The sequence below is a fragment of the Gallinula chloropus genome, assembly GCF_964237585.1.
Source record: "Gallinula chloropus genome assembly, chromosome: 10".
Lineage (NCBI taxonomy): Eukaryota > Metazoa > Chordata > Aves > Gruiformes > Rallidae > Gallinula > Gallinula chloropus.
Window position 1 is genome coordinate 16,977,391 of NC_140095.1, and position 101,151 is coordinate 17,078,541.

The 101,151-nt window shown below is 58.7% G+C and overlaps 7 protein-coding genes across 10 annotated transcripts; 4 read left to right on the top strand and 3 right to left on the bottom strand.

Moving 5' to 3' along the window:
- Positions 1-2,853: 2,853 nt before the first annotated feature.
- SNCB (synuclein beta) lies at positions 2,854-6,235 on the bottom strand (the record flags this gene model as incomplete). Of its 3 annotated transcripts, XM_084268779.1 has the most annotated exons (5): positions 2,854-2,974; positions 3,212-3,301; positions 4,103-4,221; positions 4,563-4,601; positions 6,109-6,235. In XM_084268779.1, the coding sequence occupies 5 exons, from the start codon at positions 6,227-6,229 to the stop codon at positions 2,942-2,944; spliced, it is 402 nt and encodes a 133-aa protein (XP_084124905.1). The 3 variants fall into 3 exon arrangements, with proteins under 3 accessions (XP_084124905.1, XP_084124903.1, XP_084124904.1); XM_084268777.1 differs by lacking the exon at positions 4,563-4,601 and having other exon boundaries at positions 6,109-6,229; XM_084268778.1 differs by lacking the exon at positions 3,212-3,301 and having other exon boundaries at positions 2,942-2,974; positions 6,109-6,229.
- A 243-nt stretch (positions 6,236-6,478) lies between these two features.
- EIF4E1B (eukaryotic translation initiation factor 4E family member 1B) lies at positions 6,479-8,964 on the top strand (the record flags this gene model as incomplete). The annotated part of the gene is made up of 7 exons (XM_084268723.1): positions 6,479-6,637; positions 7,713-7,810; positions 7,923-8,018; positions 8,142-8,205; positions 8,384-8,497; positions 8,591-8,730; positions 8,850-8,964. 7 exons carry the CDS (start codon positions 6,479-6,481, stop codon positions 8,962-8,964), a joined length of 786 nt encoding a protein of 261 aa, XP_084124849.1.
- Positions 8,965-18,067: 9,103 nt separating this feature from the next.
- On the top strand, positions 18,068-30,774 carry UNC5A (unc-5 netrin receptor A; the record flags this gene model as incomplete). The annotated part of the gene is made up of 16 exons (XM_084268819.1): positions 18,068-18,179; positions 26,198-26,419; positions 26,553-26,696; positions 26,773-26,876; positions 26,988-27,168; positions 27,283-27,450; positions 27,651-27,815; positions 27,900-28,088; positions 28,594-28,893; positions 28,988-29,075; positions 29,157-29,325; positions 29,432-29,665; positions 29,778-29,927; positions 30,013-30,177; positions 30,257-30,435; positions 30,609-30,774. 16 exons carry the CDS (start codon positions 18,068-18,070, stop codon positions 30,772-30,774), a joined length of 2,736 nt encoding a protein of 911 aa, XP_084124945.1.
- Positions 30,775-31,345: 571 nt separating this feature from the next.
- On the bottom strand, positions 31,346-35,942 carry HK3 (hexokinase 3; the record flags this gene model as incomplete). The annotated part of the gene is made up of 17 exons (XM_084268800.1): positions 35,828-35,942; positions 35,393-35,541; positions 35,113-35,232; positions 34,894-34,989; positions 34,716-34,815; positions 34,447-34,630; positions 34,130-34,285; positions 33,781-34,014; positions 33,390-33,694; positions 33,172-33,311; positions 32,930-33,049; positions 32,746-32,841; positions 32,524-32,623; positions 32,223-32,406; positions 31,991-32,146; positions 31,610-31,843; positions 31,346-31,481 (listed from the first exon to the last, which is right to left on the bottom strand). Exons 1-17 carry the CDS (start codon positions 35,925-35,927, stop codon positions 31,346-31,348), a joined length of 2,610 nt encoding a protein of 869 aa, XP_084124926.1. The 5' UTR covers positions 35,928-35,942.
- A 1,608-nt stretch (positions 35,943-37,550) lies between these two features.
- Positions 37,551-71,888, bottom strand: UIMC1 (ubiquitin interaction motif containing 1; the record flags this gene model as incomplete). The annotated part of the gene is made up of 12 exons (XM_084268521.1): positions 37,551-38,039; positions 38,416-38,482; positions 40,100-40,220; positions 41,735-41,813; positions 47,361-47,529; positions 50,757-50,836; positions 51,744-51,832; positions 54,352-54,416; positions 57,642-58,793; positions 59,118-59,242; positions 64,728-64,818; positions 71,739-71,888. The coding sequence occupies 12 exons, from the start codon at positions 71,886-71,888 to the stop codon at positions 37,783-37,785; spliced, it is 2,445 nt and encodes an 814-aa protein (XP_084124647.1). The 3' UTR covers positions 37,551-37,782.
- A 4,943-nt stretch (positions 71,889-76,831) lies between these two features.
- Positions 76,832-84,929, top strand: ZNF346 (zinc finger protein 346; the record flags this gene model as incomplete). The annotated part of the gene is given in 7 exon segments (XM_084268653.1): positions 76,832-76,940; positions 76,943-77,094; positions 77,180-77,269; positions 78,286-78,436; positions 79,975-80,214; positions 82,714-82,807; positions 84,682-84,929. Coding segments are annotated over 7 exon segments (942 nt in total). The 3' UTR covers positions 84,788-84,929.
- Positions 84,930-93,872: 8,943 nt separating this feature from the next.
- FGFR4 (fibroblast growth factor receptor 4) lies at positions 93,873-98,820 on the top strand. Of its 2 annotated transcripts, none has more exons than XM_084268849.1 (16): positions 93,873-93,892; positions 93,994-94,083; positions 94,228-94,394; positions 94,489-94,612; positions 94,914-95,104; positions 95,220-95,358; positions 95,443-95,636; positions 95,863-96,008; positions 96,262-96,383; positions 96,485-96,595; positions 96,736-96,926; positions 97,302-97,424; positions 97,511-97,581; positions 97,852-97,989; positions 98,066-98,171; positions 98,262-98,820. In XM_084268849.1, exons 2-16 carry the CDS (start codon positions 94,074-94,076, stop codon positions 98,406-98,408), a joined length of 1,980 nt encoding a protein of 659 aa, XP_084124975.1. In that variant the 5' UTR covers positions 93,873-93,892; positions 93,994-94,073; the 3' UTR covers positions 98,409-98,820. The 2 variants fall into 2 exon arrangements, with proteins under 2 accessions (XP_084124975.1, XP_084124976.1); XM_084268850.1 differs by having other exon boundaries at positions 98,292-98,820.
- The last annotated feature ends 2,331 nt before the right edge of the window (positions 98,821-101,151 follow it).

The following is a 101,151-nucleotide window of genomic DNA, read 5'->3' on the forward strand; positions in this document are numbered from 1 at the left end:
CTGTGTTTGACAAATGGAGTTCGGGGCACCAAACTCTAGCCTCACCCACGGAAAATTAACTTCTTCCCTCCCTCAGGGTGCCTCAGAGAAGGACTTTGTGTATTTGGGACTGGCCTACACCATGGAGCAACCAGCCAAAGTACCTCCACGGGCTCCTGGCCTCACACACCCCTGCTTGCCTCACCGCAGGGGCTCTGCACTGCATTTGAGGGGTGCCCACCCACAGCACCCCATCACCACTCCCGGTGATGCAGGGCCCTGGGCTCATCTTCCTAGCAGTGGCTGTGCCCACACTTCGGGTAAAGCCTCGTGCTTGGCAGCATCCTTGTTGCTGCTGGGTCCCTGTCCCTCTCCACATCTCCCTGAACCCGTGTTCCCCATTTCAAGGGTTGCTTAGAGAGTCAATGGGTGCAGGCTGGTGCTGGCACTATTGGGTGTGGGGGGATCTCATGCCACCCACAGGGTAAGTGGCTGTGTGCCATGCTCAGCAGCATGGGTGGTGTGTATGGAGCTTACCTGGGGGGTCTGTCCCCGGGGGAATACTGCGGGGCAGCAGTGGAAGAGCGTCTCCAGACTCACTTGTAGGTGGCTCCAGGTCTCCCAGAGTAGCCCCATGGTTGTTTGGCTGGAGGTCACCTCTTCCCCTTCGGGTGGTCCCAGGGCCTGGCCTGGTACTTGCACTTGTGATGCTGCCTGCACCCTCCTCTCTGGGTCCTCTGCCCATCAGACCCCCCCAGCACACACCAGCCTCTCAGCTTTCCTCTCTCTCTAGGAAACTATGACCATGGCTGCAAGGCACAGCCTGGGCCTGGGTCAGAGAACCACTGCCCAGCTGTGCTCTCTGGAGAAGGTGCTCCCCAGGTCCTCCCAACACAGCACTGAGCGGGGCTGCCCCGGTGTCGCTGCCAGCCGCACACTGAGGGTGCCAATCCTGCTGTGCCCAGGACACCACGTGCTGCACACAGGGGACACCCTGGTCTCTATCAGGTGTTGGTTCAAACACATTCCCTCCCTGCTGCCAGGCTCTGAGCTCTCCTGGGCAGGAGGCTGCATCCCCCCACACCCTCCCAGCCCCTTCACAGCCCCCCAGGCACTGTGCTGATGCTGCTTTGGGTCTCTGCTTTGGGTCTGCTTGCCCACAGCTGGCAGAACTGGACAAGGGAAGGCAAAAAACACTTTATTTGGAGGGGAGGGGACAGCCCTCAGCACGGCCACCCCAGGAACAGCCGTCTCAGCCCATTTAGGGTGCTGCAAGTGCTGCTGCGACTGGCGCAGACGCGGGGAGCGGAGCCAGGGCGGGTATTTGCAGGCATCAGCAAACCTGTTGTGTGTCTGTGCTGACTGCTGCAGCTTCACTCCTCGCAGGCAAAGCTGGCAAAGCTGGGGTGGGGGATTTAATCTGGTATTTGTGCCGGTGAGACTCAGCCCTGTGTCTTGCTCCCACCCGTGCTGCGGGGCTGGAAGGTGGCTGGGGCCTCAGGCTGGGTTGGTGGCCCTGATCTGGGGGAGCTGAAGGCACAAGGACTGCACTCTGGGGTGGGCGTAGTTGCCCCTGCCGTGGGGGACATCATGTGTGGTGGTCACCTGCCCTTGAGGTGGTGACACTGCAGCTGAGCGAGCTGCAGGTGCCAGCCAGGTCTGCAGCCCCCTGAGGGGAGCAGGGTCATGTAGGAAGGTGAGGACAACAGAGAGGGTCCCCCCTGCTCTGCGCTTCTAGCACAAGGTCAGGGTGCATCTCCAGGAGGTACCTTACAGACAGCAGCACATCCTGCTGCAAGGGAGCCTGCACCCAGCACCTGAACCCCCCTCTGCCAGCACAGTCAGTGTCTCCCTGGAGGGAACCAGTGCTTGAGCCCAGGGCTGTCTAGCCTTGTCCTGCCTGGGGCTCTTCAGCCCCAAAAGGCGCCTGAGTTCACCCACAGATGCAAAGCACTGCAGCCAGCATGCAGGGCGGTGTCACGGGGACACTGCCTGCGCCCCAGGAGCAGGGCTGGAGGCCTGGGGCGTGACGACCTGCTGGTGACACAGCAGTGAGCAGGCAGGAAGGCATCTTGTCCTCACAAGGACCCAGTCCTGCTGCCTCCCCTAGATAGAAAGGGTCAGCTAGTCTACCCCAGCCCCTAGTTCCTCTTCCCAGAACTACCCCTGCCACCAAAGCACAGGGCCACCCCTCTCCCCAGGGAACCCACAACCAGGACCAGGGGGCTACAGACAAGAGTTGGCTTTATTCACGGACACGGGGGCAGCTGTGTCACTGGCAGCTGCCCTCGTATTGCACATCCAGCGATGGGGGGGGGGGAATATCCATGCCACGTCACAACACAGCGCCGGCACTACGGGACCTCGGGGCAGGGAGGGAGGTGGGGGGGGGGCACAGGCACCATCACCACCCAGCAGGCTGGGGAGCGGGCTTGGGTGCCAGAGGTTCACAAAGGCAACAGACCCATCCACCCATAAATAGAGAGAGATATATATAAAAAAAATAGTTCCACGATGACCAGAGCAGAACCACGGGGACACGCGTGCAAGCGAAATGTACAGCAGCCCGCGAGCAGGTCAACATGCTTTGTACAGACACAGACACACCGGGACACAGCCAGGGTTTATGGCACTGGGAGGGATACAGAGCAATAAACCCGGGCTTGAAGGACACACACACACACACGCACACCAGCCCCTGCAGGCAGCGCCCACGGTTTGGGCACGCACCAGGGTTCAAGGGCTTGGACACAGCGGGTTTTTTCTCACTGCTAGACATGGTACGGAGACACGGACACAGTCCCTTGGAACGGAACTGGAGGAAGAACTCGTGAGCGAACAGGGCAGGGGCACCCCTGCTCCTCCCCGGCATGTGGGCACCAGCCGGGGCCGGCTGGGGGGGAGCAGGGGGCTACCGGCGGTTCGTTGTGCTGCTGGTGGAAGAGGCGAGGACGGGGGTCCATTATGCCTCTGGCTCGTATTCCTGGTATTCCTCCTGTGGGGTGGGGGGGAAAGAAAGAGCAAGCAAAATTGGTCAGGTGGGGCAGGGAGCCCCTTTCCCCCCTGGCCTGTGCCAGCCTGCCCATGAGGTTCAGGGCTGTGTGCACAGGGTGCGTGGGAGCAGGCAGGCACTGGGCCCTGCTGCAGACAGTGATGGCCACTGGCACGCTGAGCGCTGGCACCACGTGCCCTCCATGGTGCCCTGCACCCCCACATCACCCTGTCCCCTCACCTGCGGGGTCTCCTCGTAGTTCTCCCCCTCTGGCTCCAGCAGCGGCTCGACCAGTGGTTCCTCAACAGCCTCCTGGGCCACCTCCTCCGGCTGGGGGGTGAACCAGGGGTTAGTCCCACACATGCAGCCCCCAACATGGCACCCACCCTCTCTGCCCCTGGCAGACCGGGAGAGACCAGTAACTCACCCAGGATGCTGGGGGCTCCACGTGAGGGGCCCAGTAGGGGTGGCTGGCACATGCACCCCGGGCACACACCAGCCCGCCTAGCTGGGGGGTGACAGGCAGGAACCCATGGGCACAGGGCCTGGGTGCATGTGTCCCAGCACCACTCCTGGCCACAGGCAGGTGATGGGTGCTGGCACCATTCAGGCCCTGTCAGGCTCCATGCACTGGCAGGGCTGGGGGGCATCCTGCATCCCTGGCAAGGGAGGGCGGTGCTGGGTAACCCCTCCCCGGGGCTGGCAGAGCAGCTGGCGAGAGGGAAAGGGGGGCTGCCGATTCCCCCGTGCGGCAGCGGTGGCGGCCTCATTTCTTCGGCTGATGCTATTTTGGGCTAAGCTGGGAGCCAACCGCTCGTGGGGGCGGTGAGATGCGAACCCGCTGCCCCTCCCCACCCCTCCGCTCCCGCAGCTGTCAGGTCACCTCGCAGCCGCTGGCGCCATGCGCTGCCGGCCGCCATGCAGGAGCCCACGCACGCACACGTCCACAGTGGCCGTGCACGCAGCCGGCATGCTCGGGGCAGCGGTGCCTGCCTGCCCTGGGCACAGGCAGAGCAGCTGGGGACCCTCGGGGTCCCTCCCGCCAGGCTGGGGAGCAGCCAAGGGGCTCCCTGCCAAGGCTGGGGGTGTGCAAGCTTGCCCGCGGGCGTGACAGTGGCCAGGGGGTCTCACCTTCAGGTCTGCAGGGAATTCCTCCTTCTTCACCAGCCCAGTGGCAGCTGCGATGTTGCCAGCGCCTGAGAACGCCGCTTCACCCAGCTGGGACGCCTGTTCCTTTGCTTTCTCAGCCACTACAAGAGTCAGGGGTGCCCATTAGTGCCCCCCGCCCCATGAAAGGGAGGAGTGGCTCTGTGCCCTGCACCACCCCACCCAGGGACCAGTGGGAAGTCACTGGGCAGGATCAGGCCCTCCAGGCCCCACTGCCTGGGTGCTGGGGAGGGGGCCAGGACGCTGCTCTGCAGCTGGGCAGGGAGTGTGAGCAGCCGCCACAAATCCTTCCTTGCGGGGCCCTGTTATATAAGAGGCTTTAGCTGGGTGACATCAGCCCTTCAATTAGCCTCTGATCTCGTTAGCACAGCCACGTTCTCTTGGACAGAGGGGTACCATGGCAAGGAGCTGGAGAGGACCATACCTGAGGTGACGCCTTGCACCACACCTTGGGTTTTACTCCCTGGGGGTAGAAAGAGACAAAAAGGAGGTTAGAGGGGCCAGGGACCAGGCACTGCCACGTGCTGTGCCCAGGACCTTAGTGAGGGTCTGTGAGCCAGGGCAGTATCCTGCCTGCACCCCACCCAGTCATGCTAGGGCAGCCAGGGAGCTGAGCACCCTCAGGGCTCCCCTCAGGGCTCCTCTGGTCCCTGCAGGAGCCCAGGCTGGGGGCAGCACGGGGCCACCGCCATATGCCAGGCAGGGCAGAGAGCCCAGGGCCCAGCACCATGCTGGGCACAGCTGGGCAGAGTGAATGCCAGCCACACCACTGAGCAAAGCATCCCGCAGGAGACGGGATCTGTACCCACATCTGGTGCCCACACAGTTCGGGAAGCCCCACAGCCAGAGCAGCCTGGGGCTGGGTGCTGCCACTGGCCATGCTGACCCTGCCAAACCCCTTCAGGCAGAGCAACGCTACCCACAGATGCCAGGACATTCCACGGGATGGGAGAGAGATGTCTACAATGGGGGGAAAAGCAGGGACTGGGCACCTCCCGCAGGATGGGACCTCAGGGCACTCACTGAGCAGCTGGACCCCTGCACACAGCCCTGGGCAGTGTGGGCTTCCAGGGCAGGCACCCACCTCTGCCCGGGAGAACAGCTCCAGGGCCTCAGCCCCCCACGGAGCAGATGCCCTCTGGAGCAGGACGGAGCCGCAGCCCTGCGCCCTCCCAGCCCTCCCCGCTGCAGGCAGGGCTGGCCTCAGCTCCCTCAGGAGCCTCCCAGCACCAGGGCCGGGCACACAGCCTGCCCGGGAGCTGCCTCCTCCCTGCCAGCAATGTCTCCTAGGACTTGGCCCCGAATGGATCCCGGCCCCGAGGGGCAGCACGGAGGGAACCCCCGCCTGGCTGGGGTTCAGGGATGATGCCGGCAGAGACATGGTGTGGGGTACGCTCCAGGGTACGGCCTCTCCGAGAGGGATAAACGTATCCCCAGCCTCCCCTGCTGCGAGCCGGGCACATCCCTGCACGGTGACCACCAGCTCCAACGCGGTCCCTCTGCGTTCCTGCCCTAGAGCATCCTCAGCGAGGAGCCGCGGGGCCCCGGGGCTCAGACCGCCGGGAGCCGCAGGGGGTCCGGTCTGCGGGGTCCTACCCTCTCAGCCTGAGGACCAGCCCCCCACCCCGGCCCTGCCCGCGGGCCCCCATCCTCCTGCCCGCACATGCCCGCGGGCAGGGCACTGCGGGCACCGGCGCTCTGCCCCGGGGCACCCCGCCGGCACGGCGGTCGTGGCGGGGACGGGGTAAGGGCTGGTGGGGGCTGGGGGTGGGGGAGAAGGAGGGGGCCCGGGGACAGGTGGGGACGGCAGGAGGATGGGCAGGAGGACGCAAGGGCAAACGCAGGAGCAGGCAAGGGCATGCAGAGGGGGCCGGCTGGGGCGCGCCGGGGACGAGCAGGGATTAGCCGGGGGGCAGGCAGGAGGCAGGCAGGGGGTAGGCAGGGGGCAGGCAGGTCGAGCCGGCCCTTACCGACATAGAGGACCCCCTCCTTGGTCTTCTCGGCGGCCTCGGCCACCCCCTGCTTGGTCTTCTCGGCGGCGGCGACCACCCCCTCCTTGGCCTTGGACAAGCCCTTCATGAACACCTCCATGGCGGCTCTGCGGGGAGAGGCCGCAAGGCTTCATCCCGCCCCGGCCCCCCCACCCCCGCCGGCTCTGGCCCCGCTCCCGCCCGCCCCGCGCATCCCCGCGCCCCCGGCCCCACCGCCCGCCCGCTCCCGGCCCCAGCCCCGTCGCCCGCCCGACCTGGCTCGCTGGCGGCGGGGACGAGCGGGCCGGGCCGGGCCGGGCCGGGCTGCGGCGGGGCGGGCTCAGTGCGGCTGTGCCGGGGCCGCGCCGCGATGCGCTGCGCCGCGCTGCGCCGTGATGCGCGGGGGGGACCGCGCCGCGCCGGGCTGAGCCGGACTGAGCCGTGCCCGGCCGTGCGGAGCCGTGCCCGGCCGCCCCCGCCCGCACCGCACCGCCCCGCACAGGAGCGGCACGTCCCCCCGCCCGGCTCGGCACGGCTCAGCACCCTTGGTCCTTTGCCGCCCGGAGCCCGCGGGCTCCTTCCCAGCACAGCCCCGCACCCCCGGGACGGCCCCATCACGTCGCACCTTCTCCCCACCCCACGCTGTCCCCACGCTATCCCATCCCACTCCCTAGCCCATCTCCTCCCCATGCTGATCCCATCGTCTGCACTCTGCAGGCTGTCCCCATCCCATCCTGTCCCTGTCCCATGCCCTTCACCATCTACCCTGTCCCTATGCCATCCCATCCCCCATCCCATCCTGATCCCAACTTCATCACTTTCTCTACCTACATCATCCACCCTATTCTCGGGCAACCTGGGCTAGCAGAGGGTGTCCCTGCCCATGACAGGGGGTTGGCACTAGATGGGTTTGAGGCTCCTTCCAACCCAAACCAGTCCATGATTCTATGCTTCCCATCCTACCCTGTTCCCACCCCATCCAAGTCTGATCCCATCCTGTCCCCATCACATCCCACACTCTCCCCATCTCATCCCATTCCTATCCCATATTCTTTCCAACCCATCCTCTCCATCCCATTCCTATCCCATATTCTTTGCATCCCATCCCCACCCCATATCCTGATACTATCCCACCCTATATGTAGGGATACATATCCACCCCTTCCCCATACAGCACCATCTTGATTCCACACTACACTTTCCCCATCCTGATCCCATCCTAACCTGACCACCTGCCCTCATCCCCCAGCTCCCTGGGGGAGGATCCCTCCACCTCCCTGCTCCACAGGATAGGCAGGCCCAACACCACCGCCCTAACACCCCACCCTCCTACCCCACCAGCTGCAGCTGGGACAGCTGCTTCACCCCGCCCGGCTGTGGGTACTTAAGAGCCGGGGGTAGGCTAGCGAGGAGCCTGTGCTGGGCAGGATGGCTACAGGGGAGCAGGTCAGTGCTTGCCCTGCCGGCAGAGCCTGAGCTGTTCTGCTGTACCCTGCGCTCCCTGCTGTGGGGTCCGTGTCATGGTGTGGAGGTGGCTGGAGGGCTGCAGGCTCCCTGCTGGGGTGGCCGCGGGGCCTCCTCGGAACTCTCTCTCCTTTCCCCAGAGGAGGCAAGAGGAGCGGCGCCGGCAGCGGCAGCAGAGGGCTCAGCAGCAAGAGCTGCTCCTGGCAGAGAGCCTGGGCAAGCATCCTCTGCAGAACAGGTATGGGGGGCTCAGCCACAGGCAGCTTTCCCCAGTGCTGGGAAGGAGTGATGGGGCTGAGAGGAAGGTCTGGCATGGCTGATGCTTCTTCCCTGTCTGTCTTCCTTCCCAGGTGGGCATTGTGGTTCTTCAAGAACGACAAGAGCAAGATGTGGCAGGCAAACCTGCGCCTTGTCACCAAGTTCAGCACTGTGGAGGACTTCTGGGCGTGAGTGTCCCATGGCAAGGGGGTGGCATGCCTCCTCTTGGAGGCCTGAGCCAGAGGAGGGTGCTGGGGTCCCTGAGGCACCTCTTCTAACCTGCTTTTGTACCTCATCACTGTCTGGTGCAGGTTGTACAGCCACATCCAGCTTGCCAGCAAGCTCACGTCTGGCTGCGACTACTCCCTCTTCAAGGTACGATGCCCCCTGTGCTGCAGCCCTACCTCCTTTCAGAGCCCCCTGCAGCACCCAGCTGTAAGGGGGCACACTGGGTGCTGGTGGGGCTGGCAGGCTGCTCTGGCTGCAGAGCAGGAGGGGAAGGAAGCCTGGCCAGATAATCAGTGCCCCTGATTGTCACTTTGCCTGTCCCCAGGATGGCATCGAGCCCATGTGGGAGGACAACCAGAACAAGCGTGGTGGCCGCTGGCTTATCACCCTGGCCAAGCAGCAGCGGCACACCGAGCTGGACCGCTTCTGGCTGGAGACGGTGGGTGCAGCCCTGTTCAGGCTGGCTTGCAGGGGTCCTGGCATGGTGCTGAGCCTTGGTGGACACTGTCCTGGGTTCTTCTTCTCTGGGCAGCTGCTGTGCCTCATTGGAGAGATGTTTGATGACTACAGTGATGAGGTGTGTGGAGCTGTTATCAACATCCGTGCCAAGGGGGACAAGATCGCCATCTGGACCCGGGAAGCAGAGAACCAAGAAGGGGTCACCCACATTGGGTAATGCAGCTTCATGGGGGGCTGTGCAGGGCCAGGTTTGGGGGCAATGGGCTCCCTGGGCAGGGAGCTGGAGGGAGAAGTGATGCTGCCCTGTTCACATAGCTCCTTTCCTCCTGCAGACGCGTCTACAAGGAGCACCTGGGTCTGTCTCAGAAGGTGGCCATTGGGTACCAGGCCCATGCAGACACAGCCACCAAGAGTGGTTCCCTCACCAAGTCCAAGTTTGTAGTGTGACTGTGGGGGGAGGAGGGCACTGCCCACGGGATCCCCCTGTCCTTTAATGAATGGCTGCAGCTGAGCATTGTCAGTGTGTTTGGGGCTGGGCCAGGGCTCTGGCACCCTGGGGTGGCTTTTGCTTTGGTGGGTGGTCTCAAGGAAGAGTGTTACCATGTCCTGTACCCCTGGATGAGTGGGGTTGGGAGTGTAGAGCTGGCATTGCCCAGGCATTGCTGTGGGCTTGGAGTCTGCTGATTGAGGACCTCCTGCCAGCATAGCCACCTGCCTATGAGGTGTCCCTGTGTTCTGGTGGATCCTCATTAGTCCCCAGGAGGATGCTGGATTCTGTCCTCCCTTGGCCAAGACACTGCTCTATGAGGCTGGGTGTTGGAGTGGGCACTGGAGCCTGGATCAGCTCAGCCTGGGGTGCTGGTCTCCACCTCTCCCAAACACCTGTGCTGTGGTGGGACACTGATCTCTCTTCTTGGGAAGATCACCTCCCAGCCCCTCCTGCAGGCAACAGTGGTATGAGGCATGTATTTGCCACCCAAGGGTTTGCTGGTTCATGGGCCCTAGCCCAGTGAGCCCTTCCCTTCTTTCCTATGGCCTCTGCTATTCTTCCTGGCTTGGGGGTGCAGAAGGGCCCCCTTACTCTTTGCCCCCTGCTCCAGCCCTGCCTGTGCTCATGCCTTTGCTCTTCTAGTTGTGTTTCTGGCTGTTGGGTCTGTCCCTTGGCCCTGCCTGTTTGGGCTTTCAAGATGGAGGTGTAGGCTTGCCTCTGGGCAGTGCTGCCTGTGCTTCTGGCCTCAGGGCAGCTCTCCTCCAGGAGAGCCTCCCCCACGCCCCAGTGATCACTGGGGTGGCTCCAGATCAGCTTGGGGTTGCACCCAAGCCTACAACCAGCATGCCCACTGCTGCATGGTGCCTGTGCTGGCTCAGCAGTGCCCTGCCTGCACCTGGGGTCTGCAGAGAGCCAGTCTGGCAGAAGGATGCAGTCTTGACTGTCTCCATTGCTGTGGTCAGTCAAGGCAGGCCCGGCCCCAGCTCTGCAGGTGGTGCAGATGTGGCACCCTCATCCCTTGGCTACCTCGGTGCAGCCTTAGCAGGGTTCGATGGGAAACCCCAAGCCCTGCTCTGCTTCAGGGCTCTGCAAAGCTCTGTCCCTGGGACTCAGCTGCCGTTCTCTGTGGCCAGGAGCTCTGCAGCTGTGCCAGGGCTCTCCCTGCCCTCCGCCAGCCTGCAGTGCCCCGAGCCAGGTACCCGGGGAATGGGGCAAAAGGGGAGGTGAGCGCTCAGCCCTGGCAGGCGCCGGGCCGCTTCTCCGCGCAGGGACAGGAGGGGCAGCTCCCCCGCTGCCCTCCCCTGCGGTGGGGGTGCTGCCGGCAGCGCTCGCCCCGGGGCTGGCGGCGGGGGAGGGGGGAACACACAGCGTTAGGGGGGTGGCCGGTACCGCCGAGCCTGGGGTGCCTGCAGGCGGGGGAGCCGGGCTGGGGGCTGCGGCGTGCGCGGCCGGCTCGCCCCGGGCTGGCTGCCTGCACCGCCGGCCCCTCGCCGCGCGGTGGTGCCGCTCGCCCGGCCTTGGCCGGCTCCAGCGCGGCGGGGCGGTCAGCGAGCCCTGCCTGCGGTGGGGCGGGGGGCAGAGCTGCCCCAGCCCCACACCGCGATGGGACAGGCAGCGGCCACGCCTGGGGCATGGGTTGGGGGGGGAGAAGGATGAAGAGGAGGTGGAAGAACAAGGGGGGTGGGGGTGCTGAGCCCCCCCCATCCAGCACGTTATGTCCATCGCCTGTGCCCCATGCCCCCAGCAGTGGCAGCATGAGCTGGATGGAGGCCAGGAGCTGCCTCTCCCTCTGTCCTTACCTGCCCTCCCACGCTCGTCTGACATGATCTTCCCTAGGCCGTGGGGCTGAGCATCCCTCCAGACCCCATGGGCATGCTGTCCCTGTCCCCTCACCCCCGTGCTGAGAGCAGCAAAGGGGCTCTGTGTGTGCCCTGTGCCCCGCTGCTCCAGGAGGCCAAGGTTACCTAGGGGAGTGGCGCAGGCTGCCGTGCTGCTGCGGTCTGTGTCCATTCGCATGCAGCCGCGCTCGGATTCCATTTGATTGGAAAAGTAATAGGGGCCATTTATCTCCATGGCTTTATGGGCTCCTGCCGCCCAGCCAGACCAGGAGCAGGGGGCTGGTACTGCCCCCCACCCCCCATCCCCAGAGCCTACCCTTTGGGGACATACATGATAGCCTTCATCCTCTGGTTCTGCACCTGGGGCTCCCTGCCTGGGGGAGGTACTCAGGGCCCCCCGGGGTGGGCACAGCAGTGGCCAGCAGGCACCCGGAAAGTGTAGCAGTGCCAGGGCTGCCCCCGGCCTGTCTCATGCTGGGCAGCTGTCCCAGCTGGCAGCCGAGCTGGCAGCCCTGTCAATAATCATAATTAAAAATTAATACTAATCAAAAGGGAGAGGCAGATGGCAGCAGGCTTGCAGCAGGGATGCAGGTGGGGGCTGGGGGCACTGAAGCCAGGGGGCTGGCAATGAAGGGGGGGAGTGGAGAGGAGCCATGGGGTGCAATAAGGTAGGAGGGTCAGGGTGCTGTGGGGTCTAGCAGGGGTGGGGGCGTGCAGGGTAACAGACCTATGGGGCAGAGCAGGGATGGGGATGTGGGGCCAGGAGAGATGTGGGGCACAGTGGGGATGGGGACAGCAGCGCAGTGCTGGGCTGGCAAAAGGATGGGGACACATGTCCCCCTCTCTGGGCAGGTGATGCAGGTTGGAGGTGCCAGGCGCCTGCCCAGGGTCACCTTGCTGGCAGCTGGCACACAGCCAGGACTGGGCGCTGCCTGCCCATGCCTCAGCTCGGCAGGCTGCCAGCCCAGCCTCTCCCTGCGCCACCGGCTCCGATGTCTCCAACAGCGAGGACAGATCCTGACTCCTGACCCCCGGCACGTACTGGGTGCAGGCAAACCAGGCACCCATCCTGCTATGACTGGTTCGTGCTGCAGGGTTAAAATCCCCCAAAGTAACTGTGGAAGGAGCTGTTGGCTCTGTGGTGGGACGCGTGGGCCGAAGAAGAACAGGCAGCGCTGGCTCACTGTGGGAGTGGGCAGGCAGTGCGGCTGCCGGCACTGAGGCTGTGCCATGCTGTTCTGTGCTGTTCCCGTGCTGCCTGCACCCACCTCCCTGCCCCACTGTATACCGGGTGCCGTGGGGATGTTTTGGGATCTGGTAGGAAGGGATCTGAGGGACACACAGGGGACCCCTAGCCCTGGGTACCACCAGTATCCCCTGAGCATCCCCGGGGCGACAGGCCCCACTAGGTGATCTGTACCCTCCCTGCCCACTTTTCTGGTTCCTGGCAAAGGCACAGGCTGAGCTTATCCTCCATCCTGAAGCACCAGAGCATGCGAGGAGGGGTACCCCGGGTGAGGGGTACCTACAGCGCACCGTTCCCATGACAACCTCCCGAGAGACAGCAGCCAGTGCGGGAGAAGTGGGAGGCAGGGGGCCCCTGGACCCCTCCACACACGAGTTCCCGCGACTGGCAGGACACAATGGGGTGCAGCAGAGGGGCTGCACCCATGGGTCTTGCTCCCGGCCTTGGGCTGGGCTCTGCCTGCCCCATCCTGCTGCCCATCCTCTGTCCCTGCAGTGTGGGCAGGCAGGCATGGCTGCACTGGGCTGCTGCCCTCCAATAGTTGGGTTTGCAGGGGTGATGCAGAGCAGGGTTGGCAGGGTGGGGTTGGCACGGTGGGGACTGCACAGTGGGGAAGGGTTAAGTGCCTGCGGGGCTGTCCCCAGTACCAGCAGCAGAGATGGGGAGAGGGGGAGCGTATCTCCTGCCCTGCGCCGCCGCAGGGAGCCTGTACCTGAGAAGGGTCCCTTGCTGTCACTTCTCATCTGCATGACGGTTGCAACCAGGCTCCTGCAACACGGCTGAGCACTCTCCTTCCCCGCAGGGACGGGCTGGCACTTCCCGCTTGGCAGAGGCAGGCGGGGCGAGCGGGCGGGTGGGATGGGGACAGGGATGGGGACAGGGACAGGAACTGTGTGGTCAGAGAACTGCAGGCATCAGATCTGCAGGCATGGCTGCAGCACGGTGCTGTGGCGGGCTGCAGGCAGTACCCTGCGACAAGCAGAGCTGTCCCCACCTCTCTGCCTGTCCACTCCATGGACACATGCCATGGAGTCAGCATGGGACCCCCTTGTCCCCAGGACTCCAGTGGTGCATCCTCATCCCTCTGGTCCCCTGGCCAAAGCCACCAGCTCCAGGGGACTGCCCTGCGCCTCCACACACACAGACACATCCCAACAGCTGGGAAAGGGGGAGTTCCATTAGCACCCCACATCCTCCCAGCATGGCACAGAGACTGACCACTCTCCTTGCTCAGGGGGAGTAGCCACGGGCCCCAGTGTCACCAGTGTCTGTCCCCTCCTGTCCCTGCGCACCCCGGTGTTCTCTGGCAAGGGGCTGGTGATGCTGCAGCCCACAGCCAACCCCCTACCAGCACCGGGCCAAGGCACTGCTGGGCTCCCTACCCAGCTCCCTGCCCAGCTCCCTGCCCAGCTCCCTGCCCACTTACCCCAGCACCTCTGGCTGGGAGCGCTGGTGTTTCCCAGGCGGTCGATGCGCCCATCGATCCTGCACAGCTCTGCCGGCTGCTCTCCCACCGCCCTGTTAATTAATTGTCTGGTGCTGCTGCTGCCGCGGGAGCGCCGGGCACCCAGGGTGCCTGGGCTGCCTGCACCCTGCCCTGCCTGCAAGCCCACAGCCCCTGCCCCATACATGGTCTGGAGGCTCCATGGGAGCTGCCACCCACCTCAGACCCACATATGACTTGTCTGTGCTGGGCTGGGGAAGGAGCTGGCAGGTCCTGGGGCTGGGGCGAGGGGCACATGGAGCTGAGAGGGATTGAGGGGCAGCACACAGCTGCTTTCAGCCCCAACGGCTGCCCATGTCCAGGACAGCCTGCTGCTGCTCACAGCTGTGCCTGCCCCAGCCTGCCCCAGCCCCCAAGCAGGCACAGAGACAGGGATGCTGCCTTTGTGCCGGGCTGTAATGAGATTTCTGCTTGGCTGCCTGGATAGAAAATCCCAGCCAGAGGATGCAAAAAGCCTCCCTGAGCCCCGGCAGCCTCCTGCCCCTGCCCAGCCCAGGGCATTTGGAGGTGCCCCCACCCCAGCACCCAGGGTGCTGTTAGGCAGGCATCAGCACCATCTCCAGCTGGTGGAAGGCACCCATGGGGAGGCACAAGCAGCCAGCAGCTTCACTGCCTGCTCACCCCACTCCCCTGTCTCAACCCCGTGCTGCCACCCATGCTGTCACCGTACGCCTGAGCTGGGGGTGCCAGGCCCACCCTTGGGGACCTCTGCTGCAAACACCACCATGCACACCCTCCTGTCTGCCCAGGCACCAGCACCCCAGTGCCTTCAGCTGCTGCCATTCTCTGGTGAGGTTCCAGTGCCATGGCACCACATCCACAGGACCCATCTGTACAGGGCGGCACTGCCCTGGGCTCTGACTCCTCCAGCCACCTCCTTTTTCCCCCACAGCAGCAGCAAATGTGCCTCCTTAACAATCAGGGAGCAGCTCTGCAGGTGCTGGGAGCTGCAAGGAGCGGGCTCTGGTGGGACGGGCTTTGCCACGTGCCTTAATGGAGCCCTTCCCGCCCCCGGCACCGTGCGCTGTTAATCTACTCTTGCAAATGGCTAATTTTGAAAATCCTCTTATCAGAATTAGGTCCTCAACATCCATATTTATTTACTTTTCATTTTCATAATCTTTCTGCTACTCGTGTGGCTGGGGTTGTTCTTGGGCTCCTGGCTCCATCCCTGTGCAGGATGAGGCTCGGGATATCCCACACTGTGCCACGCCATCCCATCCCATCCCATTTGTCAGCACATGCCCCTTGCATGGCACACGTGTTCCTCACACCCTCAGCTCTGGCATCGGCACCAACAGCTCCAAAACCCACTCCTTGCCAGGGCACCTTCCCAGTCCCCAGCACCCTGCGCATCCTGAACCCCGCCCAGCGCCAGGGTCCCGGCCGCATCCTGCTCCCAGGGCCATGCATTATGCATTGTTTATTCTTCAGCACCTTCCCCATTTGTAACTCAATTAAGCAGACGGCGGTTTTGCTAATACAATGGTGTTTAATATTCGACTTCCTTAAATACCACAAATGGATGGGGAGGCAGCGCTCGGGCGATCCATTATACATGAGCTCAAATACCTATTTAAATATTTGATGGGAGTTTAGAAAATCTCCAGGCTGGCCTTGCCCACGGCTGCTGGGGCCGGGCAGGAGGTCGGGCAGGGCACAAGCAGGGGCTTTGCAGGCTGGGTGAATGGTTGGGAGCTGCCTTGGCTGGCACAGTCAGACATGGTGCCCACAGCACTCACGTGGTGTGTGAGAGTTGTGGAGCTAGGGTGGTGACATCCCCAGGGAAGCAGAAGCCCTGGGAGCCCAGGTCCCACCACCTCCCATCACTGGGTAATGCCCTCCCTCCACCTCCTCCCCAGCACAATTTCTTGCAGGAGAAAGCTCTGGCACAGTGGCTGGAGCACGCGGCTGAGCCATGACCGTGGCGTGCTGGAGAAGAGAATTAATTTTTAATTCCATCTTAATTACTCTGAGTAATAATCCATTTACAACACCCGGTGGGGCCAGCGCTTCCAGCATCCCCTCGGGGCTGCGGTGGTGGCAGGACACCCAGGTGCTGAACACACTGCCCTGGGGGCACTGGGCTGGGCACCACACTCCCCTCTTCCAAGCCCTGGAGTCCTGTGGCTCCCCACAAGCTGCGGCCCCTCACACCACCCCAGCAGGTGGTCCAGGGTCTTGAGTGTTGCCATGGGCAAGGGCTGAGCTGGCACGGCCCCTCAGAGCCAGGGCTCACGGCTCTGGTAGCTGCAGAGCAGGATCTGGCTCATCCGCCCCCTCGGCTCTTCCTCAGTAAGAAGGAGAGCGAGCGGAATTGAAAGTGATCTCCCCAATCTGTATTAATTAGAGTCTATTAACTTGTCAGTGCGCCCCGCCGCTTCCCCACTGACGGCTGGGCCATGCCGACCCATGGCACAGGAGGGACGTGCAGGGTGACGTTGCGTGGCCTCAGCGTGGCCTCGGTGTGGCACCGCGTGGCAGAAGCCCAGAAAACCAGAGCTGAGGCAGGACCAGGGCACCCCTGGCACCCCTAGGTGGGTGGCAGGATAGGAAGAGTGAGGTGGGTGCCGGGCAGTGGGAATGTTGTTGCTGGCACCACCGGCACAGCGCCAGGAACGGGAGCTGGAAGCCGTCCCAGGAGAGCAGCGCAAGGAGCAGATGGGGCTGGCACCATGCCGGGGGCCACAAGCCCCCTCCCTGCTGCGCTGCCCCAGGGTGGCTCCGTGCTGGGTGCCGTGCGCAGGTGCCATCCGCGCTGGGTACCCCCACCTAGTCTTGCCCTGCTGCCTGCCTCGGGGGGTCCAGCCACCACAGGAGCTCAGGCTGGGGGTCCTGGCGCTGCGGAAGAGTTCACCCTGGTTCCCATGGCAGCCCCCCGGGAGCTCACGTGTGGTGCGGTGACTTCAGCGGGAGCAGATGGAGCCGTGAGGAGTAAAAACATCCTGTTTCCATGCAAATGCCATCAGTAATAACGAGCCAGCCTGAAGGAGGGTGGTTATTGCCGTGCTGGGGCTCTGCCTATGGTGGGCTGGGGGTCTCCACTGCGGGCTGGCCCCCACCAGTGTTCACACGGGATGTGCTGGGGCTCAGGGCACTGCCTGGGGCAGCACAGCAGGACCAAACTGGGCACCCATGGGTGCCACCCCACGAGTGCTCCCCTGCCTGCACGCGTGGCTGGCACGTGACCGTATTGGCACGGGAGGTCCCCGGCAAGGAGCGTGATGTGATGGTGGGAGATGGCTCCAGCCTCACCCAGGGACTGTGCTGGTGGTGGCCTCAGCGCTGCTTGGCACTGCCAGAGCTGCACCGGGGAGGATGGAGGCCGCCCAGGAGAGCTGCGCTGGCTTCGCACCCACTTCAAGCTCTTGAAGGCGTCAGAGCAGTTGTTAATTGTTCCTGGAGCTGCTAATGAAATTATTGCTACGCGATGCTGGGAGCCACTGCCTGGCTACGGCTGGTGGGAACAGGGGTCTGCTCAGCACCACTGGCACGGTGCCTGGCTCCCAGGGAGTTCAGGGACCACTTTGGACACCCCAGTGCAGCCTCACCCCCTTTGCCCCTCACACTTGCCCACAACGCAATCTGCCTGTCAGTGAGGCCAGCGCTGTTTGCTGGGCACACTGGGTGGCACTGGTACCTGCATGCAGGGACAGTGCAGGGACGGAAGGGGACAGATCCCACAGCCGGGGTAGAGACAAATCCCCTGGGAAAGCCCAGCCTGGCTGAGTGCGGGGGACCTCGGAGCCAGCCCCCCATGGCTGACGGTGAGGTGGACCCCCGCGGATGGCACATGTTCCCCCTGAAATGGTGGCTCCGATTCCGTGACATTTCCCGCTTGCCTGGCAGAGCTGCGGTGGCTGGAGGGGGCAGGGCAGGGTGCCGGCAGGACCCCAGAGAGGTGTCCCCCCCCCACCCCTCGTGCAATGCCAGGCTGGACCCGGGGGGATCTCGGGGCATCACCTGCCCCAGGGGCAGCAGGGGCTCAGGGTACCGGGGGGGGATGTCCCGGGGTGGAGAGGATTTCGTGCTAGGGAGAAGGGGGAGCGCTCACCGTGCCCGGGAGGGTGCAAACCGGGGGGTGCCGCACCGGGAGGCTGCTGCGGTCGGGGAGGGGCGCGGACCCCCAGCGCCGGCCCTGGGGTGGGGGAGAGAGGGGGGGAGGGATGCGGAGGGAGGATGCGGTGGGGGGAGCGGTGCCGGGGGTGCGGAGCGGGGCGCGGGGCGGGGGGCGGCGGCGGGGGCGCGCCCAGCTGTTGCGCCGTCCCTTCCGCGGGCGGGTCCGCGCTCGCCGCCCCGCATTGGCGGCGCCCGGGCGGAGCGGAGCGGCGCGGCGGCGGGCGGCAGCAGCGGCGGGGCCGGGCCGGTGGCGGTGGCGGGGCCGGTGGCGCCATGGCCCGCTGAGGGCGCCGCGGAGCGCGGCCCGCCCTGCTCCCTCGCCCCGCGCCGCGCAGCGCTCCGCGGGGCGCGCCATGGGTGCGCGGCCGCGCCGCCGCCGGGCCACCGCCGCCGCCACCGCCGCCGCCGCCGCGCCGGGGCCGCTCGGTGCTCTGCTCGCCGCTGCCCTCCTCGCCGCCGCCGCCGGTGAGTCGCCGTGCGCCCCCCGCGGGCACCGGGCTCCGGGTTTGTGTGGGGTTGAGGAGTGGGGGGGAAGTGGCAGGGACTCGGCACCGGTACCGGGCGCCGGGCAAGGTCACCCGGGAAGCGGCGGCGGGCGGGCGGACGTCCTGCGGGGAGCCAGGTCCCCTCGTGGGGACGGGGCGCGGGGGACACCGGGGGCCGTTCCGGGTGCGGGGCACTCCCCTCCTCCCCTCCCGCTCGGCTGGGGGATACCGGGGGTTCCGCGGGGTGCTGGGTGCGCTCCCGGGCGGGGGGCGTGCGCCCTGCCCCAGCACAGGCGCTGCTGCCCCCCCCCCGCCCCATGCCCACGCATGGCCGCACACGCGTGCCCAGCCGGCACTCCCCCGTTGCCTGCCCGCACTGGGGGGGCTGCCGCTCGCCGGCACGGCTCCGCTCCCCCGGGGCCCCAGCCAGCCCGGTGCCGGGCTCCTGCCCCGGGCGCGGCATCCCTGCCCCCTGCACGGGGTCCCCGCCGTCCCCGTCACCTGGCTGAGACATTGGGGTCCGTGGAGAGGGGGATAGTTGGGAGGGGGGCTGCTGTCACCCCGCGGGAGCGCGCGTGGGTGGCCGTGGCGTGGGGGGTATGCGGGGCTGCGTCGGTGTCGCTGCAGACGCAGACGGTCCGGAGCTCGGCTGCCCCCGGCTCTGCTCCCCCCGCCCCGGGCAGGACCCGGCCGGTGGGGCGCGGGCTGGGCTGGACCCCCGGGGCTGAGCGGCACCGCCTGCCGGGCCGGGGGTCGGGGGGCCGGGGGTGGCGGCGGGTGCCCGGGACTGTCGGTTGCTGGCGAGTGTCACGGCAGCCTGGAAAGTGGCGGCTGCAGACAAAGGACCGGGCTGGAGGCGGGGAGCTGCTCGGGGCTGGACGTGCGCTCTGCGGGGTGCCCGGAGGGGGGGCACCCCTATGAGCCCTCGGGGCCCGGCCCACCGACCCTCCTGCCGCCACCGGAGACATCCCCTAGCCTGGCCTCGGCCCGCACCCAGCGGGGCTGCAGCCCCCGTGTTGCCCGTACCCGCACCCATCCTTCCCGGCCATGCTCCCCAGGGACCCTGCGCCCAGCACTCCCAGCACGGCCCTATCCGCAGGGGGACGACTGCAGAGCCGGTGCAGTGGGTGGCACGGTGGGTGGGCACCCCTTGGGCGCAGGGGACCCCGTATGGAGGATGCTGTGGGTACAGGCCCCCAGCTGGGCGTGGAGTACTGCTGTCCCCATAGCACCCATGGGGCCGTGGTGACCCACGGATGGAGCTGGGCAACAACGGGACAGGGCTCTGCAGTGAGAGGTGTGTGTGTGGGGGGGGTGACAGTGCCAGCACTGGCTCGGGGCAGTGCGGCGCAGGAGCTCATCGCTGCCGCTCGCTTGGCAGGCAGCTCACAGCCAGCCACGGCGCGACTGAGCCCAGCCACCTGCGTGGCCGCCGCTCAGCACAGACATGGCAGAACTGGGCCCCTGCACGCCAGGTGCTGCTCAGGCACAGCATGGCACAGCATGGCATGGCACAGCATGGCATGGCATGGCATTGCATAGCACCCCTTCCCCAGGGGTGCTGAGGCACAGGCTGGGGACAGAGGAACCCAAGTGTCCAGGCAGTGAATCCCTGCCTGTAGCCGTGGCAGAGCATCTCCTGTGTGGGCTGTGTGCTGTGCTGCCAGTGCCTGCAGACGAAGGCTGAGCGCATCAGCAAGGGCTGGGGCTCACTCATAGGCAGCGGTGTGGGGTGAGCACCTGAGGTGTGGGGGCTGTCCAGCTCGACTGCTGTGCTGGCAGGAGAGCAAGGGTACAGAGTCAGGATCCATCCTCAAAGCTACCCCTGGTCCAGCACTGCCATGGGCCTTTTCCCTTCCCACTGGCATCTGCAGTAATCACTGCCAGGCCCCAGAGCATCTCCTGCCCCCACAGCTGGTGCTTACCCCAGTGAGTGTGACCCACACCAGCTCCTGCCCCAGCTCCTCTGGCCTGGGCCACAGGTCTCATGGTACATGAGGCACAGTGCTGCTGGTTTCCCCAGGCTGCCGGGGACCCTCGGACTCTAGCATGTAGACCCTGACCACTGCACCCCACCACTTGCTGACCCACAGCCTGGCATCCCATCGGCATCCCACAGCCTGTGCCTGGCTGGGCACTGGTGCCCCTGTGGGGCAGGCAGGAGGGCAGGGCAGCGGGCAGGGCTGGTGTGTACTGGGTAGCCAGGAAGCTGCCGTGCGGTGCCGGCTGTCAGTGCGAGCACGCGGCAGACGCAGCCCGCCCAGGGCTGTTTGTTCTGGCTCGGTGCCACGCAGGGCTGGCACTACATCAAACCGTGCGGAGCCTGGCAGGTGCTCGCCGTGGGGGGAGGACCAGGGTGCTGGTGGTGCTGCCAGGGGCTGGGCACCCCCGGAGCCACCATGGGCACATTGCAGCCGTGGGTGCAGCTGAGCACCCATCCTACCTGGGTGGGCGGCAGCACCTGGAACTACCCTAGGACTGGTGCTGGTGCCCGAGGGATGGTGGCACGTGCAGCGTGTGTGCCCTGCCCTGCACCCAGGGGTGCACCCTCGGTGCCAGCACCGCTCCAGCTGTTGGCACCGTCACTGCTGTGTGTTGTGTGGCTGCTGGCAGGCATGCTGGGGTGGGCAGGCTCCAGCCAGTGCGAACTGGGACTCCATCCTCATCACAGTCAGGTCCACTTACCTGGTACCCCTTGTCCCTGCCTCCTGCCCGCTCTCTGAGTGCTGCTATGGGTGGGTGTCAGCAGATCGCAGCTCACCCTGCCCAGCCTGGGGCTCCTGTCTGCAGCATGGGGACAGCTCCCTCCTGCCAGCTCTTGCTGCCACAGGGTTATGAGGTGCCAGGGCTACTGTCACAGGCATGTATCACCCATGAGTGGGAGAGGAGAGGCTGTGAGACCATGAGACCTGGCAGCTGGGATCCCTGTGTGGCTGGAGGTGCCTTTCCCAGCCCCCCACCCTGCTCCCTCCCAACTCTGGTGGGGATGTGGGGCCGAGTGTGACCTTGACACTCCCCTGGCAGGGCCAGGGCTCAGCGGGAACATTTACTCTTCACTGTCAGTTAAAAAAGAGCCAGGAAAGTCTCACTGCTCCCTGGGCTTGGCACCCCAGCGACAGCCCCAGTATGTGGGGTTGGGCCAGCGCCATCCCCTCCACACCCCATCCCAGTGCCAGGCTGAGCAGGGCGAGTCCCCCACCAAGCCAGGGCCGGGATGGGACCCTCTCCCTATGCAGCACTGCTGGCAAGGGCTGGCACGGCTTGGCACAGGTCCCGCGGGCACGCTGGGTCTGACGGAGGCTGTGGGGCTCCACGAGCACCCAGGGCTGGCAGGAAACGGGGCTCCGTACGTGCCGTGAGGGACCAGCTCCAAGGGTGCCCGGGGGAGGGTGCCCAGCAGCGGGTGCCAGCGCCAGTAGCCCTCCCGGGCAGGGTGTCCCCCGGGAGGGAGGGAGGGGCTGCTGCCCCCGGCCGCCTTTCCCAGCATCGTTGCCGCCGGTTTGGATGGAGCAGCCGTGGGCCGGGAGGGGGGCGGGGGGGGGGGGGCTGTGCATCCCCCTCGGCGGGCGCTGGGCTGGGGCGAGGTTGCAGCCGCCGGGAGCCCTGCCCGCCCTGGCACATGCTAATTGCATGTAATGGGGAGAGCGTTATCAGCTCAAATCCGTAATTAGGCAGCTCCATTGTCATGCAAACCTGCCTGACTAATTCATTCATAACGAGCGCTCGCTTAATCAGCGCCCAGACGCTGCCACGCGCTCGCCGGGAGACAGGCACCCTCCGGCCCCCGCCACCCCCCACCCCCCCCAACCTCTGCCGTGGGGCTGGCACACGGGGGGCACACGCTTGTGGGGGGCAGGACAAGCGGCTGACTTGTGGGGATGCGCCAGGACATTGGGGATGCGTCAGGGCCACCCCCGGGGGTGTGTTGGGGCTCCGTGCCCATCGTCGCCCCGTCCCTCCCGGTGCTCACCGTGCACCAGGCTGGCCGGGAGCCGGGCTGTGCTGAGCCCGGCGTTGGCATCTGCCCCGGCTGGCACCCTGCCCGGCTGGGGCTGGCACTGGCACCCGGCTGGCATCACCGTGGGGGCTGCACCGGGTGGGACGGTGGGTGCCGGGGGAGCGCTTGGCCGATGCCCAGGTGCTGCCGGTGAACACTGGAGCTGCGGCAGGCAGGTGGGCAGTGCCAGACGATGCCGCGGCCCCTGGCTGGGGGTCTCCCAGTGGCAGCGCCGGCTCATCGTGGCTCAGAGCCCAGCCCCTCCCCACAGGATGGTGCCCGGCTCAAAGCCTCAGACGAGCTTTTTGATAGCAGCGAATCGCGCCAGCTCCCCCTCCTCTGTGTCCTGTGGAGAGCAAAGTGCTGGCAGTGGGCAGGGCTGGCACCCCCAGGTTCCTCTGGGCACAGCTGGACACCCTCTGCTCTCCCCCTGACGCCCACCTTTCCCTCCTTCAGGCCGGTGCAATCAGCAGCAATTATTGCTTTAATCTCCTGCTGCTGGGGCACAGGCCGGGCGCCGGCAAAGTGTGAGGAAATCTTTCATGTTAATGGCGTGCCAGGTCTGGCGCGGGTGCGATGGATGGGGAGCCGGCTGCAAAGCCTGGGGGAATTTGGGGAGGTCCCCGGAGGGAGGCACAGCCGGCGGGGGCAGCTGCTGGTGTCAAGGTTCCCACCTCACCCCAGAGACCCCTGGGGTGACAGGCATCAGGCAGGGGGGGTGCAGGCAGGCGGTGAGGGGCTGAGGGAGGCTGGGGCAGGGCCGTGGGGGATGGCCGATGCATGGGATGCTGGGCAGCACTGGTCGGGGCGGACACATGCTGTTGGAGCGTTCTGCTGCAGGCAGCTGCCTGCTCCCTCCCGAGGGTGGCTGTGCCAACCGGGCATACCCCGTAGCATCGGTGCCGGTGCTGCTGCAGCCGCCGGCGGGCAGCCTCTCCTCGCCAAGAACACACTGACCTTCCCGGCGTCTCCCCGCAGCGGGCACCGAGGTGCCCGGAATGCTGCTCTCTGCTCCGCAGGGAGCATGGCACTGCCACCGGGGGCAGGATTAGCCCCTTAAGGGCAAGAGGGACCAGGGTGGGGGCACCTGCTGAGTCCTGGCAATGCCCCCACCCCGCTGGGCAATGCAGCGTCCTGCAGCCTCTCCCTGCCCAGTAACACCAGTACACCTTGTGTTTCTGAGGCTGGGGAGCCCAGGTGCTGTGTAGCAAGGGGCTGTGTGGACACCCAGAGTGGCAGCAGCTGGGGAGCACAGGGGGGTTCTGGCATTGGGAGGGTGCCAGGAGCAGCCGGGGGTCCCGAAGCACTGGGGCAAAGACTCAGAGCCTGTAGCAGGGTACCCCCATCCCCTCTGCACCCCCAAGGTGAGTGCCCCAGCCTTGCTCCTCAGCCTGACCCCCAGCACCCTGCCCCTTCATCAGGCCTGCCGGCATGCTCGTTAGCCCACGTGGGCGGGGGATAATTGATAATAAAGCCTTGCTTAATGCACTGGCTTTACCGGCCGTGATTTATCGGTGCTGGTAGCAAACCGCGCCCCCAATTTCCTCTTTGGCTGCTGAGACAGCAGCTGGCCGGGGCTGTGCCCCCTGCCATGGCGGGGGCGGTCCTGGGGGCGAGTGGGACCCTCCACCATCCCGCCCCCCACCCTCCATCCCAGTCCCCCATCCCCACCGAAGTTCCCCGATTCCCCTTGCCAAGGTGACATAAGCATCTCGCCTGTTTCCATGGCAACACAGCGGCAGGTGAGCGGCGAGGCCGACGCGGTGCGGGAGCCAGCGCGGCGCCGCGTGGGGGGCCGCTGCCCACGGGGCGCCCACGCTGCACCCCTGCCTACGGGCTGGGGGTGCCCACGCCGTGTGGGGTATCTGTGGCATGGGGTGTGGGGGGGTCCACGGTGCATGGGGTACGTCTGTAGTGGAGGGGTGCCTGTAGGGCATGGGGTGCCTGCAGGGTATGGGGTACCCGTGGGGTACCTATGGTGTTTGGGATAGCCGTGCTGCGTGGGGTGCTTACGGTACTTTGGATGGCCACAGGGTGCGTGGGGTGCCCACAGTGCGTCGGGTGCCCATTGTGCATGCGGTGCCGTTGGTGCATGGGGCACCCACACCCGCAGCCCCATCACCAGCTCCAGGCCAACGCCAGCCTCCGGGCTCTGTCCCTGACCGCACCACCGAGCCGCAGCGGCGCCCAGCATGGCTCTGGGCAGCAGGATGGCATCCCGCCTTGGGGGGCTGTGCTGCACGTCCCCAGCTTCATTTGCTGCCCGTGGTCCCACCCTGCCCACGAAGCGCCCGGCACCACAGTTGGGTGGGCAGCTGGGGGGGGGATGGAGGGCTCTGTGCCCACCCTGCCTCCCCCACCCATAGCTGGGCCGGGATGAACAGGCGCACAGCTCAGCACCCGGGGCTCAGACCAGTACCTCCCTCCCCCGGCATGTCCGCAACAGCCGCCCGGGCAGCAGGCAGCGCTGGTGCTGAGCGCTGGTGCTGTGCGGTGATGCTGTGCGGTGCCAAGCCGGGCTGCCTTTCTGCCCATCCCAGCGCCTCCCCTCCAGCCGGCACGGGGGGTGCAGCGTGGGCACCCCGAGGTGCCCGGGGAGGGGGGAGGCGCGGTGGCGAGAGCCGTGGGCGCTGCTCGAGCCGTGCCGCAGTCGGCACCGGGACCGGCCCCGGGACCGCAGCGCCTGTCCGCGCCGTGACCCCCCGGGCCGGCCCCGGGCTGCGGCTGGGGCGGGGGGTGGGGGGGGGTCGTTAAACCGGTGAAATATGAAATGCCTGTATATCCCCGACAGGGGTTTTAATTAAATTAATTGCCAGCGACATTGTAAAAGTGCTGATGGGGTAATAACCGGCCCGTTATGGTGGCCGTTTATCTTCCCCGCGTAAATTAGCTGCCGCACCTTGCCCGTCCCGGCGGGCCCGCTCCCCGCCCCGGGTGGGGGGGGAACTGATCCAGCTGGGGGGAGCAGCGGGGCCCGGAGTCCCCCTGGGAGACTCAGCCAGGACCCGGCGCCCCGCCATTCACCCATCCCCGGAGCCGTGCCGAGGTGGGGGGGGGCGGCCGCCCGGGTGGGCTGTAACAGGGGGGTCCCGCGGGCGCGTGGGGGGCGGCGGGCGGTTGCCAAACAAAGGCACTTAATTACTGCGCATTCCATCCCATTTAATTGCTTATTAAATCCTAACCAGCCAATTAGCAGCAGCAATTACAGCTTCATTCAGTGACACAATCGCTATTTTATCGTTTGTTAATCAAATGCTTATTTAGGGCCCTGGTTTATTAACTCTTTCCGCAGCCGATGCCGGGGGGGGGGGGGGGGGGGGGGGGGAAGGGGGGGCACCCGGGGCACCCGGCCATGTCTGGGGTGGGGGGCATGGGTACCGTGCCACATGTCGGGTCCCCGGTGCTGCTGTCCCCACGGGGAACCTGAGCCAAAGCTGAGGGATGCCCAAGCCCACAAGGGATGTGTGCACAGCCCTAAGCCAGCCTCACCACCCTGGGGAGACTGGGGACAACTAGCAGCCCTGTGCCATGCCTGTGCCTGCTCGCAGGTGGGTGCCAGCAGCACAGGACAGGACATACCACTGTGTCACCTTGCAGTGTCCCCCAGGGCACGGAGAATGCACCCCACCGCTCACCCTGCATCCCTGTGTCACCCCACAGTGTGGCAGGGCAGGAGGTGGCCCCTGGCCCGCGCCTTGCAGCGGGCTGGGGAAGGGGGGGCAGCGGGCACCCCGGGAGGCGTGAGCGATGGCCCTTGTTGGTCACACTACATTTCCTTTTCATTAGCACTAAGTGCGGACATGAGGGATCGGTGAGGGTTCAGCGGGAGCAGCCACCATGCGGCTGTGCTCTGTGATGGATGGCAGGGCTGGGAGGGGGCTGCTACATCCCGGGGGGGGGAAGGATATGACACACGGGGCCACTGGCACGAGACCACGCCGGGACAGGTGATCGCGCTGCTTGGATGTGCTGGAGGTGGCCAAGCCCCCATCTCCCCACAGGTGCTCAGCAAAGTGTGACCGTGGCCAACCCAGTGTCTGGCGCGTCCCTGGACCTGCTGCCACACTTCCAGCTGGAGCCAGAGGACGTTTACATTGTGAAGAACAAGGCTGTGAGCCTGGCCTGCCGGGCCACCCCCGCTACCCAGATCTACTTCAAGTGCAACGGCGAGTGGGTGCACCAGGGCGACCACGTTACGCAGCACAGCACCGACCGCAGCACTGGTGAGCAAGTGCAGGCAGCAAGAATGGCACTGGCCCCGATCACAGAGAGCTACAGGCACTGGTCTCCAGGAAGGGCAGGGGTTTGGGGCTGCTCCCAGCATGCTGACACTGATGTGCCGCCCACCGGTTGCAGGGCTGCCGGTGATGGAGGTGCGTATCGAGGTCACCCGCCAGCAAGTGGAGAAGATCTTTGGGCTGGAGGAGTACTGGTGCCAGTGTGTGGCCTGGAGCTCCTCCGGCACCACCAAGAGCCAGAAAGCTTTTGTGCGGATTGCCTGTGAGTGTCTGCAGGGGCCGTGGTGGGACAGGGTGCTGGCCCTGGCCGCCCTCCCCTCACCTCTGCACTCCCCTAGATCTGCGCAAGAACTTTGAGCAGGAGCCAACGGCCAAGGAGGTCTCCATTGAGCAGGGCATCGTGCTGCCATGCCGCCCTCCCGAGGGCATCCCCCCTGCCGAGGTGAGACCCCGCTGTTGGGCAGGGCAGGATATGGCTGAGGATGCCCCTTGCTTCCAGGGATGCCATGGGTGCTCCCCACAGGGAGCTAGGTGACATCCCCATGCCCCACAGGTAGAGTGGCTCCGCAACGAAGAGCTGGTGGACCCGGCGCTGGATGCCAACGTCTATGTGACACCGGAGCACAGCCTGGTGCTGCGGCAGGCCCGGCTGGCCGACACCGCCAACTACACCTGTGTGGCCAAAAACATCGTGGCCCGTCGCCGCAGCGCCTCCGCTGCCATCACCGTCTACGGTACGGCCCCACCACGCCTGTCCCCGCCATGCTTACCCCAGTGTTGCCCTCCCTGTCCTGTCCCTCCCCACATCCCCATCCCGGCGGAGTGCTGACGGGTCCCTCTCCACCCAGTGAATGGCGGCTGGTCGACGTGGACGCAGTGGTCGGGCTGCAGCACCAGCTGTGGACGGGGCTGGCAGAAGCGGAGCCGGACCTGCACCAACCCCACGCCCCTCAACGGAGGGGCTTTCTGTGAGGGCCAAAACGTGCAGAAAACCGCCTGCACCACCCTCTGCCCAGGTACCCGCCCTGCCCAGGGCACCACTGCCGTGCCCGCCACCGATGCTACATTGCCCACTGCGCCCATCACCGTCCATTCCTCCCCCTCCCACCCGGTGTCTCGTCCTCCCACCCCTCTGTGTCTGTCTCTGCCAGCTCTGGGGCAGTGGGATGGGGGGGCGGGATGGCAGCAGGGTGCTGAGTCCTGGCTGTACCCGCAGTGGATGGTGCCTGGTCAGAGTGGAGCAAGTGGTCGGTGTGCGGGGCCGAGTGCACCCACTGGCGGAGCCGGGAGTGCTCGGAGCCGGCGCCGCGCAACGGGGGCCGCGAGTGCCACGGCCCCGAGCTGGACACCCGCAACTGCACCTCTGAGCTCTGCAGCCACGGTGAGCGCGGCGGGGACAGCTGGGGTGTCCCTCAGGATGGGGGGCTGGGGGTGCCCGTGGGTGCTGACGCCCTGCCCCGCGCAGCCGCCCCCGGCGCAGAGGATGTGGCGCTGTACGTGGGGCTGGTGGCTGTGGCCGTGTGCCTGGTGCTGCTGCTGCTGGTAGGGGTGCTGGTGTACTGCCGCAAGAAGGGGGGCCTGGACGCTGATGTGGCCGATTCCTCCATCCTCACTGCCGGCTTCCAACCCGTCAGCATCAAGCCCAGCAAGGCCGGTGAGTGAGGGCTGTGGGAACAGGGATGTGTCCTGGACATGGTGTCTCTCAGGAAGGCTGTGTTCCCAGTGAGGGGGTCTGGGCTGGGGCTGTTTGCTCCAGGGTGTCCCTGGTCCAGGGTGGGGGCTCTGTGCCTTACTGGGATCCCTGACCGAGCTTGAAGGGTCCCTGGCTGTGGGGTCAGTGCTCTGTGCCCCTGAGGGGCCCTGGCTGTGGGCTGGTACCCTGGGTTGGTGCTGTGTGCTCCAGGGACCCCGGGGGTGGCTGTGAGCCAAGGGTATGGGACAGGGGTTCGATGCCCTTTCGGATGCCCAGGGGTGGCTATGAGCCAAGGGTATGGGGCAGGGGCCCAGGGGTGGCTGTGCTCCATGGGGTCCTTACTACAGGGCAAGGGCTATGTGCCCCACATCCCCCAGGACTGGCTGTGCCACCACATTATGGGCAGGGACCCCCCACCCCATGTCTCTTGTGTCCCGGCACCACGGTCCCCTGCTCTGTGCTGCAGACAACCCCAGCCTGCTCACCATCCAGCCTGACCTCAGCACCGCCACCATGACCTACCAGGGCTCGCTCTGCCCGCGCCAGGACGGCCCTGCCAAGCTCCAGCTGCCCAACGGGCACTTGCTGAGCCCGCTGGGCGCCGGGCGGCACACCCTGCACCACAGCTCACCCGCTGCCGAGGGTGCTGACTTCGTGGCCCGGCTCTCCACCCAGAGCTACTTTCGTTCCCTGCCCCGTGGCAACACCAACATGGCCTACGGGACCTTCAACTTCTTGGGGGGGCGGCTCATGATCCCCAACACAGGTACAGCGGGGCGGGCACGGGATGCTGGAGCATCACCCAGCACGGGTGGGTCCCTGTGGGCTCACCCCTCCTGCCTGCACCCCCCCTTACCCAGGAATCAGCCTGCTCATCCCACCCGATGCCATCCCGCGGGGGAAGATCTATGAAGTCTACCTGACCCTGCACAAGCAGGAGGAGGTGAGGTAGGTGCCAGGGCTGCTGGGGCATGGGGCTGCTGAGGAAGGGGAGCTGGCCCCACTCAGCCACCCCTGTCTCTGCCCCAGGTTGCCCCTGGCCGGCTGCCAGACGCTGCTGAGCCCCATCGTCAGCTGCGGCCCCCCCGGGGTCCTCCTCACCCGCCCCGCCATCCTGGCCATGGGTCACTGTGTGGAGGCCAGCGCTGAGAACTGGAGCATCCGGCTGAAGAAGCAGTCGTGTGAGGGCACATGGGAGGTGAGCGCCTGGTGGAGCAGGGGGAGTGTGAGTGTGTCGAGGTATTTTGGCGGCGGGGTGGGGGGGATGCCCGTGCCTGGGCTGCATCTTTTCCTGGGTGCCGCAGGACGTGCTGCAGCTGGGTGCTGAGCCGTGCACGGAGCTGTACTACTGCCAGCTGGAAGCCCAGGCTTGCTACATCTTCACGGAGCAGCTGGGGCGCTTCGCCCTGGTCGGGGAGTCCCTCAGCATGGCGGCCTCCAAGCGCCTCAAGCTGGTCCTGTTCGCGCCGGCCGCCTGCCCTTCGCTGGAGTACAACATCCGCGTCTACTGCCTCAGTGACACCCAGGATGTCCTCAAGGTACTGGGGGAGGAAGGGGCTCTATGCAACCCCCCAGCCTGGCTCAGGGTGCAGGCAGGGCTGGGTTGCCAGGCCGCAGCATCTCCTGCCTGACTGTTGCCTGTGCTGGCAGGAGGTGATCCAGCTGGAGAAGCAGCTGGGGGGGCAGCTGATCGGGGCCCCCCGGGTGCTGCACTTCAAGGACAGCTACCACAACCTGCGCCTCTCCATCCATGACATGCCCAGCTCCCTCTGGAAAAGCAAACTCCTTGCCAGCTACCAGGTGAGGAGCCCAGACAGTGGGTAGGGATGGGGATGGTGTCCCTGTCACCCTGACATCTCCCTCCCAACCCATCACCCCACTGCAGGAGATTCCCTTCTACCACATCTGGAGCGGGCTGCAGCCCTTCCTGCACTGCACCTTCACCCTGGAGCGCCTGAGCCCCAGCACCTGCGAGCTGGCCTGCAAGATCTGGGTCTGGCAGGTGGAGGGTGATGGGCAGAGCTTCACCGTCAACTTCAACATTGCCAAGGTGAGGGTAGCACTGCGGGGGGGCTCCTGGGGTGACCCCAGGATGGGCTCACATCTCCCTTCCCGGTGCTCTCCCCTAGGACACAAGGTTTTCGGACTGGCTGGTCCCTGACAGCGAGGTGGGTGCCCCAGCCCTGGTGGGCCCCAGTGCCTTCAAGATCCCCTTCCTCATCCGCCAGAAGATCATCAGCAGCCTGGACCCACCAGGCACCCGGGGAGCAGACTGGAGGACACTAGCCCAGAAGCTCAACCTCGACAGGTGACCTGGGATGGGTGGTACAATGGATGGGGACAGGGGGCTTCTGGCTTCATCCTGCACCTGTGGATGGATGTTGGAATGCTGTAGGACCCAGGGAGCAGGATGGTGCCCAGGATGGGGCCAACTGTCCCCACCCCTCTGCCCTGACATGGTCTTTCTGTGTGTGTCCCCAGCCATCTCAGCTTCTTCGCCTCCAAGCCCAGCCCCACAGCCATGATCCTCAACCTGTGGGAAGCGCGGCACTTCCCCAACGGCAACCTCTCGCAGCTGGCTGCCGCCGTGGCCGAGGTGGGCAAGCAGGACGGTGCCTTCTTCACCGTCTCTGAGGCCGAGTGCTGAGCACACAGGGCGGGTGGGTGTGGGGTGAGTGGGTGTGCCCAATCCCACTCCCAGGGGACCATTGCCATGGGGTGGGCTGGGGGCCCCGGCCGGCCCCCGGGCCCCCACTTCCCCACAGCGCCCGGGGAGGGCTGCCCAGCCCCTTGGCAAGAGAGGGATGCCCATACCCCACGGTGGCTGGACCCCCCTGGCACCGCAGGGCTCAGCCCAGCCCTGGGGGTCCCGCGTGGCGGGGGGGCCGGGGAGGCGCTGGGTGTGCGTCGTGCGTGCGGTGCCGTCGTGCTGTCTGCGTGTGGGGCCCCGTGCCGTGTTGTGTAAAGACCGTTTTTTTAATTCTGTATTAAGTGCATTCAAGTATTTACACTTGGCCTTATGTACATAGCGGTGCCGCGGGCGGGGGGTCTGCCGGACGTGAATGTAAATAAATTCGATATATATTGCTACCTGGGGCTGTGCCCGGCCGTGCGCTGCCCACCCTGCCCCACATGTTCCCCGTCCCCCCATGGCCCAAGAGTCAGAGGTGCAGAGGGAAGGGCTTTATTGGGGTAATGGTGGCAGTTGGTGGTTGTCCTCAGGGCTCGGAGCCACGGCAGGCCACAGCTGCCACGAGCGCGGCGCCTTTCCCTGAGCCGTCCTCTGACTCCAAGAAGGTGACGGTGCAGTTGGGTGCCAGGTCCTGCAGCATCTGTTGGAGGCGCTGGGAGAAGCTGGGAGGGGGATAATAAGGGTGAGGGCTGGTGCTCCCCTACTCCATACACCTCATGCTCCCCCCCCACAGACCCTGGCCCTAGGCCAAGGGGCCCCAGAAGGCACCCACCACCCCAGCCCCACTCACTGTGGGTGCATCTTGTACAAGGTGCCGTCTACCCCCACGGTGACAGCCAGCTGGGCCAGGCCCCGGTTCTCCCGCATCTTCTCCACCACTGCGGCCAGTCCAGCGGCACAGAGATGGGCTGCCCGTGTGGACACGGTCTGGCACACCTCCTGCACCAGCACGCTGTCCTCAAAGCTGGCTTGGAGCTCCAGGTCTTGCAAGATGCCCTGTACCTGCTGCAGGGCCAGCCCATCCCTGCCCCAGACCAGGGGCACCGTTAGCACCTCCGTCCCCATTGCTGTCCTCAGCCCACAAGCTGGAGGCAGCAGCACCCTGCAGCCCGTCAATGGGTTCACACCCCCCACCCCGGGCTCAGGGAACCCGTCAGAGACCAGCACTCACATCTCTATGCTGGAGAGGAACTTGGTCTGGAAGATGTCCTTGGTCTGGAGCTTGGGGCAGGGTTTGCCACAGAACAGGAGCTGTTTCTCTACCAGTGCCAGCAGGATGTAGCGCACGATCTCACCCAGGTACATGCCGCTGATTAACTTCTCAAATCTGCCCCAGACACAGCCTTAGTGGGTCATTGCCACCTCCCCCCCCGTCCCCTCCCTGCCCTGGTGCCCCTGCCCACCTCTGCTTGCCCACGTTGATTGTTTTGTCATCCACTATCTGGTCAAAGCTGGTGAAAATGTCATCCAGGCAGCCGTTGTCCCCAAAGGCCCCCCACTCCATGTTGATGCACATGCGGCCCTGCTCGCCCTCCACTGTGCCCACGTTCTGCATCTCCTCCATGTAGCAGGCGTTGGTCCCTGTCCCTGCAAGCCCCGTGCTGGTGTCATCACCACCACAGCCCTGGCAGAGCTACCTGGCACCCTACAGCCATGCTGGCCAGGCTGGGGTGGTGGTGAGGGACTCGGAGAGGTGGTCCTCACCCACGATGAGGCCAATTTCACATTTGGGGTCATCGTAGCCACAGGACATCATGGTTCCCACCGTGTCGTTGACCACAGCCACCACCTTCAGCCCTAAGTGCTGCCAAAACAAAGATGGGGATACCCACAGTTTAGCGGCACTGAGGTGGTTCCTGGGGCTGGCACCACCTGGGTGCAGGGCAGCACCCAGGGGCACAGGACAAGCCCTCAGCCCTTTCTTACCTGTTTGCGCTGGGCAGCCTCCCGCAGCAGCTGGACCACGTCCTCCCCCACGCAGCCCGAGGCGTTGAAGCCTTTGGTCCAGGTCAGCAGTATTGCCTGTAAGAAGGGCAGAAGCAGGGGCTGGGCAGCTGCCTCACACCCCGGGGACCCTCCACACTCCCATGGGCATGCAGCACCCCTTCACCTTATCCAGGCCCAGCTGCTGGCAAGGGAAGGAGAAGGTGAAGCCAAGCGGCAGGGTCTGCTCCATGAGGTCCTCCTTCAGCTGGAAGTCCATGATGCACTCGATGATGTGGTCGAAGAGCTGTGGAGAGTGTCCGTGGTTAGCAGGGCCCAGGCTGGGGCAGTGCCATGGGGCTCACCCAGCCCCACGGGCAGCGAAGGAGGAGGCAATTCCCACCCCCTCGCCTTGTCCCTCAGCCTCACCGCCTCGCCGGTGCCCTGCATGATGGTGGTGGGGATGACGTAGACCTTGCTGGCTATGCGGATGCCGTCCTGCGCCACGCGCACCACCAGCACCCGGAAATTGGTGCCCCCCAGGTCCAATGCCAGGAATTCCCCTCGCTCTGCGGAGAGCCAGCACAGGGCATCAGTGGGGCCACAGCCTCCCTGGTACTCCCTTCCCCAGTCTCCTCGGCCCTCACCGGTGCCATCAGGTGTGTTCCTGACATAGGTGGGCAGCATGCGGACAGAGGCGTTGGCATTGGTCTCACAGCCCAGCCCCAGCTCCATCTCCTGCCTCATCAGTGCCTGGACACGCTCCAGGTCAGCGCGGCTGAGCCGCAGCGGGGCCAGCAGACAGTCGACCTCGCGGCGCTGGGCTGCCAGGCGTAAAGCCACTGCTGTCACTATGGCTGCTCCTTGCCCAGTCCCATCCACCGCAGGCAGGAGGGTGGCCACACACTCAGGGGCCAGCAGCCCTGTCACGCTCTGCAGGATCTCCCCAAACCTGCCGGAGGAGGATGATGGTGAGAGCTGGGCACGAGGCATCGTGTTGGTGTGGGACCCCGCTGGGAACCCCATGTCCCCACTCACCTGGCATAGTCCCGGTACAATTCACCGTCCACCCCCACGTTGACCACCAGCCGCTCCAGCTTCCGGCTCTGACACATGTGGCTGAGGATGGCAGCCAGCCCGGCGGCGCTGAGCGCGGCAGCGCGGCTCACCACCGCCCGGCAGACCTGCTGCACCCGGCAGCAATCCCGCTCGCTCGGCTGCAGCCCCAGAGCCTCCAGAGTCCTCCTCGCCTCCGCCATGCCTCCCTCCGCGCTGTGAGGGAGAGCACAGTGCTGGCTTATGGGGCTGCTGGCTTGCGGCTGGGGGCACCCTCCCATCACCCCCTTCTTCTCCCACCCGCAGCAGCTCCTGGTCCCTGGACACTCACTCAAGAATCTCCAGGACCTGCTGGGTCTTGAGCGCGTCCTTGCTCCTCAGGACGGTGATGTTGCTCCCGTGGAAGAGTGCTTTCTCAGTGGCCAGAGTGATCAGCACGTGCCGTATGATCTCCCCCAGGTACAGGCTGCCCACCAACTTCTCAAACCTGTGTGCAGCCCAAGCAGGGGCCAGTTGTACCCCCCAGCATCCCTCAGCCCTTTGAGAGCACCCAGGAGCGTTGCATGTGCTCCCGTTATTGGGGCCTGGCACGCGCAGGGGTAGATGGGGAGCCCTGGGGACCCTGCCCTCGCTGGGCGGTGGGAGCACCTCTTCTCCCCAGGGTTGGAAGATTCCTGGTCCACGCTTTGGTCATAGGGAGTCAGGATGTCGCTCAGGGTGCCATCGTCCCCAAAGCAGCCCCACTCGGTGTTGACACACATCCGCCTGCTGGTCCCCTCTGCCATTTCCACCAGGTGTGTTTCGGCCATGAAGCAGCTGTTGGTGCCCGTGCCTGCGGGGCACAGCGGCAGTGAGCACCGGCACAGGTTTCCCCCAGCACCCACCACCTTGGGGTACACGGGGTGCCCACTGCTCACCCGCGATCAAGGCGACCTCACAGGGTGTCTCCCCCATGCTGCATGTCATCATGGTGCCCACGGTGTCATTCATCAGGGCAACGACGTCCACGTGGTGGAGCTGGCCGAGAGCAAAGCAAGACTATAATCAGCCCCTCAAGGGGGTAGCCCACAGCCACCCCAACCCACGGTCCCCCACCTCCTGCTTGTTGATGGCTTCCTGCAGCAGCTGCACAACATCCCTCCCCTCCACGTCACTGCAGCTGAAGCCCTTGGACCAGGAGATGAGTTCTGCCTGTGGGGAGCACACGGCCGAGATGTTGGCTTCTGACATCGCACTGGCTCTGCTCCACACCACTGATGTGCTGGGGGGGAGGCAGCTGCAGCCACAGCCCCAGGATGGGGCTGTCCCACTCACCTTGTCCAGCTGTGTCTGCCTGCAGCTGAAGGGGAAGACGAAGCCCAAGGGGATGCGCTGCTGCGAGCTGCTGATGTCAGCCAGGAACTGGCGAATGCATTGTGCTATGAAGTCAAAGAGCTGCAAAGGTATGGCCAGGGGTGACCGGCTGCTCCCCTTTACCCAGCACCCTGGCTGTGGGAAGCAGCCTGGAGCCCCAGGTCCAGCTTGCAGCCCTGCCAAGCCACTGTTGTGCTGGGCAGCCCAGCACCAGCCACCCTCTGCTGTGGCCACCTCGTACCGCTTCCCCATTGCCCTGCATGATGTCTTGTTGCATGTCAAAGATCTTGTGTGTCACTTGAGGGCTGTGATTTCTGTCGCCCAAGAGGGTCACCCACAGGGTCCGGACGTGGCTCTGGCACAACTCCACCACCAGAAAGTCGCCCTTCTCTATAGGGGAGCAGAGGTGTCAGGCAGAGACCTTCCCTGTAACAGGTCCCTTAAAATCTGCTCCTTACCCTGTCCCAGGGACAGTCACTCACCCATGGCGGGGGTCCTGAGAGCCTGAGACCACCGCAGGGGCTGAGGGAACCAGCTCATGGCCTCTGCACTGGTGACCGGCAGAGGCAGTGCAAGGGCCTGTGGACCTCATGACTGGAGACCAGTGCATCCCTCCCCAGCACCCCCGGGGCCAAGTCCAGCAAGGCACTTGGGACTGTGGGTGGTAGAGCCTTACCAGTGCCATCAGGTGTGGAGCAGATATAGGTGGGCAGCATCCGCACGTTTGCCTCTGCGTGTGTCTGGCGGCTCAGCCCCTTGTGCATGGCCTGCAGCATGCGGCTCTTCACCACCTGCAGCGTCTCCAGTGGGATGGTGAGTGCCAGCAGAGCTTGTTGTACCTGGGAATGGCTCATTAGGGCAGGTCTGAAGGGCAGAGGATGCCTCGTGCTGGGTGCAGGGAAGGGATGGGCCTTACCGGTGTGCAGGCAGCATCATTCCGGAAGCCCAGCTGATGGCTCACTGGACTCACTGGGGACCTGAGTGGAGGGAGGTGGCATGTCACCTGCTGAGTCCTGCAGGAGGACAGGACACACACCTGCCCACACCCAAGCATAAAAGTGGGGCTGAGGGGGGTCCAGGGTGCCCATCCCCAGCTCTGCCTCCCACCTCCCCTCTGCATCCCTGCTCCATGGGGCCGTGGTCTCAACAGCACCGACGCTTTGCAGCCTCCCCCGCAGCCGAGGGTAGAGGGGGCAGCTCTGCCCCACGATGGTGATGGTGCTGTGGATGTCCTCGGGAGAAGCGGGCTGCCCCCGCCTCACCCTGTCCGCGTCTTCCCTCAACCTGCAAGAGGCCGGAAGCTGCTCTCTCCGCTGCCCGGGACCGCGCAGGGGCAGCCTGCTCAGCCCCATCCCCGTCCCGGCCACCTGACATAGCTCGGCTACAGCCGGGCCGGAGCCCCTCACCGGTTCAGGGCCGGGCGGCCCCGCTCCACGGCACCCTGACCCCGCCGGGGGACGCTGTTCGAACCGGGGCCGGAGGAGCCCTGCTGCCGGGAAGCCGCCTTGCCATATTGGCCGGGCATGGAGAGGGAGGCGCGGTGGTGGGGGCTGGACGGGGCTGCGGGACCGGTGGCGGCACGGGGGGGGGGGGGCGACCGTTAACGACGCCGCTGCCGTTGCCCCGGCAACAGAAGCAGCGCCCGCGGGCGCCCCGCCCCGCCATTGGCCGGCACGACGCGCCGCCGGCCCCGTCGCAGCCAATGGCGGCCCCGAGCCCCCCGCCCCGGGGCGCCCCGGCGGGAGGGGCAGCGGCCGCTCCCCCTCCCGCTCCCCGACCCGGGCGGCAGCGCCCGCGCTGCCAATTAGCGCTTTTAAATTTGAGGCCGGATTTTAATGAGCTGTGCATCAGCTCGCCTGGTTAATTAAGCGGCAGAGGGACGAGCCTGCCCACCGTTACCGGCGAGGCGATCCGTGACACCGGGAGGATGCTCCCGGGGTGCCCGGTACCCGTAGGGCCCAGCCTGGGGCTCTGTCCCGCCCCAGAAGGTGTCGGTGGCTGGGGCAGGCAAAGGCCTCCCGCCGCCGGGCCCAGGCGCACGGCAGCACGCAGCCTCGCCGCGGCACCGGGCCGGCGGGGGAGCCACCAAGGACACGGTGGGGACAGCGATGCTGTGGCTCCACGGGTCTCTGCAGCTGCTGCTGTCAGATGGCACCAAGGTGACCTCCGCAGCTCCCAGCTGGGAAAGTCAGGGCTGTGTCACGGCACAGAGCGCTGGCCACCGCCACCCCCCCCCACCCAGGGGAGGTCCCTAAGCTCCCACCACCCCCCCTAGAGCCTGAGTACAGGCTTAGGGAAGGTGATTTTGGATGCAGTAGCCTGCTGCTCCTCATCTCCTCCCTCCAGCGCCTCCCATTCCCCAGAGAAAGACAGCAGAGCTCCTCGGGGCTGCTGCAGTTTCATAAAAACATACATAAATATATTTCCATTTCTTTAACAGAAAGCAAAGCTGCACAGGCACCTATAAACCACACAGTCACTTCTCCATCCGGCCCTCCCTGCACAGGTCATATAAAACATATAAAAAAGGGCAGGGGCAAAACAAGGCTGCAGGTGAAACAGGGGGTACGGTGCTGTGCAGACCCTCTCTGGGGTGGAGGGAGCTGCCAGGGTCCCGCTGCACCAGGGGCCTCAGAACTTGCGCTTCCTTCGGTGGCAGCCTTTGCTCTGCTGTTGGCTGCCCAAGCGAAGCGCCGGGCGCAGCTCCAAGTCCACCACGTTGTCCGTGGCATCTGAGAAGGAGATGCTGGGTTTCACAGGGGAGATGGTGAAAGGAAGGTGCTGACGGGAGTTGGGCTTGTCCATCTCCGGCTCCCCGGCTCTGTCCGACAGTGCAGGGGGGGACTGTTGGTCTCCTAGTCCAGGGAGGGGGGTCTCCGCATCGGCACCTGCAACGAGAGGCCACGTCAGCCCTGCCTGGCCACCCTTTGGCGTGGGGAGAAGGGGGTGCTGGTGAGAGCATTTCTCCCCGCTCATCTCCTGTGGGCCCGTGGGGGAAGCACCAGTGTGCAGGGCAGGCAGGCAGCACACTGAACATCTCCTGGTGCAAGGGCTCAGAGCACACTCTGCCCTGCAAGGGCTCTGGGTGCTGGCACCGGCAGGGCTGGGGGATGCCAACAGCCAGCCAAGCCCACAGCCTCTGGCCCTGCTCAGGAAGAACTGGCACCTTCAAGAGGCATTTGCTGTCCCAGCACAGCTCAGGGCTGCATGGGGAGAGCTGGGAAAGGTCACTCAGAAGGACAGGCACAGAAAGCAGCTTCTCACCTGCAGACTTGCCCTCCGAGAGCTCCAGCATCCTGAGGAGTCCCCTCTCCTGCCTTCTAATGTCCTGCTAAAGAGAGAAAAGCCACCGTCAGTGTTGTCACAGGAGACTGGGATGCCAAGGTGGCCCCGTGGTCACACATTCCCCAGCCCACAGTGTCAGGGTGGGCACAAGTGGCAGCGTTGCATTCCAGAGCTTCCAGCTGAGCACAGCCAGCTGCCAACGGGAAAGGCACTGCTCTGTGCCAAGCCTGACTGGTGCCCAAGCTGAGGCAGCTGAAAGCAGTTAATAAAGCAGAGCCCACTAAGGAGGGAGGCTGGGGTGTAGGAAGTCACCCCCAAGCCCAGCGAGCAGAGAAGCGTGGGCACCAGGGGCTCTGCCACATCCCCCTGGCACACCGTGGCTCTGACAGCAGGCTCTCCCCACTCTGTCCAAGGGCATGGAGCTCGGTGTTGGAAGGGCACAGCCAGACAAGGAATGTGTATCTCATGCCCCCTTTCAGCTGCTCCCTGCCCCCCAAACTGCTCTAGAAGGCACTGTCATCCTGTCTGTGGGGTCTGAGCAGCAAAGCACCCCAAAACAGGCTGTGACAGGAACCTGGAAGCCAACAGTGCCACTAGGAAGCTTCCCAACAGCCCGGACCGTGCTCAGGCAGGACCTGCTTCCCCAGTGAGCTGCCACCACGGCACAAGGCAGGGGCAGAGGAAACACAAGAGCCTTGCCAAGCCAAAGGGCCACCTGGCTCCAGCACCTTTCTCCTGTGCCTGTGTGCAAGACACTGCACACCAGCTGGCTGCAGGGTGCTGGGACAGAGTCAAACAGCACCCACGGAGCCAGTCACATGCAGGAGCAGCCGTGCCCTGCAGTACTCTGAACTACACAGCACTTGGCTGTGTCCCAGACAAAATCATCAACCAGAAATCTCATCATTTGCATCTGAATCCCCAAAGGGCTGAGGCCTGTGATGGATTTAAGGGATTATATGAAACTAAGACATCATGTTGCATCTTCATGCTGAGAATCACATTTCTGAGTGCAGGCAAAGCTGTGGCATTAGGGCTCTGCCCGCAGGAACCAGCGGGAAGGCCCAGAAGGACCCTCTCTGTGCTCCCCTGTGGCTGCCACGAGCAAGGAAAAAGCCCAGTGGGGGGTCAACACCTGGTGAGTGACTGCGCGCCAGCAGCTACCCACGATGCTGCCTCCCACCTCCCCCAGCAAGGCACATCCCACACACCCAGCACACCTCCACTGCGCTCACTCCCCCACGTTTCTCCCAGGATGCTGCTGTTTGCTCTCAGCACCAAGAGCTTCCCCCCTGCGCCAGCTCTGAAGCCTTCCCCATGGGAAGGGGCTTGTGGATAAGAGTCAGATCCACTTGTCACCCCTCACCGTTGGCTGAGGAAGGCTGCAGGACTGAGCCGTGCTGTCTGGCAGCAGGACAGCCCTGGCTGCCTGCCTGCTGGAGAGGTTACTGGCAGCTCTGCTGGATTAGCTCACCCCTGGGAGCAGTCCAGAGCGTCGCAGGAGGGAGGGCAACCAGCTCTCTAGCCGCAGCAGCCCACAGGGACGGGTGCAATCCTACACCAGGTCAGCTCACCCCATCAACCAGGGAAACAGCTCCTGCTGCCAACCCAGCCCCGAACCCAGCGCAAAGCAAAGGAGATGGTCTGCGGGGTCGCCCCTCACCTTGGCGCTTCGCAGCCTCCTGGTTCCCTGAGCTTGCCTAGCAGCCTGAAGGCAGCTGTCCACATGCCTCTGATACTGCAGCAGTGGCACCAGTGACTTACAGAGGTAGCACTTCTCACACCTGCCAGGCAGCAAAGGACAGAGCACTGCATTAGGATTCGCCCTGCACCAGGCTCCGGCCACCAGCGGTGACTTTCCTCCTCCAGGCCACAGCACGGAGAAGACATGTCACCAGATCAGGTCTCGCTCAGTGGGGTCAGACCAGCACCAATCACAAAAAAACCCAAGTGATTACCAGTTCTCCCTGCCTGTTCCTCTGTACCCTGCTGCTGCAGCAGCGGGACGGTAATCAAATCTGCTCATCTAACTATCTCAAACACTGCTGATTTCTCCCCAGACATAAAGCACCCTGTCAAAATCCACAGAAATGAAGTGCGAGGGCTTTGCAAAGGGGAGTTAAATTCTGCCTGAAAAGCAAACCAAGTGTGTTAAATCAGAGAGACATTTTACCAGGGCTGGATGAACTTGTCTGACTAGTAAATCAAGTCTTTCTCTGCGCCATCTCCATTTTACATCCTGCCATGCTGGGAGAGGAATGCAGAGCTTGTGCTGGGGGGCTGGCACAGAGTGTTCCTCAAAGCCCCTCATTTGTGTGAGAGGTGCCCAAGCTCAGGCAGGATGACTGAGTGTGCTTGGGAAGGAAATTATCCTGAGTGAAAGGAGATGAAGATCAAGCATGATTTACACAGCTACTCTTCCTTCCACACCAGCTCTCAGCAGGACCAAGCTGCCCAGGAGAGGACACTGAATGTCCACCCAAGGAGCTCTTGGGGAATGGAACATGCCAAAGACAAGACGATCCCCCAGGGACCAGCCCCAGCAGCGTGGTGTTCGGTTTGATAAGCAGTACTCTCCCAGTAAAACTCCCCCCAGGCTCTAAAATGCATATGGAGAGCCCCCATCGAGCAAAACTCTGCAGTACTTTTCCCGTATTTTCTTTCCAGTCAGTGCTGATTACCCAGATAATGTGTCTAAACAGAAGCTGTCCTCTCTATAATTAGCCTAATTCCATTAGTGATGTTGCCATCCACTGTTTGTAACAGCAAAATTGCTTCCATAGCAGGGATTTTACTGTCAGATCCTCTCTTATGATGCTTTGTGTGGGTGGCAGGAGGAGGGGCTGCATGGGAAGAGATTAAACAAAGCCACTGCTATTCTGAAAGTCTAATTTAATTAAGAATATCACTACAGGTGCCATGTTGACAGCCGCCCTGTCCTAGCCTCTTCTTTACCTGGGGTCACCAAGCTCAGATCTCCCATTAGAAACTGGCTGAGTTAGCACCATTTTAGCTACAGTTCCACCCCCCCCCACAGTGGCCAGAGACCACGGAGCCCTGACCCTCCATGGATTGGGCTGAAAGGAAATTAGTGTAAAAATAAACAATCTGAAACAGCAAATTCCTCTTGCTTTAGTTTAAATATAGCCAGCACAGCAACGAGAGGCACTAAGAGCAGGAGGTTTCTTATGGAATCATTGCTGGCCAACATTTGCACAGGAATAGAGAAAAGACATTCACAGGCAAGCTAGAACTGAAGCACAGGAACAAGCTTTGAGGAGCAAGCATACCTACTTACTTGTCAATGTCTATGGATGTTGGGCCACTTTCACCACGGGCAGCTTTACTCCTCGCCTCCCTCTGATTCCGGGTGAGCACTGGAGGAAAAAAACAGACAGGGTTACCCCAAAAGCATCCCTACACCAAGGCCAAACTCAACAAGTGTCAATCTCTTCCACTTGAGGCTGCAGCAGAAGTGATGGCAGAGGCAAAGAAATACTGGACTGGGACAAGAAGGGTCGTCTGTGGAAGAGGCAGCTGCCCAATTCTCCCTTTTTTTCTGGGGGAGGAGGGATACTGAAGAAGTTCCCTTGCCCAGACTGGAAGCCAGCTACCCATTTCACACTGTAACTTGTCTCCTGCCAGAAACAGCTGGATCAGCAGTATGCAGTTTACAGTCATTTTAAAAGCTGACGCGCAGCAGCGCAACAGCCTGGGAGAGGAGTTACACAGCTGCTCCGGCAGCACAGCACCGCTGCCTGCCAAACCAGGCACTCCTGCCCACTGCAGAGGAGGCAGCGTGGTAGCTGTGAGCTTGGGGGCGAAGCAGAGCCGAGGCAGGAGCTGTGGGGAGGCTCCAGCCCTTCTGCAGATGTGGTAGGAAGAGGAAGCCTTGCTGGGGAGGGATGCGCCTCATGCTGGAAGGGAGGGTTCCCACAGCCAGCCTGCACCCGCTGCTCCTTCCACTGCCTGTGGGCAACGGGGCTGGAGCAGTGCTGCTGTCTGCAGACAGCTCTGTGGGGCCTCTGGATGAAGATCTCTACCAGGGATAAGCATCAGTGGTGATGTTCCCAGCAGCAGCAGGCGAGGGCTGGCTCCAACAAGTGTGGGTAGCTAGCGAGATCCCAGCTGACCAGCATGCTGATGGTGGGTCTAATGATTTCGGTTCCTTCAGCAAGCCCAGCAGCCTTTCCAAACCGGCTCTCCAGGCATCTGCAGGGAGCGTGTCGGAGCCTTGTCTCTTTCAGTCAAATTCCTCTCAGCCTATTCCTGTTGACATGCCACCAGCAAAGATCTTCGGGGAACGCATCAGATAGCTTAGCTTGCTTCATCAGGGACGTTCAAGACTCCAGCTCCAAAGCAGATGTCACAGTAAGCACACTCGGGCAGGCTGGCTAAGGGGACAATGCAAGGAGCTGGTTTACAGCTCAGTAATGTTGCTTCCCATATTCTCCTTAGCAGAAAGGCCTGAATCCAAGGTACAGGCGTGACAAACCTGCTATTGTTGGCACATCAATGACAAGGACAATGAAAGGGATGGACAAAATTTTGTATGGAACAAAGGGAACCCGCCAGAATTTTAGCAAAACCTCATTTCCAGAGTGTCAGGCAACCCCCAGCTCTATCCACGATGCTCATACAACGTGGCTTTTCCCTCAATGCCAATCACTGGTCTGCAAGCATGACCAGCAAATGTACCACAAGATGGTCAGGAGCTGTTGGGGCTGATGGGAGACATCCAGGCTGAAGAAACAAGCTCCAGCGTTTCCTAGGCCTATCGTCTCATAGGCGATGGACTGAGACCAACAGCTCCTTTCTCAGACACACCGAAGTGGACGTCTCTCTTTAACTTAGCCTGGCCCAGATTTGAAGTGGCAGCCTGACAAGGAGGACTGATAACCACGGCCACCCCCCAGGCCATCCAGCCTCCCGACAACCCAACTAACACATGTGTTTGACAGCGTGGTGAAAGCTGCTCTCCAAATCAGTGTGCGCTCGTTAATATTCCGTTAACACCATCTCGGGAGCCTCGTGCACCAGCTCAGGTGTTAATCAGTTCTATTTTCTTCCAAAAGCAGTGAACACATCTGGCATAATGGGCCCATTAGAGATGTCTGGGACCAGCTCTGCAGCTGCCCATGGGAAGACCCCCAGCTGTGCTGCTGGAAGCAGGGGCACAGGAGAGAGAGCAGGGCCAGCCATCCGACAGGCACGGACAACAAGGCAGAGCGGAGACAGCCACCCATCTTCACACCTTCCCAAACGCTGGCAAAGGACAATCCCTGCCAAAACACACTGGCAGCCTGCAAGAAGGGGATTCAGAACTTGGGTATACACTTACCATGAGGAAAATCCCCACCAGAGCGGTGCAAACCCACCGTGTGATGGGAGCCTTGTCCATCTCCTAGATGGAAGGCTCTTCTCTGGGTCAGACACACTCTGTAGCCTGAGCATGACCTTTCTCCCCAGCTTGGCATTTTTTCTGGTTGACAAGTCAACCTTGGGCTGCTTGGCTTGGGATCACACCCTGGGGAAGGGGAGCAAACCCTCCCCAGCACACCTCCTGGGTGAGGTCGACAAATGGAGCTGCATGGCCACAGCCACCAAGCTCCTCACCTCGCTGCACAACCCACCTGCGGTTTGCTGCCCCAGCACCCTCCCCGTTCTCACTGGCAGCTGCACTGCTTTCTGTGTGGGATCCCATCAGTGACAGGCTTGCCAGCAGCTTGTCCTTCTTCAAAAGCGATGAAGCTTTCCCCTGCACCCATTCTCCTATTCTTTCTGCTGTATCAGTGCCATTTGTATTGATGTCAGGAGCTTTTTAGCAGCACCAGCACTGCCACTGAAGATTGACAGATGCATCACGTTGCATTTGAGGCTTTGGGAGGAAGGGATATATGAAATCCTCGTTTTCCCAGGCTCACTTGGGAACTGAGAGGTGGGGAGCACATAGATTGGAGGGCAACAGGAATAGAGAATGTCCCAAAGCTCCAGAGTATTTGCTTTGCTTGGCAGCAGCCAAGACTTGCTTCCAGACTGAGACCAGCAGCTCCTGCATTGGCGGCAGCAGCGGGCGATGGATGTGGTGACTCCAGCAGAGCCCCTCTCACACAAGCCCTTCAGCCAAGCGCATCAAGAGGGAGCTGGCACAGCACTTCCCTGGCTCCACTCATTCGCTTGGAATTAACACCAGTCACTGAGCTGGAAACACGGGACCTGAACCTTCCCCAGCCTGGTACAGTACCTCATGCAACAACAGGCTCTTCTTTTTCCTTTTTTAATTTACTCAGACCACAGGAAAACAGGAATTCGTGATCAGATTTACACACCACCCAGGTCTGGGGTGGTCTGGGCATCCAGCCAGGGCAACCTTGTACACACGTAGGGGAAGCAACTGCAACTTGTCTTGCCCAGAGATCTCGATTGAAAACCTGTCCTTAAATATCAGCCAGACCGAGCTGCCCCCCTGATACAAAACACACTGACAGACTTCGGTGCGTGATTAGAAGAGGGAAGAAGAGAAGTAAACCCAGCAAGAAGCCATCCTTTTGTAATTTTAAAATGAAGCCCACTGACAGCTATAGTCTAACAGGACTGCATAATCTGAAGTTCCAGAGACGTCAGGAGTAAATCCAATTAGGAAGTCCGAAGACAGACTGGGAACCCCTGACCCAGTGCACCAAAGGAAAGCTCAAGCCGTCTTTTCTTCACAGACCAGGACATGGCTTGGAGGGCAGAACTCTGATTGTCTCTCACACCAGGTTGTTGCTGTGCTCTCGAGGAAGCCAGCAGCCAGCCAAGAGCACGCAGCACTGCAGCGGTAGGGAACAGGTTCCAGACCCACACAGGACCTGCCATTTGCTTCAAAAACCAATTCTCCCCCTTGCTTTTCCTCCCCATTCATTGGCTTTACCTATGGGTTCTGTGCTAGCGAAAGATGCCAAGGGAACAGCCGCAGAGACACAGTCCTTTCATACCTGTGCAGCTGCACAGGCCTATTGTCTGGCCTCTGCTCAGCCCTGCCTATTCAACCCAGTCCCCCAACCAGCCCACCAGCCGAGACCTTTCTGGGTGACTGTTGCCTTCTGCACTGCCCCCAGGAACCAGACAGAGGTGCCCCACAGGCCAGATCCCCAGCAGACAGGCAGGATTCTGCCCCACGTTACGTGCTGCTCCAAGTCCTGGAAGCCAGTGGTCCTGCCAAGAGTCTTTGGACAAACACTGCAGGCATCACACACTGTTATGGCTAATAAAGCCTGGTCTCTATAGGGAAAATACTAGAATAACTGGCAGTAGAAACCCCAAATTACTATGATTTTGTCCCAAAACCACTGCTCTGCTTAGAGCCATTATTGTAGACCAAACCCCTTTTATTCCAGGCTAGCTTTCTTGGGGGGTTGCAGTGGCAGTGATGTGGGGGGGATTGTTCTGAACAAGCCAGAGCAGCAGAGTAGCAATTCCAAAATAACTACCCTTACAAACATCCCCAAGGAGACCAGCCTAGAAGCAGACTGGAGAGGCCAGCCTTGAACTCTGTCCTGCTGAAAGCCAACACCAAAGGAAAGCACAAATTCCCTTCCACTGCCAAAGAATTCAAAGCCTTTTCCTGATCATAGCCAGGATTCCCCCGATCAATGGATAAACTCACAGTCCAGCCACACCAGGGACCTGATTACCACAGGGCCAGAGACATTCCTGCTAAAAGGCATACTAAAAATTCTGCTCCGTTCTGCAGCACAGACAAGACCTTTATCAGCACTGGGGATGGGAGAGGAACTGTGATAATTTGTGATGTGCCTGAGCCGAACGCTTTGCATTAGTAGCTGGTTTGTGCTGGCAGAGAGAACTTCCCACCGAAATTAAGCACTGCTACTCTGGCTCTTGTTATCTTGACAGGACCCATGTCACATCCCCAAAGATTTAGTGTAACAAGGACCTCGTATTTTAAAACTACATCAACTCTGCATTAAGATTATATAGTGAAACTTCCTCCTGCTAGAGGAAGGCAGAAGTTACAGTTCTCCTACTGGCTTCCATTTGCTCAAATTGCTTAAACATCCTAGATTTAGGTTGCATTTAATAACCCAGTATGTAACTGGAAATTATATATTCACAACGTGAAAAGTTAATCTTATTACAAGCTATTACTTGGATATTGTGCTAACACAGACTTTACATTTCCAGCAGCAGCTAAAACATAACTTATTGAAAATGTTGATAACCAACTGGTGTTGTTCATTCACTTAAGCTCTAGGAAGGTTGGCTATGAAAAGTGACACGGAGAGGACCACAAAGAGGATTAACACTGGCATCCTGACCGTGCTTCTGTGCCTCGCTCTGCACATGGAGGAGAAGAATCCCAGATCGATAGGTGTGGGTTTGCAGTTTTAGAGGAACAAGGGGGAAACTTTTCCACAGTCTCTGAACAAGCTCTGAGCAGCTGAACGAGCTGTTTCTGCACATACCGATGTCGGGGCTGCGCTGGGAGTGGGACAGAACGTTCTCCTTAAGAGCTCTGAAGGACGCCCGCCCGCGTGGCTCGGGTGCCTGCCATTTCCTACCACTGCCAGGCTCTCTGCGGGTCCTCAACAAAAGGCACAACAGACCCGTCTTATGAGTGCTGCTGAAAGCATCCAGACCTCGATCCTGGGGTAACAGTCAGCTTATACACTTTCCAAGGGACTAATAATGTGATGAATTATGAAGCTGAGCAGAGAGATGCCTTTTGTGCAAGAGGGGCTGGAAGCACAGGAGCCCTCAGTAATGCTCTCCTGGTTGGCTTGGAGACTGAATAAGGCAGAGTGAACCTCCCTGCACACCATGTGCCAAATATCTGGAGAGGGACAAGACTGCAGCACCTGACTGCAAGGAACAGGAAAGGGGATGAGCACAAAGAGCAAACACAGAAGCAGCACTTGGCTGACCTGGACTGTCCTCGCCAGCCTCCTCTCCCACGACGCCGTTGCAGTACATGGCATGCAGCTCAATCTCTGTAGTTGGAAAGTCTTGGTCACATAATGGGCAGGATACGTGGTCAGCAGCTTTAGGACTGTTCTCAGACACAGCCCTGCCAGCATCTTCATCTCCACCAGCCTAAGGAAGAAGAATAAAAAAATTAGCCAGTTAATTGCTCCTTCTTTCTTTTTTTTTTTTGCCAGATGCAGAGCTCTGTGTTGTCTGGTTGCTACTCACCCTACCACAGACTCAGGTTTTCTTGGGAAGTTTTATTCTCCCTCCATCACATACCAGTCAGAAATAACACCACTGGCTGAGTAAACTGTGCAGCACTAATAACTAATTCTTCTTCCAAAGGCAACGTGTCCTGCTGAATCATGGTGAAACCTCCCTGCACAGCCGTGCACACACCATTTAAGGCAAACATCACCTACACTACCGTGGAAAAATGGCAAAGCTTCCATTAATCAGGAAAGCTCAGAAGCGAAACTGATGGAAAATTCATGGGGCAAAGCAAGAGTTCAACACCTGACTTGTGCTCATCAGTTTCTGGACATGATCCACGCTACACAGGCTGCACTGTCTGGGAACACAGCTTCCCCCAGGATGAAAGGAGCCTGCCGTGCTCTTAGGGAGTCCGGAGAGATGACTGAGAAGCTCCTCCTCTCTAAGAGGAGGTGGCTGGAACAGTCATCAGAAGGGACACAGATCAAGGAGAGAAGCAACACCGTTGAAAATCCATGTCACACAAAATTACTAGCGGTGGCTTTTCACCAGGGCAAAATGTCACAGCCTGTGTTTGTTCTCTGGGTGCCATTACCACTTACCAATTCTCCCTTCTGCATTGCTTACAGAGCTGCAAAGGTGCTCCACTACCCACCCGTGGAGATACAGCCTCCTCCCTACGCTATTGATGTTCCCGAGACGCAGCAGACTGCTGCCATCTCACTCATAACGAGATCTCTGCCTAGTCAGGCTTGCTACAAGATTTCTCCATATTAAGAACCAACCTTCCTTCCCCACCCCCACCCCCTGCAATGATTAAAAAAAAAAAAAAAAAGGTATTTAAATACAAACCATGTAGAAGAAACCTATAGGAAAATAATACAGGAGAGTTTTCTGGTCTCAGGGCTAAGCAGTGACATGTAGCCAGTGTGCAGCAACACTGCCATCTCTTCCCTCCAATGGTATAATTTCAGGGGAACAGTAATTGGGGTCAGCCAGGACACTCAGTGCCACTGGAGTGCTTTGTCGTATTACTTGGTTTATTACTTGCTTTTCCAAATGAGGATCTGATCCTGATTTTTTATGTCCTAAAGGGAAGGAGGGTGCTTTGTTGACTGCAAAAAAAAAAAATAAATTGCAGGATTTGCCCTTAAACTGAGAATCCAACTCACAAAACATGTTTGTCCCAGACACTGTCAGAAAGGCCATGGCCCTGAGCCCCAGGAACACCCCTCTTGTTTCCAGGGAGGCTCTCTGCCCTGGATTGCTGCTGAAAAAAGTTCCTCCAGTCGAACAGGCTGTTGAAGTACATCACTTACAGCATCAGCACTCGTACCCTGCTCTCACATCTCAGTGTCACTGCACCTTGTGAAGTCCTCACCGTGGGACATCACACACCAGAGTCATAAAAAACCAAGATGTGTCAAATATGAGTGATCAGATCAAACCTGAATTATCCCAGTCAGACGACACACGTGAAAAACACGATGGGAAAAGCAGCAGGCACTGCTCCTTCGAGCTGCCATTTTTAAAGCAATCTGAGGAGATCACCAGCTCTGCACACCCTGCCCGCCTACATTCGGTGGAGAATTACTAATTTTAAATGGAAATGCAACATTTTCCAACAAAAGACACCACGGTCCCAAAACCACTCGTACAAAACCTTGCTGTAACAGTCTGGAAAAACCTCCACAGCAGAACCAATTCCCCCACATCAGGGGCAGAGGCTGCTGCCTCTCCTCTTTAGCAGGGGAAATTGCCTACAAGACCCAGCACTTGCAGCCAACAGCCAGCCAAAAGCAATGCTAGAGGCTGAGCTCTACAACAACACTCCTGTGTCCTGGCTCAGCATCTGCTAGGAAGAAGTGAGTCCCTGTGGTCTACGCTCGCTTCGTGCTAACTGCAGATGCACAGGGTAGCTGCTTCTGCTGTCTTACTGGAGGGCTGCAGGCACCGGACCGGTACCTGCTGCCAACAATAATGTTGTCAGACATTCCCCAGGAAGCCCAGCCGCTCCTGAGCACCGTGCCGATCACCTCATGCCATCTGGGCAGAGGTGAGAGACCCAGGGCACCCTCTGCAAAGCACAAGGGACCAGGCAGCATCCTGGTTGCAGCCAAAAGGGTCACCAATGCGATTCGGTCAGCGGTCGCAGCTCGGCACAGGACTGCCACCTCTCCCTGCCGCAGTCTTTAATTGACTGAGTGGTGCTCTGAGATACCTGCAGAATGAAAGGCACAGGAGAGCAGAAGCTGGTTTATTAAGAGGCCTGTGACAATGAGACATCGGAGCCGCAGACGCACTGTACAGGCTGCAGACTCCCAGAATGAGCCTTCCACAAATGAATCCTCTTGTCAAGAGCTGTGCGATTCTGTATTCATGTACCCTGCCAGAGGAGTACTTGGCAACCCCTTTGATATCGCTCTCTAAATTAATAGACAAAGGGAGTTTTATCAGAAGCAGGAACTGAAGTCAGATGTCGGTACGGCGACAGCTGCAAAGCAATTGCTGTGCAGGTGTGACAACATGGGGAAGGAGCCACGCAACAGCACACACCTGCATCGGGAGGTGAGAGGACAGCCGTGCCACTGACTTACTACTGCTGTTAACTATTACTGCACAGAAATCAAGGTTCCCAGGCTCAGGTCACTCTGCTTGGACTGCAAACCACCACTGGCCCTCGACACTTCGATGGCATCATTAGCCCAGCCCAGTCTCTGAATAAATCTCTCAGAGATGGTCTGTGGAGATCAAACGCCAAAGTTCAGAGGATGGTAACAGGGAAAAGCACGTCAGAACACAAGTGGCTGAGGTTTACCAAGACTCCTCTCACAGCTCCTGGGGCCCCTCTGCATCGCTGACCATCACAGCACTACATATCTGAGCACGGGTGAGCGACAGCCAGCCACAGTGCATGTGGTTGAAAAGAACAAGCTGGAATCGATAACAACTCTCCAGCTATGGGGTGAAAAGGCTCCAGGAGCAGCTGCACACAGTCCCCAGCCAAAGACAACTGGTTATGAAGCAGTGGTGGAAAAGAAAACCATTTGTGAGGATCCCAACACCAAGCTCCCAGCTGAACCAAGGTCTAGAAGCCAGGACTGGAAACAGGACCCTTCCCCAACTTCAGGTTCTTTTACCTGCACAGGTGCCTCTCTGCTGCCCGAGCACAGCTCTCCTCTCTCCACCTCAACAGCTTCCAACGGGCTCGACTGGGTCTCTGCAGAAAAAGACATCCCTCAGCACACGCCTGCAGCCCCCAAACTCCCTCCTCGCTTGCTGATGGAGCTCAGCCCATTTCTTAACAGCATTTTCACAGTTTCAAAACATTTCTGAGACTTGCCATGAATGTTATCAGACAATGTGCAACAACACAGCCGGATGAGGGGTTAAAAGTCACAGCACGGTGGTGTGAGGACAAAGCCACCGCAGCTTTGCGGCTTCACGGGGAGTGAGACTAGACACAGGAAAAGCACATAGGACACTTGCTGGGACAGAGACAAAGCAAGAATAGAGCTCGCTCTCGCATCCAGACAAACAGAGCTCCCCTTCTGCGGTCTGCCTCGCAGTCACACCTACTTTAGACCTCTGTGCCTTTCCCTAGCAACAAAACAAGCCTCCAAGCACCACCATGACCTCTCTGTCTACAGCTGTTCATGAACAGGAGCGGTCTCTTCATTAATACTCTCACATAAAACTGGACTGGTAAATCTCAAATATGGTACAAGAGACCAAAGGAAAAACTCGTTGGTCCCAAACGTGTTTAATTAACACAAGACAAAAAATTACTTCAGCTCTCGTGCTTTACACGTATCTTGACACTGAAAAATCTGATAATTTATCAAATAGAGGGAAGAGACCACTCCTGACACCTTGTTTTTCAGACATCCCTCCATGCCAATGTACATCCTCTTCAGCAGTCTCTGGTCAGAGAACTGTCTTAGAGGAAATGGGTCCACAACCAGGGAATCAAATTAAATTACCTGGAGAATTTCAGCCCTGATAAACACAGCAGGGAAAGGAACCTTGTTTTGTTCAAATAACTTGAAAATTCTCTTCTTTTCTCTGCATTTTGTAGGTGTGTAACTTTCAGTGCAAAATTCAGAACATTCTCAAGTGCCTCTTACCTGGACAGACAGAGATCTCTTCTTCAGCAGAGTTTTCTGTGCAGATACCTGGGCTCCTTCTACTCCCGAGTGGGGTCAACACGGAGACGCTGTTCAGAATAGAAGTGCAATATAAATCTCAGATCCAGCAGGTGCGACAGCACGCACCCGCCTGTCCTCACCCAGTTCAGAATAGCAGATGATGCTATAATTTCCAAGTGATCAATACCTGATAGCCAGAAATGACCAGGGTAACAATGAAATATGGGCATAAAGTGCTGTCCTATGCAAAAAACCCAAAAGAGGCATTTTTTTTCTTCCAGAAGACCTTGCCAAAAAGGCACAAAGGGTCACTACCTCATGCCCAGGGAGCAATAATACCTGCTGACAACTGTGGGACTCTCACACTGCTTTTCTACTTAGAAGATACAGGCGCTGTGCAGGTATCAGCACTGTGCTTCTTTCTGTCTGGGGAAGGAAATCCTCAGAGACACCAGACGCAGACTTGCTTTATTCCTTATTACCCTTTCCCTCCTCACATTGCTAATGTTCTCCTTTATCACTGTGCACAGCAACCAGAAGCAGCACAGATGCAAGACAAGGCCAGGCTTCCCTGCAGCAAAGTCCTAACAAGATCAGCGCAGCCGCTCCTCCGAGCGTCACCGGGAACCGCTCCTCTCGTTTCGACCTTCGGATTCCTCCTCTTTGATTTCTTTTTCCCTCCCCCACCCCCTTTCTTTCCCCTCCCTCCCCACCACACAGTGTCTCTCCGAAACAGGCAGGCATTGCTGAGTAAGTCTGGCACCCATGCTGACACGCTCCGCGCTTTGCGTGGCTTTCTGATTAGTCTGATCAAGTATGCAAGAACACACTTTAAAAACATGAATCCCCACACTGACAAACAGAAGATTTATTAAGCTCAACCACAGGCCTCGGAGAGGAGAGAACAGCCACCGCTGATTTATGATAAATAACAAAATTCTGATAGGAAATCACAAGTGGCTTTTCTCTCTAAATAAAGCATCTCAGAGCATTTGTTATGAATCCAGGCTGAGCGTGTTTTACTCTGCGTCTAACATCAGGGCTCACTTCAAAAGAACTACACAAAACAACTTGCTATGACATTTATAAAATGGGCTAATCAATTTGAAGTCAAACCACATTTCTTGCTACACCAACTATCTCCTGGTAACAAAGCCTATAATCATTTATTAAAACCCCGATCTACTCTGCTCCTCACAAAGCGTAACACAATCAGGCAGAGCGGCCCGCAGAAAGCAAAGCAGCCTCTTCCCAAACTGCTTCACTACCTCCAGACAGCTCAGAGCCGCCTTTGCCTATTAAGTGCTGCTGAGGCCAGCCGGCCGGGGTGCCTGAGCCGTACCCAAGAGAGGACTGGGCTGGCAAACTACCAGGAGCCAGATGGTAACACTTAATGTGCACAAAACTGCGAAGATCACAGCCATTTCTTGCCTCGCTGCAGATGTGCCGGTTGCTCCAGGAGGGGCTGCAGCACCCAGGTGTGTCCCAGCCCCTGAGGAGCACACAGGAGCTGCAGGGAGCCTTAGGAAATGTCCTGAACCAGCCCTGTCAGCTCAGGGAAGGTCTGGCTCTTCTCATATTCAGCCCTGGCCTCTTCTGCCTTAAGCAGGAGGGATGCCAGGGCTGCGGAGTGCGCACCTCAGTGTGTTCTACCAAGCACACAAGCTCAGACCTCGGCTGTCACAGGCTCATCAGTCTCGGCAGCGACAGCAGACGCAGGTTCCTCCTGCTCCCCAAGGCGAGGTTTAAGCTCGTTAGAAAGGTGCAAGCAAGAGGGATTTTCATACTCTGCATATTGATATTAACTGCTCAGGCCAAATGCTGTTAGATCAGAGGGAAGTTGGCAGCTTTGTTCCAAAGCAGGTTTAAATTATAAAAACCCAGCAAATTAAAAACATGACATTATCTGCCCTCTCTTGTAACTCGCTCCTTGAATCCTCTCCCAGTTGCCCTTCTTCTCCCAGAGACTTTGCTGCAGAATTGCATCCCACAGGAAGGAGAAGGGGAAGAAAAAAAAAAAAAAAAAAGAAAAAAGGAAAAAAAGAGGAGTAGGCTTAAATCTGAAGGAAATCATGTTGACTTGTCCCACACCTGTCATCTGCTGAAGTGGCTTTTCTGGAGCACTGCACTCTATCTTTGGCTGATAGGCAGTGCCGTCTGGCTTCCTCCTCCCTTCTTTCCTCTTCAGCAATAAGGCAAGAACATAAAAATACGCACAGAAATCCAGTAAACCCTCTGCCATGCTGCCTGTGCGCCTTCCCAGACAGACCATGTGATGACACTGCTATAACTCACCTTCAGCTCACCTACCCATCTCCACATTAGCTTCAGAGGGCAAGGACCGAGTCCCCACACTAGGATGCACCTTGCACGTTTTATAAAGTAACCTGAGTAACTGAGCTCTTCTCCCCAGGTCCATTCCACCTCTCTCCCACGCTGCTCCAAAGCCATGTACTTCCAGACAGCCTTTCCAGTCAGGCCCTGCAGCGAGCCCCTGTGAAACTGCTCCCCAAACCACTCCAGGGACAGAGCAAGAGCCCACATCAGCACCAGAGCGGCTTCAAGGCTCTGGGATCACCCTCCTCACCTCTGAGCAATTTGCATGGGCTCCCCGTCTTCACGCACGTCCTCTGCAGGCAGCACCTGGGAGGCCTGGAAAGGAAAATTCTGGTATTATATAGATCAATGTACACAGCTAACTGGGATCTGCTGGGTCATCAGATTCTGTTTGTGATGCTGCACTCAGTCTGCTACGTATTTTTCAGCGTCATCTCACAGTCCCTAGAGCATCCCTGAATCTATTCCAGTTTAAAATCTATTGGCCTGAGCTGGGATGACCTGATCCACTGGAAGAGCTGATGTTTGACCACGGGAAGGACTTTCCTGAAATTCCACACAGATAAGATCTGTTGCTTTTTTCTTGCCTGGGAAATCAGCCACCCCATCAAAGAGAGCGAACAGATTAACCTGCACAATCTACAGCTGGTAAATCCAGGCGCATTTTATCCTGTTTTTCATTTAGCTCTATGACTCCACTTACTCTCTCCTTTAAAATTTGTTCAAAAGCCTTATGCACTGCCGAGGTCAGGCTAACATGCCAGTCATTACTCAGATCCCTTTCTTCTCCTTCAGCGTACACGTTACACTTGCCATTCTCTAATCAGGTGGAATTACAACGGTCTATTAGCAGTCCTTCCTGTCAGGCCCACGATTTCTCATGCTAGCTCTCAAAGAAATCCAAGGGCCTTTCCTCCCCCTTCCTCCAGTCTATTAAACTCCCCGAGTTTGATTTCCACCATAGGTTTCAACTTCGATCAGCTTCGCTCCTGGATGGCTGAGGCGCTTCCTCAGCAAGCCCCAAAACAAAGCCTCCTGCCAGATGCCCTAAAGTGACTCCAACCCCCAAATATTCAGTTTTACCTGTTCTTTGTTTCTTCAGGGCCTAGCTCCCCATTAAGATAGAACACCATGCCTCCTCCTTTCTTTTGATTTCTCTTTTTCCTGAACAGGGCATGTCTTAACAACACCTCCACCCTGGTCACAAATCCCGGGCCGTGTTTCTGGATCTCCTAGTATGTACGTTCTAAGGTCTGGCATTAATTCAGGTCACCAGCCTCTTAAATCTCCAGAATTGGACTCTTTCGCCTCCAAATCTCTCAAAAGGCCCAGACTCCCATAACCTTATTTGAGAGGCTATGGAGGAATTGATTTGATTAGCACTGAAGTTCATTAGCGCAGGTTCACAGGCTACGAGGTCTCCTGACAAGCAGGATTCGCTCTGTGCAAACATCCCTCGGCTGCGGGTGGCAGCTGGGGAAGCTGGCCAGCACCATGGCAGGAAGCCCCTGCTCCTTCCAGGTGAGGGTTTCAAAGCAGGGGTACAGCCTGGCTCCCTCAAGCACAGCATTCACACCCCCATTTTCACTGGTATGACAGGAGGCTTTTTCAAAGACAGCTCTGAGTCCCTGCAGATCGCTTCCGGCCTCGGCAAAGCCCACAATCTCCCACCAGCACTGAGAAGCCCCAGGGCTGTACAGACAGCAGGGGTGTCTGAGCCACACAGGACACCGAGGACACGACCGCTCTGGGCTCCTCCTCTGTGGAATTGTATTTGATAGAAGGTGGGGGGGGGTGGTGGAAATGGAGACAAGGCAGAAGCAAACATCAAACATATCGATCTCGCAAGTAAATCACCTGCGCCGGCCTCAGCGTGCAGCTGCACAGAGAGGAGAGAGAAGGGAGCAAGCTCTCAAGCTGGGAGTGATAAGGCAGATGAAAGGGCGTTCAGAAATTATTTTCTCTCTATTAAATAAAAGAGGTGCAAATTTGGGGATAGGGCTGGAACTGTGAAGTCTGCTCCCCCTGCCTTATTTTTTCACTGTAAAAATATCAGAAAAAAAAAAAACCCCACACCCACGCACAGCTCTTTGAGAGAGCTCTCACGGTCAGGATGAGTACAAGTTCCCACTCAGCACCACTAAAACCTCTTTTCTCCCTGAGAATCAATTAGGTAGCAGCATTACATGGATAATATATATATTTTTATTAAAAAAAAAGGACTCCACAATTTGCAATACTGATTAAAAGTTCACGCCCTTCCCAGCTGCTGTAGCTTTCCAAGGGCTTCAGTGTAAACCTCCACGAGCCTCAGTCACCCCCAATCTTCCAGATCAATGACATCTCCATTTCCAAAGGAAAAGACACAGTGGGGTGGGCAGGGGGGAGGATGCACGTGGAAGCTGTTTGCTCAAGAACCTTTCAGGTCTTTTGTATTTATCCTAAAGGAATGGAAAAGGGCACAAGCTGGCTTCTTCCCTCTGCAGGTCACCTCTTGTTTAAATCTCTATCTGCTCAGCCCCAGCCAAGGCACCGTCACGACAAGTCACTTTTGGGCACAGGCTGCTCTGCACTTTTTCTGCAAGCAGAAAATGCAGACATGACGTTTTTCCTAAGCGTTCAATATTACAAGACAGAATATAAATATCACAAAACAAGTTAAGTATCTTTCTAACACCAGGGTAAATGATCAAATACACTTGAAAACAGGAACAACAGAGCTGAGGCTTCAGTCACAGAGAAGATAAAGTTATACAATGATCCGGGAGTGAAGTCATTATGAAAAATGAGGGTTGGAAAAGGCTGACACAAACCTAAAATACAGCAGTAATAAATACTTCATCTGACTAGCAATCTGTTTAAACTTAGCAGTGACAGAAAGCTGCCTTCCGCTCCAACGAGAGAGCCCTGATGGAGACAGAGGCTGACACCTAGCGTCTAGCAGACCCAAGAAGCAAGCCGGAGAGAAGGTACCCAACCACCAGAACAAGGACGATGAGCAGCCCCTGTGATGACAGATCACCTCAGGGCAGGCAGAAGACGCCCTCGAGCATGCAGAGCCTCTCCATCCACAAGGGAAGGAGTGCACTTGCAAGGGTGAGGGACGGCCGAACGCAGAGGAGCGTGTAGGTGCAAAAAGGAAAGGCTGCACTGCAAGGACATCTCTGGCTGTGAAGGAAAAAGGCAAAGCTCCCTGCACAGCCATGGTTTTCTAAGCTGGTTTGCTAGAGCTGGCAGTGGTCAGCATCTCTGTACTTGCTACCCTGACACACTGCCAGGCTACACCCTTCTGAGAAGGACAAGTCAGACAAAGTCTTTATCTCTGCGGTGCATTAATGGATGACTGCCAGGCTGCACGATGGCCCCCACCACTCATGAGACGGGTATCTGCCTGTACGCTTTTCCTCTCCCTTTCACAGTAAGATGTGTGGCATGGGGAGGAAGTCCCTAAATTAAAGAGGAGTGTTACTGCAGGACTGAACCCTGAAACAGACAGAAGAGCAGGACCGTTCAACCTTTGCCTGGTGGCAAAGCTCTTACCTGGCAGTAGCTGGTGGTCGGTTCATCATCAGAAGTGGAGTCCTTCTCTTCTTCCATGCTGTGCCCTGGACTCTCTGCCTCCCTCCTCTTTGAAGGGAGGAGCCAGGTGATGCTCTGGGACTCCTTCTGTCCATCTGGGTCTCCATCTTCTGTATCATCAGTAACCCCATTCTCCCTGCTTATCTGATCTCCTTTCCTAAGCTCGTTTTGGCTCAAGGAAGAGCTGGGCACAACTGGGTTACCAAACTCCTTCTTATGCAATAGCTGCCTCTGAGCCTGCTTCAGGCTCTTCTGGTAAACCTCCAGCTGACACAAGATGACTTTGGTGTACTGGTTGGGGTCCACCCCTTTGGGGCAGAAGGGGATGCCCCAGTAATAGTGCACTGTGTCTCTTGCCTCCTCCTGCTTGTGCTTCTCCTTCGCCGCACTCAGCATGCAAAGCTCAGGGGTACTGTCAGACACCTCGTTCTGCTCTGCTTGCTCTGTGGAAACAGAGATTTTGGTGGCATGCCTGGGCTGTGAGGTGTGTTTGGTACCTGCTCCTCCACCACTCCTCCTGCGGCTGCCACACGGTTCTGCCGTCCAGCTCTTCCAGAGCGTGGACGAGCTGCTGGCTTCTCCAGAAGAATGGGCAGTGCAGGGCAGAGGCTGCTCTTTTGGTTCGTGGCTTGTTGCTTCGGAAGAGCTGGAGGGGCTTTTGAACAGTCTCCGAGGTGCCAGTTGCCAGGAGCCTGAAGCTGCCCTGCCAAAGGTGGGACTCAAAGACATGAGGTCCTCTCTGAGAGCACTGGGTAACCTCTTACTAGAATCACTTTTTACTGGTGAGGAAGGCTTTTCACTTGACCTTGTCACAGGCTGGCCCTTCCCCGGAGACACGATTATGCTGGATACTAGTGAGCTTTCGACGATTTCCTGGCTTAACCTCCTCAACACTACCAGGGGGCTCCGGGCGACATCCATCTGTCCGTTCCCATCAGCTCTACTGCTCTGTGAGTGGGAGCTGCACTCCGAGCAAGGGGTGTCAGGGCAAAGCGCCAGACCTCCCAGGATCTCAGAGCCTTCTTTCTCATCGGGCTGGCTTTGGCTTTGCATGCCCAGCGCTTCTGCAGACAACTGAGGGGTTGCATCAGAGGAGTCCGAGGGCTGACAGCTCTGAAAAACAAAAGGTTGATTCTCTGAGAGGCATGTTTGCTGTCACCAGAGCGTAACAAGCGACCCATCACCCACAGCACAGAAACACCCCCTGCCCAGATCAGAACTGTGTACCCCCAAACAGGGGACATTTGAGGTTGGACTTCACGCACCTCTCGCTTGGAATGGTGCAAAACAACTGCTCTGCAGCCGCTGTTATTCCAGCTCACACTGGAAATAGCAAGGCCCCCAGTAAAAGCTCCTTTTGTGCGGCGTGGTAAAGCAAGCACAGAACGCAATGCTGCTGAAGAACCCTAGTAAGCCTCTTCACAGAAGCACACTTACACTAAGGCTCTCAGCAATGGCCTTCCTCAAGAGCTCCTCCTCTTCCTCTTCCTGACAGTTCACTTCTCTGGCTTCTTGCTCACTCATTTTCAGAGCCAGTGCAAACTGTTCCTCTTCAGTCATTTCTGCAGCAGAGGAAAAACAATAGTGTCAAGTCTCAGCTGCAGGTGTATGTAAACACACATCCAATGTGCTGAGAGAGATGGCCAAGGGTCCCCCATCCCCTGGAGGAATTCAGGGCAAAACCTCTGAATCTCTGCTTTCCCAAAAAGGTGTTACCAAAATAAGGGCGGGCAACACTAAATGAAAAAAGTAACCCAAGTCAGGAACTTCAGCTGGAGTTTCTGCAGCAACCTGAACTCTGACTCCCTGGGTATGTAACTATAATGGGACATCTTTTTGCCCTCATCAAAGAACGTACTGTACAGCTGCAGAACACATGTTGAAGGAGAGAGGAAAAGGAGAGATCATAGAATGGTTTTGGTTGGAAAAGATCTTCAAGATCTTTGAGTCCAATCACGTATCCAGCCCTGCTAGGTCCAACACTAGACCATGTCACCAAGTACAACATCTGTTCTTCTTTTAAACACCTCCAGGGATGGTGACTCAACCATCTCCCTGGGCAGCCTGTTTCAATACCTAACAACCCTTTCAGTACAGAAATTTTTCCTAATATCCACCCTAAACTTCCCTTGACACAATTTAAGACTGTTTCCCCAAGACAATTGAGATGATTTCCAAAGCAAGTTCATTTTTATTATATCAGATAGGCTGAGCAGAGCAAGGCAGGATAAAGAACATATCTTCTCTAAGACACCTTTTTACTTGCCAAATAGCACGTCTCACTGCCTTCTGACATGCAGATACCTGCAATACCACAGGAGACCTACCCAAGAGCAAAGAGCTACACGTTGTTCACCCCGAGCCGCAGGTGGAAAGCTCTGTGGAGGATAGTGTTACTTGCTCGGTGGTATTATGGAGGATCTTTCACATGCATACATCCCCCTTCTGCTCACATCACCACTCCACTGCATCACTAAGTCAGTCATGCATGGGAAACAGGTTTCCTACAGTTGTAACTGCTATTTCAGCAGAAAATTCCTTCCTGAAATCTTCCTCACTCAGAGCAAACCAGGAGCAGAGACGGGCTATTCAGGAACAAAGCGGTTAGTTACTCCAGAAAACACTTACTTACTGAGACTCAAACACTTTCACTGTGCTTAAAATATACAATGCCTGCAGACCAGAGTGCAGCTTGGAAAACAACTCAACAGCACTCTCAGGAGCTGAAAAATACATCTTCTCACTCGAAACAAATTGACAGATTTCCTTCAAAACCCCCTCTCTCTCCTCCAGGCAGAATCCTGCCCGCACCATCTCATGCATGAACCAAGAGGCTGCCTCTCTGATGGGCTCCAAGAGCTTTGAGAGCCACGACTCGAACAGGGAGGCTGCCCGATCACGACACGGGCCTTCACGACAGCCGGGCTGAGAAACAGGCTCTTCCCTCCATAAAGATGCATTCAGGAGTTGCAGGCTCTCATGTTCTAACCCCTTCTCTTCCTACCGGCTGCCACCAAAACCCAGAGGCGCGGCAGCCTCCTGTGAAGGAGCCTGGGATGGCGCTGGTCCTGCGCATCGCGGCAGGACCGCGTTGAGGTGCGTCCACGGAGCAGCAGGCTCTGCTGTGCTGTGCTCTGCCCTTCCCCCAGCTCGCTGCTAACACAGGCTGGTTCTCCCCCACTCAAGCAGGATTTAAAGCATTTTTGGACTGTTCTGATTACCAGCCAGAGATTCCTCTGCGTGTCCTACTAAATCAGCACATCGCTTCAGGTTGGGTTTGGGTTTGTTGTTGGGTTTTGGGGTTGGGTTTTTTTTTTAATTTCTTTAAAAATTAAGAAAGAGGTTGAATGAAGGCAGGCTGCAGTGCACTCAGGGCTCGTGGGGATCTTTTGTCCTTGGACAAAGTCACTCTGTGATGTTACAGCCAGGAGGGACCAGGGGGAAAAAATAATAATGCATCCTTGAATGGAAAGCACACGACAGCCCAGTGTACGAAGGCAGCTCCGGTCCCCAGGAACAGCAGCAATACACAGCATTTCCACAACACCCAGCACCTCCTGAGCGTTCAGTCAGTGTGTGCTGGTTTGTTTCCCTGTCCAACCCATCCCAGCAATCGGGCCAGACCCTGCAAGGTCCGACATGTGCAAGAAGACGAGTGCACGTGATCAGCGCCCCGCAACACAAGACTTTCCACGTGCTTAAATCAAAACAAGGGCCTGAGCTCTCACCAGCTCGGGCTATCAACATCCATGAAGCTTAATAAAAAGAAACATTTTTTGGCGAGTTACTACTGTACATTTTGTTTTCTTCTCCCTCCCTGGCACAGCAATTTCCCCTCTGGGGACAGGGAATGTGCCAGACAAATGCTGCCTCTGGCAAAGAAACCAGTGAGAAACAAAATGCACTTAGTGCACGTTCCAGTTGAGTAGGTGCTCTGGAGATGGGGAAATCTCCAGTTTAAATCCACCTGGTGTTATGTTGGGGAGAGCAAAGAGCATCTCTGCTCAAGCCTTTCAGACCTGACCTGCTTTAAGCCATCCAGAGCTGACAGTGTTCTGCGCTCCACATCTGATCGTTTCTCAGCACCGTGGGTTTTATTAGACTTGATGTTGATTGCACTGGTCATAATTTATGATGATTAGAAATCCAGAGTGTCGCGTTAGCCCCCAACCGATGTGTGCAAACACATCTCTGCAGCGCCCCAGGAACGAGCAGGGGATGAGAGACATCTTCCCAGAGCATGCTGACTGGGCACGAGCCCTCGTAGCCCTTGGAAGGAACAACCCCTCTCTGTCTGGACAGACAGACTCTGTTATGCTCAGCTCACACACACGGCACCCTTTGCAGAAGCCCATTCCCACTGCTGGGTGGGAAAGTACCAGCAACTCCAGCTGGGAATTCTGCATCTCAACACTCCAACATCCACTCCCCACACACATCCTCCTTGACGCAGCACGAAATCCCAATGCCTCTCCGGGGACCAGGGCATCCAAGAAACCCACAGATGGGAAGGAGGGGTCAGGGAGAGTCTGTTTTTAAGACACTGCAGCCCTAAACAAATTAAACCATTTCAGAGCCTTTTTAAATGCTAATACAGCAATTTACGAAGCGATTTATGTTCCATTTTGACATTTGCAAAGTGAATTAGATGCAAAACCCCACTAGTTGCAGTTCTAACACTTACTAATAAGAGATTTACTCAAAAATAATGGAAATGCAAGATCTCAGTATTTCCAGTATCCAAAGTGCCATTACAGGGAAAACATTCAGCTGTGCTTAAAGCCCCAACTTCCCCCAGAAAGAGAGCGACAGCCTTCGCTGGGTTCTGTATTTCAATTTATCCTGTCAGGATGGAACGTCACAGATATATATTTTAGTTATGGCTTTGGGTTAAAATGAATAAAAACCACGACAAAGCAAAAAATGGGAGGATACGCTTCATAACCAGAGCCTGCAAATACCGGAAATTTTCCAGTTTGGAGGAGAAAGAGCTCACTCTCCCCAGAAGCACCCAATCTTGACAAAAGCCCAATTTGCCTGACAATTCAAAGAATTTATTTAAAGACACTGAGAGATAATAATTACTACTTCAAATCTTAATTTGCCTAAAAGCAAACACCGAAAAGTCTAATTATAGCTTCCCACAAATGAGAGAGACCAGACCCACCATCACACGTCCTTTAAACAAGCAGCCACTCTCCGACCCAGCGGTGCCAGGCACCCCCAGCCTCCAGCACTTTGAGGAGACATGCACATTAAAAAAATAAACACATAATAAGTTTCTAAAAATCAGCTTTTGCCCAAGGAAGAGCAAAACTTGTTATCAAAATTTTCAGCATCTAGAAATGCAGCTAAACTCCTCAATTATACCCAAGCCAGAGAGCCGCCCCAGTCTCCTGCAGATTTTCTGGAGCACACCAAACACCAGCTCCCAAAACCCTGCACACTCAGTGATGCAATGAGGACATCCAACTTCAGCAGCTCCCTGTTCCTAGCACCATATGTTTGGTCACATTTTAACGGCATCTCCAAGGAGGAGGAAGGGGGGGGTCAACTTTTATTTGGTGGTGTGTCTCTTTTGGAGAAAAAAGAAGAAGAAAAAGGGAAAAAAACCCAACAAAGTCTTCCCCCATCTCTGACTTTTCTGTCTTGCCTGTTTGACACAGGACACGCACAGTGGGTTTCAGCTCCCACAAAGAGCCAGGCTGTTCGTGCTATGGCCTTAGGCCTCTATTAAAAACAATTTAATTCACAGAGCTCTCTGAGGACTGACAAGCCCAACCGCCGCTGCTTGCGGAGCACGCTACTGCTCCATTTTGTTCAGCGATTGCTTTGGGTTTTGCAGAAGACAACATCTCTCCCATTTTAAAAACCTGCAGAGTTTAGCACACCAGACAGACCAATGCCTTGTGGGGTGCAAGAACATGAGCACAGATCTGCTGGGGCTGAGCAATGGTCCGACTGCACGGCTGCTCTAACCAGGGGTGCTGTGTGGGGAGCACGGGCGAGCCTGGCCACACTCAGCAGTGCCTTCTGCTTGTACATCCCCCAGCACTCCGAAACGCTTTCTGTTTGCAGAATATGAGCAGGAGCATCCCAGCCTGTTCCCTTTAGCATCTGTTTATAGACCTATTGTCCATTGAATGCGTTTATTCCCTTATTAAAGCTGCCGGTACTGACCCCTCCACAACCTCCCCTGACAAGAACTTGCATGAGCTCCCTCCCCGCTGTGTGAAGCATCACTTGCCTTCACTTGTTTTCAACCTATCTATCTCCTGCTATTTCCACCAACTGCACCCCGGCTGTGGGAGCTGGTAAACAGCTCTGTGTTCAGCTGAGGCACTGCCTTCCTGATGTGAACTTTGATCCCACCTTCCTCTCCTAACGGAGCAGCCCCCCCGGCTTCCAGTCGCTCCTCATAAGGCAGCTGCTCCCTCTCCTTCATGGCTTGGGTTGCCCTTCTCCAGAGGTACCACCGTGTCCTTGAGCTGCAGGGACTTACGACGGGCACACAGCGCTGTTGATGTGGGTGCACCAACACTTTATATAACAGCAAAATGACGTAAGCCAAATCTCTCCTTCTCAACACCCTTCTGTAAGAAGCCCAACGTCGCTGGCTCCTCCAGCTGCCCCCGCGCTACGAGAAGCTGTCAGCTGCGACTCAGATCATTCCTGAGCTGGGTCAGAGCGTCATGACGTCTCAGGGAAAGCCAGCAGCAGGAGGGCCTGAGCAGGAAGGCAGTTTGTGACTGACACTGCTTTTGGGTTGGCTTCAACCAATTTGGAAACCCGGTGAGGTTACAGACAACCTCACACGCTGATTTTGGGAGTGCACCATTCTGTGCACGTGCAGCCCGGGGACAAAGCAAGCGCCAGTCTGCCTATTCAGAAAGGCAAATTTTACCCCAGAGAAAGGTCTTTTCCGGGAGCTGTGTGTCCCCAGCCACAACCACAGCCTTTCTGCAAGGGAAATAATCTCTAATACAAACAGCAGAAGCTGCTCAACACCCGTCTGCTTCCCCAGCCCCACGCTCGATCGAGACCTACGTGCAATTTTTCTTCTAGCAGCAAACTTCGTTCTATCCAGCTGCTGTTTTGTTCTCTTCCTCTGCAATCCACTCTCTTCCTTTGACTCCTGCTGTAACGGGGGAAAAAAATAAGATATGGTGAGTGCATACAGCATGTAGGAAATACTACCAGCCCCCTCCCCCCTCCCTGTCCTCAGACAGAAACACTGGTTCAAGAACAAGCCTCCATTTGTGTGAAATTTGAATTTCAAACATAATTCAAACACATTCTGTAACTATTAAAAGCCGTGTGATAAGCAGAACGAGCAAAAAGAGTTACAGACTGACATAAACAGAGAAGTAGGAGAGACAATAGACTTCATGCCAGTCACCACCAATGCACTGCACCTGCTGCCCAGGATTTTTGGAGAGAATTTGTTTGGCCTTGCTAAAACGTTGGTGTTTGTAAGCACTCCAAAACCTTTTTATGGCTGAACATCTCACACCTTTAAGCCAGGGCTGTTTCCTGCCACACAGCTTCTCATGTCCAGCCCAGACAATTTTACGTGACCGAAAACTAGAATCCCAGCCATTTTTAGGGACCCACACTAACGCACCCCGAGGGCAGGAGAGCCAGCTGGATGCGTGCCTGGCACTATTCTCTCACTGCCACAAGTGTTTCATTTTTGAAGCTTGAATACTCCAGAAATTTGCCATCTCAAGGCCTCTCAGAATAACACCCACACGAACCACCTAAGTGCTCACTGCTCCAAGCGCCGGTCCGCAAGAAGAACGGTCAGGGGCTTAATTGGCACACATTTATGCAAGTTGCTGTCCTAACGGCTTAAGCGAGGGCGTACATATTACCCAGGGCTGGCACTGGACCCCTGCCAATTTGTCTCTCTAAATCAGGTAGGATTAGACTCAAGCCCAGCGTTTCAGGCGGAGCCCCGCGCCTGCCTGGGAAGGGGGTTCACACAGCTCTGTCTGCAGCCGCAGTTGGGTTCTGCCATCCATGAGATTCGTGGCAAACGGGTGCCTCGTGCCACCTCCCAGGAGGGGGTCTTCACGGTGGGGCAACATCACTTGGGCTGCTTCAATGCCAGCGCCGCGTGTTTCCCAGCGTGATCGATTCCTGCCGGCCGCTGCCCGCCTCTCTGAACCTGTGAAGTCCTCTGCACTGCACCTCTGCGCTGAGATTTGTTCGAGACATCTCCAGCTTTAGTGTTATCTGTAGATTTTATTAATGTATATACACCACTTGCTCCCTCTTACAGATCATTAATGAGGATGTTAAAACACACACAGACCTAATATTGATCCTCCTGGCCTCGGCTTTACATCTCCCCCAAATGAGCCTCTCTCCTGTTCATCACCAGCTTTTGCTGACAGTCTTTTAGCAGGATTTCAATCCAGGAATGTTACTATCTAGAACAAATTGAATTATTTATCCAACTAAGATTTTGCAAGACATACTATTAAGTGGTTTCCTGAAACCCTAATACATTACAGCTTTTACGTGCCCTAATACCTACACCATTCCTCATTTCCACTGCTTTAAGAATGAGCTCACACACTCATGCTTGTGCCTAAGGGGTTTTTCCTTTGACCAAATCCCTATTCTTTTCCCCACCCAGCCTGGTTTCGGTACTCCACTTCTAGGATCTTCCCCTCTGTCTCCAAAAGGCTCCTTTGCAGCCAGATTCTCTCTTGCTAGAAGATGGATGCTCTCTACCTTGCCTAGCTCATGCTTGTTGGGTGAAATCCTCTCTCTTCCAGGGTCCTGACACATCACCCTTCTCCAGTCTTTCCTAAGCCCCAGGTTCTGCTACTCTGTGTTGCCCTCAGTCTGCAGCCCCAGCCCCACGCTGACCTCATGGGCAGCTCATCCCTAAGGGAGCAGGGAGCGGTTTGCAGGATCGTATCGGGATCACGCCAGGATTATATGCTGGATGAGGTTAAGCAACAGCTCTCCCACTCTCCCCCAAAGCCCTGTCTCACAACGCTAAACCTATCCCATCTTAAGACAGGGGGGGCAATTTAATCCTAGCAGGCTCTGTAAATCCCCAGCTCTTCTCTCTAGGCATCCGTCTTCCCCTCATCACTCTTGCACTCGCCGGAAGGTCAACCCTGACACTCTCATCTGCAGCTCTCTTGCAGGGCAGGGATGTGATTTATGAGCACACCAAAAACTTTCCACGGCTGCCACTGTCTGCTCCGTGCAGAGCCGCACGCTCCCAGCACGCACCATAGGACAAGCCGGGGCTCAAAGAGCTGCGGGGCTTTGGAGGGGAACGGCGATGCCCAGCGCCGGGCAGGCTGCCCGGCTCCACTGCACAGCCAACTACGTGCCTGGGTTCTCCACGCTGGGTCCTGAAGAATCTCGACATTTACAACGGCGTCAGGAGCAAAATGCTTGCAGGACACGTGTTGTACCAACCTCATACATCCCAGAAAGATGTTTAAATTGCTTCGCGGCGCTCTACCCAACAGCCGCCGCGCAGCGAACCGCTGAAGCAAATCAAATTAATCCTGATGGGCCAAAACATACACACACACACACACATCTCAATTCCAAGAATTCTTAAATCTCCTTTAGTTTTAAACCCAGAAAATAAACCATACCTTTTAATTAGGATTTATGGCTGTTTGTGCCTCTGCTGGGAGAGAGCACCGCAGGCCCCGGAGTGCTCTGCATAAATGCAGGCGTGGATGGTGGAAAGAGAAGGGGCCAAGAAAATTCAGAGAAGACAACAGGGCTTGCTCTTCCTGACCCAACCTTTTAATGCTCATCTGTCTACAAGGATAATAGGAACTCAGGGGGCCGCTCAACCAACTGCCTTTCTAATAAGATCACTAGTCCAAAAATAATCTTAATCAATTAAAATATTCCCAAACTGCAGCCAATACTCTTAGTTACAAGGTCATCTCCAACATACAACTTCCAGGGGAAACTAATTATTATAGCGGAGGCGAGGTGGGAACTGCACACCTCTGCTCAGTGCCAGCCTGGATCGCCTCTCTCCTCCTTTGCCGTCAATTTAAAGCATAATGGCCAGAAGGAATCCAAATTCTCTTCCTGTGTGTCAGGCTCTGCAGTTTAATTTATGATGCTCTCTTATGAGCAATTTCACTGTCAGCATTGTACACAGATCAAGAAGACGACGTGTTTCCAAAGTTCCCTACACACTTAGTGGAAGGCAGCCACTATTCTTCTTCCTTGGGTTTTGGTTTTGTTTTTTTTTTTTTAACCTGCTTGGTTTCACCAGACAGCAGGAAATCAAATCCTCATTTTAAAAATGCTTTTGCACATACTTAAGAGAACCTGACTCTGCCAGCAGAAACAGATACAGCCCTGCTCGCTTCTAAAAGCCCATAAATGAAAGCCAGTAGCCAGCCTCCCACATCCTGCTCCCTCAAATCTACATCATAAACCACAGAAATCAGCTTCTACAGACTCAGGGAAGGAAAGGCTACAGAAGAACGTCTCCGGAGCTAACAGCACAGACTGCAAAGTCAAAAGGTCTGGGTAATTTTACTGCTCAACGGCAGTTGGGACCATCTAACAATAGGGCACAGCCAAACGCCGCACGTCCTGCATGGGAAATACGCAGATGAAACCCTGACTAATTTATTTTTAAAAGCCAATTAGATGTTGGAAGTGCCACGTTTGGCTCTAGCCAAGGCTGCTGCCGAAATTAATATCACACCCTAGTTTATTAGTCTCCGACTTGAGCTCAGAATCAGATTCAGCTCTGCTCTGTCTTTCAGCTCATTAGAACAAACCTGCTGGAAGTGGAGACTTGAACAACAAGACACAACAGGGTTTGTGCCAGACGTGTGGCTCCTGACTTATAAGAGGGAGGGCTCCATAGGAAAAGAAAGGGCTTTTGCTGGGCTGTGAGGAGCCTGGATTGAGAGCTATCTGATTTCTGAGGAGTGAGCACAGCAGAGCTGATGAGCCTCTGTGGGAGCACGCTCACGCTGCGTTCTCCTCTGGGAGCCAGAGGCACCAGGTCCCTCGGTACCACAGCAGAGCCCAAGGGACAGCAGGGTGCTGCAGCGATACTCCCATGTGGCTCTGCCGCGTTCCGATGGTCAGCGGTGCGAGGCAGGCACTGCCATCCTAGCTCTGGTGTTTCCAGCACCATCTTCTCCATGGCAAGATGTCCCTCAGACTATGCCAGGTCCCAAAACAAAGTGCCCACTGCCATTGCTGATACCCAAACACACCTCCCTCTACCAAAACTAGTACCTGACCTGGAACATAACACACGCTGCTATCTACTCAGACTGTGAGTATCTACTCAGACTGTGAGTATCTGTAACTACAGGAATGCTCAGGCAAAAGGATGTTCCACATCAAAGAGAAAACACGCCCCGTGTGCCAAGCAGAAATAGATGGCACCATCACTGCAGCATCTTGTCACGTTCCCTAAGGGCTGGCAGAGCTGGTGGACCTGCAGGAGGAACCTATGTGGCATCAAACCAACCCTATAAGTGGAGCATGGTAGTCTCAGTGTTCCCAAAGTTTCTACCCAGGAAAATCAGACCCTTAGGAAAGGTCCCACAGCCCCCTGGGATCAACTGCACTGAAGGCTGCAGATCAGCGAACGCTTGGTTGGCCAGGCCTTCTGCTGTGTGACAATCATCTATCAGATGTGGCTTCAGAAAACCTTGGGCACCAAAGAGTCTTCCCGATACAAGCAAGAGGCTCATGAGACAGACCAGGAGAGAGCTTTCTCTTGTGAATGACCACCCATCCTCTGCTGTGGGCACCCAGGTGACCATGGGATTCAAACTATCAGGGAAGATGGGAACCACTTTCCTTGTTCATCACGCCTGCGTTTTCAGGGATTCAGTCTGCACACAGGAGGTCATCTCCTCTTGCATCCACAAAGCCAGAGGGACTGTTCTTATTTTATCTGACCCTGCCCAAAAAATAAAAAAAGAGAAGTGCTTCTTGGATCCAGGATTATCTACAGCAGAGATCAGAAAGCCCCATGTTCAGAAAACTTCCTTCTGATGCAGCTCTGCAGATGCCACAGCACAGACATGAGCAAAGAAAGAAAACTTGGCAAAATAACATGGATGAGCTCGATAATCCAGCATGACTGAAAAATTCCTGGGAGAGGCAGTCTGCCAAAGATCATCAAAAGTGAGAAGCTGGAGGCTTTCCAGGTGCAGCTGCTACAAGATCTGCTGGTCTGGAAGCAGAACTAGGGACTTGTTCTATAGATACCTGCCAAGAGACTGCCAAGGAAGAAAGCCATCGAATCAATGATGCCCAAATTGTCCTTGTAGCTTTTGATTCATAAGGAACCATGTCCTAACAGATGCAAGATTAATTGAGAATGTATTGTTCTCTAAAATTGCTATTGATCTGAGCTTCCCACACCTCTTCTCAAACACATAACAAGGTCTTACCAGAGCAAGAACAACAGTTACAAGGTTCGAAATTGAAATTCAACTTGATGTACACTGAAGAGCTGAGACAGTTACAGAAGCCAGACAGTTATTTTTCTGAGATCCCAAGTAAATCACATTTTTGGGTTTGATTTTGCAGAAAACAACACGACAAGAGAACTGTGGCACTGGATCTGGAAGCTGATGACTCACAGAAAGAAAGAGACTGAACCGAATAAATCCACTCATTCAACTGACTGAACTGTTGTCACTTAAACAGAACCTAATTGGCTCTTTAACGGCCTCTCTGAGCATATCCTTTTCTGTAATATGACCGATTATGCCATCAGAATTTATTGTTTATAGACAAACTTACAGAACAGTCAGGGAGCCTAACCTTTTTATAGATGTGTTTTAAGAGACGTTTGTTTCCTCTTTTTCAGATACGTGCACATTGAGATGAATAATTGCAGACAATAACGGGTCCTGATCTTTTATGTACTGCAGCAGCTCTTATAGCTGCTGATTTCTTTCTTCCTTATAGGTTTCACAATAAAGGCCAGCGATGCAGCAGACATCTGAAGTTAACTTAGCATATTGCAGAGCTAAGGGTTTAACCCCACTGAACTATTACTGCCATATGTTCCATTTCTTTCAGGGAATTTCCCAATGGGGAAAGAACTCAGACAATGTGAAGAAAAAACATCCAATATCATTTGCCCTACAGCTTTTTACTGTTTATTTCTAGAGCTTTTCCTCTCCTCACATGATAATCGCCTTATTGTAGAGGAGCATGCTGCAGATGTGGGAGCAAAAGGGACTTGATTTAAGATCTACAGCTTGAGAGTGAACTGAAATGCTTTTGAAAATGGTGGAATTACAAAAAGCAGCTTAGGATCCCCAATCACCGGCAAGACAGAGTAAAGCCTGAAGAGTCATACATAAAAAATTGATTCTAGTAATTTCCTCTGGTGTACCTCACTTAAGGACAGATTCTCAGGGCTCTGGGTTTCCCCTGGGCGGGAGCTCCCACACTCACCCCAACGACATTGTCACAGAGGCTGACATTTCAATCTCTCAGGGTAAGGCTACTGTTTGTAAAAGGACGCTAGGGATCGCCCATCTGAGCCTTTATGTCGCAGCCAGGCACAGCCACACTGCAGCTCACCTTTACACCCTATGGAAGTGGGTTAAAAACTCAGGCTTCTGTAATTCAGGATCAGTTTACCAGACACCAGCTGCATCCGAGCCGCTCGCAAGCCCGCGTTCTGCATCATTTTCTTATCTATTTGCACTTAATACAGAATCATGTTTCTATGGTTTAGCTGGAAATCAATCAAATAAAAATTATGAAAAAAAGATTTGTAAAGGGATTGAGGAAAGGTTACTTTTAAATTACGTTTCAAATTCGGTTCTGAGAGGATTTGGTTATCAAATCCCAGACTCATAACTCACCCTCACGAAGCGTTCCATTCATCTCCTAGTCAAATAGGATTTGATTCATCTCATACGTAAGGAAAGGAACAACACGATACCCTCTGCGCAAAGCCTGACCCCGGGGTACACACAGCATGGGACAGCTGGGGACTCTCCTGCAAGAGGAGGGCCCAGCACAGGCTCTGGGCACTGCAAACCCATCACTGACCTCTCCATCGCTGTCGGATATCACGATAAACGCATCCACGAAACTGCGCTTCTTCTTGGCATTGGCTGGGCTCCTTTTCTCTTCTTCCTGTTCCTCCCCATCCTGACTCTGAGAGTCCAGGCCCTCTGTGGGCTTCTTCTTTCTCGGCATCCTTTACTCTGAAACAGAGGAAAAAGATTAAAAGCCATTTGTTTCCTTCTGATTTAGATTTCCCTTAATACATCCTTCTTTTTTTTCCCTGTCCCCTCTATTTTTAGGCAAAACACCCCAGGCGTTAGAGCCTTATTACAAAGCACTGTGGATTCAGGCTTACTGGGAGCCACACGTCCTAGTCGTCACTCATCTAGTTAAGGGTAATTTATTACAGCTGATTGCTAAAAAGGGGTTTCAGGGGAACAGCACCACAGACCACAGCCACTCTGAACACCCTTGCTTCAAAGCAACGAGGCTCTCCTCTTAGCTTCTCCTGTCAAACCTCCTCAGCAAACTGCTCCAATGCATCGCCTCACTGGGGGTCTCCCACCCTCCGACACGAACCCGAATTTCCCCTCCTCAGCCCCACACCTTCACCATCCCGGTGCAGAACAAACCGGGCAGGGGTACCAGATCAAGCTGAAACTCGTGTGCCAAAACAAGCAGCCAAGGCAGCACGGCCATTTGTCAGCTTTGCTATTCAACAAGGAGGGAAAGGCACACTCCTCAGAGGATGCTGTTTCGCTCTCAGCGCAGCGGCTCGGCGGAAGGCTGCACCGGCACTACAGAAAGGGAAGTGCAGGCGATGATGGCAGGAGGCAGGCTGGAAACAAGACAACAGGTTTATCTCACAGTCTGGATTTCTCAATGAGCATCAGCCTCCGGAAGTCCTCTGCGCAGACAGGCCCGAATCATTCGTATGAAATAAGGCACTTGACAAGCAGGGAGGAACCTGCTGAGCGTTATTAGCACGAACCTGAGTGCTCTACGAACAGCACAATTGAGGGCAGGTGCCCACACAATGCAAGCTAGCACTTCAGCTTCTCCCTTCCTTGCCAGCCCATAGACTGCTGGAGAGAGATGCACAGCGAGCGCGAGCGGCTTTGATCAAAGAGGACTCAGACAAGAGGATGAGGAAGAGATCTGGGCGAAGGAGAGCAGCGGGACAGCACGGGGAGCTAAACCTCCCTTTCCCCTCTGCGTTTGGCAGACAGCACCAACGTTGAGTGTTTTCCTGAACCGGGATCTAAAAGAGCCTCACAGAGCTGAGCACGACCGGTGCTGTTTAAGCTGGAATTAAACATGTGCCGGCTGATTAAGCAACGAGCCCCTCGTTCCACCCCGGAGAACGGCAGAGCTGGAAATGCAAGTCACGTTGGCCGGTTCCCAGCCCGGCGTCCTTCCACAGGACCATTCCTCCTTCCTCCAAGATCCCTGAAATAGCTCAAACGCGCTGCTCAGATCTAAAATAAGAGCAAGAGAAGATGCAACCAAGACCCTGTGTTACCCAACAGAGAGCCAAACCGTCCTCTGTACCACCACAGCACTGCAAACAGCCGCCCCTGTGTACAAACCCCAATGAACAAGAAGTTCAAAATCCCCACCAGCGCCAAGAACAGCAGCGCACTGCTCCACCTACAGTCCGAGGCAGCAAGGCGAAGCTGAATGAGGAATATCCGCGCTCCCTGCCTGCCACCCGCAGCCTTCGAAAGCTGCCTCAGCCCCTCTGCCTCCCTTCCTCTGCACACACACACACACACACACACACACGCAGGCCTAGAGACAAAAGATGATTATCCTGGTGAGTCACGGTTCGCGCTGAGGGTGGAATATCGTACGAGAGGCACGCACGGCTCCAGAAGTGTCTGCCACCACCACTGCAGTCCCCAAAACGTTTGCCTGGGTAGGAAAGGGGAATAAAGACAAGCACTGCTTTTCATAAAGCACTGGCTCTTGCAAAACAAAGGTGTTCTGCTCCAGCTGAGCTCTTGTTGCAATATCCTCGTTACACTTTGCTCAGTTTTGTTGGGTTGGTTTGGGGGTTTTTTTAATCTTTTGCTCCAAACAGTCTCTTCACCCTCTGCCCAGGGAGATGAGCCAAACCTCACACCCAGCTGTGGGGGAGCTGCCCCCACAAAGGGAACCTGTCACAGTGGGGAACGCCCCCTTATCAACGAAAAACAACTCGGGAGCTTCGGCACTGCTGGACCTGATGTGGAGAAGGACCAGAGAGGCCCACGCCTGCAGCGTGCGAGCCTGTGCGAGGTCACTCCGGCTTGAGAGAGAGCCTGTGCATCTTTATACCACTGGAACAAAAGCAAACGGCAACAAGCAGCTGCTGTGATGCCTGTTTTGTTGTGTAGGGTGTGTTTTCCTTTGTAAAATCCACGCTGGTATCGCCAGCTCTCCTCTGACTCTGCGATACATCTTCTGCTTGATGCGCTGCGCTAAAGAAGAGATCACTGAGAGATATCAGCTGGAGTTATGATGAGTCACCTACCTCCAACATTTAAAGGAAAAGGGAGGGGGGGGGAGAAAAAGAAGATGTAAGAGATGTAACCACACAACTCCCACGATGCTTCTGAAAACGAAGGGCCTTTGTGGCAAAGAGAGTCTCTGTAAATGTAACTAAGGGAACCAGGCAAGGAAGAGATCGCTCGTAGCCGTGCTAGTCTGAGGCTCTGAGTAGGAGAGAGAGGTAATAGCTTTTCTTACACAAGCTGGTATAGCTGAGGGAAGAAAACAAGCATCAGAGCACAGCCCTCTCCCCTCCTCAGGTAGGGGAGTTAAGCAGAGGAGCTGTGGTTTGCTTTTAGCACTCTCTGAAAGGACACTTGTGTGTACCCGAGGTAATGATCCCTCCTTTCAGGCTCAGCAAAAAAAAAAAAAGGCCAAAGACCAAATTATCTAAAACTACCTCTGCAGTTTGGCTCCCAGACACCTTCTCCAGGTTTTGCACCAACTCTGAATTTAAGAGAATCTCTTTGTAAAGGATCTGACAGGAAAGGTGACCTCCTGACAAGGGACTCGCACACACCGCGCTTCTCCAGTCACATTTTTAGGGATATCCTTGAAGATCCCCAACTTGTGATTATTTGTCATTTTCCCTCTCATCTATCATTTTGATGAATCAGAAAGCAATTACCGACAGAATAATTCTAAATCTTGACACTGCAGCTACAGACCTGCCAAGCTGTGACAGCTTGAAAAATGCTTGAAAATGAAGCCAAAAATGAATGACTCTCATCCCCGGATGAATTTCTGAGCCGTTTGAGACACAGGCTGTCGCTTTGTAAACAACTCCCCACCCCCCCCCCCCCCCACCCCATCCTCCTCCCCACCTCAGGAAGAAGAGGCACGACGCTCCCCAGCAGCACGGTGAAGCAGCTCTGTGTTCAGGAGGGTCAGTGCCACATGGCTCCTTGGAAATACCATGGCCAGACCCTCGGTGTGACCCGGCACACAGAGCCCAGCTGATGCTCTGTGAGCAGCAGGACACGAGGGCTCGCAGCACCGCGGGGCAAGAGGGATTTGTTTACCAGATGTATCCGTTTCTAGAGCTGGATGTTCACAAAAATAAGGGAGACGGGGACTGCTGAGGCCCTGCACGCCTGCCAACGCCACGGAGCTCTGTAGGAGATGCCAAGCGCTTGGCTCTCCCCACAGCCCAGCCCAAGCCGAGCCCCACACCCGACACTGCTCTCCCCCTCCAAGGACAAGCCCTGCGTGGGGGGACAAGCAGCCCGCTCCCCAGCACCCATCCCAAAGTCCTCCTGTTCCCTTCCCAACCCGCTGCCTGCAGAGGGCTCTGAAGGGAGACGTCCAGGGCCAGGGTTACTCACCAAGGGGGTCCCCGGTGGGATGGGGGGGGTGAAGTGGGGAAGGCAGGGGATCAGCCGTAGGGGGGTAATTCAAGGGCACCGCCCTGGGGCTGCCCCGGGAGAAGCAGGGAAGCCCGGCCAGGGAGGGGGCATCGCCGGCCCCAGGGCCCAGCCTGGGGATGCCTCCGGGCAGAGCTCTGGGGCGGGTTTCGCGGTGCCGCCCCCGGCGGACAGCTCTGAGAAAGGAGCCCGGGTGTCCCGGGGGGAAGAGGCGCAGCCCAGGGCCCCTCCAGAGCGAGGGGCTGGGGGGCAGCCCGAGAGGGGCTGGCACCGCGCGTCCCTTCCCTCGGGACCGGGCTGGGGGCGCCGCTCCCCGCATCGCCCAGGGCAGGAACCGGCGGGCACGCCCTGGGGGCCTCAGCCCCGGGGTCCGGCGCGGAGGAAAAGAGACGGGAGGGGGTTGAGCGGGCAGCCCCGGGAGCCCCGCAGTGAACGGGCCCCGGGGCGGCGGGCCCGGCGCGGTGCGGTGCAGCAAGGCCCCGCGGGGAACAGGTACTCACCGGGCCCGGGCCTCCCGCGGGCCGGCGCCCCGCCCCCGCCGGGCCGCCCCGTTGCGCGGCGCCAACCGGCGGCGCCGCTGCCTCTCCGCCAGGCCGCCCCGCCGCGCCGGCCCCCGGTCGGCACGGGTCTCTCACCCCGCGCTCAAGTTGGCGGCGGCGGCCTCATTGCCCTTACCCAAGATGGCGGCGACGGCTTCGCGGCACGTCACGCGGCTGGCGGGGTGGTGAAGCGGGAGGCGCCATGTCGTGGGCGGGCGAGCGGCGAGCCCGGCCCCGAGAAGCCCGTGGGCCTCGACGCGTCGCCCCGAAGCGCAGCGGGAGGCGCCGGCGCTGCCGCCATTTTCTCGGCCCGCTGCCAGCGCTGCGGCTGAGGCGGAGCGCCGGTTCCCCGCCACAGAAGGCGCGCACGGATGGGCCCGCTGCCTGCGAGGCCCCGGTGCCTCGAGAGCCACCGCTACATTAAACCCGTCGCCGCGATAACCGCTGTGTCACTTAAACGCCCGCAAAGACCAGACCCCGCAGGCCCGGCAATTCGCCGGTTTCCCCCCACTCCCCCGCCGTCCTGCCCACAACCGACATGGCGGCCGCCGCCTCCGCTTGCGGTCACGCGAGCTCTCCCCGCACTCTCGCGAGAGGCCGCCCGGCCGTTGCTAGGCGCCGTGCGGGGCGCGCGGGCGGCCTCTCGCGAGAGCGGCGGGAGGCGGGCGGAGGGGCGGGGCGGGCGGCGGCGGCAGCGGCGATGGCGGACGGGGCGGGTAGCAACGGGGACGCCGCGGGGCTGCCGGTGGGCAAGGAGGCAGGTGAGGAGCCGGGGGAGCGGCGCGGGCGGGCGGCGGGGCGCTGGGCGGGCCGCTGACGCCGCCGTTTGTGTTTCCCGCCCCCCCCTCACCCCCGGCAGTGGCCCGCCTGATCCGGGAGAACGGGCACATCTTCACCGAGGCCCAGTGCAAGGTGTGCAGCGCCCTGCTCATCTCCGAGTCCCAGCGCCTCGCACACTACCAGGTAGGGACCGCCGGGCAGCGGGGCGGGCTCCTCCTCTCCCTCCCTCTCTCCCTCTTTCCCTCTCTCTCCCTCTCTCCAGAGCAAGAAGCACGCCAACAAGGTGCGGCGGTACCTGTCCATCCACGGCGGAGAGGAGCTGGCCCCCGGGAAGAAGATGAAGCTGGATGCGAAGCAGGTGAGAGAGGACAGCCCTCAGAGCAGCCTGGGGCTGTGGAAGCAAAAGGCTGCCTCTGCGAGGGAGGTGAGGCTCTTCTCTGGTTGCCTTTGCCTGGGAAAGGCTTGTGGAGCCGGCGCTGTGGGAGGTCAGGAGCTTGATGACATGGGTGTCACCAGACCGCCTCCCAGCCAGCACAGTTCCTGCTGCCTTTCCCATCTATAGAGCCTCTGTGAGCCCATCTTCCCCCTTTTAAACAGATGTGCCTTCTCCTTTATTGACAGTCTTGCTTGAAAGGACAGGGAAGAGTGAACAGGGGTGTCAACGTGTCAGGAATGCTGGGGTGTAACCTTTACTCACACTGGCTTGACCATCAACTGGAATTCTCCTTCAGGGGCGATCCTTTTCTTAGTTATTTAGGTTTCCTCAGCTGGTAGCTGGAGCCTGATGGTCAGTAACAGCACCACGTTCCATTCAGCCATCTGTCTGCCCCGTGACTCACTTGGGAAACAGATTCTACTCTTATGATTGCTTCAGCTTTAATCCCCAACTCTCCAAGGCTTGTGGCAGGGGGGTGGGGTGGGTGATACACAGGGTTGCCTTCTCATGTAGTGGTAGCATGACTGCTGCTGCCTGCTCCCTTGGCATCATGTTGCAGATGACCCAGCCGATAGTGATGTTTGTGTTGCTCAGTTCACACCTTGCAGAGCAAAAGGCTGCCTGTTCCAGTTCTGGCAGCATCTCAGTTAACCTTGTCCTTAACCTGTACAGCCCAGGGCTGCCCCCCTGCCCAGAGCAGTTCATCAACACATTAAAAAAGCAACCTAGTGCAAGAATGCCCCAATAAAAGAGAGGATGGTGCTGTATGTATCACAGGAGTCCTACTCAGTCACACTTCTTCACCCAAATGTCTGCTTGTTTTTCTTAGACACCCCCACCTCCAAGCATTAGGGTTTCTTCTCATAACCCACAGGCTGGACAAGGTGACCTGCCAGGTCCTTGCCAGCCTCAGCTGCTCTGTGACTCTGTGTGAACAGGACAGCAAGCAGGAAGGCAGCAGTGGTGAAGACAGAAACAAGTGCTGTCCCATCTGCAACATGACCTTTTCCTCCCCGGCCGTGGCAACGTCTCACTACTTGGGCAAGACTCACGCCAAGAACATGAAGCAGCAGTCCCCCAAAGTGGAAGGTATGGCTCTGCAGCACCTTTGCATTGTGCTGAGGGGCTGTTCAAGTACTGGAAAAGTTGAGAGGTTCATTGCTCTGCTTGGGAAGCAGAACAAGCCAGCAGTGCACAGGGGCTTGGCCTCTCTCAGCACCAGCTTGTGGGCTGGCATTGACTTAAAGTTGTGTGGGTTTTTTTGTTTTCCTTTGGGAGAAATGCAGCTTGAGGCAGCGTTTTACCCATCCCAGGTGCCAGGAAAGAGCTGCTCTTCGGGGAGCGTGGTGTTAAGCTGTAGAAATGCCTGACATGGGGGATGTGGTGCTTGCTAAAAGCTTACAGGGACTGAAGTCACTGGTGAAACTCTTGATATGGCAAATTCATATTCAGCTACAGAGATGGAGCCTCTGAGGTCCGGGGATTTGTGACCTGCAGATTCCTGGGGGCTGGGAGAATGTGGCTGGGAAGCACCACTATGCTCTTGTCCTGACCTTGTGCTTTCCCATGGCACTTGCTGTTGGCTGCTCTCCTGATGGGATTCAGTCCAGGCTGACCTCGGGTCTGACCTGCTGCAGCTGCCTGTATGTCCCATCCCTTTGCTAGAAGAGCCCAGTGGGTGGAGAGGGAAACCAGACCCTCTTTCCAGGGTGGGTAGGGGCAGTGGAGAGCTGGAACCAGAGGGAACACGCAGCCTTTGAGCCCACCTGAGGATGTCAGCTTCTGCCAGCTCCAAGCTGGGATCTTCCAGGCAGAAACTCTGGGTGTCTTCATGGCTTTGTGAGGTTGTGTCTGCAGAGTGAAGCCACCTGGGGGCTGGGATGGTGTGTGGGATGCTTTTGTTCTTTGAAGCCCTTGCTTTTGGGTACAAGGAGAGCCTTCAGGAAGGAGTGGATGGCATGAGTGGTCTGGTGTGTAGCTGCTGTTTTGGCCTAAGAGGAGCTCTCTGCTCCTCAGAAGGTTCCTCACTCTGGTGGTTGGTACCTGGTAATGGGAGGCACCAGGTAATGGGTGAAGGTTTCTCCATCAGACAAGAGAGCTGCTTGCATGTGTGGATTCACTCTGTCACATCCAGTCCTCTTCACACTGTTTCTCAGGCAGGGCTCGTCCTGACTTCTGTTCAGGACCGAGTGTTTCCAGACACCCTCTTGCCATTGCTGGGCAGGGCTGGTGCTCAGGTCCTGGCTGCCTCCCTCTCCCTCTTCCCGAGCGATGATCAGGTCCTGATGATCACAGGCAGAAGCTCCATCATGTCTTGTGTGTCTCAGGTCCAGCTGTGCTTACATTAACCCCTCTGAGGGGAAAAGGGGGAGTCTGTAGGGTGGGGTTTTAACCCTTGAAGTTTTTCTGTCCCACTCTGACTTGTCTTATCACCCACCTTTTTACTCTGCAGTGTTAAGGGATCAGGTGGGAGCGATGTGAATTTACCTAGGTGCCTTGCATCCTCCCTCTAGGTTTGGGGTTTAGGGGTGGTGGTGTTTGCCTTTCTTTAATGTGGGCTTGGGGGAAATTACGTTTTTAACCTCTTGAGTTCTGTGACTCACTGAGGGTTTGGATTCCCCCTACAGAAGCAGTGCCCCCACAGAAACATCCCGCTCCCCTCCCCACCTCCACTGCCTCGTCTAACGAAGAGAACAAGGACATCGCCGACCCAGACAAGTTCTGCAGCCTCTGCCACGCCACTTTCAACAACCCCCTTATGGCAAAGCAGCACTATGTAGGCAAGAAGCACAGAAAGCAGGAGACCAAACACAAGCTGATGGCACACTATGGCCGAACCCCTGACGCACCCGCATCGTCCTTCATGGGTGAGTTCTCAGCAGGCAGGTTAATAAGTAGCTGAAGAGCAGGGTGGGAGAGCGATGGTGTCTTCAGACAGGAGAGTGTGTGGAGGGAGCAGGGGTGAGTTGCTTGGGATGGGGGTCTTGGTTACATACCCTAAGATGGATTTGGTTGGTTTTGTAACCCCCTGGCAGCAGGAGAGGTTGGAGACTGTAGCTACTCATGAAAAGCTCTGGGTTGTGCTTTGCAAGGCTGTTTAATCGGGGCCGCGTCCTTTTTTATTCCCTGCGTGGATAATCCAGGGATTTTTGGCCAGTGCTGTGTGGAGCGAGGTGGACTGCATCCAAAATGGAAAGATAAAAGTGACATTTGATGCTTAAAAAAACCCCCCTGTCTTCAGAGGGGACTAGCCAAGGATGGAAGAAATAGGTTTAGCTGCACCTGCTGCTTCAAAGCAGATGAAAGGCAGAGAGATTTCTCCCCGAACGCCTCTCTGCCTCTGTGTGGGCACTTCCACCCGATGAACTAATGCTCTCTGGAGCAAGCAGGAATGTTGGGGAGGGGTGGAAAGGGGGAGAAAGAAGACAGAGCTATTAAGGGGGAACTTTAGGCAGACAGTTAAAATTCATTTGCTTTATGATCTGCCGCTTACGAGCACTTCTCGGTGACGAAAGCCCCCGAGCCCAGTGAACGTGTTAGGAGCTCACAGTAAACTCCCTTGTTCCTCCCAACAGCTGTCTGTTGGACCAGGAAGTCTAGTACCTGCTGGATGCTTGAGGTAAATAATAAGCAGACAAATCATCTTAAAATCTTCTTCAGGGGCTTCTTTCTCTGTCATAAAAGCCCCCACAAGCAGAAGATTAATTATTCTAATTCTTTGCAGGCCACCTTTAGGTACTGGTAGCACTTAGGAGAAATGAGGCTCAATTATCCAAGTAATATTCTCTCCCACATTGTGTAGTCATGTGGGAGATGGAAAAGGTGCTTGGTATCCAGCGTTACCCATCTGCTCTTTACCTAATTAGTGGGGCCTGATGAATGGTTCCACATCAGCGTGACTCAGGCGCTGACAGTGGCAGGAGCCCCAGCCCATCAGGCTGGGTGGGTGGGCAGTGCCCTCCCTCTGTGAGTGATGCCTCCCATGAAGTGTCTGTGGAACCAGAGCACCTACAGACGGATCTCTGTGGCACTTTGACTGTGCAGGCAATGTTTGGAGCCTGGGCTGTAACCAGGGGCTGCAGGAGTGTGATGGGCTGCAGTCAGAGATGTTTTCTCCTGCTCTCTCCATCACCCATCTCCGTGTGCTAACAGCCATGCCTGTCCCTAAACCTCTCTCTCCTGGGATCTGTCTGGCAGTAGGGGTTCTGCTCAGCACAACAACGTCATGTTTGCTTAAAGATCCTCTAGGAACCATTGGGTTGGGGTACAGGAGTGGAGTTGGGACAACTTTGTGCATGCACTTGCTGGCCAGATTTGCAACAGAGAGACCTTGACCCCAAGGAGGGAGACCTGATGGCTCCATTGGCTCCACTGGCCTTTCCTGCCCAGGGCCAGCTCTCTGTTGAGAGTTGAGTTGAGATTTCAGAGTCTGAAATCTCTCTGAGGCGCAGCAGCTGGGTGGGGAAATGCCTGCTGCATGCTGCATTGTGCTTCTCACTGATGATGCTGTGCAGCACCCTGGGGTGAGTGACCTTTTTTGCCCTAAGGGAATGTTTTCATTGCCAGACTCCCAGGCAGAGCCCTTCCCCAGGCAGCCAAAACTCAGGAGCACCCACTGTCTTCAGGACAACTGCCAGGATTCTCCCTGTACAGACTCCTGGGCTGAGCTCTGCTCCTGTGCTTGCCTGTCTGGTATCTCTGCCCTCCCAGACTCTCATTCCAGCTGGAGTTGTCATGTTACACAAAGCCATTGATCCATCTGCTACAACTATTGCTGGAAACTTCCTTTTTTTCCCCTCCTCCAGTTAACTGCTACACTGACACCACCCAAACTGCTGGAGGGTAGAGTTTGATATTCTCAGTTGGCACCTCAGCCAGGCTTAGCAGAACTCTGGGTCGTGGAACAGGACAGTGTGTGTTATGTCCTCTGGCTGCTGCTTCTTGTATTGAAACACTCCAAGCTCACAAATTAACTGTCTCCTTTGTTTTCTTTCATGAGATGTACATGTCAGAAGTGGGAATTTGGGTAAGAAACAGATTTGCAGAGGCAGTGTAACACCAGGTTTGGTGTCCTAATGCTGAGGTTTTACTATGTCTGACACTTCAAACTGTTTATAGGAAATGTGACTTTGTCTAAACAAACCAACCCCTGTTCTGACCCTGGAAAGCAATTCCCTGGCAGTGACACCAGGGCCTGGAGTGGTAGTGGGATTCTTCGACCTCCCCCCTGGTTAACCCGTTGGCTTGCTGTTTGTCTTTGTTTAGCAGTTGTTTGACACATGAAGTGATTGATTATCTCACTTGTTTCTACCTCAGGCACCAAGTTGTTGGCTAGCTGTGTGTGCTAACATTGATGTCTGTTTCAGCTGGGAAGGGCTACCCCTGCAGCACATGTAACATAGTCCTGAACTCCATAGAGCAGTACCAAGCTCACATCAGTGGCTTCAAACACAAGAATCAGTAAGTAATGCTCTTGTCTAAGTGTGTTTCCAGCCTCTCCACGTTTTTTGGCTTAAACATAACATAAAATGCAGTTTTGAACCAGCATTTCCAGCTGACTTGCAAGCAGAACGTCAGGGTTTGTGCAAGGCCAACCCAGGCCTGGGCTCTATCCAGAACAGCATGGCCAGCAGGTCGAGGGAGGTGATTCTGCCCCTCTGCTCTGCTCTCATGAGACCCCCACCTCGAGTACTGCACCCAGCTCTGGGGTCCCCAGTATAGGAAGGATGTAGAGCTGTTGGAGGCCATGAGGATGAGCAAGGGGTTGGAGCACCTCTCAGGCTGCGAGCGTTGGGCTTGCTCAGTCTGGAGAAGAGAAGGCTCTGGGGAGACCTAATTATAGCCTACCAGTACTTAAAGGGGTCCTACAGGCAAGTGGGAGAGGGACTGGTCACCACTGAGTGCAGGGACAGGACAAGGGACCATGGCTTCAAGCTGAAAGAGGGCAGGGTTAGGTTAGACCTTAGGAAGAAATTCTTCCCTGTGAGGGTGGGGAGGCCCTGGCACAGGGTGCCCAGAGAGGCTGTGGAAGCCCCATCCCCAGAGGGGTTCTACAGGGCTATGGGCACCCTGCTCTAATGAAGGTGTCCCTGCCCACGGGAGGGGGTTGGAACTGGATGATCTTTGAGGTGCCTTCCAGCCCAAAGCATTTTGATTCTACTCTGTGATTCTAAGCTTGCTCTGTTTGTCCTGAAGCTGAGTGACTTCGACAGCTCCCTCTGCAGACAGCTCTGGGATGCTGCTCCATTAGAAGTGCCCTGCCGTTGCTTTTGGTTCTCAGTGGTTCAGCTCAGTGGGACCTTTGCTGTGAGCACCACCTGACACCCACTGAACGCCGTTTCTCTTACAGCTGAGATTTTAATTTCATTTAAGACTGGCTCGGTGCTTGCAGCTCAAATCTCTCTTGGGGTTCCTTGTCTTAAAATTTGGCATGTAGTCAGCACAGTCTGGATACATAGATTGTGTTCCTGACCTCGTTCTCACAGCTGGTGAGTTAAATAATGGCATCCCTGCATAGATTATTACTCTGAAAAATTTAGGCTGCTGGATGATTAATACCAAAAACACTCACACTGGGCGCTGTCAGAGTTCCTATTTCTAATTTCAAAGCCTTTGCTAAAAGATCAGTAATGAGCCTGGGTGGGTTAGAGACTTTCTTACAAGCAGGAGGCATTAGGAAGCCCTGCCTGAAGTGAGAGCAGACTTGTAGCCAAATTTCCCAGAGAGGACAGGAGGAAAACTGGGATCTGTCATTGCCTGTCTGTGGAATAACAGCCTGGCAGTCCCTTGGCTCTCTGGAGTACTTGACTGGAAGACACACGCTCCGTCCATCATCCCAGGAGAGTTGTGGCTCTGGAACAGCACCACCACTCAGTGAAAGCCAGTACCCTGTTCTAGAGAACACTGAGGATGTTCACAACACACATAACTATTCCCTTTAAGCATGTGGATGTTGGGGAGGTGGTTCTGAGCTTTTGCATCCACGCAGCTCCCTTTCAGAAAGCTGCTGCTGCTGCGTTGGGCTGGTCAGTCCTGCTCCAGGCCAGCTCCAGCAGTCTGAGGGGAGCCAGGCTGCTTGCTGTGTAACACAAGCCCTTTGACAGCCCTTGAGCTGCACCAGGGCCAGTGCTGCCCTGCTAAAGGTGTCTGCTTACACACGCGCACGGGAGGCAGGGATGCGCTTGGAAGCTGTTCTGGCAGGTTGCTGGCACAGTAGGCTGTGGCTCCTCTGACAGCCATGCCTGCTGAGCCCTGATGGCAGCTGGGAGGTTTCAGAGCACTTCTGACATTGTCTCCTTTTCTTCCTTCCCCTCCCCTCACTCCCTGATGCCCAGGATGCCAGGAGCAGTGCCGGTCGTCGGACCGTTCCCGCCACAGCAGTATGTCCGGGAAGAGTCAACTGCCCCAGGAGGCTACAGCTATTTCAGCCAAGACTTCTAGAGCAAGCTGCAAGCACTGTTCTTGGAGTTGTTGGTGGCCCAAGAACGCACATCCTTTGCCAGCCCACAATGGTTTCATTATCCCTCTGGATAAGCAAAGCCCTACCCTCCTGTATGCACCCGTTGAGCAGAACGGGGACTGAATCTGTCAGAAAAAGGATCCAGCTGGAAGAGACTTGCTAGACAGCAAATACTTCACTCCCTTAGAGTAGTTTTCATTGTGTAATTGCTTCCTGTGAAGGTGGGTGCGGTGTGAGAGGAAGTGTGTGCATCTGGTATAAGGAGGGTTTGGCACCAGGCTGGTAGTGGCCACCTCCTCCCTCACCAGAGCAAATAATGGATTCCTGCACCTGGAGGGCCAGCGTCCCGCGCTCAGAGGTGGCTTTGGCTGGAGGAGAGCTCCTAGGCCGTAGCATGCAGTGCTCCTGGAGCATGGATGGAACACAGTGCAGCTTGCCTGGCTTTGTACAGGCCTAGATTAGGGAATAACCAGCGTGGGATCTCTTTTTCTTTTTCCCATGCCTCCTCTGGTCAGGTTTTGTGTGCAGAGTTTCCGGAGCTGCTGATTGCTGTCAGAGCCTTTCGCAGCTCCCGAGCTGGGCGGGTTGAGGGTCTGTCTGCCAGCCTGTGGTGTGCAAACCGCTGCCGGTGGGAGCGGAGGGCTGCGAGAGGGGGTGAGAGCTGCTGGTTCCCCAGCAGCTCAGCCCTCTGCTCTGAGGATTTCCACGTGGAAGGAAGTAACTGTTTAGCCTGGTTTCCTATGGAAACAGGTGTACGTGAACATTCACCGTGTGTGTCTTCTTACCCCCTGTGACTTAAACTGATCTCAGCCAAACTTGGCAGCAGTGGAGATCTCCGAGATCTGAATGCAATCAGCAGAGGAAGGTAGAGCAGGGTGAGTTCATCTCTTCATTCTGTCTGGGTCTGTGTGGAAGTGCAGCGTTTTCCCTGCTGCCACCAAAATACCAGGGGACAAAAAAAAAAAGAGGGAATAAATGTAGGTACAGCAGAAAACTGTAGTGTAACTTGGTCAATTCACTAGCTGACTAAAAAGCTACAAATCCTCTGGAAACTTGCCTTTGTTAGTCCTTTCTTAGGACACTGCCCAACCCCTCCCCTCAAAGTTCTTGCACGTTTGTAGTGCCCTGGAGAAGGGATGTTGGGTATTTCAAACCTGGAAATTAAGGCTGATGGTCTCTTTGTGGTGCTGGTGTACTAGAGCTGTTAGAAAAGGCCCCGGAAGGAAGGAAGGAAGGGCAGGCAGGGCTCTGAGACCGCCGTGCGTTCTGGATGAGTTCTGTAGATGTTTTGCCTTAAGCTGAGGTATTGCCTGTTCTTTGCTGGCCCACCATGACCTGTTGGGCTGGCCTCATGTTCAGTGCTGCTGCTCCATGTCAGGCACCTCTTGGCTTTGTCCCGGCATCAGTGCCTCTGTGGAGCTGAGACTTCACTAGCCTGTGGCAAACGTCCTGCTCTTTTTTTCTTCCATGGGGCAGAAGGAGGAGGATGTGGCCACTGTGAGGACTTGCCTTGCCTGTGGGATTCCCGTGGGGCTGGCGGGAGCGTGGTGGCAGCCGTGGGCACGCCATGCTGCCAGGGCAGGCTGAGCCAAGCACTGCCTCCGGTTGCACGGCCGCAGCAGCTGCCAGAGGACAGTCTGGGGCCCTTAACTCCATGTGCTGTGTGCCAGGGGAGCAGCTGACACCTTCGTGGGGCTGAGAGACGGGCAGAAGAGGCGCTTCCAAAGTGTGGTGTGTGCACTGGTCAGGATAAGCAAGGAGAGAGGGAGAGAGCATGCTGTTTGCTGATCTCAGTGCATGGAGTGAGTGCCTTCCCTTCCCTTCCCCGCTCCAGGCTGTGCATGAGCTTTGTTTTTCTTCACCCTGCACAGAATCTGCCATCTCCCCTTAGGACAGGCTCCTGCTGGTCTGGGTTTGCCTTCCTAATGTTTTCCAGTCTTGCTCCAGCGCCGAGGTCTGACCTGAGCCTCCTGCTGCAGAGGGAGTCCTTTTAAACCTTGCGAGCTGATCAATGAGCAGAAAATTGGGGTGAACTGAAGGAAGCATTGTGTGCCTGTCGCCCTGGATGGCCTCCAGCTCCGATCTCTGCTGCTTAGCTCTCGTCCCGCTCTACCGGGGCAGGTGCCCGCTAGATGTGCTACGCATCGACACCAAGAGGGATCCATTTCCAGCACTGCCCAGTCTGGTGTGTCACTCCTGTCTGTGTACTGACAGTTTTGCCTTCCCCTGTACACAGTGTTTATGTATCTGCTGTTTCCCTAAGGTGAAGCTCTCCAAATAGAGTGTTTATTACTACTTTTGGGTGCTGTCTCTCTGCTAGAGCCCTTCCTGGGATTTCGCCACGCTTCAAAGCAAAGAACAGGATGCAGCCAGCTTTGAAATATTTGGGAGGGGCAGGAGGTTTGTGTTCCCATCTGTCCTCCTTGAGGCCCTGCTCTCATCCTGCAGCACCCTGAGGTCCAGATGAAGCCAGTAAGTGCCTTCCTCTGCGCTGCTCCAGCGAGCCAGGATCACACCACAGTCACTATGGGAGAGATGAGACAGTCTGGGCTGGGAGGCTGCTGGCGCTTCCACAAGCCCTTGTGCAGCCTGTGCCGAAAATACCCAGGAGTCCCACAGGATGCCAGGCTGTTCCCTGGCACCACTGCAGCAGCACAGGAATGGCATCGTGACCAGCGTGCCCAGCTGCTGTCCCTTCAAGGGCAGCTCACTTGCCGAGCTGGGCTGAGGCCCCTGGGAGCGACTGTCCTGCCTCTCTGCAGGCAGCGCTGTGGTAGAGCACAGGGGACCACAGATGTCCCCAGGAGCAGTGAGTGGCCTTGTGCTGGCACCGAGGGTGGCACTGCCATCGGCTGTGTGGGTAGTGCTGGGCAAGACAGGATGTATCCGTGTCCCAAGGCACACAGCTCTGCTGGGGCAGCATGCCTGCCACTGCCAGCCTGTCCCTCGCTGACCCCTTCCCCTCCTCACAGCTGGGCAGCGGTGTCTGGCAGGTCCTGGCCCTTCTGTGGGTGCAGGTGCTCCCCAGGGCAGGTGCCAGGGAGGAAGCAGTAGGCACAGGGCTGCCTGCCCCCCTGGTGTGTCCCCTCCCCAGCAGCCCGACGGCTGGTGGCAGCTGTGCCAGGGAAGCCACAGCCAGGTGGCCCTGCCAGCTGTGCTGGGGGCTGCAGTGCCCAGGGTGGGCTCCAAGCACGGACCAGATGGATGCAGAAGCCACTGGTGGCCCCACTGCTGCTGGCTGTTTGTCCTGCTGCTGCACTGTTCCCGGGGGGTCCCAGCACCCGTGGGTATGCCTGGGCGCAATGGGAGGAGAGTGGGAGCCTGGATGTGAGGTCAGTCACCCACATTCCATGGGATGCTGAGGAAGGAGCACCCCTTGTCCCCAGGCTGTGCCCCGCTGCGGGTGTGCTGCCGGTCCAGTGCCCTGCCCAGCTGTGCCCAGAGCTGCCCAATCCTCCTGCTCCCTGCTGGGGCCTCTGCGGGCAGCACCTCTCTGGGCTGGGGCTCTGGCTGCCTGCACCGGGCCCAGTCCCAGCGCCTTCCGGGCTGGCAGGCGCAGCACAGGGCACGGAGCCACCCGCCAGCCACGTCCCCCACGGAAGCGCCGCCGTCCCCTGCCTGTGCTGCAGCCAGCTCCGTGGAGCCTCCCGGTCTGAGGAGCCGGCTGCTTCTCCAACGGTGCATGGGGCCGGGTCCCCCCCTCAGCTGGGGGAGCACAGCCCCCCGGCCACAGCCCCAACCACTGCCATCCCTTGTGGCCCCGCTGGCTCCAGTGAGTAAATCAGGTGCAGATGTGGAGGCTGGGCGCCTGCTTGCAATTAGGGGCTGGGAGCATCGGGGTGGCCCCGTTTCTGCCTCGCAGCCCCATGCTCCTCCAGGAGGAGACCCCCCTTCCCCGATGCCCCACAGGGGACAGGGCTCACAGGCAAAGCTCCCACTTGCTCAGCCCCAATACAGGCACTGTTGTGCCCAGCCAAGCGCATCGTGTGTGCCGTGTCCCCATCCTGGCCCTGTGCATCCCGATCCCTGTGCCAGCTGCAGCCCCAGTGCTACCCAGCACTGCCAGGATGGGCAGGGGCAGCAGGGACCAAGGCATGGCACTGCCCATGCTGTGCTGATGGGCTGGCCCCAGCCACATACTCCCAGCTCTGCCCACAGCACCAAATCTGTGGGTGCTCCTGTTCCATACTGGGGGCTTGGCCTAACCCCAGGGCCCCCATGTCCCTGTCCTGCAGTCCCCAGACTGGGCCCCGCTTTCTCAGCTCCGCACAGGGAGCAGCAGGTTCATGTTTGCCAAGTTCTGTCTAGTTAAACCTTAACTGGGACGGGCTGCTCTGCTGGTCCCTCCCTGCTTGAGATAAGGATGGGCCTGGTGGGAAACACTGCCCAGAGCCGGGCCGCCTGCCTCCGGCCCAGGCCCCTGCAGAGCGTCCTGCCCAGCCTGGGCCGGGCTGCCTGCCCCTCCAGCTCGGCAGGTCCTGCTGATACGAGGGCAGCAGGTTGTGGCTGGGGCGGGAAGCTGCTGTGTGTCAAGACCAGCAGGGCTGGATGGCGCTGGGATCACTTATGCCGGGACAGCCCAGCCCCCTGCATGTGGCATGAGTCTGCTCGGCCTCAGCCCTACAGAGCCCATGTACAGGGTACAGCAAGCCTGTGCCCCAAACAACGGCCGTTCAGGGGAAGCCAAGAGAAACTTCCAGGAGGAAAGAGCCCCCCGGGCTCCAGCCCCCCAGGAGCCGCCATGCCGCGCACACTCACGCTGGCCGCAGGTGCCACCGCAGCGGGAGCGGCAGCGAGTGCTGGGGCCAGGCACAAGGGGCGGCTGTGTTCCCGCAGCCCCGGCTGCCTTCCAAGAGCAATATTGTTGGCACCAGGCAGGCTCCCTGCGCCGGCAGCGAATACACGGGCCTTTCATGAGGGGAGCAGGGATGATTTACTGCCTGGGGGAAGGGGCAGGGGCGGGAGGATGGAGCCCCAGCGTGACGGCCCCAGCACCCAGCCCCTCGTGTCTGCTCGCCACCATGGGGCCCTGCACACACAAGCAAGGCCAAGGGTCTGGCTAGGGAGTCACCTCTCCTCAGACAGGAACAGGGCAGACTGGGTTCCACTGCTCCATCTGCACTGTGCCCCCTCACTGCCCAGTCTGCAGGGCCTGGGGGCTGCGCTCCCTCCCCAGACACCCTGCTGGGTCTGAGCTTCCACAAACTCAGTGCCAGGGGGACACTGTGTCCGTGTGTCCTTTGCTCCTTTCAGCTAATGGGAGCAGCCCCAGGGGGCTGGGGGTTTGGGACAGCAATGGAGGGTGCTGAGGAAGGGGTGCACTCCTGGCTGGGGGTGCTGGTGCTGCCACAATCCCCCCTTGTTGAGCTGCTGGCGTGGTGGAGGCCATGGTGGTGCTGCTGGCAGCGGGCGGCAGGCGGTGGGGCTGCGCTGCCATGAAGGGCTTTTTGTTTGCCATCAGTTGCTGTTATAAATCAAGCCAGGCAGCCCGACCCCCGGCCCGCGCTGCCCCACGGCAGGGAGGGGATGGACTCCCAGCCGCCCGCAGCACAGCCCTGCTGTGTCCCAGCCTGTGCCCGGCATGGCCTGGGCTGGCAGGGATGCTTGGAGTGACGAGGGGACAGCACGGTCCCCTTACTCAGCTCCCACCCGGCGCCATACCCAGCAGCAGAGCACATGGTTGGGATATGGGTGGGGGTGTCTCCGTGCTCATCACAGCCTGTGGCTCCCGTGGGCTTCCCCAAGCCCCAGCTCTCCCCCACTATTACCGGTGCTGGGAACAACCCCTTCTCTCTGGTTTTAATTTGGTTTCGGTTTGAATCAAGTGGAACCCAACGTTTTCCTTTGCTTCCGGCAGGCTGCGAGCTCTGCAGGGGCGGCTGCTGCTCCGTGAAATTGATGTTCTCGTCCGCTTCACGCACCGGCAGGAATGAACAGCTGCTGGGAGCTGCCAGCCCCAGGGACTGCTCTGTGCACCCCTGTGCCCCGGGGAGTGGGGGGAGGACCAGCACCCGGGATGGGGAGCAGCATGGGAGATTGTGGCACCAACCAGCCCTTGCAGTGAGAACGTTTCATGCTGGGAGTTGCTGGTTTCTCACGCTGGAGCAGCGTGGACAAAGCTGTGCCCGGGCCCTGTGGGGTGGGTGCAACGGTGACCCCAGCGTCTATGCTGAGTGTGGGCAAGGCTGCTGGAGGGCAGAAAGATGGTGGGTGCAGCACAGAGCAATGCAGTGAGGGAGGGCAGCTCTGGGGCCAAATCCTGGCCATGCACTGGGAGTCCCTTGTGTTCCCTTGTACAGGCAGCAGGATGCTCAGGGGAAAGTGTGCCTGGGGACCACTCCTGGGCTTCCTGCGTGAGGAAGGCGGGCAGCAGGGCCTGGGCACGGTGGGTCTGCCTGTCCCAGCCCAGGCAGCAGCGCAGGGAAAGCGAAGGCGAAGTGTTTATGGGTCGGATTAGGGCCACTCCAACCCTGGCTCTCAGCCTCGTGGTGTTTTACGACGCTCCGTTATGGGCTCCTAATGAGGGTCACAGCCGCTTTATGACACCAGCAGCGATAACGCTGCAACTAATTGCAGCACAATTAGCGAGCGGGCTGCTGGGCACCCAGCAACACGCAGCACCCAGCCCCAGCCAGGGCCACCCGCCGGCCTGGGTACTGCTGCCCTGGAGCCCTTGGCATCTCCGGGACCGGGCTGCAATTGGGCTGCCACAGGGGGAGAGGGAGCAGAGGTGGTCTCGCCCCCCCACCCTGCCTGATGTGCTGCTGCTCCCAGCATGGCGGCCCAACATGTGGGGTCTCCCTGGGGAGCAGTGGAGGGGACCAGCCCCGGGTGTTTCACAGCCCCACGCGTTCCCCACCCGCGCGGTGGGGCCGTGCCCGGTGTGTGTGTGGGGGGGTGCCCAGTGGCCGCCCCTCGGCTGCTGGCGGGCACATGGCGGGGGGGGGAGAGTGTGTGGGGGAGCCGGTGCCGGCCCCCTACCCCCAGCTCGGCGGCGGGTCGGTTTGCAAAGGAGCCGGCGGCCGGCGGAGCGCGGCCGGTTGCAGCAGCCGCGAGTCGGGGCCGGTCCCCCGCCGCCCCCCCCCCTCCTTCTCCTCCTCCTCCTTTCCCCAGAGCTCCGGGCGGGGCGGGCGGCGCCGCTGTAACCCGAGCGCGCCCCTACAAAGTGCCCGCGCCCGGCGCGGCGGCGGCAGAGCGGGACCGGAGCGAGCCCCGGAGCCGCAGCCTCCCCGAGCTCAGCCCGCCATGGGGCCGCGGTGCGGGGCGCGGTGGCGCTGAGCTGAGCTGAGCCGAGCCGAGCCCAGCCCGCCGGCACCCGGACTTTGCCCGGGCCCTCCCCGCGCTACGCGGGCGGCTCCGCCGAGGGAGTCCGACACCGCCGGTAATGCCCGCCGACCGCGACCCCCGCCTAAGCGACCCCCCTCCGCACCCCGGGACCCCCGCACCCCAGGATTCCCCCTAACCCCGGGTCCCCCCCAGCCCTTCCGGACCCCCCCCCCCTCTTTCCCCGCCCCGTGCCCGGTTAACCTCTCCCAGCGCCCTGCCCAGGCTGCGGCTGGCTGGAGAGGTCGGGGTCCCGGCGGCCACCCCGTGTCCCCCTACCCGTGCCCATCCCGCCCCCAGCGTGTCCTGGGGACCCCGCACCGCTGCTCCGCGGTGCCCCAGGGACCAGCCTCCACTCCCTGGTGCCTGGCCAGGGCAGCGTGCGGGAGGGAGCTGCCCGCCCGGCCCCGCTCACCCCGGCCCTGCCTGTCTCGCAGGGTGGGAGCCGCCGCGCCGGAGGGGCCCGGAAGATGCGGCCCCCCTTGCAGGTCCTGCTGGGGCTGCTGCTGGCGGCTGCTGCCCAGGGCAGGGCCATGGACCCAGGTACGGCTGTGGGGGATGAAAGAGGGTTGGAGAGCGGTGGGGAGGGGAATCTTGCTTTCTGAAAGCCAACTCCCAGCCGGGCAGTGAGCCCCTGGGACTGGGGGTGCTGGGTGCTCATCCTGGAGAGGGAGCCCCACGGCTCTGTCTGTGGCACTGGGCTGGTGGGAGTTGAGGGTCACCCACCCGGCTGGGGCATGGCACAAGGGGTGTGTGTCTCCATCACCGGGTGAGGAGGTGTGGAGGCTGGAAGGAGCAGAGTGGCTCCAGACAGGCTGTTTCTGCGGTACGGGTGCTTGGCTCACTCGGTGGGTGTGTGTGGTGGAGTGGGATGGTGTGACTGCTGTGGGCTTTGGCAGCTGCATGTGGCTTTGCCACGGGTAGAGGAGAAGCACATGTCCTGCGTGAGCAGAAGCCCAGCTACCCCACATTCCCCCTGCAATGGCTGCGCAGAGGGCTGGGGACACATGTGTGTCCCAGGCCCCCGTGTAGAGGCAGTCAGGCTGTGGTGGAGATTGCTGTTGCTCTGGTGGTTGGGTTGTTTCTGCCTTCCATGTGCACTCGCCTGCTGCCAGCCTGGGCATCGCCAGCGCTGAGGGTCCCAGCTATGCCTGGAGCATGTGGAGGTCCAACAGTGGGTGGCTGGAAAAGTTTGGTGCCCTCTTTCAGTGCTGTGTTCAGTGAGACAGGACAGGCTCAGGCACCCTGCGCCACTGGGAGTGGCCCCTGTGTAAGGATGGTGGCATGTGTGGCCTTGGACAGGGACATGGCGCTGGGGAAGTTGCGTCCCAGCACCCCAGGGCAGAGTCCAGCCTTTGCCCGCCTCTGGGTTGGCGGAGCCGGGCACCGCGCTGCGCTGCACCACGTGCTCTCTGCTCCAGGGTGGGCAAGTGGCAGGGTCCTGCTGTTAGTGAGGGGTGAGCACTGGGGTGGGTGCTTACGAGTCTCTCCAGAGCTGTTTGAGAGCCCGCTGCTGGAGTCAGAAGAGGAACATCTCCTGCTGGACCCAGGCAACGTGTTGAAGCTGTACTGTGATGCCAACCAGAGCGGTGCCAGCGTGGTCTGGTACAAGGAGTCCCGGCCGCTTGTCCCGGGGGGTCGCATCCGGCTCAGGCAGAGCCTGCTGGAGATCTCCGAGGTCGCCTACGAGGACTCGGGGCTCTACGTGTGCCGGGCGCGGGGGACTGGGGAGATCCTGCGCAACTTCACCATCTCCATCGTGGGTAGGAGCCCCAGCAGTGTCCCACCCCGGGGCAGCAAGGCAGCTGCTGCCTGCCCAGCCCTGCAAGCAGGGACGTCACTCTCAACCCATTTTCCTTTGCAGACTCACTGTCATCGGGTGATGATGACGAAGATAGTGATGGGGACGGTCCCCATGGGGAACGAAACGAGGAGCCTGTCTACATGCACAGAGGTCAGTGCCACCTGGGGCAGGGCAGCTTGGGCAGGCCCAGGATCCTGGGACACTCCTGCTCGTGGCACAAGCAGCTCAGAGCAGCTCTGGCAGCCTCCATGCTGCCCCTCGGCCCCCTCCCACTGTAGACCGGTGTCTCCCCAGCTCCTTACTGGACTCACCCGCACCGGATGGACAAGAAGCTGTATGCGGTCCCTGCGGGGAACACAGTGAAGTTTCGCTGCCCAGCCTCGGGCAGCCCCAGCCCCAGCATCCGCTGGTTCAAGAACGGGCGTGAGTTCCGGGGGGAGCACCGCATCGGGGGCATCCGGGTAAGGGCCAGGGCCCCCTGCTGCCGACCTCCCTTCCTGGGGGTTATTCCCCCATCCCTATCACACCTTGCCTCCTTGCCTTCCTTCTCTGCAGCTCCGGCACCAGCACTGGAGCCTGGTGATGGAGAGCGTGGTGCCCTCCGACCGCGGCAACTACACCTGCCTGGTGGAGAACAGGTTTGGCAGCATCCGCTACAGCTATCTCCTGGATGTGCTGGGTGAGGGCTCCTCAGAGTGGTGCTGGTCCCAGCTCCTTGTTACCCCCACGCCTGGCGGAAGGGTTGGTGTCATGGGGAGGGGGGCAGAGGAGCCTCTGTTAGTGTCCTGTCTGCTGGCACAGCCTGCATGTGCTTCAGGCCAAGGAAAGTTGGGGTGGGGACCAGGTTTGGGTGGCACCAATCTGCTGTAGGGCCAGGGAGTGACTCTCTGTCACTTCATGGTGGGCAGAGATGGAGGGAGGAAGGAGCCCCTGCTCTGGGCCACCGTGTTGGTGACCCCGCTCTGGTGTCCTCTATGCAGAGAGGTCTCCGCACAGGCCCATCTTGCAGGCGGGGCTGCCCGCCAACACCACGGCCCTGGTGGGCAGTGATGTGGAGTTCTTCTGCAAGGTCTACAGCGATGCCCAGCCCCACATCCAGTGGCTGAAGCACATTGAGGTGAACGGCAGCAGCTACGGTCCCGACGGGGTCCCCTATGTGCAAGTGCTCAAGGTAACAAGGGTTGGAAGTGCCCAGGTCCTGGACACCCCCCCAAAGTGATGTGAAGGGGCACACAGAGCCCTCCAGGGAGCTGCAGGTGCTCGCCACCCATCCCTCTCCCTGGCAGACCGCAGACATCAACAGCTCTGAGGTGGAGGTGCTGTACCTGCGCAATGTCTCCGTGGAGGATGCTGGCGAGTACACCTGCCTGGCTGGGAACTCCATTGGCCTCTCATACCAGTCAGCCTGGCTCACCGTGCTGCCGGGTAGGTGTGGGGGTCCTGGGGTGGGAGCTGGGACTACTGGTACACAGGAACCATGGCTCAGGCCGACTCATTCGCTCCCTCCAGAAGAGGAGCTGGTGCGGGAAGCTGAAGCCCCTGAGGCCAAATACACGGACATCATCATCTACACCTCGGGCTCGCTGGCCGTGGCGATGGCCATCATCATCGTGGTCCTGTGCCGGATGCAGACACAGTCGAGCAAGCAGCCCCTGGAGCCCATGGCCGTTCATAAACTCTCCAAATTCCCACTCATCCGACAGGTGGGTGCTGGGATAGAGACCTTGGAGTTGGGGGGGGAAAAGCACCTTGGTGACAGACTGGCTCTGCTAGTGCCACTTCTGCCCATCCCTCCTTACTCTGCTGCCAGCACTGGGGTCGCCCTCTCCCCTGCCTCCTGAGGCTCCCTCACCCCATTGTTCTGAGGGTCTCTGCTGGGCGCTGGAACGTGGGGTGGGATGGCTGAGGTCCCTTGGGCTCTCTCCACAGTTCTCCCTGGACTCCAGCTCCTCCGGGAAGTCCAGCACATCCCTGATGCGCGTCACTCGTCTCTCCTCCAGCTGCGCCCCGATGCTGGCTGGGGTCATGGAGCTGGACCTGCCCCTCGATGCCAAGTGGGAGTTCCCTCGAGACAAGTACGGTGCTGGGCAGCACAGGGCAGGGCTGGGGCTGGGGCTGCTCTCTGGGCAGCAGCATGGGGGTGACCTATGGGGAGGTCTCCAGCCATCAACAGACACCTCAGCACTGCTGTACCCTGAGGTGCTGGGACCTGGCTTGGACCAGAGAGGGGCAGAGGGACCCCACCTCTGCCCTGCAGGGTCTGGCCATGTGGTGACAGGGAGTGGGACCACCCCTGCAGTCACTCACAGTTCTGCCTGTCCCTGCCAGGCTGGTGCTGGGCAAGCCCCTGGGAGAAGGCTGCTTTGGCCAGGTGGTGCGTGCAGAGGCGTATGGCATTGACAAAGACCGGCCAGACCGGGCAGTCACCGTGGCTGTGAAAATGCTGAAAGGTACCAGCTCCCCTGCCAGCATCCCAGGCACAGAGGTGGCATCAGCACCAGGCTGCGGTGCCACCCCAGCTGGCATGGTGACGTGGCTTCTCCTTTCCCAGACAATGCCACGGACAAGGACCTGGCTGACCTCATATCCGAGATGGAGATGATGAAGCTCATGGACAAGCACAAGAACATCATCAACCTCCTGGGAGTCTGCACACAGGACGGTGAGGGGCCTGTGCGGGCAGGGCTTGGGCAGGGGGTGGGCACAGAGCAGGGGATGGGGCTGGTGGAGGACAGTGGCGAGGGGGATGCTGTGGGTGGGGGGGACAGGGCAGGGGCTGAGCAGAGTGGGCACCCTTCCCAGGGCCGCTGTACGTGATCGTGGAGTTTGCTGCCAAGGGCAACCTGCGGGAGTACCTCCGCGCCCGCCGCCCCCCGACACCCGACTACGCTTTTGACGTCACGGCGATGCCCGAGGAGCAGCTCTCTTTCAAGGACCTGGTCTCCTGTGTCTACCAGGTGGCCCGTGGCATGGAGTACCTGGAGTCCAAACGGGTAGGACTGGCACAGCCCCCGTGAGCTGCCTGTGCTCGGCACAGCCTGGGCTGGGGGGGTAAGGTGGTGATGGAGGAGCTGCGTGTCCCCCACTGTCCCCCATCTCTGAGCAGAGGGAGCCTACCCCCTTCCCCAGGCCCCACCCAGCAAAGCTCAGAGCAGTATCTCCCCAAAAATGGGGGGGCTAAAGCCTGACCCACCCCCTGTGTGTGTGTCCCTGATGCTGCTCCTGTCACTGCAGCCAGCATGGGGGTACTGAGGGGCTGGCAGTGCCTGTGGGAGGGGAGTAGTGGCTCTGTGTGTGAGGAGGGGGCACATGGAGCTGCAGCTGCCATCTGACACCCCGGCGGGTGACGCTTCCCCCCTCCCCGGCAGTGCATCCACCGGGACCTGGCTGCCCGCAACGTGCTGGTCACAGCAGAGAGCGTGATGAAGATCGCTGACTTCGGCCTGGCCAGGGATGTCCACGACATTGACTACTACAAGAAAACCAGCAACGTGAGTCGGGTGGGGCCTGTGGGGGATGACAACAGACATGGAGACTCCCCCCGCCTGGGGCTGAGCAGGGGGGTTTGCTCCCACAGGGTCGCCTGCCAGTGAAGTGGATGGCACCTGAGGCCCTGTTCGACCGCGTCTACACCCACCAGAGCGATGTGTGAGTCCTGGGGCTGCTGGGGCTGAGGGTGCCCTGTGGGGGGACAAGGATGCTGCTGGGTGTGGGATGAAGGCAACACCTCGGGGTTGTGCACAAAGCAGAGCCTCCAGGAGTAGGATAGCAGCAGGGCCCACCTTCCCTGGGGTGATGCCACCTTTCCCATGGCACCACAGGGTGTGGTGAGGTGAGCTGGGGCCCCACCTGCACAGGGAGGGTCCTAGGATGTGGCTGACACCTCCCCCTCCCCTCCTTTGCCACATATGATCCTAGGTGGTCCTTTGGGATCCTGATGTGGGAGATCTTCACCCTGGGGGGCTCTCCCTATCCTGGCATCCCTGTTGAGGAGCTCTTCAAGCTGTTGAAGGAGGGGCACCGCATGGACCGACCATCCAACTGCACCCATGAACTGTGAGTAAGGGCCAGGTGGGGTGGGCAGGGGCCGTGGCAAGACCCTGCTAACGCCCACTCACCCCCCCCCCCCCAGGTACATGCTGATGCGGGAGTGCTGGCACGCAGTGCCCTCCCAGCGCCCCACCTTCAAGCAGCTCGTGGAGGGGCTGGACAAGATCCTGGCAGCCGTCTCAGAGGAGGTGAGTGGTAGGGGGATCCAATGGGCAATGGGGTGGGGTGGTGCTGGGGCTGGTGGCACCCTGTGCTGATGGCACCATCTCTCACCACAGTACCTGGACCTCTCCATGCCCTTTGAGCAGTACTCGCCTTCCTGCGAGGACACCGCCAGCTCCTGCTCCTCCGACGACTCCGTCTTCACCCACGACCCGCTGCCGCTGGCTCCACGCCTCTTCTCCTACCCCAGCGTGAGGACTTAAGGGTGGGCAGGGAAGGGCAATGCTGAGGCCACCTCCCTTCTCGTGGGGAGCAGGTCTGGGTTGCCACAGGGCTTTGCCCGGTGTGAGCAGCGAGTGAGCAGGGCTGAGCCGCAGCGCCAGGCCAGGGTGTCCCTCTCTCCAGGCTCCATTTCAGCAGTGAGCTTTCAGTTCTGGCTGAGACCCACCTGGCATTGCAGGGCAGCAGGAGCTAGAACCATTCCAGGGTGGGCACTGCCCGGGATGCCCACGGCATCGCCCAGGGAGATGGGCTTTGGCCAGTGCTTTGGTGGAAGAGTCTCTGGGTGGGAGCCCCGCTGCCCGCAGGGCTCCCGCTGCCTCTGTACATAGCCATAGAGATGAATATTTATGTACGTGAAATATCAAACCTGATAAATTATTTTTTTGGAATAGACCCTGATGCCATTTCTGGGCTGCCCTGGGGGGCAAAGGGCCTGCCCAAGCTGGGAAGGTAGGTCAGGGGCTGCCTTCTTGCTGCCTCCTCACCCCAGCCATAGCAGGGGGCATGCGAGCACTCCCGGGGGGGTTGTGGAGACAGTGCCACAGGTGCAGGAAGCGATGTCCCCACTCCCGCGCCTCCAGGCCCCCTCCAGCACAAAGCACCCTCCCATCTGTTCCCCATTAGCCGCTGCTGCGCTAAGCCACCGTGAACTCCGCTACCAGCATCGCCCTGAAACCGATCCCCCAAATGCCGCAGGCTCCCAGGCTGGGAAAGTGCTCTGGGGCCCGGCCCTGCACACTGAGGAGCCCCCTGCACCCCCCTGCCCCAGGCTAGTCTAGATAAAAGTGAGTTACAGGCTCTGCACTCCTCCCTGGAGCCCTAGTACCCCTGGGAGCATGAATTGGGGTGCTCCAGCCCTAGGCTTGTTCTCCAGTGCTGGTGTTGCTCCCCCCCGCCCTTCCCCTTGCCCCATGGTGCCCAGCTCTGCTGGGAGCATGGGCAGGGGGGGCTGCAGCTGTCTCACCCCTCCTGCCAGCCCTCTCCCTGGGTCTAGGGTTTCATCTAGGGCCGGGCTTTGCCGGCCATTAGCCCCAGGATCTTGTTTCCTTCTCCAGCTCCCAGCTGCATTCGCAGCTCCCCAGCCTGAAGCCAGCTCTGGCACAGCCTGCCCCAAACCAACCCACGGGGAATGGGGCTGGCAGGTGATGTGGGGCAGGTCCTGAGCCTGCAGCAGCTGGAAATGGCAGTCCCTCAGTCCTGCCTACTGCACTGGCTCAGGGGTCTGGGCTCTGCAGGGATGCAGCTTGTGAGGGGCTCAATTCAGCCGTGGGTGCAGCACCTGCTGTGCATTTCATGTGCTGGGGCGCCTGTCCCAGAGTCCTCCCCCCCTCATCCCAGCCCCGTGCAGGGCTGCTGGGGCAGCCCAGGCTACCAGCATGCTTGCAGTCTCCATCCCCAGCGCTGTTCCCCTCTCTGCTGTGACGAACCCCCTGCATGGGGGGTGGACGGGAGGCAGACAGCCCCCCAGCAGGTGTGGGACCTGCCTGTCCCCACAGCCTGCCCAGGAAGGGTCCCAGCTGTCCGGTAATGTGCCAGAACCAATGCATTCTGCACGCCCTGAATGGGGCATTCACACGCCGGAGGGCAAACTGCCCAGGCTGCCCACACGAGCTGCCCAGCTCCTGGCCTGGGCCAGGGGTAAACACAAACAAGTGCCTGGGGAGGGGGCTGAGCCCCTGGGGGCTGTACCCAGCTTGCCTCCACTTTGTTCCAAGTCAGGGTGGGTGTAGGGGTGGGCTGTGTGTGGGGTGGGCAGTGCCCTGTGCCCAAGGGTGTTTGCACTGCTCTTGTTTTCTCTGGAAAACGGAGCCACCAGTTTTAAACAGCAAGGAGGAGGTGGGTTCATTGGTCCTAAATGCCAGGTAGAGAGATCAAAGGGACAGGGTGAGGGGGGACCTGACAGCCCCTGAGTGTGACGTGGAGGTGGGTGAGGGCAGCACATGTGTGCAGACAGCTCCTTATCCCGCAGCCCATCCCAACCCAGCCCAGCCGTGCTTACGGGTGCTGCTGAGACCTGGCACTGTACCTGCCTGCCTGGCCCAGCTCGGGCAGCCGGTCCTCACCCCATCTCCAGGCACCCAGGCATCGCCCAGAGCTGCAGGGGTAGGTGCCAACGAGCTGTGCCAGAGCCAGCTCTGCCAGGCCCAGGGCAGCCGGGGCCATGGCTGGTCAGGGAGGCAGCTTGGGGCATCCCGCAGCCCCACGACAACTGGAGGCAGTTTTTATTGTTTAACATTCCTGGTATTTTCTGTCAGGGCTGAACCAATTGTCCTTAATCCGCCAGGCTCTGCTGGCCAAACAAGTGTGGCTGAGCCACCGGCATCCTGTCCCCACGAACAGGCCCCTTTTGTGAGGGGGATTTAGCGTGTAGCCCAGTAAATCCTGCTGGTTTCCTGAGGCAGCGTTCCCACACCACACACACATACACACACCCGCCTGCCCACGTTCTCCCTCCCCAGCCCCCCTCTTCCCGGGCCCTGGCATCACTCTCTTGCCCAGCCATGCCTGCGGGCACCCTGCCTGCCCTGGGGCCAGGTACCTGCTGTACAGGCAGGACCTGTTTGCTCAGGGGCTGACCTTCCCCCTCCACGCTGCTGCGATGTGTCTTGTGGGTCCCTGGGGGATGTGGGGTGTGTGGGGGTCCCCGCAGGATATAGGGTGGTAGTGGGGTTGAGGAGCTTCCCAGCCACCTCCCTGCACTGCTGATGCTGAGCTCTGGGGGAG

Coding starts and splice junctions, on each gene's coding strand:
- FGFR4 (XM_084268849.1), top strand. Junction 94,613..94,913: donor CTATCTCCTGGATGTGCTGG/GTGAGGGCTCCT, acceptor TCCTCTATGCAG/AGAGGTCTCCGCACAGGCCC. Junction 96,384..96,484: donor GGCTGTGAAAATGCTGAAAG/GTACCAGCTCCC, acceptor CTCCTTTCCCAG/ACAATGCCACGGACAAGGAC.